At 40.5% G+C, this 120400-nt stretch overlaps 6 protein-coding genes across 9 annotated transcripts; 2 read left to right on the top strand and 4 right to left on the bottom strand.

The window, feature by feature from the left end:
- The first annotated feature begins 10357 nt into the window (after positions 1-10357).
- On the top strand, positions 10358-13769 carry LOC133413879 (alpha-1A adrenergic receptor-like). The gene is made up of 2 exons (XM_061698788.1): positions 10358-11261; positions 13330-13769. Exons 1-2 carry the CDS (start codon positions 10358-10360, stop codon positions 13767-13769), a joined length of 1344 nt encoding a protein of 447 aa, XP_061554772.1.
- A 14432-nt stretch (positions 13770-28201) lies between these two features.
- On the bottom strand, positions 28202-51467 carry LOC133413911 (dihydropyrimidinase-related protein 2). 2 transcript variants are annotated; one of them, XM_061698839.1, is made up of 14 exons: positions 50931-51467; positions 42133-42221; positions 40859-41043; positions 39780-39944; positions 39317-39378; positions 38812-38892; positions 38459-38527; positions 37395-37515; positions 36743-36899; positions 36529-36670; positions 35896-36066; positions 32532-32711; positions 32281-32449; positions 28202-31315 (listed from the first exon to the last, which is right to left on the bottom strand). In XM_061698839.1, exons 1-14 carry the CDS (start codon positions 51201-51203, stop codon positions 31224-31226), a joined length of 1956 nt encoding a protein of 651 aa, XP_061554823.1. In that variant the 5' UTR covers positions 51204-51467; the 3' UTR covers positions 28202-31223. The 2 variants fall into 2 exon arrangements, with proteins under 2 accessions (XP_061554823.1, XP_061554824.1); XM_061698840.1 differs by lacking the exon at positions 50931-51467 and adding an exon at positions 49153-49274.
- A 4502-nt stretch (positions 51468-55969) lies between these two features.
- LOC133414084 (BCL2/adenovirus E1B 19 kDa protein-interacting protein 3-like) lies at positions 55970-65435 on the bottom strand. 2 transcript variants are annotated; one of them, XM_061699215.1, is made up of 6 exons: positions 65015-65435; positions 62300-62531; positions 60841-60931; positions 60484-60587; positions 58598-58747; positions 55970-57520 (listed from the first exon to the last, which is right to left on the bottom strand). In XM_061699215.1, the coding sequence occupies exons 1-6, from the start codon at positions 65067-65069 to the stop codon at positions 57472-57474; spliced, it is 681 nt and encodes a 226-aa protein (XP_061555199.1). In that variant the 5' UTR covers positions 65070-65435; the 3' UTR covers positions 55970-57471. The 2 variants fall into 2 exon arrangements, with proteins under 2 accessions (XP_061555199.1, XP_061555200.1); XM_061699216.1 differs by having other exon boundaries at positions 60853-60931; positions 65015-65417.
- Positions 65436-66019: 584 nt separating this feature from the next.
- Positions 66020-76902, bottom strand: LOC133413951 (serine/threonine-protein phosphatase 2A 55 kDa regulatory subunit B alpha isoform). Its single transcript, XM_061698895.1, has 10 exons — positions 76641-76902; positions 74930-74998; positions 73209-73306; positions 72524-72689; positions 71522-71634; positions 69740-69917; positions 68554-68718; positions 68154-68323; positions 67698-67789; positions 66020-67468 (listed from the first exon to the last, which is right to left on the bottom strand). The coding sequence occupies exons 1-10, from the start codon at positions 76645-76647 to the stop codon at positions 67189-67191; spliced, it is 1338 nt and encodes a 445-aa protein (XP_061554879.1). The 5' UTR covers positions 76648-76902; the 3' UTR covers positions 66020-67188.
- Positions 76903-77962: 1060 nt separating this feature from the next.
- Positions 77963-100624, top strand: gsna (gelsolin a). The gene is made up of 16 exons (XM_061698118.1): positions 77963-78153; positions 86549-86746; positions 87552-87706; positions 88056-88217; positions 88346-88495; positions 88775-88864; positions 91035-91167; positions 91739-92043; positions 93153-93286; positions 93418-93508; positions 95840-96010; positions 96758-96932; positions 97493-97614; positions 98442-98519; positions 98607-98667; positions 99918-100624. Exons 2-16 carry the CDS (start codon positions 86554-86556, stop codon positions 100085-100087), a joined length of 2190 nt encoding a protein of 729 aa, XP_061554102.1. The 5' UTR covers positions 77963-78153; positions 86549-86553; the 3' UTR covers positions 100088-100624.
- A 2044-nt stretch (positions 100625-102668) lies between these two features.
- On the bottom strand, positions 102669-119253 carry stom (stomatin). 2 transcript variants are annotated; one of them, XM_061698996.1, is made up of 8 exons: positions 119133-119253; positions 117503-117532; positions 114165-114274; positions 113820-113892; positions 111587-111669; positions 109231-109434; positions 105175-105309; positions 102669-104350 (listed from the first exon to the last, which is right to left on the bottom strand). In XM_061698996.1, the coding sequence occupies exons 1-8, from the start codon at positions 119185-119187 to the stop codon at positions 104162-104164; spliced, it is 879 nt and encodes a 292-aa protein (XP_061554980.1). In that variant the 5' UTR covers positions 119188-119253; the 3' UTR covers positions 102669-104161. The 2 variants fall into 2 exon arrangements, with proteins under 2 accessions (XP_061554980.1, XP_061554981.1); XM_061698997.1 differs by lacking the exon at positions 117503-117532.
- Between the last annotated feature and the right edge of the window lie 1147 nt (positions 119254-120400).

The raw sequence follows: 120400 nt of genomic DNA, 5'->3' as shown, positions 1-120400 counted from the left end.
TGAGCCGCACTTGGTGGAGAAGGAGCAGGCTGGACAAACTCTGTGCTCACCAAGATTACGTCGCCAACGAGCCGCTGCAGCGGACTAGATGGCAAAAGCCGCCGCCGGGAGGTCCGCCACTGAACCCGTGGCAGCGGCGAGCACCGCGATTCACACAGCAGAGTAAAAACAAAGCAAAATAGAAGCAAATACACATTCAAACTGTACAATGTGTTCTAGTAACAAGTTAAATATTACATCATAGCACATTGTAAATAAAAGTCCATGAAATGCAAGTGAGAGGATATTCTCTAAAGCTGGAGAACATGCATGAACATGAAGAAAAATATAATCGCCTGAATGCCAAGACTTTAGAAAAACTTGTCTTTTTGAATAAATAAATATATAAATAAATGTAGAAGCCTGCAGATGACAATAGATGTGATTTATTGTTCTCCAGTTTGCAGTAGAACTGTGTAAGGATTCAGGCTTATGTTCCTATTGCATTTTCCAGGGGATAAATCAGAGCTATAGCTTCTGTTGCACAATCTATTTAGGTATGTCATCTCAGTAAAATAGAATAGAATAAATATATTCTAATTTATTGAAATTCACCTGTATATAATAAAACTGTCTCCAGCCAGAGTGGCATTGGAAATGAGAATCAGTTCTCAATTGCCTCACCTGGATCAAGGGTTACAAATTTAGATTAAGATATAAAATAAGACAATGAAAGTTAGAAATACTAGAAATTTTTTGATCCAATAGGTGTTAGTAATGAGCAACATCAGCCACATTTGCTTAAGCTACCCTGAACTAATTAGTGCGGTGGAAACACAAAGCACAGGAACCTTTTGCTATCAGGAACTCAAAGTTCCTGGGCTGGTTGGTGGAAAAGCTCCTATAAACAATTATTTAGTTACAGATCAACACGGTCATCCCACTCTTACATTATATAGCATTTGATTCATTCTGCTGGTAACTGTTCACATGACAGCATGGCAGCTAGGTCCTAATAAGCACACAATGATTTGTTTTTTTCTGGAAAAAATTTCCTACGCGCGTCTTTTTTTCCATTTCCCTGTTTTTATTTACAAATTATATAAACTTTAACTTTTTCAGATGAATTAATATTTATGTTTCAAAATATTGATGGCTGGATGATGGAGAGCTAAGACAGGAGTTCAAATATCCATCCACCCATCCATTTTCAACACCGCTTATCCTGGTTAGGGTCGCCTGGAACTGGAGCCTATCCCAGCTGACTTTGGGCAAAAGGCGGTCTACACCCTGAACTGGTCGCCAGTCAGTCGCTGGTCACAAGTTCAAATATTAGTATTCAAAGTATTCACAAAACTCAATTTCTATTTGTGTGTTTTACATGTTATGTACTGCATTTCAAATAAAAGTCCCCCCAAAAAGTCCAAGTTCCATTTTTAACTCTCACCATAGAAGGCTGGTTACTCCAGAGAAAAATCCATGCTGTTAATGTGCATGTAGAGGTGCTGCTGTATTAAAATGAGTTGTTTTCACGCAGATATTAGGGGTATAATATGTTTATTTTATGTTTCTAATCCTTTCCTCTTTTATTTCAACATTTAAATCAACTTTATCATATTTGACGGTTTAGTCGCAGACTTTCCCAAAAAGTGTTTTTCTATCTTTCAGTAAAATGGGAACGAACATACGTTAAAATGTGCAAAACAGTGAAATTAAGCACCCCTCAGCACAAATCAGCATCCCTAAAACTCTGATCCTACAATCGGCCCTGGTCTGTGACAGAAACCCCAGAACTCTGTAATCTGTTGATTTGCATGACTGACTTCATCATGACAGCGTTAATTACTTATTGTTGCTTTCTCTTTGAACTCCATGCGTTTTAAGCTTGCACAAAGCTGAGGTTGTGCCATAAAAATTACACCCATCAGCAAAGTACTTTAACTTGCCAAGTGCATCATTAAATATTCAATGCAAACTGTGAGCTGGTTTAAACCTGTGCATTTGCCAAAAACTAATATATGTGTCCCCACAATATACTGGATAAACCACTGTAGGACATACTTTTGTCTTTCACTGCTGCATTATAGTTATAGTTATTAATTCCAGATATATCCAGTTTGGCTTAATAACAGCCCTTACAATTAAACTCTTCCAATAATGGTTCGCGCTACTCCCAATGTTCAAGCTATTAAACATACTTGTGTCTAGTTTCTCAAAATGGTTATCACTGTTTTAATGACTTGATATTTAGAACATATACATAGTTTTGATATTAATCAAAAATAAGACCTGCTGCACAACAATAATGTTCATATACATTATTTAGACTTTTATGCAATAACAGCAATTGATAGTACGATTATGGTCGGAGGAAGTCACTGATGGTGTAGTGGTTCACATGCATGCTGGGATAGGCTACCGCTTCTCGTGATCCAGAACAGTATAAGCGGTATAGAAAATGGATGGATTATGGTCAGAGGTCTTCAGAATAAACAGCATTTGAGTCAATTGGGTGACCAAGCCACAATGCAATCTCATCTTGGACCTTTCTGATGGGAGTTTGTACTGTATTTTCTCTGTCTTCTTGTATGGATATTGACCAGATAATCCAGTTTCCTTGTTCCTAAAACATGCAACGTTCATTGAAGACTCTAAACTGCGTGTGAACGTGAACTTTTGTTTGTCGAAATGTGCCATGTGATGGACTACAACCAATCCAGGATTTAACTCTTGCCCAAAATCTGCAGGGATCAAGGATGACCTTGATGAAAACGGTTGGCATTAAAAAAAAAAGGAAAATGTTAAATAAAGTAAATACTGAATTTGCTTGAGTGTGTTGTTTATTGTCAACCAGTTCCACATTATGTTAACAACACAAAAATATTAAGTTGACCTAACATTATCATATTTGTTTTGTGTTTAACTAACACAATACAGTTGTGTGGGGGCAGTTGAGAAGAAAGTATTAATTCAAGTCAACACTTCATTTGTTTGAATGATCAGCCCAATATTTGTGTAGTCCTAACCTAGGGGCTTTTAGGGGGATCCGATCCTGTGGTAGGTCTACTTTACATCAATGTCTTCTGGGTTAACTATATGAATTCAGCTGGCAGAAACATTTGGAAATATAGTCATAGAAAATGTTGCTCAGTTTGCTGTTTTGACATTTTCATCTCAGAGCTCAGATCAAATAAAGACAACCAAAGATAATATATATTTTGTTATGACATTTTTGAGACCAGAAGAACTCAGTAGTATCATCAGCTTGACAGTCAGACAGACAGTTGAATTTAAGGATGTACAGTAAAAACTCAGTCAGTATAGAAAAGAGGCACGCAGGCAAGGGGCGGGGCTTGCTAGGTCAGGTGGGTTTGTCCACAGAGGTTCTCTCATCAGCAGAATGTCAGGATAGAAACACCTCCGTCTTCTGCGTCTGTGTCAGACAGGATAACGGAGGAGTGCTGAGTGACCACCATCTTTAAAGTTGCAGCATCGAGACGCGCCCTCTTAGGGAGGTAAGACTTCTTTTCTTTCATCCACCCCACTGCTGACTTTCCTGGCTTAGTGGCTCCTCATGTACAATATTTAAATAGGCGTCCTTCCCTTTAGCACAATATGAATGCAACTGATGGCAATTTACACAATCAGTCCACACTATTAAGTCATGCATTCATCTTTCATGTTTAATACAATTATCTCATTAAAGACAACTACTTTTGTTGGCTTGCTAATGCAACATTAGGCATGCTTCCTTTTGCAGCTTCGTTTGAAATGTTAATTACAATATTTCTTACTCAAACTGAATACCATTATAACGACACACATTTCAATAAGATTATTTTACCATGGTTTACAATGTAAAAACTTAGTTAATTGATTTCATTCTTTATGATATGTTTGCCATTTAGGGACATCTCTTGAATTTAGGGAGTGAGAATGGTTGTCTGTCTCTATATGTGCCCTGCGACTGACTGGTGACCAATCAAGGGTGTAATCTGCCTTTCGTGCCGATATAGGCTCCAGTTCCCCACAATCCTGGACAATATATCGCATATAGTAAATGAATGGATGGATGGATGGACAGCTCTTGAGACCTGTGACTGCTCCTTGTACACATTACACTACAGAATTGGCAAAAAGCAGCAAAGGTTCAAGGTTGATAAAACGTAATGATGGCAATCATGGAGGAATTTAATTATAATTTCAAACGAGGACTTCTCTCCCTGGAGGGAACAATATTTTAGAAACAGAGTTCAAATGTGAAGCAATTCATCACAGTATGTGTGTGTGTATGTGTGTGTGTGTGTGTGTGTGTGCGTGTGTGCACGCGTGCTACCATGTGTATGTACTGTATGTGTATGCATGTGCAATTTAAAAAATAAAAAAAAGAAAATGCTGGATTGCACTGGATCTTGCACTGGATTACATTTTGAAAGATGTCAGTCATTCTTTCGTTTCTGTTTCTCATCAGAAAAATGTCCTCAAAACATCCATCCATCCATTTTCTGAGCCGCTTCTCCTCACTAGGGTCGCGGGCGTGCTGGAGCCTATCCCAGCTGTCATCGGGCAGGAGGCGGGGTACACCCTGAATTGGTTGCCAGCCAATCGCAGGGCACATAGAAACAAACAACCATTCGCACTCACAGTAATGCCTACGGGCAATTTAGAGTCTCCAATTAATGCATGTTTTTGGGATGTGGGAGGAAACCGGAGTGCCCGGAGAAAACCCACGCAGGCACGGGGAGAACATGCAAACTCCGCCTCAAAACATGATCAGCCAAAAGCTATGAAAGATTGTAACTTTGAATAATTCATTAGTTTTAGAAGCAAAGTCAATATGTATTTTATCCAAGAAAAGAATGAGCAGATGTTTGGTTGTTTAAGTGTTGTAGCTGTCTGTCTGTCTTTCTGTTTCTATCCATCCATCAATCCATCCATCCATCCATCCATAGAAGGCGGGATGTGCAAAGGGCAAGAAGGCCATTAAGTGTACAATAGATTGAAATATAAATTAACCGTTTATCATTTTCGTCACTTTGCTGCCATTCCAATTCTGTATTAAATGCGAGTGTGAATAAAACGTGAAATGGAAAGACGCGCCAGAGACTTTATGACCTCCATATGGCGGCCGCTACGGCAAAAAAGGCTTTAGGTTTAGCAATTGTCTTATTCTCTTGCCCTGAGGAAATGTCTTCATGTAGGTCTTAGTCATCCACTACAGCAGTCAGGTGTCCTCACAAATCACATTTTGGGACATAACCCATAAATGCATTAGTAGGTGATGATAAGCTGTCATAATTTTGGATAAAATTCAAAGGCCAAATGTTAACTTGACTGCAACTGAATGGAATATACTGTAAATCCAGTAGCCTGTAATGTATATTAGTCAAATAAAATTGAATTAATAGTGTTAGGAGAAAAGAAAAGAATAAGCCGGAAGCCACGCCTGTGTTACTTCCGGTTTACCATAATTTTAAGTTGAATTGTTAAAGTCAAACTAATATGTCTCGAAAAGGGGCACCACGTCACCTTTTATACGTATAAAATGTAGGGAAAGTGACGACAAACCTTTTTATCAGCCTCGTAATCTGAAGCTTGCTACACTTTATGGCATTTTGAGTTCTAGATGACAGAGGTTGAAGGAAACTCAGAACACACACAAAATACAACCAAGAGTGGAATTTTATGGTATATTTAATGACATCTACATTAGAAATCTAGAGGGAAACACACAAAGGGGTCTTAGAAAAGAAAGAAAATAACACTAATAATGCTAAAACGAAGGAAAATAGGTGTACGAAAAGGGAAATAGAACATCGTGTGATGGACTAAAGTTGGAAACGTGAGCGTTTACTGCGTCCAGTGCGGATGGGAGAGAGAGCGAAGACAAAGTTGAGATTTTGTCTGAAGCTAGTAATTTCCCTGAAATTATTAGGCACTAATATTGTATCCTGGCAATGGTTTGCCGCGTCTACTCACGACCGCAGGCTCAAGCTGGTGGGTGGTAGTCTCTCTCTGGAAGTGGCTCAGGAAGCAAGGCGACAGATTTGGTTGCAGAAGAAGAAGATGTAGAAAAATAAAGCAAAACAAAAGCGGCGGAAGACGAAAAATGGTTGTTCGTCACGCCTCCTTGGGAGAGTATGACTGTCTCTCTTCCTGCCTTTTTTGTGGCTCGCTGGCTATTTCAGAGCGATCATGCTTGGCTGGAAGCATACCTGGTACCTTAGTAGCAGCTGCTCTGATCGCCTATAGCGGTGGCCCACGGAGAAGCTGATTACCGAGCAATGTGCCTGAACAAAGAAAGGGTGGGGGGGGGGGGCGAAGGCCAGCCTGGCTGGCATGCTGCCAGCAAGACGAGAGGGAAAAAAAACAAGAAGAGGGACGGAGAAGACCACGCCCATCATCTTGAATCTTGTCTACAAATTTGATAAAATGGGTTTAAAATCATATTTTAATATAAAATAACATCACCTTGGTACTCTCTTTACTCAAAAGTGAAGCACATAGAATGTTTATATTGTAGTTCTGGCAAATCAACTGCTTATGATTCAAATCACATTTCATGCTGCTTGGAGTCAAATCAAGATAAACAGTTTCCCCATAACTTTATTAAGGACTCGCAACAATAACAGAAATTAATACTCCAAGCAGGAGTCCACGAAAGCATGTTTTTGTGACATGCGGCACATGATCATAGATGTATTATTATCCATCCATCCATTTTCTTTAGCGCTTATCGTCACTAGGGTCGCGGGCTGCAGGAGCTAGCTGCTATCCCAGCTATCTTCGAGCGGGAGGTGGCGTACACCCTGAACCGGTCGCCAGCCAATCGCAGATAGATGCATTAATTTGTATTTATGTTTAATTTAAGCGGAGCGCTCGGGTGTGTTTGTGGTGCATTTGGAAATAAATCTGCAAACAATCAATACTGTTAAGTTTAGTTCTTAATGCTCATACTATATCGATGACTCTTGCACTGTGTGTGCATTTGGTGGTGTGTAGCTAGACCTGAGTATTCATTCCCCTAAATGAATATAATACTGAACTTTTTGTTTCACTTAAAAAGAATGCAAACTCACAGGTTTTGGTCCAAGTGGAGTGTTCGCACAATTTCCGCTGCAGATTTAATTCTGTTCTGTATGTGTATTTGGGTAACGACATTGTTTAAGGATTTACTGGGGGGCAAAAAACCTTCATAGAATTCAGGTTTATGTAAGTATGATGTAACATATAACAGTGAAACATACAGTATTTGCAGGTGCACGTGTCATTTTGCATTTGTTTAATACTTTATTTCTTTCCATGGTACTTTCATTGACTTTAAATCTTGGGAGAAACACGAAATGACCATTTTAAAGGCCGCAAAAATCTTCTGTTGGCACTTCTACACACTATGAAATCTCATTATACCAAATATCCTTGGTTTTAGATCTTCTGCAGAAACAATACAAAATACTGCATCAGTTGACTTCCTGTATTCGCCCTCTGGCTGTGAAGACGGAAATCCCAGCATCAAGTGTTATGTGGGTGAATTTTGTTCCACTGCGTGGTGGGATGCCTTTGATCTGCGCAAACATGTGACAAGCATGACTCTGCCATCCGCCTGCCTTATCTCCACCGCTCTCTCATTCGTTTTGCCTCACCGCCGTTTATCCTACTCTGTGACTAGAAGTGGGCAAGGCTCCTGCTTATGTAATATAGTGGCCCGAGTAGGCTTTGCCAAACCACAAATGGTATCACTCTTTTGGGATGCAAAGCGACAGTCGTTTAGATGCCTTGCAAAGAGGCCTCAGCCCACAAACTGCAGTCATTGAGTGGAATTTCCCTTGTTAATATTTCATTCAGTTGTAAAACAGGTTGAGGAGCCACCTCAAGGCCAAATGTAGCCATGTTGTTTGCTTATTATTGAGTCTCTGGAGAGGACGAAAGGACGGCATTGTGTGTGGGAGATGGGGAGTGTCATAAGCCTCTGCCTCTCTCATGCCTCTTTCAAACCTTGTGTCTTCTCTGTCCAGAAGATGCACGTTTTTGTCCTCAAAAGAATGCTGTTTCACTTTGAGGTGCAGGTAGACAGTTGAGTCTTGACTTGAAGAGTTTTGTCAGGAAAGTGTTTTTCTAAAACTCAAAATCAAGGTTAAATTCTCAGCCTCTCATCTTATGCTGCAGTTAGTGCTCGGCTTGTAGACATAAAACGGTCAAAGAGGCATTGGCATACTGCGGCTTTATGTCTGCTCTTAAAATAAATGATCTCACTCTCAAGTCTTTAAATTGCCTGCATGGGTGGGTCCTACTACGACACAGATTTTTTTAAACCTTATGCGATCACCAATGCATTACTGGTGTCCATTTATCCTTCCTTGTTGCTCTCTCAAAGCTTTCAATAAACATACAGCACATCTATTCACTTGGTCAGTTACCTAGATATTGCATGTGAATGCAAACAGTCATCCAAATTGCCAAGGAAAATAAAGACGAGACATAGCAATATACAGTATATTGTTGGAGGGGAGGTTCTGAGTTCAAATCTCGGCCTTCCTGCGTAGAGTTTGCATGTTTTCCCTACGGTCTATATTTTATGTACCCTGTGATTGACTGGTGACCAGTACAGCCTCCCCCCCAAACAACCCCCACCCCCCTCCCACTCCCTGATTGACTGACACTTCCTAAGTGCTAGACATTTCGAGAAATATTATGACATCATTGTCACACTTATACTTTCTGTCCACTATATTGCCTATCATCATCTTGTGGAAAAGGCCCATTGTTTCTTTGCTGAACTATAACATTTGATTGTCCCAGCATTTTAAATTATGATTTGTTTATACCTTTGACTTAAGTGTCGGAAAAAAAAAATCTTTAATGTGTCAATGTCTATTTTTTTTATTGATTACATATTTCCCAATACTGTCAAAGAATAAACAACATTTATGCAGAGTGTCACTTTGGGGAGCCAAGAGCAAACCACGATGACAAACGCTGCAGAGATAAAGTTATGTGGCATGTAAATCAATCATCAGTTATTTTTAACATCCAGATAAACTTCCATTCCAAATGTCATCATGATTTAGCACTCAATTATTCACTTTTTTGTATTTATTTTTCATCTCTTAATGAAACCTCATCAGAATGTACCACAAACATAAAATAAGTATTTCATTTATTACAGCAGTGCAGCCACAGTCATTCTATTGCTGGTGCACTGCACCCTGCAGTAATTTTATGGACCATGTTATGAACACATTTCATAGTCAACATGTTGGCTCATGAGAGAAGCAGCTATTTAAGCAAATTATACCACAATATATTAATGTTGCAGTATTAAAAATACAATAAAAAATACATACACTGAATGGAATGCTGATAGTTTCACCAGGCCATTACAGGCACATTAGCTGTTGCGTGCGGTCACGTCACGTCCGTACACTACAAGCCTTGCAAGTTCACAGTAAACGGGCAACTTTAGCGTCCATTGTCTAGTAACACACATTCACATACAGAGAGAATGTCTCCATTCTCCAGATCCGTCTAGCTCTGTACCACTCCTCAAGTTCTCAGGGCCACTTTGCAGACGGAGTGATGGAGTGCCCACCTGTCCCAGCTTTTTTGGAACGTGTTGCAGCCATAAAAGTTAAAGGTTAATGATTATTTGCTAAAATCATTGTATCCTGTTTTTATTTAGGTTTAACATAACGTCCCAACTTCATTGGAATTGGGGTTGTAGTTCTCTGAGTTATACAGCGCTATCTTACTTTACAATAAAACTGTGTTGCCTCTTTGGATCATTAGCTCTCCACGTTATTGTGTGTTGTAATTTTAGCAACCATCTGAAGTGGTGATTGTTAAAATGTCATAAAAAAATATTGTTACTGTACATGTGAGTCAATTTTAGCCCAGCTTTCAACTCCCAGTTGTTCACTTGTTTCAAGCATTTGTCATTTCTCTGTTCATTTAATTCAAGCTTTAAAAGTATTGGCACATGAAAATGATGTTAGATCTTGTCTTCTTTTCTGTTGTTTGAACAGGTCTCTTGCCTCTAACACTTTCAGCATGGATGAACACAAGATGCAAAACACACCAGTGATTGCCTCGTAAAGTATGAATATTTGTCATTTCTACGGTGCCCCCGCTGGAATGATTATAACAAGCCATGGCTACGTTTGTCTCTCTAAATATGACAGTCTGCCGAGAAAAAAAACAAACTGCTGTACAGTGTGATGAAAGCTGCTGCATCTGCAACTTAATTACAGTAGAGAGACAAGACGAAAAGTTTGATCCACTGTATTAGGAGGAGCAGATGGGTGCAGATGCAATAAATATGGAGCCAATTTGACAAGACCTAATAAAGCAAAAACAAAAAGACTCAAAAGTTGGCCAGAGCATGTCAGAGATTGTCTTTTCTATGGAAGAGACTTGTCCTAATTGTAGCTCCACCACAGACCCAAAGGTGGATGCAACCAAAATGGTCTTGTTGGGAATAGGGCTGCTGGTCTTTGTTGTGTTCGGCATCCTTGGCAACATTCTTGTCATCCTCTCGGTGGTGTGCCATCACCACTGGCGCTCGGTGACTCATTACTTCATTGCCAACCTGGCGGCGGCCGACCTACTGCTCAGCTCGGCGGTCCTGCCTTTCTCTGCCACCTCAGAAGCGCTTGGTAAATGGGTGTTCGGGCGGTCTTTCTGCAGCGTATGGGCGGCCCTGGATGTCCTCTGTTGCACTGCCTCCATCCTCAGTCTGTGTGTGATCTCTATCGACCGCTACCTTGCCGTTAGCTACCCTTTGCGCTACCCGGTGATGGCTACTGGCCAACGTGGCATGGCTGCAGTGGCTGCTCTCTGGGGACTCTCAGCAGCCATATCTGTGGGCCCTCTTTTTGGCTGGAAGGAGCCTGACCCAGAAGACGAGACAGTGTGCCGAATCACGGAGGAGCCCGGCTATGCCCTGTTCTCAGCATTAGCGTCTTTCTACATACCACTGGCAATCATTCTCTCCATGTATTGTCGAGTGTACAGTGTGGCAAAGAGGGGGACAGAAACCCTCAGAAAAAGTAGCGATGGAGTAGGAGTCGAGACCGAAGGGGTGATTCTGAGAGTGCACAGAGGGAATGCCGCTCAAACGGGCAAGCATGAAGAGGACAACATCCCCGGCAGGTCCAAACACATCACCAGTAGCCTCCCGAAGATGCTCAAGCTGCCAAGAGAGGAGAAAGCAGCCAAGACCCTCGGGGTTGTCGTCGGGTGCTTCATTCTTTGTTGGCTCCCTTTCTTCCTGGTCTTACCAATTGGTAAGTAACACAGTATGCCTCTCGCTTATGTATATTCCAAATAATTTCTGCAAACTAAGTCAATTTAAGTGTTATCTAAACTGCAGAAGGTCAAGCTAAAACCTGTGGATGTTTGGTCAAGGGCCACATTATTAGCTACGCTCATTCTCCCAAAAAGTCATTAAATCTAAACCCCATACACCACGCATTAACGTGACTGTCAAACATCAGTAGCTCTATGTTGTTGGAGATTATAATTACAATCTTAACTGAAGTTTCATTTGAATGTGCTTCGTTATCTTTGAGATTAATCAGATAAGCCGCGCTAAGAAGTTGCTTTGATTTCTGCAGCATTTTTATCACCATGTCGTCATTCATGTTAAAAGCTACAGCGAGTTAATTATGGAATTCTTGAAGTGGTGCTGCTAAAGCCGATGATGTTGTGTTAACATCCTCATTAAAAATCAATCGGAAAGATTGCCCTGGGAAACACTATTTTCAACACAATTCAAGTCATGCTGATAAGAATATTAGAATTTAGAATATTTTTGGTGAACAAAAAAATGAATTTAGGCTACAACATCACATGATGATCCATAAGATTGTATTTAATGAAATTAGTTGTCACTTCCAGTTGTTGTAGCCCCTATGGAGAATCTGATCTGATATAACAGAAGGTCTCCTGGGTTTCAAAAGCTGTTGATCCTTGAAACATTTACACACAAATGTTCTGTCATAAGAGCACAACACCAGGTTTGACCTTGCCCAGTACGCTACCTACACCTTGACCTTTTCCAAGAAGACATGTCAAGGAATTCAATCACAAACAACCAACTGACTAAAAAAAACACACTGGAGCAGAATAGACTTTGACTGCGAAATGAAATTGAATGAGCGTCTCTCCTCTGAAAGCTATTACAGATAACAAGCATAAGGTTTAATGGGCTGTAATGCTCATAGGCATCCTCAGTCATCGGGTATCCTCTCAAGGCAGTCATATCATCACAGAAAAAAGTTATGCATTTTCAATCGAGGCAGACCTTCACGGCTCAAAGCACAGCGCTCATTCCAGCTCCGAGGCAATGATAGCTCGGCATTCCCAGTATGACACTTTTTAAAACTGCTGAAGTTTTGAGTTTATTCCTAAACACACCACAGGGAGGCTTCTTTGTTTGCCTGGCTGTCACTGCAAATGATCACTTGCAATTCTCATATGAGGGGACTGATCACCATCAGGAGATGACATCGCTCGGGATGAAAAAGCTTTTTTCTCACATAAAGTTGAAATACAGCAGTTTCTATTTAGCAACTAATAAACTAAATACAAATCGTACTTTTATGGCCCAATCACTACCATTGGTACTGTTAAACAGGCATTTCATTCTGTAGATTGTTACATCAAAAAATCTTTCAAAGCTCTCCCTAAAGCCATTATTTTATTTTTTTAAAGATTCATGTTTCTAGTAAGCACCACCATTGATTACAAATATAGCAATATGAAGTTCTATAATGTATTTGTATATTTATATTACGTATACTAGGTGCCTCTAAAGGTTTAATATGGTCTTGGACAAAATTGTTGAACAATAGATCAACCCCTAGAAGCTTTTCTGTGGGAAAAAGAAAGTCCAGTAAGTGCTAATTTTAGCCATATTTCCATCAAGCTGTAGCATGTCAGTTTGGTTGGCCAAAGACATTATTACATGACACAATATTGCTAGTTGATGATTTATGTGTTTGGATTACCACCTCCACCACGTTAAGTGACTATGCAGTGGAGAGGATACACAAATGAAAGTCAGTTTTGATAATACTCCTTATGTGCCACTTGAGTCAATACAGTATAATTTGACCTCCATTGTGCCGAGAAGTGCAGTTTTTGTCAACATTTTCCACAATTAAATGGCCAAAAGCCAGCAAACGTAATCAAATGATTAGCCCTACATATGCAGTACACGAAAGAAAAATGTTATTTTTTATGAAGCACTGTAGTATTTTTTATTGATATTGTGACAGTAAGTTCAGAATGACTTGGGCAATTATGCTATTCGGCTAACGATATGTCGATGTATGTCTGGGGATGTTCTAGGATCCGTCTTCCCATCCTGCAAGCCTCCTGAGACGCTATTTAAGATAACCTTCTGGTTGGGGTACTTCAACAGCTGCATTAACCCCATCATCTATCCATGCTTCAGCAAGGAGTTCAAGAAAGCCTTCCACAACGTGCTCCATGGCCGTTGCCTGAGATGTGCTAAAGCCCAAGGACCTCACACCACCACCCACTCCACGAATCCAGGCCCAGTATCTAATACCCCTGATTCCTCAAGCCATAATGGTGCTTCTTTATCGGGTTGTTGTGGGGCGCTGTGTATGTCCTCTGAAGGTGGCGCCGATGATATCAGTTCAGCAATCCAGAGAAAGCGTCTTCTGAGGTCATGGTGCTTCTCAGCTCGTCAAACTCCAGTACCTGAGAACTCGTCTGCAAAGGTCTTACACCTTTCTCTTAATGTTACTGGCGAGGCTGTTTGACTGCTACCTTACAGTACTTGGGGAAGCTCGATCCCACAAGGATCAATCACAAGTACGATGTGTATATTTTCATTGGTATGTCAACTGATACAACAACTACTTCTACTACTACTATTACTGCCTATAATTGTTCAACAGACCCTTTATTAGGATCAAACATCCATTTATTGCATTCCTGCGCAAGCACACTGGGCCTACCCAAGCCTACTTTAACATGATTATAGTAGAAATACTTTTGAGAGTAACCCACTTGTTAAACAACTCTGAAAAGAAAAGAATACTAAACTTATCGGAAATCAAAGCTTATTTCCACGGATCTGACTACTGTTTCCAAATGCACTGGTACTCTATCCAAAAGGGTGAGACTAGACATATTTCTTGATTGACAGCTAATCCTCCTTTTCACGAGGCAATGTTAATGGAATGAGAACCCAAAATGTGAAATTTATAAATGAAATTTAAAAAAAGCCCACATGTTAGGGATGAAGAACAGAAAAACCTGGATGTCCTCCATTGATGTCTTGTTTACTGGGCTGCATTGCTCTTTGTTGGATTAATTGGCTGTGTGGCTAACAGAAAGGACTAAAGGAGATAATGGCATTAATTTGACATGACAAATTACTTCTGCAAGATACTTTTAAACATGCACATAATAGCTGTTTTAATAGCAAAAAACTCGTACCACAATTAGTATGCGGGCTTCAATACTGGACAGAAAACTAAAGCAAAATTCGCATTCGGGAACGTAACTGTTGATGTTTGTTGGTAAGTTTCCTTTGAAAACAGCACATAATCTATTTTTCAACCATGTCAATGTAAAACGACATTAAAATTGGATCATTGAGCAGTTGAGTTGAGACATCGCAATCAGAAAGACGCACATCAATACCTCACTCCATTTTGTACTGCTGATGATCGCGGGGGAGCTGGAGCCCATCTCAACTGACTGGGCAAAAGGCATACTACAGGCCTACTAGATTGGTTGTTACATTTAACTTTTGCAGATTACCATAACATGGGTGACCGATAATCTACACAGACATGCAACTGCAAGCCCTGTTACCGTGACCGCTGAACATGGATCTTATTTTTTAAAACATGGTGTCCCAAGTTGGCCCCTTTTCACCCCGAGCCTCAATAATGACCACTTTCTCTTTTTTTTGATGCATAACAAAAACAACAACACAAGTGCTAAATTTCGTCTCACTGGAGACAAAAAGATCCATACAAATAGAAAAAAAACTGGATGCACACAGTGCACAGTGTTCAGAACTTAATATTCATTCAGTCGTAATGATAATTCAATGCGCGCGCCATCGCACAATGTAAACGTGCAGTGAATTGATAATCCACCCGTGTGACAGTGCACAGTAGGCATACAACACTTGTACAGTGTAGAACAAGCTTGCAAGGCCACTGTACTGCTCGCCCATGTTCAGCAAAGCAGAATGGAACCTTGTCCAAATCAGGGTAGCAGGTGAGCTAACATCTATCTCAGCCGAGGTGGAGTACACCCTGGACAAGTTGTCCGTCCATCCCAATGTACATACATTAGAGAAATATAACCTTTCACACTCCTTTGCACCTATGGACAATTTAGCCCAATGAATTGGTCGAGCTACTGTACTAATTTATCTGCCATGCGTGTTTTGGGAAACTGGGAGGAAGCCAGATTACCAGGAGAAAAAACAGGCAAGCAACATCTTATTTTTCTTATTCGTCTGTGATTGTTTCCTGTCTTGTCACTGTTTGGTGTTGACACGTGAACAGTTATTTGCATGCAATTTGGGAGTTATTTCATGTGTTTTGTGAATGCAAACACTGTCTTATCAGATAGTGTATATATTTATATGGATAAAATATTTTAAATAATGCTAATGCATGGATTTACAATGATTTACTTCTAACACAACTACAGTTGTTTTTTTCCGATGGAATTTTGCGCCCGATGTGAGCATAGCCTCACCTCTCCCCATACTCTACTACTGGGTACCTTTTATTTTATATAGTAGTTGTATTAATTGATCATTCATTTAGCTGTTATTACTCACTTCAAAGGGAGCAAAAAGATTGTGGTCAGAAGTTAGAAAAGGACAGACGATGATTACAACATGAACAGTACATGCTGACGATGAAAGAAAACAGCATTCCTCATGTATTGGAAACATGATCTGATCATTTTAGTCTACAAAGGAAATTTCTAAACACACCGTACAACTATGATCATTAGCATTACCACAACTGATCTTGAGAGGTGTACTGCCTGGTTTATATGATTTAGACCACGAAAAAGATGATTTGTGGTTTATTTGTACTTTAAGGACTGGCTCACAGTTCATCCATCCATCCATCCATCCATCCATCTTCTTTACCGCTTTATCCTCACTAGGGTCGCTAGGGCAGCTGGAGGCTATCCCAGCTATCTTCGGGTGGGAGGCGGGGTACACCCTGTACCGGTCGCCAGCCAATCGCAGGCACATAGAAACAAACAACCATTCGCGCTCACATTCACACCTATGGGCAATTTAGAGTCTTCAATCAACCTACCACGCATGTTTTTGGGATGTGGGAGGAAACCGGAGTGCCCGCAGAAAACCCACCCAGGCACGGGGAGAACGTGCAAACTCCACAAAGGCGGGGCCGGGATTTGAAACCCGGTCCCCAGAACTGTGAAGCAGATGTGCTAACCAGTCGTCCACCGTGCCGGCCAGTTCATACATATTGATGCAAATTTAAAGCATCAGCAATTTTTTTAACTACTTTTTAGTTTGCATTATATTTTCAAGGCTAAAACAAAACTTCTTGTGAAGCAAGGGCAATGATTAATTTCTTGGATATACCTGTATTGTGCCAAACGCTTGTCTAAATTATGAAAGAAATTGTATTCTTTAGAAAACAAATCCAGGCTACGCTGTGAAACAGTGGTTCGCACGTCAGCCTCGCAGTTGTGAGGTTCAGGGTTCGAATGTCAGCTCTGACCACCCTGCGTTGAGTTTGCGTTGAATTGTCCATAGGTTTTAATGTGAGTATGAATGGTTGTTTGCCTTGCAATTGGCTGCCGACCAGTCCATGGTATACCTCACCTCTCGCCCAGTCAGCTGGCATAGGCACCAACAAAACCATGTCCCTAATGTGGATGAGCGATGTAGAAAATGGATGGATGGATGGATAGATGGGAAAAAAAGCCATATTTCTCATTTTCCAGCTCAAATAGCCTTATGAATGAATTGATGAAAAGCTTTAACAACATGTTGCAGTGTTTTCTTTCAGACTATTTTGGACTATTCCTTTTGCCTCGTACTAAAAAAAATTGCACTAGAAATAAATTTTTTTAAAAAAAAATAAATAAATAATAAATAAATAAATGTTCTACCCTGCAGGCAGGCAGTGGAGCAGTGATGACGCCTGAGCTGTCTTATCTGCCAAGTAAAGAACAATGAAGGAATTTTTTCAAAGACACATAATTTGTCATTTTGAAGTCACCTGGGGTGAGAACACAAGAGGGGGCGCTGCCAATATTCTGCTTCCACTCAGAGGATTGTTCTTTTTTTAACAGTGGCAATGCATTTTTTTTAACTGTATAGGGCCAACCTCAAGCACTTTGTACTCTATAAGTCTCTTAGATATGCTTTCTCATTGAGAGATAATGCATCAAAAGACTTCCAAAGGAGGGTATATTAACATGTAATAAAAGACGCATGACTAAATTTGAAATGATAGTCTATGATATATGTTATTTGTTTATTCAATACTCAAACACTCATGTAAATCCAGAGCTTTCACTGTCCGGTAGCTTGAAAGTTTCTCTAATGTTTGTTATGATTCAAATCTTTGCATGCACTGCAGATCGTGCGTTCAAGCTAAGTTCCCCTAAGAAAATAAAATGCACAAAGCTTAAAAATGAATAATTCAGAGTGTATTTATCGAATCCATTTTTGCCTCCTCTGAGTCTCCTTACCAAAATGAACAACCGGCATATGATAGCTTTTCTGTGTGTGGGAGTGTGTCAGATTATATTTTAGCAGCTCTGATTTAAGAAGCGGTACGCCACTCAAATAGAATTCAAGAAAATATATACGTAGAAAATTATAGTATTACTACTAACAATAATTTGCATTTAACCCTGCGATTTACGAGTGACAAGTCCAGGGTGTCCTTGAAGTCACCTGGGATACGATCCAGGATAAGCGGTGTGGAAAATAGTAGGGTGGACGGATAATATTTTATTATTGGTAAGGACAATTAAGGACATAACCCCCCCCCCCCCGGAAATCTCAGAAGCATCACATTCAGTCTTTCTGTTCTTATAACTTTCAACAAAATGACTTTGCACTAATTTTCAGTTTTGCAAACACTTACAGCTGCTAATGTTTTCATTTAGTAGCTTAAAAAGGGAAAGTTCTGCTTCAAGCTGCTCCTTCCTAAGTCTTTAATGAAGCTGTTTCAAAGACTCCCTTATGCAAAATTGTATTAGAAAATCACTTGGCTGTCTTAATATATGAACAACTATAGGAATTTAAATAAAAACGTGCAAATACACATGGCTGCGCAATTCATTTGAAATTTACTAATGACTTATCTCAGCTGAATAAAGTACTGGTCCGGAAACTACAATTTTTAATTATGCAGTTGTAAAGGTCATCCAACTTTGAATTTGATGAAAATATTCAGGAAAAATACAGCTTTAATGTTGCAAAAAAAAATCATTTTTTTTAAAACTGCCATTATGCTTAACATCATATGAAATGGCAGCATATGAAACGTAATGTTCGTATACTTCGAGGACTCAATTCAGCAAGGTTCATGAGATTAAAACTATGTTTGTTTTGCACTTTCTTATTTTTGTAGCACACACAGCTAGGAGTGTTAAATGGCACATATGGAAATTGTACTTTTTAACTGGGGCAGTCCGGGTTTCCAATCTTGGCAAGCTTCTCCCCGTGATTGCGTGGGTTTTCTCACTATCTTCTTTCTACTCAGGCTTCCTCTCACATTCCAAAAACACGCAGGCTCGTTTCATTGAAGACTCGAAATTGCCCTGCAATTGGCTAGTGACCAGTCAAGGGTGTGGGATAGGCCACAGCCACCTACTACACTAATGAGGACATGCAATATCCAAACTGGATGGGTGGATAAATTGACGATTTAATTGCTTGTAAAGATACTGTATACTGAACAATAATATAAATGCATCACTTTGGTTTTTGCTCCCATTTCTCATTAGCTGAACTCAAACATGTTAGACTATGACTACTTTTTCTATGTACCCAAAAGACCTATTTCTCTCAAATGTGTTCACAAATCTTAATTTGTGTGAGTGAGCACTTCTACTTTGCCAAGTTAATCCATCCACCTCACAGGTGTGGCATATCAAAATACTGATTAGATAGCATGTTTATAGCATAGATGTGCCTTAGGCTTCTCGCAAGAAAATCCACTCTATATTGTGCAGTTTTATCACACAACACAATGCCACAGATGTAGCAAGTTTTGACGGAGCGTGCAAGTGGCGTGCTGACTGCAGGAATGTCCACCAGAGATGTTGCCCGTAAAATGAATGGTAATTTCTCCACCATAAACTGTCTTCAAAGGCGTTTCGCAGAATTTGGTACATTGGACCCCCGCTATTGGTAGGGGATAACAACCAGGCCGGCCCGGACTGCAAATAGCAAAAATCCCTGGATAATTAAGGCCCATTATAAGTGCATTGGAAAATTTTATTTTTCATAAGTTTCTCGTTATAATGAGAAAGTTTCTCATTCGAATGAGAAACGTCTACCTGTGAGGGGTAACTTATTTACTTACTAATGGTAGCTTTCTGCTTTGGGGTAGCCATACAGTAACTTCGTGCGAACGGTATCTTATTTACTTACGTACAGTTGACTTACAACTATTTACAACCGAACCAGACTAAAAGACTTAAAAAATTGTTTTAAATGTCTCTCAGATACAACATAATGGTGACAACGTACGTAAAGCACCAATGTCTCTAATAAAGTCCCAGGTGAAAATACAACCGAACTTACTCCTGCACTGTCATTTTCACACAGAAATGCAAACCGAAATGTATAAGGGTCTTTTATACAGGCACACATGCAATGGACAATACTTTGAGAAACATTCTCGTTAGGATGAGAACGTTTCTCATTCTTATGAGAAAGTTTCTCGTTAGAATGAGAAACAAGTTTATTTTTTTTGTTTCCATGTCCCTTTAGGAGCTCCGTACAAAAGCAAAAAAATTTTTAAAAAAAAAAAAAAAAAAAAAAAAAGGGGGAGCGGGTGGAAAACAAAACATTATCGGAAAGGTGAATCAGGTGGTGCTGAACCGCGAGTATGCAGCAGTCTGCTATACATCCAACCACACCAGCCCAGGACCTTCACCTCCAAGACCAGTCCAGGACCTTCACCTCCTGCCCAGACAGCTGCTGCAACCATCGGTTTGCCTAACCAAAGAATTTTTCCACAAACTGTTAGAAACAGGGAAGCTCATTTGCATGCTCATCATCCTCATCAAGGTCCAGAGCTGACTGCAGTTCGTCATTACGATCGACTTGCGTGAGCAAATGCTCACATTCACTGGTGTCTGGCACTTTAGAGAGGTCTTGGCTCCATGGATGAATCCCACCATTCACTGTACAGATGCCAGACAGCATGAATTGCATCATATGGATGAGCGGTTTACTGATGTCAACGTTGGGTCATGGTGGGGGTATGGTATGTGCAGGCGTACAGTATATCATGAACTACAAACACAGGTGCATTTTATTGATAGCATTTTTAAATGGATAGAGATCCTACGATGAGATCTTGCAGTCTATTGTTCTGCCATTCATCCACGACTATCACCTCAAATTGCAGCATGATAATGTAACGACCCCATGTTGCAAAGGTCTGTAGTACACAATTCCTGGAAGCTAAAAACAAAAACAAAAAACATCTCAGTTCTTGCTTGGCCAGCATACCCACCAAACATGTCACCCATTGAGCATGTTTGGGATGCTCTAGAAAAGATCGACATACATAACAGTGTATTCCAGTTTGTGCCAATATCAAGCAACTTTGCGCAGCCATTGAAGAAGAGTGGACCAACATTCCACAAGCCCGAATCAAATCTCTGAGCAACTCTGTGCAACGTAGAGGCTGAGTGAGGCATATATGCCACAGTGACGCCCACTGGGAATGTTAAGCTGGAAATCAAAGGAGAGTGTTTTACTATCCAAAGAGTGTAAGAACGAGAGACATATTTGAATGTTATGAACAATGCATGTCTGAATATTCGGTCACTTACATTTCACTTTGTTTACATGGACGCAAAATCCAATTCAAACCAATTGGATTTATACGATACCACATCTGAGCTTGCATTAACGCATGGCTCTTTTCTTAAAGAGCTTACTTACTCTTTTCAACAAACTGACATGAATTTGGCAGCAATTGTTATAAATTAATTAGAAAAGGTAATCTCCACATGGAAGTGAATTTGTATTTCATAATGCTGGGACCGGAAATTATTTTATATTAAATATTGCAGCTGTGAGCTTAATAATATGAGTCAAAAATAACATTGTTTGTAACAAAATGTGAACCGTATGATAGAGTAAGCAACTGGCTGTTATCCTTGAAGCTTGAGGGCATAAAATGGGCCTGGAATTAAAAAGTCACGTGAGGATTCCTCGTTTTCATGTTGCGTAATATAAAAAGGTCAGGATAGCTAAAATGTGGCTGTCTGAACTTAAAAAACAGGGCTGCATTGTTAAATTCTTAAGAATTGTGTGAAAATAATTCGTACCTCCAGTAGGAGACCTTTTTATTGCCCAGATATAATATCCTCGAGAACCAAATGGTAAGGTTACCTGATGGTGTGGGCGGCTTATTGTATTCAGTTAACAATCAGCAACTATTTTATGTTCTTCTCTCTTTTTACCATGGATTTTTGTAAATGGCAAATTGGGAGCAGGGTGAGCTCTGGCTCAAAACAAAAAGAGTGAAAAGTGTGTTATAATCCTTGATGTTTGGGATATTTTGATATAGACATGAGGGAACTGTTTTAAATTGTGGGCACGAATGCATTATACAGTGGTGCCTTGAGATACAAGTGACCCGACTTAGAGTTTTTAGAGATACAATATTTTCGGCCCATATTTCGCTTTGACTTGCGGGCAGAATTTTGAGATACGAGTGTTGCATGGTGGCAGTGAGTACAACTCACTTTATAAAGAGCTGCAGTTTGGGACAAGGTAGGCAATTTGTCAAGAAAGAGGCTTCAAGGAGTTTGTTGGCAACCCCAGTTGAAGTTTATAGTCAAACTAAACATAAAACAAAGACTTTTACACATGTATTTAAAACAAACACATTTTGTAACTTTGCCTTAAAGTCTGCTAGCTAAATGCTTACACATAATGGGAAAAACTATGGCTATTGAATAGCATCGATGTGGCGGTGTTAAACAATGGATATTTGAACACAACACAACACATATGCAGAGATAATCATAAAATCACAATACTCCTCTGCGAAGAACCACAAATAGTACTACGGCTTACTGAGCGATTGTGAATTTCTGCTTCATATATATATATATATATATAAATATATATATATATATATATATATATATAAAATCACCATCATCAGGCATTATCTATCCACTGCGGGATGAAGGCCTCTTCTTCACGTTTCTACTACTATGACATTTTGCAATTTGTTGTTAGTGTATTCCGGTGTGTTTAATTGGATACCACTTGACACAAAGCGACCACGGCGAAGACCTAAGAGTAGATGGATATATATGTCTGTATTATACTGCCCCAGGTGGTCAAGGCATGCACACCAGGAGCAGCACAATGTCCATCATGCTGAAGTAAACATGGCAAAAATAGCTTAATTTCTTTACGTTCTATTTCATTATGCCATTACTGTTTGTTTTATAATCTCATAGAGTCCTGTTTTTTCCCAGGCGGCACGATGGCCGACTTGTTAGCACATCTGCCTCAAGGGGGCCTCAAGGAGGCCTGACATTCAAATCCCAGCCCCGCCTGTGTGGAGTTTGCATGTTCTCCCTGTGCCTGTGTGGGTTTTCTCCGGGGCACTCCAGTTTCCTCCCACATCCCAAAAACATGCATGTTAGGTTAACTGAAGACTCTAAATTGCCAGTCGGTATGAATGTGAGTGCAAATGATTGTTTGTTTCTATGTGCCCTGCGATTGGCTGGCAACCAGTTCAGGGTGGACCCCGCCTCCTGCCCACAGTTGCTGGGATAAGCTGCAGCACGCCCGCGACCCTAGTGAGGATAAGCGATACAGAAAATGGATGGATGGATGGATGGATGTTTTTTCCTATAAAAAACATTACAGGCATTTTTGTTTGTTTTGGGGGGAGTCTGAAACGGATTCATTTGAGATATGAGTATTTTTAGCTACATGCGGAAAAGAACAAATTATACTCGTATCTCAAGGCACCACTATATGTCTCATTCAGATAACTAAAATAAATAAAAGTCACCATAAGATAAAATAAGGCTTTGGTGATAGTGTCATAAGACATCAGTTGCTCCAAAGCTGTCTGCTGGAAATAGACCCCAATGAGTCATTGTGTACAATACAACCTCATTAGAACGTGAACTGTCATACTGCCAAAGAGCATATTCCTGACCTGTTGTCAACAGTGTTGCAGATCGTGTCTTAAGCATTAATGTGTTAGCTAACATTATTACAGTTTGTTATATCCCACACGCAGCGCCCAAACCACACACGCAGATTCGTTAGCTGTCAACATTGTGTCAACAAATGAAGCTCCCAATCCACAATCCATGGAGAAATTCAATAAATCTGTCATGATAACCTGTCAGCCATCCTGCTCTCGCTACAGACCACTTTAATGAATAAGGGGGCTGTCTTCCGATATCCCTGTACGTACCGTATTTTCACGACCAAAAGGCGTACCGTATTAAAAGGTGCAGTCTCAGTTACGGTGGCTATTTCTGTATTTAACACATACATAAGGCGCACCGTATTATTGGGCGCAGGCATGGTAAAACATATGCTAGCTTAAAACATACGCTAGCATGCATGCACACTAAAACATACGCTAGCCTACATGCTAGCGTATGTTTTAAGCTAGCGTATGTTATTAAAAAGGCAGCGGGAGCAAAACTGAGTTCGGTTGTACTTTATTGAAGTATTTAACAATGTACTCACGTTATTTTTTGGTCAATCCTCATCCACAAATCCATCAAAGTCCTCATGTTCTGTATCCGAAATGAACAGCTGGGCAAGTTCTCCATCAAACACGCCAGGTTCCATCTCGTCATTCTCGGAGTCAGTCTCGTTGCCGTGCGTCTCCTTAGAAATGATGCCGGCTTTTACAAAAGCTTGAATAACAGTGCAAGCAGACATGTTAGCCCAAGCATCCGCAATCCATCCATGCATCCATTTTCTGAGCCGTTTATGCTCACAAGGGTCGCGGGAGTGCTGGAGCCTATCCCAGCTATCATCGGGCAGGAGGCGGGGTACACCCTGAACTGGTTGCCAGCCAATCGCAGGGCACATACAAACAAACAACCATTTGCACTCACATTCACACCTACAGGCAATTTAGAGTCGTCAATTAACCTACCACGCATGTCTTTGGGATGTGGGAAGAAACCGGAGTCCCCGGAGAAAACCCACGCAGGCATGGGGAAAACATGAAAACTCCACACAGGCGGGGCCGGGGATTGAACCCTGGGCCTCAGAACTGTGAGGCAGACGCTCTAATCAGTCGGCCACCGTGCCGCCGCATTCACAATCCATTCACAAATTGTGGCGTAACTCACCCAGCACTGCCTCCTAGTCTTAGTAAAGCTGATAACTGATAGCTTGCAGTTTAAACTGTGCTTCGTAAGCGTGTCTCTTCGTAGGTGCCATTTTCGGGGGCCCCTTAGCCAAACCGATGTTGTTTTGCACAATGCACATACCGGCGCTATATACATACTGGGGCATGGCTTTAGTGTCCTCTTTCACCCTTTAACATCCGCATGCTGTCCTAAGTTACATCTGCCTTTCCTCTATATAAGCAGCGTGTCGGCAGGAAATGCTCCCAGTCAGTCAAGCGGAGCGCTCATCAGAGTCACACAACAACATTTACAGATTTCGGAACTCGTGCACACACAAGGCGCCCCGCATTAAAAGGCGCCCCGCCCATTTTGGAGAAAATTTAAGGCTTTTAAGTGCGCCTAATGGTCGTGAAAATATGGTAATCCTTATTTACTGTCAAAATGTCAGAACATTTTTTTCCCCCTAAAATCCATCCCAAAAGCATCTGCATAAATGATGAGTTGGACTGTAGTCAGGCTGAAGTCATGGTGGACACACATACTGCATGTACAGTAACAACTTACATGAGGAGTAACACTTCAAGAGTTACACCTGCACAATTTACAGTATATTCAATTTACAGTGGATGTTCCATTTTTGGTGATGAACATAAAGAAAATAAAACCAAGATGAATTATTTCAGAACAGAGCAGAACAGACCAGAAGAGGAAGACCCAACTGGTGAGGAAGAGGACCCACCTGAGAGTTGAAAAATAAAACATTGATTGGCCTTTCCAGAGTGAGCAGAGGGCAAGACGAAGCGCTGTGGACAAAGTGCATACCAACAGTATCACCATGATAACATAAAAACATCATCTATGTAACTGAAGACGGTAAAACAATGTGCAGAGTGTATTTTCAAGAGTGAGAAAAGGTTTTGCAGACACAATAAAACAAAGCACAGATCAAAATTAATGGACATATTTCGTAACAGAATTTTTTTTTTTTTTTTGTTATCTCCAGTTAGTCCAGTAGTGTGGATACTTGAACAAGCATCATATTGATACAAGGGGTGAAATACAAAATGCTAGTTTGAAGAAAAAAAAAATTATAACAAATTGTTTGCATAAATGCTTTAAACCAATATATATATATATATTTTTTTAATGACAAAGTCTTTTTGTGCAGGATTCTCTCATCAAGGCACATGTCGACTTAACTAGATAAAGTATTTGGAAAAATCTAAAGGTGTCAGACTGCGAGGACCTATTTTGTGAAAAGCCTTTTTCAGCTCAGCGTACATTTTTCAATTCAATTCAGGTCTGGACTCTGGTTGGTCCATTGCAAAACTTTTATTTTCCTCTGTTAAAGCCGTTCTTTTGTTGATTTGGATGGATGGTTTGCCTCGTTGTCACGGTTAAATTAAATTCTTCTTCATTTTCAGCTTTATAGCAGAAGCCTGATGCTTTAATGCCAAAATAGACTGCTATTCGGAGCTGTTTATAATGCCAGCCGCATTGACAAAGGACCCAGTTCTAGCTGAAGAAAAACAGCCCCAAGCATCATACCGCCACCGTAATACTTCTGTGTGGTTAGCACATTGTTTTGTGATACAGTGCTGATTTAGCACCAAATCATCAAAACCTTTTGGAATTATGGCCGAAAAGTTGAACCTTTGTTTTATATCCAAGTCAATCGAAATGATGGCAGGTGTGTGCTACGGACGACCGTTTTACAATCGCGTCGGAATGTGTTTGGTCAGTGATGTACACAGCCACATAACCAGTTTTTATTTTGACCCCCTCCACCTTAAATATTTCAGTCCGGTTTAATATATAGTCACAGAAACCTCATGTGTTATATATACTGTATAGAAAGAGCAGTACGTGGGCTCCCTCTAGTGGTATGAGAAAGAATCCCCGTCTATGGAAAGTTCAGTTGTATTTCACTTTTAAGTTCGATTCCGACAATACTTTTTTAATTGACTCATTAACGTGATAATGACATAGTTTATTTAAAGGTTATGTTTTTGTCATATTATGAGATAAATATTGAATGTGCTCCAAATGACATTGGAGTGTAGAGGTTTGGAGGACTACATGGTCACTTAAATCCACCACTGAAGGCCTAGTTCTGAAGTAGAACATAAAGTTAAGGTGCACATCCCACGAGGTTGCTTCCCAGAGAGCTAACACCACTTTCGTTGTTGTCATGAACTAAGTCTGTGAAGGTATAACACCATCATTACATCATCATCTACGCCAATGACTGAGAAAGGTAATTCCTCTGCATAAGAAAGAACAAAAGTATCTTAATTACATATGATGATGATTATCCGAAAAAAAGAGGGAAAAAAATTGACCAACCCATGGGTTCCATCCGTCCAGCTCGTCTGGCGCTCAAACATACCGTTTAACTGCAATATAAGGGCTACACTGCCATCTAGTGTTAAAAAATACATTACAAGGAGGACCTTCAGAAGAGAAGGCAGCGATGATTCTAATATCGCGTGATTCTTAGTTTGCTATGGGGATTTAATGTTTCAATTTCATTTTCATATATTTTAACAAATGTAAAAAAAATTAAAAAAAAGAAAGAAAAAAGAGTTCAGAACACTTACTGACTTCTAAATGCCCCTGGGTTGCCAGTATTTTCGACCACGGCTGTATTCTCTTGATATAAAGATTTGTCTAAAGAAATCTTCCTCTCACTATTCTGGTATTAAACAAATAGAAATAATTTTGGTAATCTTAATTGACCTAAAACAGGAGACGTTTTGTCTGATTGTATGTCAGACAGCCAAGAAAAAAAGCATAGTGTCTTTTTATAGTCATGCTAAAACACACACACACACAAACACTCACACATATACAGTATATTCCATCTTGATTGTGGGACCTCCAGTCCATATTTGGTACAGATTTGTTCAGATGAGACAAAAGAGGAGCTTTTTGGCAAGTCACATCATCTCTGTGTTTACAGATGGTGGCAAAATGAAGCATCCAAAGAAAAGAATGCTGTGCTTTCTACTGTGAAATTTGGAGGAGGCACGTTTGCGTTTCTGAGGCTGCTTTTCTACACAGGGTGTCTTGAGTATGTGCAGGGTACAATGACATCTCAAGACTATCAAGGTATTCTGGAGCCAAATGCACTGCCCAGTGTCACACAGCTTGTTCTCAGCCATAGGTCATGGGTCATCGAAAAGGATAAACCCAAAACACGCCTTTTACAACACACAGGAAAGGCTAAGGTCAGAAATTTTGAAATTCTGAAAAGCCCAAATCTACATCCTATTGAACATCTGTTGAAGGAGAATTAGTTGCATGTATCTATTATTTCATAATAATAATAATAATATCAATATAATATTCTAATCTAAAAAAAGTTATACTTTTCCATGATTATTTTATTTAATTTCTGTCTTGGAGCAGTCATATGGTTATAATGTCTCATAGTAAGGGTTGAAAGGTCAGTTAAATTAAGCAAATGTTTCCTTGCACTTTACAACACTAGATATTTGATTATAATACATTTAATTGTCTGGCAAAGTGTAGTCTCTCAAATCACTTTTTTTACGCTCGTCTTGTCCGTTATTTCTGCATTTCATACAACACGACAATATGACACTAAAGAAACAAAGATTGCATTTTATCATCTTTTTTTAATTCTTTGAAGTCCGTGTTGTTGTTTATTCCCCACTTGTTTTTAAAACATTACCAGCCATCAAATTTGACACTTTGTATTTCCTATAGTGAGCAAGCATCCCAGAATCCTCATGGCCACCGGGACAAACACCATCACATAGTTTCACTTGCACAAAGGGGGAAGGTTTATCAGGGGTTGGTGGTTGGGGGCCGAATATGGGCGATGCAGGAGAGAATCTCCTCTCAGTCTGCAGCACATTGCAAACATACACGTCACTTATATAGGATTAGCATAAAATGGCATAGTATTAGAACTCGGGCTGACAGGGCGTTATAGAAAAGTACAGCTGTGTGGTTCATGTGTGGATGTGCAAGGAGGGATGGGACACACATAGGGTTGTTTTGTTCGCGTGTGTGTCTGCAGACTGCTAATGGAAAACTCCAATCTGACAGGCAGGGCCCAGACAAACCACAAGCAGCGGCTCATGACAGTGAAGAGCTCTGTCGGCGCGGCAACAACTGCAAACAACCAAAACATGCAGAGACACAAAAGGGCGGGACAGGTTGTGGAAAGAAAGTGGGAGTCTCTGACAGGTAGTCACAAACTGGTTGAGTGTTTGAGGAGTTTCCACCAAGTGGCACAGGTTATTTCAGCTGAACGTGGTTCAGAATGGTAGAGCCTGACCTGCCTTGTAAGAGCTGCATGACATCATCTGTGCGAGACCATGTAATCAATAAACTTAATTTCAAAAAAGAGACAGTAAAGGATACGTGGCGGACATCAAGCTTTTAGAGCAGGGGCGTTCAAGCTTTTTCCTTTAAAGGCCACGTCCAGAAAAATGGAAGAACCTTTGGCCACTTTGAAATTCATCCATCCATCCATCCTAGTGAGGAGCCGCTTCACCTCACTAGGGTCGCGGGCGTGCCGGAGCCTATCCCAGCTATCATCGGGCAGGAGGCGGGGTACACCCTGAACTGGTTGCCAGCCAATCGCAGGGCACATACAAACAAACAACCATTCGCACTCACATTCACACCTACGGGCAATTTAGAGTTGGCAATTAACCTACCATACAAGTTTTTGGGATGTGGGAGGAAACCGGAGCGCCCGGAGAAAACCCACGCAGGCACAGGGAGAACATGTAAACTCCACACAGTCGGGGCCAGGGATTGAACCCCGGTCCTCAGAAATGTGAGCCAGCCGCTCTAACCAGATGTCCACTGTGCCGCCCATTTTGAAATTCTTCCACATTAATTCATTAAACACACTAACACCAATCCATCAAGTAATTTTATATTGTTTATATGTTTTGGTTATTTTTGGAAAAACTGCTATGTCAAAGCTTTCTGTTATAAGTGACAAGTTTAGGATTTTTCAATTTTGGGGTGGCACACAGCCCTCTATCCCACTACAATAGATCCACCCCTGCTCTGAGCAAATCACGATATTCAGGACCATGCCGAATATTACTGTCGTCCCCTACACAATTTTAGACAATGGCAACACACAAAAGAATTGTCTACCAAGTAGGTGGAAACTCCAACGCCATCCCACCTCAAGTACTTCTGCTGTACACTGCAAAATGTAAGACTTTTTAAAAGTGAGAGAAAGCTTATGTCAGGGAGTGTTTTTAAAACCATGATAAGGAATGTTAGAACATGGAGGGAAAAGGTGAAATGAGGACACTTTCATCCTCCTGTGGAACTGTGAGTGCTTTAAATAGCCAGGAGATGAGGGGAGCAATGGTGGACAGACACCGAGCCGCATCCATTGCTCGGCAGAGTGAAAAACAGATTATGCACGAAGAGGGAATAAGAAGTTAGGAGGACTATTTGAGTTCTGCCAGATTCCATCCCTCCAACATCTACACTGCACACAAGTCACACATAGAGTACAGAACATTATCAGCTCGTCGCCACTTTCAAGCGCAAAACAACGTGCTCAGCCGCTCGGCAACTACTTACAAATCGACACGAAAAAGCAGTTAAACAACAAAGTAAAAAAACAAACACATTTCAAGATAGTGCGCTCTTTTCATCTTTACAGGGGCTCTACTGGCGCAAGTTGCTCAAATGAAAGCGCAAAATCTGGCACCTTTGAATCGGTTTAACCTGGCTATTTTACATCTTTTTTCTATCTTACATCCTTCACTTAAAGAATAGCAAAACAATTATGTGTACACCTTCCGTGGGTTTAGGCACAAAGAGTAAGAACAAATAAAGGAGTTATTGATGAGTTGAGAAACATTCTGTGTGAAAATGCACTAGTTGGTGATGGACGGCTTCAAAAGTTTGGAAATTCTACAGCTGCTGTGTGAATTGGATGACGTGGAGCAACAATAAGGCATCAACTTCATTCATCTTTGCCTTAATTACCCGTCATGCCACCCGGTAATGGCTAAATACGTGCAGAGATGAGGCATAACGCTACATTTATAACAGACATCAGGACTTTTCAGCTGACAAGGAAGCTTAGACTAACTGTATGTACGTCAGCAAAGTGAGAAATCATAGGAACATGAAAGTGAAGAACCCTTGGTTGTTCTATTTTTTTTTTTTTTTTTTTTTTGTTACTTAAGACAGCCCTGTGGGTGAATTATCGATTAAATGTTGCGTGGTGATGAAGCGCACATGCTGCTCTCAACTTAGAAAATACAGTACATTTGACCTTTTGCACTCAAGTACCCAATCCGCTTGACAATGTTAAATCAGCTCAGCCGATGGCGGCTGAAAAGGAGAAAGAACAGTATAAAACAAAATAAAAAGTGCACAAATTATAGGTTTTTTTTTTCTCTTGATGTGAGGCAGATCTTTTTTGTTTGGAACCGTCTTTTAGGATCTGGTTTGAGGGGGAGTGAGAATGTGGCGGGAGACAGGAGGTGGAGAAGTTACAGATCACAGATGGAGAAACGCCCAATCGGTTGTTGTGAGAAGTTGCCAGCACGAAACCCTCGGCATTTATCGGGCATCCTTCCTCAGATCCTTTACCCTCCCCTCCGCGCAGTGGATGGAGCACTCTAACCCAGGCTGGTGATGTTAGCCTTCCCACCCGGGGGCGCCACAATGCGCTGGGTGTTGCGGCGAGGAATGTTGTCGTCAACCTGAGCGCCTGTGTGGACAAAGAGCCAATTTTGCACTTTTAAAAGGAACGGCGAAACACTATATGTAGCTGCAACCTTTAGAGTAGCACAGTGGTTCTCAAACCTTTCACACTAATTACCAACTCCAAAAGTACTTAGCTTTCCAAGTACCATCGTAATGACAAACATTGAAATACAGTAATGGAGTAGGCCTAAGGATTCATTTAAAAAATGATGGTTTTATTCCTAAAAAGTATATTTATTATTCTAAGCCACGCTAACATTATGCACAGATTAAGACTACACATAAATATAGGAAAAGAAAAACCTGCATTTAAATAATCCATCCAACCATTTTCTGTATGATTCAGTTAAATGGATTGCACATAAGTTACAAAATTTACATATTTAAATGTTTAAAAATAAACCGCTCTTAAATGATTAATTGCAAATGTATTGTACTATACATACTTACACACAACTAACCTGTACTTAAAAAATGAACTGATGTCATAATTACCAATTTCCTCTTTAGCATTTTATCACAGAGCAGAGGGGAAAAAAACTCAAGACAATTTAAAAAAGCCCTGAAAAATACAAACTAGGGGGAGAAGGGGCAATCAGTTGATCGTTAAGAATTTTGGTTGGCTGTGTGGAATTCAATAATAGTGGTACAATAGAAGCGCGTTGATTCAGTCCCAACTAGTTAGCGATCTGAAGAAGAACAGTATGACAGGAACTATGGGAAGTTCAGATAAACCCATGCAGACCTCTTCCGGGCAGCGTTCTGCTCAACACAGCACTATGTTCATTCAGAGAGAATTTCCCATCCTATTAAAAATTATATTCGCAATATTCTCTTAATGTTCTCAATTAGTTTCTTTCTCGATGGAAATCTATAAGAGAAGTGGCTGTTTTCGTTGAGTAACTCTGTCTTTTTAGTTCAGTTTAGTCAAACCTAGGCAATGATTTATCAGTATGAGTCTCCACTGACCAGAGAGGCTGAAGCCAGATTGATGCAGATTCCTGACCGGTTGCTGGTTCGGCTGCTTTGCAGGTGACGTCTTGGCGGATGAGGCGGGCGTCATGGCTTTAGGCGTGACCGACACCTCGCAAACCGGACCGTCGTACAGACCTCTGGGTACACCCCTCAACTCAGCCAGCTGCATTGTGGGAAATATAATTCAGCCAATTAAAAAGACAAAAGAAATAAGAACATCGATATCGATTCGAACTATGTGATACCCTGCTGCGAGCTTTTATCCTCTTGTAGACGTAGTCAGGGAAAGGTTTACGGGCCACGTAGCGTCCGGAACCTTCGGTGGTGTGGAGGTTTCCTTCCTCTAGGATGATCTTGCCCTGGCTGATCACCACCAGAGGCCCGCCACGTACCTCTGTTCCTTCAAAGATGTTGTACTCCACAGTCTGCAGAAGGAAGCCATTAAAGAACAAGGGAAAATATATGAATGTAAGTCTTTCTGTTGCCACATTAAGAAAATCCGTTTGAGGTTATGTTCTGATCTACAAAGAGTCCTCATCATTATTGAGATGAATGAAGAAGAGCCATACAGAAGAAACACTAAACTCAAACACCCCTGAGGTCATACAATGAAGAATTTGAGTGGCCTCATAAGTGGCACAAAGCACCGTCATGCAAGACCTTGTAGTGTGAGACGTCACGTCAACAAAAGCTTTCTTTGCAGCACTTGCAAAGAAGGTGAGGTTTTGTAAATTAAAGCAATAAGACTAGTATGGGTATCATGATGGTCAACGTCAGCATTTAATATTGGCACATTATATTTACACTTGTGTGACAGTTAAATTGTGAGGTACATCTGCAAGTACAATGTTTGAATTTTCTTTTCTTTTTTACTAATTATTTCCTTTGCTTGTTAAGAATCTGCAATTGGCTGGCAACCAGTCCAGGGTGTACCCCAACTCTCGCTCAACCCAGCTGGGATAAGCTCCAGCTCCCTCCCTACAGTGAACAAAGGGTTTTACGCTGGCTGAAATGGATGAATTCTATTTTAATTTCCAATGGGAACAACTGGGCAGGAAGTCGGCCCAACAGTTCCGAGGTTTGGGTTTAAAATCTCACCTCTGTCCTTCCTATATGGAATTTGCATATTCTCCCTGTGATTGGGTGGGTTTTCTCAGGGTACTCCGGCATTCCTCCCACATTTAAAAAATCATTTATGTTGGTTTCATTGAAGACTCACAATTGTCCAATGATGTGAATGTAATTGTGAATTGCTGTTTGTATATCTGTGCCATGCTATTGGCTAGTGACCAGTCCAGGGTGTACCACTCTTCTCACCCCAAATTGGCTGGGATAGGCTCCAGCTCACTTGCGATCTGAATGACGAACAGCGGTATCGAAATTGGATGGATGCGTTGCGATAAAACTGTTTCTGAGTCTGAACCAATCAGAGCTTGACCAGTATTCCGGAATGGAATGTGTTGGAATAAAAATGTAATGATAAAAAGCAACAAACACATTGAACATTAAGGCAAAGAGACTGCATGAAATCCAATTCATTGGCATATTATTAAAGAGGTCCTACTAAATGGATGTAAACTAAAATGTAATATCCATTCAGCAATATTATCCGTGTCCTTGTAAAAGAAACACATTTCATCCATGATGCACTGTGTGATTTCCAGGTTGTGTTAGATGTGAAGCGGAGAGAAATTTTCATCTAACAGCTCTCGGCTGGGTTTCGCTAATGCTTTAATACAGCTGCACTGACTCATGACACAAATTACCAGTATATTACACCAAAATAACTTCAAAGCGGAAACACATTGATTTCATCCTGTCAACATATTTTCTTTTCTTTTTTCTCCCATCTTCATGATGATGATGTGAACTCCCTGTAGACCATGCTGCACACACAGATTTATGAAAATCCTACCCAGGAAGCTGTAGATGTCCTATTTGGAGTATCAGGCAAGCAAGTAAAATTAGAACATTTATGGTATGAAAAGAGCTTAAGCGATTTAACCCACATTGACTCCAAAATGTTCAAGGTTAAAATTGTCATAACAACAAGCACACAAGCCTCAGGGCAGAAGAACAACCAGGGTCAATCAAGGACAGTCGAACATATGGTTGCATTTGTGCAAGTGCGTGCCTGTGCATATATGTGTGTGTGTGTGTGTGTGTGTGTGTGTGTGTGTGTGTGTGTGTGTGTGTGTGTGCTGAAAAGTTACTGAAGGCTGAGGTCATACATTTGGTTGATTTTTGAACGGCGGAAATGAGATCACAAGTACAGTACACTGAGCTTGTATAACACACGCACATTGCGAATACCCAATCCTTACCGCGAACGTAGCTTCATCATTTTCCGACCAGGCAGAATAAAAAGAAAACAAATAACAGATCCAAGTAAAGTCCAGACACACAGAGATTTATAGCGACACAGAGATCTGCCTGCGAACAATCAAAACCAATGTGTTCCCGTTCTTTCGGCAGATTTTAAGGATGACATCAGCGCCCTACGTCTGTGGGAGGTTCACACCCTACCCAAGCGAGACAACCATAAAACATCCTCTGACAGAATGCTCAGTTTTTCCTTGCTCGCTAATAAATACACATTAGAAAGTCTGAGGGGGAATCAAAAGACAACTTTAATCACTCTGCTGTATATAACTTGAAGTCAGTCAGTGGAGCACAGACCTCCGCCAAGTTGAATTGTTAACAATTTTATGGGTCATTTTCATGTAATTTAATCAATAACGATAAAGACACACTGAATTTCATTTTAAAAACAAATTAATTTTACTGATGAGTAGTAGTAGTGAGTAGAAGTAGTAGTGCATTATTGCCAGTTGTTATCATTCAAAAGGTACTATTTGTTTATAAGAAAAAAAACATTTCTAAAGTTACATTTTTAAAACTTTTAATGCCATGTCTTGCAGCATGTTTTCTATAGATGCAAAATTTAATTTTGGGATATATAAGGGCACGGTGAATGACTGGTTAGCACATCTGCCTCACAGTTCTGAGGACCGGGGTTCAAATCCCGGCCCCGCCTGTGTGGAGTTTGCATGTTCTCCCCGTGCCTGCGTGGGTTTTCTCCGGGTACTCCGGTTTCCTCCCACATCCCAAAAACATGCATGGTAGGTTAATTGAAGACCCTAAATTGTCCGTAAGTATGAATGTGAGTGCGAATGCTTGTTTGTTTATATGTGCCCTGCGATTGGCTGGCAACCAGTTCAGGGTGTTCCCCGCCTCCTGCCCACAGTTGGCTGGGATAGACACCAGCATACCCGCGGCCCTAGTGAGGATAAGCGGTGTAGATAATGGTTGGATGGATGGATAGATAGAGAGGATATTACTCATATTGCTTATTATTCATTTTCTATGAAAACTAACGCATACATCTCAGTGTCTTCAGAGTTCCTTTTTTGTTTGTCTTACAAACAGTCCTCCTAAATACTTGACAGGTTAAATCATCAAGGAGGAGGAGCTGACTGACCAGACCAGGTGAAGCGAATGAGAAACCATGAAGTGCAGCAACACAGGAAAAAACACAAAGACATACACACACACACACGCACACAAAGTGAGATATTGTGGTGGTAAAATGGTGATTGAACATCGTACCGAGTTGTGGCTCTTGGCAGAGATGATCTTAGTGACATCAGGGTCCCAGAGTATCAGATCTGCATCAGAACCCACAGAAATACGACCCTTGCGGGGGTACAGGTTGAAGATCTTGGCCGCATTGGTGCTGGTCACCGCCACGAACTGGTTTTCATCCATCTTGCCAGTCACCTAAAATGAAACCAAACCCAGAGTGAGAATATCCCCAATCAGGGAAATTCAATTGCCATTTCACTGAGTGCAATGCGATCAATTATACTACAATTACATGTTTAAAAAAAATAAATAAATAAATCAGCTTTTACACAAAAGCTAATAATGCTCTTGTTGACTGACACTGTCAAAGGGATAATAATTTAACATTTTTGTAGCCATATAGTGGAATTTTGCTCAACATGGTTTCCTAAATTTGAGGGGCAGTTGCATTTTTGGATAGAGTAGAAGTAATTGTGTGCATTTACTGCAACAGCGCTAATATGCTTAATATGCACAGTAAACCATCAACATAAGCACTCAGCCCACTCGACAAAGGCCAGTAGAAATGTGTCCTGCTGCACTCCTTCGACGTCCTTTAGCTGGACAAAGTCATTAGGTTCTATCGCTCTCTTCTACTTGCTATGAGAGAACACATACCACACACTTGTCCCAGATAATCGACATCCTCTCTTCCGTCCCATTAACACCTTCAGGAATCAAGCTGAAGTCATCTTTGCCGACAGCACGTTGGGCAGTGTTGAAGGGACAATGTGCACTTCCTGTCACCTGCAGGTCACCACTGTAAGAAAAGGAAGCACAAATATAAAGTACTGTCAGGATGTCTCCACTTGGAATATTTTGATGGTGTTACCAAGAGAGCAGGGAGTTGAGATAGTCTGGTGTGGTGGGGTCGGGGCTCAGTGGTGGCGAGGTGACGTAAGCTGCCGCCTTGGCCCAGTTCTTGCTCCAGTAGTGTGAGCCGTCTGTTCCCAGGCTTGCAGTGATCGGCTCCCCGTAGACAACAGTGCCTGCCCAAAACAGTTTAATAAATATTGAAACTCAATTTACAAAGCTTACAGATTAATTGATTTTGAAATAATGCACTCCAACTTTTTCTGTAACAACCCAGGCTAAACGTAGCTCCTCACCAACATATACATCTTGTCTTTCTTTCTCGAGCTTTACCACGCCAACATAATTCCTTGGACTAACAGTACTAGTGTCCTATTTAGACTGGGCTTTGGTGCCATCTTGTGGCATCGTAGGGTGTTTGAGACAAAGCACCAAACCTGCAAATAAGTGAGTTTTTCAGCAAATAACGGAGGACAGGTTAAAAAAAAAACACTAACAGTGAACTGCAAATGTGTGGTGGATTACTGTACACCGCTATAATTTGTGCAAGTATTTGCAATGAGAGCCTTTTATTTATATAGATCGAATTACTAAAAATAAAACCATTCTGCCAAAGACAGCAACTGACTGCATCTCTTGTGTAGTAGTGACACGCGGTTTTTGAGTCTCACCCTTCTTCCTGGCTTGAGCGATGACATCAGCAGCACTCTTGCTCATCACCTTGGTGATGTACAGAGGGCAGTTGGTCTGATTGGCCACAGTCACAGAGCGGTTTACGGCCTCCGCCTCCACCTGGAAAAAGGAAATAATAATACATGTGATCAAACAAGAATGGCAAGATGAGGTAGAGTGCAGACTTCCATCAAGTCTGATCTATAATGCCCAATTGTGGTAAATCTCCTCCTAACCAGCTTTACTTTCAGTGACTGTAGGTACAAATGCTGTACACAAGGTACAGCAGAGAGAGAGTTATTACATTATTGTCTGGTTGATTTCCAGTCAATAATCGTGTCTGCAAGTTATTGCAAAAATATTGAACACGCTAATATAATTTCTATTATCTTGCACTAACCATCAGAACTGTTTTATCGGGTCTGCAAGTTATTCAAAAAATATTGAAGATACTAATATCATTTGTATTATCTTGCACTACCCATCAGAACTGTTTTATATAAGTGGCTGATGTCCATTCTACAACTTGTCTGTGCTGGAAGTTTTCTATATGATAGAACAATGGTGTGATTTATTTTGGGTTAAAGCTATCTTATTTACTTCCTTTTCGGATGCCTGCGTTTTATGAAATTATAAAACTTTGAATCGATTAGGAATGATATCCTTCCTCCTCTTACTCTTCTTTTCCAGCTGGGAAGTGAGAAGTGATTTCGTGACAGTAGGAATATGATAACAAGAAGAGGGAATTGGGAGATAAACAGAAGTTTTTAAGCAATGAAACACCCTGTTGTGGTAGTTGTGCTGAGGCCAGCTCTCTTACACACTTAATCTCTCGTTCCCATTGTTTTCACCACGAAGGATGTGCTGTAACAGATCTGCTCAGCCTCACAGCAAAATACTAAATACTGAGAGTGTAAACTGCAGAGGATGTTAAAGGACTTTCCAAAAAAGTGACACATCCAAGGTCTAAATGCATCATGGTCCCATCCTCTATTGCAAAATGTCTAAAAAGGCAACATGAAGTGATCCGACATTGAACTCAGATTTCAAAAATGTGTCTCACCTCCTCAGGACGGCTCAACACGTGTCCCTCAGGACCACTGATGCCCTGCTCCAGGATCCTGCGCTGTTCCTGAAACACACACATGTACATGCACACACGCACACGCACACGCAAACACACACACGCAACAGAATGCTGAGGCAACTGCAATATGTTCCACATGACCAGGATTAAGAGTACAGACTAAGCACACATAATATGCCCTCTATGAATATTCATCATCATTTGTCGGTGATTAATGTTAATTGACCTTTGTGTCATGACATTATAGAGATGTAGGGGATAAAGAAACCTACCATTGAAGAACATGCTATTCATGTTAACCCTGTCCAGATTGATTTCGTAGGTCATACCTCAGCAACAATGTCTCCATTTTCGGCATGCACCTGAGCGATGGCTCCAAGATCACGGATCACACTAAACACTTCGTAAACCTGCAGGAAAGACGAGGATTTGTTGTACAAGTTGTAATATGTTGAAATGCATTTACTCTCACTGGCCACAACATTAAATACACCTAAGCAACAGCTCTGATCTTACAAAAATTATAATGCTCCGTTTTAATTAACATTGCTGAGAAATATAAACGTTACAATACCGTGCGTTCATTATTGTAATTTTAGACAAATAACGCTTCACTTTTTGCAGTCCTATATGAATGCAAACAATAACCACAAATGTGAAACTAACATCACTTCATGTGTCACTCAATTGCTTTCAAGCCACAACTGAACTTTGTAAATGGAAAAACATGGATAAAGCTCTTGTATCGGATCTCATTAGATTGTACGAAGCCCAGTCCCCTAAATGAAAAAGAAATGGTGAAAAAATATATATAATAAGCATAAAAGGGCCCACCTGAGTGTCAGTTAGCTGGAAAAGATCCTTATAAGCTAAGTAGACCAGGAAGGAGTTGATACCTGAGAAGGTGGGAAATGATAGAACAGTTTTAAATTGCAAGACAAAACATGATGATATAACACACACGTACAGGTATCTCTGAGTATGGCGCAATTATACACGAGGAAACAGTAAATGTGTGCTAAATGTGTGACGAGCTAAAACTGCACAGAAGCATAAAGACTTAAAAGGACACATCAACTCCACAAACTACATTACTAGTTAAAAGTGATGGTTAATTGCTCCATCCTGGTTTGCTAGTGGCACACAACAGCCTCTCGGGGCCACTAGTGAGCTTCATTAGTCCTTTCTTAAGCAATCATTAGGTTTTTTTTTAACAAAAAGCATGGTTTAAAGTTGTTCTTTTGTCAGTAGCTCATTGCAACATAGCATTTGTTACATCCTAGCAGTTTAGTCATACCATGATCCTTCACAAGGGCCTCCATCTCTTCCTGCATGCCTCTGTGCCACTCAGTGATGTCCATATGCAGCGAGTAGTCACAGCACGACTTGCTGTCGGCCCATTCGCGCCACTGCTCGAAGGCCAAGATGAGACTGACGCCGGGCTCGGGTACCACATGATCAACTGGAAACACACATAAACAAAACAACTCATTCTCTTTCATCTGTAATGTGTTACTATTGACTATAGCCAGACTGAGATCACAACCTGGCAGCTGAATGTTGCAGTTTGATCAGTGTCAGGGATAAGCATCACCCATGACGGAAAGCAGACATGAAATGACAGCTAAAGCTATTGCAGTTTGTGGGGGTTGAGATGTTTCGCAAACAAAAAATCTCGAGTCTCTTGTATGAGCCCGTATTCCCTGACGATAGCCTTCATTGTGTTGACTTCAGCAGGTTTTTCTCACTGTGTATTCTCTTTGCCATAGGGATATTATAATTCACTTGAATCTTGCGCATACTGCTTTAAAATGTAATCAATTCTAAGTCTGTTTGATTATCTCCCTGCAAGCCGACCCCCTCTTAAGAGGAAGAACATATAGTGAGACAAAGCAAAATGGCTGTGTTTGGGACGGGGGGACGGGGGGACGGGGGCATTTGTATGATGCAGATGATAACTGCCTGTTCATATGTGTATATACAGTATGACCTCACTTCTGGAGGAATAGGGAAAATAAATAGGGAGACACTTCTTAGACCAACCATTACGTTGCATTTAAACTGTCTCCTTGTTTTTATTAAATTGTATCTCTCATTATTCTCAAAGTAATTGTCCTATCTGTTGTCTACTAAAGGGTTAACATTTTTCGCTTAACATGAATAACATTGTACCGGTATCGGTGCTAAAAATTAAATAATGAAACATGATGAGGGTGTCAACATTGATAAGCATTCGAAAAAGGAAGATGGATCCAAAAGAGTCAGATTCGGATTCTAAATAGAGGGAGCTCTCAAATGGCATTAAACTACATTGTTAGAGCAACAAATCCAAGTGCCACATACAGTAAAAGTAAGGGAAGATGGGAGATAACTCACTGATCATTGTGGTGCCTCCCGCCAGTGCCGCTTTGGTGCCCTGGTAGAAATCATCAGCAGAAGTCATGCCTCGATCAGGCATCTGGAAGCGTGTGTGCACGTCGATCCCGCCTGGCATCAACATGCGACCGTGGGCGTCGATGGTTTTGACCCCACCGGGCACGATCAGGTTTTCCCCAATTTGTCTGAAATAATTTCCAGAAAGTCCATCCATCCATTTTCTGTACCACTTATCCTCACGAGGGTCGCGGGCGTGCTGGAGCCTATCCCAGCTATCTTCAGATGCAGGGTACACTCTGAACTGGTCGCCAGCCAATCGCAGGGCACATAAACAAACAACCATTCGCACTCACATTCACACCTACGGGCAATTTAGAGTCCTCAATCAACCTACAAAGCGTGTTTTTTGGGATGTGGGAGGAAACCGGAGTACCTGGAGAAAACCCACCCAGGCACGGGGAGAACATGCAAACTCCACACGGGCGGGGCCGGGATTCGAACCCCGGTCCTCAGAACTGTGAGGCCGATGTGCTAACCAGTGTCAACCGTGCCGCCTTCCTGAAAGTCAATTGTTGTTATATATATCGATTTGAAAGTTTCAAGTCTCAAATTCATAATGCATTTTCTGAAAGATTAAAATGTTTATGTTCGCTGGCATTCTTAAGTACAACAAAATAATTGTTTTAATTTTATTTATTATCTGCAATTGGCTGGCACCTAAAGTCAGCTCGGCGAGGCTCCAGCTCACCCACAACCTTAATGAGGATAACCAATAAGAAAATGAACAGATGGATTATTATTTTTTTATTATTATTAATTGGAATTTAATCTGTTGAGATAAAACAGGATTGTATTTGAAAAAAATAAAGTCACACCACCATAACATCTTATTAAATTATATTAAATTTAGGAGAAAAGAAAACAAACAGAATGTATCTACCTATCAATCTGTATAGTATTAAATTACATGTCATTGCTTGATTTATTTTTTTAAATGACAGCCATATTTTAGCATTACGACACAAAGATAAATTGGTATTTTTATATTTAAAACTTGAACAACTATATTTTCTTATGTATAGTTTATTTTATTTCTTAAAATTTAGATTACGACTACTGTCATTTTTGTACCGTGTTGACGTTCCAAAAAATTTTATGAATAAAGCTTTCTATAACACTTTAAACTCTATTACAATGCATGTTGCCAAACTCAACGGAATGGTGCAAAAGAAAACTCGATTTGGCTTTCACCACTGAATAAACATGCAGCTCACTTGATGACTCCATCCTCCATATAAATGTCGGCGCAGAAGGACTGGTCATCGTTGACGATCTTCGCTCCTTTAATCAGGAGTCGGTCACTCTGAAAGATAACGATCAGGATCACTCAGCTAAATTCAAATAATCCTGTTTTAAGTTACATTTTCTTCAATGAAATATTCTACAAGAAGCAGATGCTGCAGATCTGAACGTAGAGGTACTTTCATCAGTGTGGAATTTTAAAGACTGTCAAGATAAAGTTACAATGCTGAGCATTGGATTTGGCTCGGCTTGTGAAGGGAATTAGTGTGTATATGGAAAATGTGACATAAAGCGGTGGATTGACTAGGCAGCCTCTGACCGTCTTGGGCTGCTTTCTGATAAGAAACATTGTACTCTAAACTGGCTTTATTCCTCCAATAAAGCACTGTGAAACACGTGAATGCATCGATTGAGGAGAGGGAAATTGCAAAAAGCTCCCAAAAAAGGCAGGATGAAAATGGGGGGAAAGTACTTAAGAGTCCAAAGGAAAAGATAAAGTTACATTTGCTGTATATTGTATAAATTAGCCCATTAAAATATGTAAAGTGCAGCTGCTGAAGCAATTATCTTCTGTGTTGGCTCTTGGTATTCAATTATGGATGTAAAAGACATTTCTCCCAATAGTGATTTAATTAAATAAAGGCAGACATATAGTATAATGCTTTAATTCAGTATGCTGCACAGACAACTCTGCCAGTGGGGGGGTGAGGGTGAGAATTCACTGGTGAGAGAATGAGGACAGCAGCCCACTCCCTGACACGCCCCACAGTCCTTTTTAAGGATTTAGAGCTTTGCAGAAGCACACATGGGAGAGGACCAATCACAGGGCCAAGTGTGAAATCAATCATTATTCTAAGCCTACTGCAGGGCCACTTGTCTCGCTGTGCAAGAGACAGGAGTGGGCGAGAGGGGGTGGTCTGCCCCTTCCGTTGCTTCCCAATCCCCCCTCCCTTGAGCGACCCTACTGTTCTGGCTCACTGTGCAAAAGGGGAGTGGCAGCACTGGTCACAAGGGCTCAAGCATCCTACACTAACAAAGAACACTCTATTGGAACCACTGTTGTTAGCCTGAACCCAGCCAGTCCTGGTCCCAAGCAGCCAGTTGTAACCGCGCCCTGCATCGCCCTTACTTCTAAGCTAAACATTTAGGGTCAAATGTGTAAGATTTCAAATCTTAACATGATTACAGTCTACATCTTCTTGTTAATGACCATGTTTTTATCTTGAAACTATACAGTACCCCTATACCGAAGACACTTGAAAGCAATTATTTGGGCCTTAAACATAACATAACTTATCCTCGCAAGCTTTTTGTACAGTACAATACTAGTGTAAGGAACTATAATGACCTTAATATAAAACAAATATTCTATGTTGTATGACTGTTTGTACGGTACAGGGTATATGTATTTTGCTCAAACCGGTGCAAGGAACTACTGCACTGTAAAACGGAAATGTTTGTCATACAGTAACCTCCTTCAATCCTAATTGGACAGAAAGAAAAAGAAGACACGACAGCAGGTCTTGAAGATCTTTGGCATCTGGCATGTGAATGGTTTGGAGATCCTCTGATAGTACAATAATACAGGATCGTGCTCTACTGAATATCGAAGAGAGACGGCTAAATGTTGCCTGTTTATATGTCCCAGCAAGTACTTGACATCGACTTCGACATTACGCAGATTACTGAACATTACGATCAACATGACCTGACGACAATTCCCTTTTCAGGTCAACGTTCCCAGTTTCAGACAAACCTCAGACCAGAAAAAAAATATTCTCAAATTGACTTTTAGGCTACTTAGCAGAGGTGAGGTGGAGGAGTATGACAAATTCCCACTAAAATTGGATTTCTTCTTTTAACTGTTTGGAACGACAGCTGCTGGAAGTTTAGTCAGGAATTCTGTCAAACTACTGCCAAGAATCCAGACTTATATAATCATCTAATTGTTGTCAGCTCACAGGGGCTCCAGCGTGTTTGTGTGTGATTGTACTGGATCTTCGCCAAACATGACAGTGACCTTTCTATCATGAGAACCTCTGACAGGATGTGGACGAAGCGCAATAGCAAATTGCTGTTTTGCAACATAAACAAATCAATTTTACACATACATGTGTGACTAAACTCCAGCAATAATAAAAGTTCCTTATCTGAACAAAAAATCAATGGTAAGCAGTACAGACACAAAAGTAGAAAGTATTTACCAAACATTAATTTGCAGTTGGCTCCAACAGTTATCCTGTACATACAGTGAACCCCGCATGATCGCGGTTCGTCAATCCCCAATTCACCTGTTTGGAGATTTTTGGGAGGGAAACATATCCTCCATTATTGCTTGAAAAAACTCATCTACTATTCGCTGTTTTTGTGCTCAGGCCAAAGCAATAAATGTGTTAGGTTCTAGATTTCTTGTGTTCAGCGTAGACAAATGTTTTTGGGGGGTTAAAGAGAAGTTCTTTTACCGCCATCCATCTTTATGCAAAAAAAAAAAAAGAAAAAAAAGAAATCTGATATCTATCATAAAATAAGACACGATGAACACTATGATCCAATAAAAGTGTTGCTTTAACGTCAGCTTGTGGCATCTTTGTGCCAAATAACTATGCTGATGTGAGTTTAGGAGCGTAATGTAGGGCTTTGCCACCATCTTGTGGCATCTAAAGGCAATCGTAAAGCTTTTTGGGGGCGTGAAAATTACTTGTGGATTTTTGCTATTCGCTGCAGGCTTCAATCTCTGTCCCCCATGAATCACGATGGTTCATTGCACTTTTTTTTTTCTCCACAGATAGAGGGTCCACCATGTAGCACTATATGAAAAGTAAAAACTGTTGTCCTACAAAGTGCCAAACAACTCCGATGGCCACTGACATAATACTAATAAAATTTAGTGATTCAACATTCGAAATGCATGCCACAAACATCTCGTTGCTATGAAAATGACAGCTAGCATTTATCATTGCCCAGCAACGCTTTGTGTTTTTATCCAAATGGAAAACAGCCTAGTAACACAAATGAAGTCAGTTGGAGAACGCTGCCAGTTACGACATTCAACACTATGATTTCATAAACGGCTATTTTGACTTATTCCACCACACCGCAAATGTCTGTCCACACATCGGCTACAATAACAAATCCTCACTATAGTTCATTTACAATATAAATGGTCCATAATAAAATGTCAAAACAGGGATTACTCCTCACGCAGTACCATTATCTCATTAAAAAAAAAAAAAAAATTAAAACTAGTTATAAAACATTATTTCAAATGGGTACCAAATATGCTAATCTACATTTTTTTTTTTTTTTTTACATTTTATTAACACATAACTGAATAGGGAAAAAACAAGAAAAAGTAAAGTAAAAAAAAAAAAAAAAAACATCCTGTTGTTTATTAATTTTTTTAATTCTCATTTTTTTATTCACATTCATTTTCGAAAGCACTTTTCCTCGTTAGGGTTGCGGGTGAGCTCGATATAACCTTGATTATTCGCATTGCTCATGTCTACAATCATTCACACGCACACCAAAAGACAATTTAGAGAAAACCCACGTGCACAAGGGAAGCAGCACACAAGAAGGCCACAGTCGAGATTTGAACCTAGAACCTCAGAAGTGTGAGACAGATATGCCTCCTGTTCATTCAATCACTTCAAATTGTATTTTCTATCATCAACAAGTTCTTCCTTTTACATTTTCTGAAATCAGCTTGTTCTCTTAAATCCACTTAAAACCACACAAAAACAAGAACAACCGAGCTACGTATGTTACTCATAGTTTATTTTGGTTTCAATAAAATGCTCTCTTTGCCACCTCGTTGACCCCCTCATTTAAGGACAAAGAGCAACCAGAGTTAATGTGGTCTTGTTCCTCACAACACAATGGTCTGCCTTGTTCAAGTGCTCAGTAATGAAAAATGTTCCATTTCTGTACACCTTTGTCTGGTGTTTGACTTTGGGGGAATTTGTGATTACGCTGAAGGGGTGGAGACAGGAGGTCTCATTTACCAGTGGATGGGTGGGTGCATTTGGAGAGCAACATGCTGTGTAATGTGTGAACTGACAGCGCCCCAGGCCGCTGTGTGCTGTGAGATAACAACATGAATACGGGGAAACATCCTTAGGAAAGGAAGTGCACACAAAGGGACAAGCGCAGTACTGCAGGTGAACGCTGCCTAATATTATCTCATCTGTTAAAGTTTATAGCTACACAGTATTTAATCCAGGTCATTCTTATTATAGCGCCTTTTTTTTTAGTCTCCTATAGAAATAGATTCAGAGACTTCACTTTGTGTAGTTTCATTTACTGGGCTGCAGCAAAAAAAAGTCTGAATTCTAAAGCAAAAATCAACAATTTTAAAGATTTAAAAAAATCTGATCTGCTTCTATAATGTATTATAAGTACCTGTACTTGTTCAATAAATAATGACTGATATTTTTAATTACTGAATTATCATATTCTTGGGGTGCTGATCTTGCTATGTAGCACTGAAACTAGGGAAGGCATAATAAATGAAAAGTTGATTAACTAATCACTGAGAAGGATTTCAACTGTGTGAAATTGTTTAATAATCGTATCTTGAAGCATTTCAGGCCGAATGGAGTGCACGACTTGGTTGAAGCAGCAGAGTTGCCGTTGATTCAATCTCAACTATAGGTTGTGTGCATGTAGAAGAAGAACATGACATCATCCACGCAGACCTTTGCTATGGCACAATTCTTCTGCACAAGATTATTCTGCTCAAAACTGACATGGAAACAGGAGCTCAGAACATTCAGAGAGGAAAATTCTCCCATCACTGTAAGGAAAATTAATCAATACGTTAGTAAAAGTGTACATTTTCAAGTCACCCTTTCTAATTAATGGCGGGGGGGGGGGGGGGGGGGAACAATTGTCAGTTTTAGTCCTGTCTAATAGAGTATTCACTTCAGTTGTAAATATATTCAGCCTCCAGTGATCTTCCTGTTTGACGGAGAAATCCCTAACAGTGATTAGTCTTGCTGTATCCGGCTCCCATCCCAGGTGGTGAACTGGCATTTGTTCATGTTTAATTGATGAGAAATGCTTTCAGCATCTAAGTACTGTACCAGCTGCACTGCTGAGTCTGTACTGAACACAGCGGTTAATGAAATGTGAAAATAACAATATCACTGTAGACTGCACTTTTCTAAACCACTCTTCACACTCATGCAGCTTTGTTGGAAAAATATATTTTGTGCACTTATAATTTGTTTTTCGTATTTTAAGTAAATTCTCACCTCACAAGCTTTTGTTTTTGGGTGAGGATAAGAGAGGAGACCTTGTTGCTCTGTTGTTCTCTGATGTTTTTATCACGATGTGAGACATAGCAAGATGTCTGTGGTTGTGGGCGGGGGGCGCCACTTGCATGAGGCAGATGATAACTGCCTGTTCATCTGTATCTATGACCTCGCCCATAAGGAGAAATAGGCAGACACTTGCATGCAAGTTTTTATCAAATTCTATCTCTCGTTACTATCAAAGTGCTTGCCCTGTCCAGTTTAAGAAATGGTTGATATTTTCCCTTTACCAGCTTTATGGAGTTAAAAAAAAAAACAAAGGCCATTCTTACCCTCCACACCTAGTCTTATGGACCCTATTGACACAAATGTCACTAAAAACTGAGTTGTAGTCATGTTTGCGCCATGCATTTAAAATGGAAAGAAAAATGCCTCTGACCTCTTTTCTTTCGTGCGCATTACAGGAATAGCCCCTCTATCCATTTATGTTCGACCTAATTACTGTAAATACAACAAAACCAACTAATCCTCTGATCTCTGCTCCACCAACTGGCTGCTGCAAATGTCTTCAATCAATCAATAACAGCATCCTCAGCTCTACTGATCAAGAAATCAAGAGTATGACCATAAAAGATTCATCTAATCAGCACTGAGGTACAATTAAATTGGAAACATTGCATGATATTCAGTGTTACTAAGACATTGTTGTATATTTTTACTTTAATACATTTTAATCATTTTATACTATATGTGGACATTGACTTAACATACACTGACTGACCACAGCATTAGGAACAGTACGCATAATGTACCTAATGTATATATATATATAAAAAAAAAAGGTATTATACATACCCTTTACAAAGATAATGTACGGTTTGAGTAATTTAACTACAGTACATATTTACTGTGGTTTGCAGTTGTGGACATTTGCACTCCACTGAAAGGTGTTTCTAATTATCTATGAAAGTTCATTAGCTACATGAGAAGAATGTTGCAGTGTAGTTCTACCACTACAAACTACGATAGTAAATACATGTTTATGCCAATCCAAACTGAGGCAGACGTTTGATTCTTCTCCCATGCTGTGGACACACTCAGAAAATAAGACTCCACAGTTCCATTTCCTTTATCCTTTTTTTTTAAGCTCCTCCTGTACATCCTTTTCTCACTCAGTTGAGAGGGGAGAAGAAACATGGAAGGAAATAGAAGCCACAGCCCCTCCCTTCCCCCTCCGACACCTCCTCCTCCCTATTCACTCATTTACATCCTCACAAGCTTCAAAACGATTTGAGGGAGGGGGGAAAAGAAAAAAATATATCATCCAATGTGACACTATCAGTGTGACCTTTAGTGCCCTTTCCCTTTTGGAAGTTGAAATAAAAAAAGGGTGCATGCAGGACGATTCATGTGAACCTTGCTTCCAACAGGCATACGTTTGTAACAAAGAGCACCGGCGTAAAGCTGACTCAGAATAGCACAGTGCACCTAAACCTGCATTACAGGGATATTTGGAACGTAAAGCTTCGTTTTAACTACGAAGGTTGACACATCGAGGTCGAATTTTGTATTTTATTTTTTGAAATGCATTGAGAAGACGACTACACGCGAGGACACGGCACAGATTGGACATTTTGTAGCCGAGGGTGGCGAGACCACAGCGCTCCCGGTGACACCCGCAGGCCAGTGGCCCACCGCCACAGCGCCTTTCGCGCTCCATTTCCACGGGAAACTCACCGTGATGCGAGGGATGTTCTTCTTGCCCTGATAGCCAGACATCTTCACCGCCTTGCTTTCGCCGTGGACCGCTTTGTGGGCGAACCCGATTCGAAAAAGCACGAGCGCGGTTGTTCTTCGGGATGCTCCCCCAGCCCCCACAACCCCCCCACCCACCCTCAAACAAACAAATAAAACAAATTTGTAAAATTGCCAGCAAATAGCTGTGGCTGAAAGTCAGGATGGAGTCCTTGGCAGCCTCCCGGTGTCTCTCCGCCAATGCACCGAGCCTTCCCGAGCCAGACAAGAAGGGGAGGGGCCCCCGGAAGAAAAGCAACACCACTGCGCATGCGCAGCGCCTCGCCCTGCTCCACTTGAGACACTCATGCCATCAATCCAGGATTAGACACTTAAGAAGTAACGAAGTACAAAGTACTTAGTTACTGCACTTTTTCACGAAACTGTACTTGACTTGAACACTTTTTACTTTTACTCCTTACATTTGAAAACAGATATCTGAACTTTTAAGGCGGAAAATAACAGGGACAGTGGTGTTCGGGAGGAATTTTAAACTTTAAAATATATATATTTTTTTTTTAAATGGTTATGTTGTAATAATTGGTGTAACCAGATAATTTCAAGACCGGATGGGATCACTAAAGAGAGACACGTTCGATTATATACATTATGCTCAGAAAATGCACATAACCTTTACGGGGCCATAGCTTGTGACCCTAATAAAGTTTTTGTACCCTTGTCTTTAATGTCTCGGGAACATATTTGTATCCAATTTGTCCCCTGGAAAATGTACAATCATTTCTGTCTACTTCTGGCAGTGTAAAGAAAATTACATAAAGTTACATCAAGGCCTCACGCCAGAGATAAATCCTTTCAGAATGAAAAATGAATAATAAACTAAACTTAAAAGATTGGGATTCAACGGTTACTGTACCTGGAGTTGTCTCTATAGTGGAACTTTGCTGTCTGATTATGTCGTGACTTGCATAATTGCACTAAAATGCACCCAAATGCTTCATTCTGATGATTATTATTGAGTCTTCTTCGATCAGGGAAGAAGAGAGCAAATGCCTGAAGTGTATAAAATGCTGAGTTTTGACACGGAGAGGTACATTGAGAAGTATTTTTTTTAACCATATGTTTATTATTGAGAATGCAACTGCACTGTATCACACCAAAATGTTTTTTTTTTTTTTTTTTTTAAATAAATATTCTTGGTTATTTTATTTGGAGAAGGTATCTGAGGTATCAACTTGGTATCTGAGTGAGTGTGGGTGATGATATGATGTCATTGATGGAGTGTCAGTCAGGACGTGTGTAGCTAAGGCTTCCAATCAATATGCAACGTGAAAGCTGAGCTCAACGCCACCACTAAAAGCTTTCAACGGCATCCTGAGTCCTTAAAACTACATAAAGGATGCATCGACATGGCTGGTGCTGCACAATTTTCCTCCTAATGTGCCACATCCCCATGGACTCTCACTACCTGCTCGTGAGTCTAAAAGAGCAACGAGTTGCAATTGCTGTAATGGATAAATGCAGTGTAATGCTGGCTAAATGACGTAGGCAGCCACTCCCTCGAGCAGCTCTTCATGCCTCCATCCACTCGGTTGCGTCACAAGGCTTTCTGGGAAATGGAGTCAGGGTAAGTTGTCTGGTGTCCACTGAACCAATATTAAACAATGGAACGGGATGTTAAATATCATATGCATATGTTTTAGAACACGTTCAATGCTGAGCGAGACTGAGGTAAAAACTTTCTTTGGTAAAAGAAAATGTACCTTTGCATCGTCCAGATTCTGCAGAGCTTCCTTCCCTGTGCGCTCCCTAATCTCCACCTTCTTGGGCTGGGAGATGTCGCTCTGCCGGTCAATGACGCGACTGTCTCGCTTGCCTCTGCACGCAGAGAGCGCGTCGAAGTCCAAAGTCTTGTTGTCGAAGGAACCTTCCACCGGGCAGAACATGCCACAAAACTGCTGCCTCGGCCTGGCGGGGCTGTCGGAGCCTATGCTCTTAAAAAAGCCACCTGCTGGCACTTCCCCGGTGGTCGACATGCCTTGCAAACGGTGTTGCAGCTGCGCAGGAGGAAGAAAGGAAAAAGCTTCTTCTTTAGCTCAGCTCTGCTCCCCTGTGCGGCCACCGCCTTGAGAGGAATAAGGAATTCAGTTGCAGGTGGTGACGGCGTGACCAAAGCGGACAAAATAATAAGGACAATACAGCACGAAAGCAGCTCCACCCTTGTGAAAATATCTTAAAGTGAGGGGAAAACGAGAACATGGGAACGCGCTTGGACTTTTATTTCTAAGCTTCTAGCATGCGACCACAATGTGTCAAGTCCGCCTATGTGAGGGACACACCGGGAACGGAGCCTATCAAAATAAAAGACGGATAGGATTTCCTGTAGCCGGTGTTGAAGATGTCGGGATGCAGGCGGGTACAAAGAGCACAATAGTTCTTTCTTCCTTAGAAAAATCCAAAGCGACAAAATTGAAACGCTTGTCACAACTGCTCTAATGAAGGAAAGCGTTGTCATATGTGGACGTACTACTTTTATGAAGGGCGTTTCCGGTGAAAAATTAGAGGACAATAATCGAACCTTGGAGAGTTCCCTGAAGTCACACCCAGTCCGACAAAAAAGAGATAGATAGTGCTGAAGGGACAGCGTCCATCTATAGCTAATCTAATAATATAACTTTTTAGATGCAGGAAAAGTTACAGAGAAACTTTTTTAATAACCTCCTCCTAAAACTAACCCCAATGAAACAAACAGGGGGGGAAAAGTCCTTTGAATTTACTTATTCCGAACATGTACCTCGGTTACACATCGGTTAACCTATATTATTTGCCTTGTTTAAAGGAAAAGACGGCAACATTACATCGGTTTACCACATTTTAATCATAATCAAAATTAAGAAAATAAATTAAAGTGGTAATGATACAAGAATAATGTTGTATTTTGTAAAGATAAAGCATTATGAATACTATTCTATTAAAGTCGGTTTAACAAGGGAAGGTTTTTAAGAAAGTCTTAATATTACGCCATTTATTTTTGAAAAGACGCCTTTATTTAAAAATAAAATGTATTCTCAAAAAATAAATGCCTATTGTCCCCAAAAGAAAAATAGGACTCAATTCCTGTAAAAATACATCTCTTGTTCTTAAAAAAAAAAAAAAAAAAAAAAAAAAAAACAGACTGTATTCATCAAGGGATGTCAGATTTACAGTTTGTGATACATCACAATCAAATCAGATCTTTTAATTGGCCCAAATATAAGGTAGGGAGTAGCTGGTTGATTATGCTCATTTATTGGTGCACCATTCCCCATAAGAAGATGTATTTATTTTTTTTATTATACAAAATAATTTATTTCAAATTATTTTGCGGACCCCCAAGCCATACCTCGGAGACCTCGCGGGTCGGGGTACCCCAGTTTGAGAACCACTAAATTAGAGTGTTGTTTATGTCTGCTTGTTGGAGTGCTCAACGTTTCACATGGATGTTCTGCCTGCTCTTTGTTGTGTGGTTTCTGTTTCATTCTTAACCCACATATGAATCATTTGCGTAAGGTTCGAAAGCACGTGTTGACAATCTATCTGCAAAGAAATTTACCAAATTGTTTTGTGTGTGTGGGGGTTGTCACTTCTCTGTTTGCACAAATAAAGAGTGTTTTAATGTTTGGCAGTGTGTCCACTGCATGCTCCACATGCATGGATTAGCACACTAATTGCAAAGTGTAATTCGGGGCCTTGGGGATGAAGTGCTGCTTCCAAAAATGAAAATACAATTGACACTTTTACTGTCTTTATTTGTGCACAGGTTACTTTTCTAAAGACGTTACAAAAAAGTAATTCACATTTGGGGCTCAAAAGAAGCTCTGCCCCTGGTCGCCATCGTAACTTTGGCAACAGCTTCCGTTTCACAAATCCTGACTCACATTTAAACGGACAAAACTGCAGAAGTGACTGTGGAGAACATTTCAGCACAGTTTCCATAGCAACGTGTTGGGCATTGAATGGTTTAGTTGCCACTATACCTCGTCTCTCAGAGGGCTGCGAGGACACCGCTCGCTGGGTATCCGTGGGCGGTGGCCTAATCAGACCAGCAAGACAGGGTAAAAAATTCTGAAGGTCTTGTGGGTGGGTTTGGAAAAGCAAAAATAATGGTGGACTCACCCAAACCGAGACAATGCTATTAATGTTGACACAAATCTGTGTGAAGCACAAAAAGGGAAGCTGAGCAGAGGCAGAGGGGAGTGCTGGATAATTAGGGAGGAAAATTGGCAGCATGCCTGATAAACAGTTGGACGGGGCAGAGAGGGAGTGTGCTCTCTGGAGAGGAAGGGCACAGTCCTTGGCATCCATTAACAGACGTACAACAAGTAGTGAGAGCAGCAGATCCTACAGCTCCTCGTGTAAACCTATTTCTTTTTACATGAGACCTGCTCAGTTACGTTTACACTGCAGTTCATCAAGCTGAAGAAACACGTGTGCTGTGGTGATGAAGAGGTGAAGGAATCCAAACAGACAAATCATCACAATCAGCTAATAACAATCCCTTTAAAGGAGAAAGTGAAGTTTCTATATACACTACACTGCTTTTGTGTCCGCTTTAGTATGGACCATATTATGTATGGTTGCTCCCCCACTTGTTTATTTCCTACATCATATCATGGTTGGGGGTTACCCACATGCAGGATATTGTAACTATTCCCTCTTTTGAGGAAAACATTGGTGTGAAATAATAAGACATGGTGTACTTACCATAGGCAACAAAACTGCATAATTTTTTTTTTTTTTATATGCATGTTACAGTGTGATAGAGTGTGCAAGTGTACCTAATATTGTGGCAGGCCAACCTATAAAGAGCTTAGGTTATGCTTTTAAATGTAAAATGCTCTATAAATAAATTTTAGTAATCGAAGAGCTCGGTATATGTGAGCTATTGCATTTGCTATAACTCTATATAAGTATATATTATATCTATATTAACATAATATGAATATATATATATATATATATATACAAATGTATAATTTCTCTATATTATAAATCTATAAAACTAATTGATAATTAGTATAGGTTGCAATGATCGGTCAGTTTATTTTCATTTTCCCCATTTACTTTGTAATTTAAGGCGGATTAATAAAGAATTGTTCATTAATTAAAACCTCCCTGATGGACAGTTAACTTTGGTGTGTTCGCATTGCATTTGAATGTTAGGATAAGCATTTTTATACAGCTTGCAAGCATGTTTTTGTACACATAACAACTACATCACACAACCTTTTAAACTAAAAAATACAGTATTTTAACACTGACAAAAAAGGAAGATATAACAAATAATTTGTGTTGACCTCACTCTAAAAGAGGGCTGATGAAGGTGAATGAGAAGGGGTAAATAAATGCATGCATGGTGAAAACTGAACTAAATTTGCATTCTGAATACAGCATGATTATAAACAGTTTTAGTATTTTACGACAGTGCACAACATGTACACGTTCTACTTTTGATAAACTAAAAATGAAGTGTTTTCCATTGAAGTAAATAAATACAGTATGTCAGATTCTCCTTACCAATGCAAGAGACATGACTGGCCAACACCCACGGTAACCCATGGTAACACCATCAGCTGCAGTGGGAGGAGCTATGGGTCTTGCAGTGTTGGGATTGGTCAATAAGAGGTGTGCTGAGGATGGAGGAGGAGGAGACAGGCTGTTTGTGTTACCCATAAATCAATCAGGCACGACTTACTAAATTAAAAAACAACAACAACAAGACTGCAACATTGCCACATACATTAAGACTGGGTCAACTGACAGTTCCTGTAATAAGTTACAAGACAATAACTAATGCATTAATGTAAATGTATAAGTTTAGCATCTATGGCAATGAGCAAAAACAACTTCAGATATTGTAGAATGTATTTAGTATTTTTGATTAGCTTCTCAAATAACATTCCATATTTTCCACACAAAGTGTATTTGGGGATAAAGATTCATGAAGTGTCTATTTAAGTGCTACACATGATCACGTATGCATAAATTTAACCTAATGCAGTTCTGAAAAATAGTCTCTAATATATTTATCCTGTGTTTGATTTAATAAAATCCAATTATGTTTCACCCAGAATACTTTCCAAGGACAGTCTCATAACTAAACTAAATTCTTGGTAATTATGTTTCGCCAGTGAGAGCATGACTTGGCAACATATACAACTTGTGTGTGAGGAGAAACATGGCAGCACTACAGAATACTCACCACTGGAGAGCAGTGCTAATGAGAGTTCATGAGAAAGGCATATTCTTCTCGGGAGGGGGGGGGGGGGGGGGTAACTGTGCAGTAATGGCATCCGTTGGGTGGCTGCAAATGTGAGCAATGTGGGGTCACACCAGTGATAATATCTACAAGTTCAATGCAAGAAGTGCTGTTTAACAAGGTCATTTGGCGGCAAGTTGAGAGGTAAAAACAGCCTCTGCACTCTCTTTTTTTTCCCCTCACAGTGGTCAGAACATGTCTCTGTTATGACTATAGCGCTCACAAGAACTCTGAACAAGTTATGAAACATGGGACTCAGGTCTCAGCTGTGCTGGAGCTGGCACAGAAGAAGCTGTGGATTTGAATGGCGTCCAAAACAACAGTTGTGGACTGTGACAGCTGCCAGAGGGTGACACACTTTGCTGAACACAAGAAGAGGGAGGAAACAACACGATCTCGCCACAAGTTTTAGGAGCAGTCCTTAAGGATCAGTGCAATGTTCAAATGTCCACTCTCTCCTGCCACTTGTTTTTAAAGTAAAAGAATGTAGCCCAAAACATGAAATAGTCATTCAGGTTATCTTTAATGACAATTAAAGGAGAAGTAAAATAAAGCAACTCTATTACAATAATTAATGTTAGACCATCTCAGTGTGAGAGCACTCTCCAAGTTCCTTCTCATATTAGGACCAGTCAACGCACAGCTTTTTAGTTTGGAACATGTCTAAGGCGACTCATGATCATATTAAAAAAAAGGAGGCATAATGAGCCTTCTGACTGCTGCACAAATACACAGGAGCAGAAGTATTAAAAACAAAAACAAAAATAGCAGAATATTCACGCTCAAGGTAATACGGTGATAGCTAAATCAAATTCACCACTCTGCTAACTCGATAGCTGTTATTTAAAAAAATAATAATTCACAATTAACCTGGTGGGACATTGTTGTTAAGAGTACTAAATAAATGAAACAAGATTACTAAACAGAGGAACACTTTAGCCTCTCATCTCTTCAAAGAGTCATCAAACACCTCTTTCTAATAAATGCTCAACATTTTGTCTACACTGCATGACCACGTGCCACAGATTTGGCATTCAGATGATGGGTCAAAGTTCAGTACTGGGCAAGAAAGAACCCAGTCTCCTCCCATTCACCCATAGAAGGTAGCACATAAAGCTTTGTTCTGTGTTGAACACTGTCAGACATTGTCTGTCAGTCAGACATTGGTAAGTGAAATAATTAAATGTGGCAGCCATGTTGATCAGACATAAGAGGAACTAGTGCCCAAATCCAGGAAGGCTTTGGTGCATTTTTTTTTTTTTTTTTGTCAAAACGACAAATTTTTATCTGGGTAACAGATAAATGAGACATAAAAAAAATAATGCTTTTATGAATGAAAGAAAAGTCTCAACGTTTTTTTAAACGCAGATGTTTCGAGAAACACCTGAACTAAATGTTCAAAACTTAACTCTCACCTACATTTTTGACCACATATTTTGGTGCCAAATTTGATCAGGTATCTTAAACCCGACACAAAAGACAAAAGAAATCCAACAGCAAAGCGCTGTGTTGCATTCAGGACCCGATGAGATCTTACGATATGTTGCACACAAAGCTGTTCAACTGAAAGAACACTGACTCAGTCTGAACCTTTCTGGACCCTGCAACACTGTAGCCCTATAGACCCGACCTCGAAACACTGTCAGCACACATGTGGCTTGCACAAACTTGCCCACACCCAGTTTTTCATTTACTTTTCTGAAAGAAATGTCACCCATCTAAAACAAGCCTATGAATATAGCCTTTGCACTCTTTGAAAAGCTTTTACAAATGAGTGGATATAAAGGGATTGGCTATCTAGTGTCAGAAAAGCCAGTCAAAAAGAGAGATGGCGGGGCTGAGGATGATGGGGCGCGATGCATTTCTCCTGAGAACATGTCATATCTCAGCGAGGAGGAGGGGACGAAGGGGGCAAGCAGGGGAGAAGAAGGACAAACTCTTCAAATGACAGCAACACTTTCTCTGGCTCCAGGCTACTTCTCAGGCACTTTTCTTCAGTTTCAGCTTCAGAAGGAGCTGGTGGGGGGCGTGGTCATCCTCTTCCCAATGTAAACTCTGTTGAGAAGATGCCCAGATGCAGGTCATATGTCAAAATGCAGCCCAGGAAAGAATTTTGGGTATACTGATGATATCTGGGCATGACAGCTGACATGTGACTAAGCAGCGCCCCCTCCTGGACCTAATCGGCACTTTGGAAAACATACCTAAGAATTTAGTTATATAGACCATTTCAGAATGTTTGTAAACAATAGGCACATGGAAACTTTCTGGTGGCAAAAAGTGACTACTCTTGACTTAAACTGAAAACGATGACAAAAACCTGTTGTGTTTGGGGTTGTGCTGCCAGATATGCCCCAAAAAGTTTTGTTTTTATTTTCATTTTGCTTTAAAAAATCCACTCGAACCTGTGGGTTAGGATGCTAAATCGAGAGGAGTTCATAAATAGTTGTACAGAGAACATCGCAAGACTGCTTGTACGACATTGTACGAGTAAAATTAGCGAAACATAATGGCTAGCATGCTAGTAGATTTCAGTGCACGAGCTATTTCAATGTCAAAAGAGCACATCTGTGCCATTAATCCTAGCAACAGAAAAGTTCAATAATGAGTCAGTCATTTGAATGAACGTAGCTGTTGAAACAGACGTTACACCCAGCATTGTGTCTCTCTTCAAAGCCATTTACATCACGTAACATCATCATTTGGACTGACACTTGACACATTCAAACTACGGTGGTCGAGAAGAAGGCTAAAATCATCATTCACCATTTATCCAGTTATATCAATATCGCTCTGCTTTGGTCAAATGGCATGTAAGGGGTTGTACTAGTAGTGCCATTATTTACTAGTAGTGCCATCGGAGAAAGTTACGGCTTTTGCCACGCGGAAGAATGTGAGACTTCATTGTGAAATATCCCCTAGAAAAAAAAGCCAAATGTAAACTATTAACTCATTCACTGCCAGCCTTCCCAGTTAATATGGATATTTAATTTCTAAAGCCGTCAATGGCAGTGAGTGTGTGACGAACACAGATGAGAGATTTACATACACTCAACAATGACAGTAAGAAAAATGATGGATCGACAGGAATAATCTTTAATAGTGCACTAATGTTGACTTGGTGCTTCTTACCCAAGTCCAAGGGCAAGGATGTGTGAAATCAGCAGGGATGGGATGAAGACTTTGAGGAAGTCAGCAGAGAAGAAGCCTCCTTTCTTCATTGCACCCGTCTTCCTCATGCTGAGCGTCACAGAGCGTCGAGGGTGACAAAAATTAAACTCCCTGCGAGGAAAAAATGTGAAGTTACAAAAACACACATGGCTGATTGGGGGCATCCATCCATCCATCCATTTTCTGAGCCGCTTCTCCTCACTAGGGTCGCGGGGGTGCTGGAGCCTATCCCAGCTGTCATCGGGCAGGAGACGGGGTACACCCTGAACTGGTTGCCAGCCAATCGCAGGGCACACAGGAACAAACAACCATTCGCACTCACAGTCATGCCTACGGGTAATTTAGAGTGTCCAATTAATGCATGTTTTTGGGATGTGGGAGGAAACCGGAGTGCCCGGAGAAAACCCACGCAGGCACGGGGAGAACATGCAAACTCCACACAGGCGGGGCCGGAGATTGAACCCGGGTCCTCAAAACTGTGCGGCTGACGCTCTAACCAGTCGTCCACCGTGCCACCTGATTGGGGGCATATATACTGAAATTATATTTTGATATCACAGCATACATATGCCTGGCACAGTCCTTTTAAAAACAAGTTCAGAGCTTCCGTTGACTTCAAAATAATGAACTTGCCACACATTTTAAAAGACAATAGTGTTAAATACTAACTTAGTGAGGACATTAGTGAGGGTTGAATATTTAGATTAGTCTCTATCACACACAAATACAAAACAATTCATGCAATTAATTAATGCAACTGATGCAAAGGGGTTGTGCATCCCAGGGTCCCATGCTTCTACATTTACTTTTTATTGCAGAAGAATGCTGAAGCACTAGCTCAACGATGTGACGTGTGAGCTGCGGCTGGAGTGTTTGTTGTGTGTGCGAACGCCAGAGGAAGTATGAGAGTTTGTGCATACATACGATGTATGATCGGCCAAATGTGGCTCCTTCAAAAGTATGCCAAACTGTCACGTTTTTATTCAAACGAATTGACCAGATTCACAACCTTGGCCAAAGCGCATTTACGGTGGTGCCTTGAGATATGAGCCGTCCCTCGGCTGATTTTTTGCTTTGACTTGTGAGGAAAAAAGCGCTAGATGTGCTAGATGTTGACAGTAAACTCAGCTTCACAACAAGCAGCAGTTTGGCAGATAGGGTTAGGGCAATTACTCAAAAAAAGAAGCTTCAAGCTGTTTATTGCCACTCCCAGTTGGAGATTACTGTTTAACTAAACATTAAACAAAGACAATTATGCTTTTTCAAACAACCACATAACTTTGCCTTAGGAATGTCAACAAGCTTAATCCTAACACACAATGAAAAACGCCATAGACAGGTTAATAGCGTCGATAGTCGAGGGGTTATAATAATTTAAGCAATGGATACTCAAACACAAATGATGAAGCAACTTGAAGACAGATACTATAACAATACTCACATGCATGTATTCTTTATCATATCATTTGCAAAACTCTTTGTTTGTCTCCATGTCTATGCTATACTGCCCCCTGGTGGCCAAAGTGCACACACCAAAAGGAGCACAATGTGGGGCTGGAACAGATTAAAAGGATTTCTGTTCATTGCAGTGGGGACAGATAATTTAGATTTGGTCACGGAAGGAAATAAACTTGTAAGTCAAGGCACCACTTAGTTTAAGTTTGTAAGTCACATATATAATAATGTCAAGCAGCTGGGTTATTTTGGTATCTGGATGTCACACCAACTTTATTGCTAGAATGACTAACCGCTTTCTCAGTACAAACAAGCAGGTGTGGATGTGTGTGTGTGTGTGTGTGTGTGTGTGTGTGTGTGGCGAGGGTGATGTTTACACAGTTCAGACTTACTTAGGGGGAATGTTTTCCGGTCGACTAGACCAGTCAACAACCCAATCTGCGTCCTTCATCAGGATGTCCATATCCCTCTCCTTGTCCAAGACATCCTCTTCTATCTAAAAAGACAAACGCTAAGTCATCATCTATAAACGCTAAACACATAATATGCTTGGGGTTACAGAATAAAACAAAAGCTATTTATCAACTTGATGTGTCTATGAGACTTGTTGGCAATCCTTTCTACAGAATGCAAATGCTTTTCATGTTTGTTGAAAATTAGGTGGAGAGTAGTTACAACTCTGATGGATACCCCGGTTTGGGCGTTGAGGTTGTCAAGGCAACACCTCTAAAGAACTTTAGAGGCCTCACGTGAGCTCTTACTTGACTGTCTCGTCTGCTGGACACGTCCACATCGAAGATGATCTGCCCTTCATCTTGCGGCGTGTGGGGCCGTGGAGGACTGAGCGATCAAAACCACAAATAAAGCATCTTCAGTAATGGTAAGATCAAACAGGGTCCTCCAGAACATTGTGTATGATAGGAAATTCCACAGTCATGTCATGGAAAATATTTAGTTTGCTTGGCTGTTTAAAAAACTAGAAATGCATAAAGTGAGAAGTACCCTAGTCTTGTTAGTTTATTGTCCTTATTCACAGCAGTCATTTTGACAGAGTACAGACCGATACAGTTAGCAAATGACGTTCATCACAGTTTCAGTTTTTTCTTTCCTGGGTATATTCTAATAAAGACAATGAGAAATAATTGCAATAATTACAATTAATAATTGCTAAATGGTTTAAGCAAAAGTGAAATATCCATCCATTTCCTGTACCGCTTATCCTCACTAGGGTCGCATGTTTGTGATAAATCTATCAGCCACTCCGGGCAGGCACGTGGTCTGGCATGTGACAAAATTACATAGAGCAAACAGCACACCACCTTTCCAACCACACGTAACCATAGCAAAGGTAGATAGGCCTTCAGGTTCCTCAACAACCAATTTTTTCCCTCAGGCTGTGAGGACTTGAACACATCTGGGACACACCGTGCCACTAGGACTTAGGAGCCTATCCCAGCTGTCATCGGGCAGGAGGCGGGGTACGCCCTGAACTGGTTGCCAGCCAATCGCAGGGCACATACAAACAAACAACCATTCGCACTCACAGTCACACCTACAGGCAATTTAGTCTCCAATTAATGCATGTTTTTGGGATGTGGGTGGAAACCGGAGTGCCCGGAGAAAACACACGCAGGCACGGGGAGAACATGCAAACTCCACACAGGCGGGGCCGGGGATTGAATCCTGGTCCTCAGAACTGTGAGGCTGACGCTCTAACCAGTCGGCCACCGTGCCGCCCTCATGTATACCAATAAAATAAAATGAATTCATTATTCTAAGTAAATTGGCAAAACCTCATAGATGAAAACAGGCGTGTAAGGGCCAAGTGCACACAGGGTTCACACACAAGAGAAGATATTGTAGTCAAGAGGCCGGGGGGGGGGGGGGGCTAAACAGTCACAGGCTCAGCTAACTTGATTTCCTCCGACTGAACCAGCCCTTAAAAAGGCTACAAGTCAAAAAGAACCTTGGACGAAAGCCGCCCACTATCCTGAAATCCCAGAATGCTATGAACCCAAGTAGCTTGGGACTCTTAACTTTGCCACAGGAATATTCTTGAGCTTTAATCTACTGTATATTCACGATTAGGAAGAGAAGGAAATGACACAGCAACTTGAACCTAATAAAATAAAGCTGAATTAAAACAAAAATATGCTTTGTTCAACAGGTCAAAAAGTAAATTGTACTTACAGGGAAAAGTAAGCCTACCTGTCGCAGGAAGAATTGCTTCGGCTTGACTCATGCTGGGCATCCAGCAGGATCTTCTCCATGTCACCGTTGTGGATGGAAGACGAGGATGGCACGTGCTCCAGTGCCCCTACCATGGCCTCCTCTTCCTCCACCTGAGGAAGGGGCAACAGCCCTGAAGCAGGACTAACTGTGGAAGGGGACTGGGTTGTCCCTGTAGCGCCTCTGTTCATCTCCAACTCCACCCAGGACCCTATGGGGACAAACACTGATGTGCTGACGGTGCCTCCAAAACAAAAACTATGTGGATATTCACATTTTGGTACAACCATTGATGTGATACTAAATCCTAGTATTTATAACTTCTTTAATTTCACTACCTCAATGGTATTCTATAACTGTATGGAACCGATTGTTGATTGATAGCATCAACTGAATACAACACTGAGATAGATAGAAACAGAAGTTTGGAACATTCTTAAAATGTAACATTTAGAACTGACCATATATTGACTGCCAATTTTCCAATCAAGAAAATGTTGTGAGGACACCAAAATAACAGTTTGGCTTGCAGAAAGATGTCATGACATTTTTCAGAAAGGCAACAATCCAATCCATTTATTATTACAATTGCAGTTTCAGGTGATGTCAAACCAGGTAATTGCCTACTCAAATATGACTATTTATAGCAACCCTAAAAGCCTGTTTACATGGTCGTGGTTTATTTTATGTACTGCTTAATATCAAATTATGGCAGTAGAAGTAAACATGGACAATGTTACGGGAGGGAATTACACCTGTGCTTCCCTGATTTGACCTCACAAGCTTGCAGGATCCATAAAAAGACTCTGAGGACTTTCACTCGAAGAAAAACAAGCGGATGTGACAATGGACTGCCTGAGAGTGTCAATCAAAACTTGATGAGGAAAGCACTATGTCGTGCTGTGTGATGACAGGGCAGTAAATGTCTTCCTCTGGGTTCCTGTGGACCTTGCATGTGATATATGACGCTCCTTCTCTGTGAGCTGTGAGCTATGAGCTGTGCATGGGCAGGCAGCTGAGTGGGACTGACCACGCAATAAAGCTGTATTACAAATATAGATGATGGGCGTCCCGGTTCAAGAAGTAAAAAAAGACAAATAACTGCAATTTTTCCAAAACCCTCATGACATTTAAAAAAAACATTCTTACCATAGACCAGTGATACCTCCCACAGAGGTCACATGGTCCTGTAACCGTAAAATAAACAGTGTGTTCACACACTCAATTGCAAAGACAATCACACTCACTGACCCAATGCCGCCCGTCCCTCCCCTAAAACTGAGCACTCACTCTCATCCTGTGGATTACGGAGTAGACTATGAGCAAAGCTGCTGTTGACAAAGCATTGTCTCTGCTCTGTGGTTTGAAGCCACGTTGCCATGGTGCCATCGGTTAGGAACATTCTGGCCTCAGACCCGTTATCATCTGTCAGGTGGATTAAGAGAAGGGACACAAAGGGATCTTTTTGATCTACTGATGTTGAGGAACGGACCCAGCTGAGCAGAGCTGGAGGATCTTGCCCGAAGAGCGTATGTAATAGATAAATGTGTTTATGACCTGGTGTGAGAGCTCCAGGAAAATCTAAAAATAGCCTACTGGCTCAGATAGCACGCATACACACCGTCTTGTTGATAACCTGAGGGTTGAGGGACATGTCCTTACAGCTTTGTCTGACATGTACAGCGACAGTCCAGTATGTCTCAAGCCTTCATGGTCGATCCAAAGTGACACACAAACCTTATAAACACTCCATCAAACTCATGGCCAAGTAAACTGGGCAGCCCATTAACAATGACTTAATGGAGCCTCTTCATAAAAGAATGACAGAAATATAATAAGAGTTTTGAGCACTAATAAGACAAAGTTGTCCCTAACGGGTGAGATGAGCTGCAGATGTCATAAGACATCTCTATGTTAATCCACATAAAATACACTCTGTCCAATATATTCAAGAAGGGAGGTTGAAATATTTGAACCCGATGCCCATTTACTGACGTCTGAAGCGTCTGCCACTGGCCCTTGTGAATGCCGCTGTAAATAGCATGCCCCGTCATGCCTCTCCATAGTGATGGAGAAACAAATCACACACTCTTGCCTTGTAAGCAGTTTAATATTCATGCTTTTGTTCCCATCGGCCTGACAGTTACGTCGTATTAATAGGCTGAGCTCAACTTGGCTTGCTTAACTAATGTAAATCGCGATGTAAATTTTAAACAATGATTACTGTTTTGGGAATATATATTTTTATTCAATCAGGCAAAATAAAATATTAAGACCACAAAATAATAATATACAGGGCAGCAACATAACCATATAAGTTATATTATAAGAACCCTCTGAACCCTCGTCGAAATTTTTTCAGAATCTTCTGCCCCGATTTTTGGGAGTCTTCCAGCTGGCCTTGTTGACAAAACTAAAACCCACCTCCACACCACCGCGTGATTTGCTGATTGGCTCACAGGCCCGTCAGTCAATAGGATCAAAACAACCATTGGTCCGGACGCTGTCAATAAACACATGGAACATGGCGCTCTTCACTCCACCTCCTTAAATGTAATTTCGCGGTGGAAAAAAAGATCAACGAACATGCTAAACTATTTGAAATAAATTACATCATACATAATATACAGCCCCACACGCCAATAGGGTTAGCGGACACACTGTTAAAACCCTGAAACGTAGGTGACTACTTACCGTTTAGCCCAGAGTCTCCGTTGTTGTCTGTAGCAGTGTCACTAGCGTCGGACATCGTTGAGCCTGATAACAACCAGCGTGGGTTGTATAAAAAGCTCGTCAGTGGAAAGCGCGTGTGATTTTTCCTTCATACATTCAGACGAGTGACAACACAAGTGTATCGCCTCGCCGTCCGATGCTTTTGTTGGAGGGGTCCTACCTAAACTAAGGCTGTACTGCGATTTGTTTTGATGTGTTACTGGCGCGGTTGAGGCGGTAGCCACCGCGAGACTCACAAGTCCTCCCGGAGCTGACTGATGACGTAGCACAAGGAAGAGTGTAATTATATAACATTCTAAAAATATACACGCAGTATATGAATTAAACTCATTCGAGACGCAAGTCTGCGTTGTGTAGTAGCTCTAATAAGGAATAAAAGTTATTTTTATCATGAGCTGTAACTCGGCGTCCATGGTAAGCGTGCGTGTGCTCACGTACACAGAGACAACAGAAACGTGATTTCAACATCCTGCTGATTCCAATGATAAAAGTTCACGTTCTCAATCGGCTTCTATAGAAGAGCAAACATGACCTAACGTTACATCTGCTACATTTACGTCAAGAGTCCTGTAACATTTGTTGCATACATTTTGCCATTTTTCTGAAATCGGTTAAAACAAGTCTGTTTTTCGTGAACGTATCCGATCAAATTCTTCAACTGATTATAAACGAAATATTTGTAAATCAATTTAAACATATACATTTGTATTAATTTCTCCAAACTACTAACTATAAATCAAATGTAAAAATGAGCAATTATTTTATTTGACATTTTAACTTTTTTAAACCCAGCAAATGACCTGTCAGTTTTTAAAATAAAACATGGCCCTTATACACTAAAGTTTGCCCACCACTGCAAGAATTTAGAAACTTGTATGACTTTTAACACCGACACCATGTCACATGACAAAGACCTACTCATGAGGTGCCTCATAAAAACAATCGTGTGCAAAAAAAGTAGTTCCTTTATTACGGTCACCGCCATAGATTCAAACTGTAGTCGCACATTGATAGAGGCATCAAATAGTCTAACTGGTCCACGTTTGTAAGGTGTGGAGACAACACTTCAGTTCTTTTGCGGCTCATTGCACCAGCACATATAGTAGCAGTAATGTTTGAATTTGAATTAACAGGATGCAATGAAATGCCTCAAATAAAAATGTTTTATACATTTGCCTAAAAAAAAACCACATAGAACTTTAATTGGAGCAGGTCCAGTGTCAAAGCAAACAATTCCCTTAGGAAGTAATTCTACTGATCTGTGGTACACAATGGGAAGAAAACGCTTGCGATTACCTTATGGTTAAAATGCTAAAGGTCCAGTTAAAAACTGTTACAATAAAGGACGCAATATTTCTGGAGCCATATGGACTTTTTTATCAAATAGTTAACCCTTATGTTTGAATAAACTCTTACGTTGCTTTTGTTCAGCACAAGCCACAGACCAAACTTGAACATAAATATTTTTGGAATAATATTGGTCATTCAAAACCCGATTAACCAAGACAGTAAGTAGACTCAAGAAGCCCAGAGCTATGCCTTTGTCACAATCTCTGAACATACCTTTGTGACTAGCAAGTATGCATACATTTAATGGAGCTATGTATAGAGATTTAAATAATACTATGACAGCATTACAGATGACTTCATAAAATAATGTATGCACACATTAAAAAAAAGAAATTAGAGACTGGCATTTTTTTCTTAGAATACTAAACACTACAATGGCACAGAACAATGAGGGACATACTAATAAAAAATTTCACAGAACCAAGGGAGATTATAAAAATAAATTTGTACTCCAAAAATGTTGGATATTAAACCATTGCACTCACATTACCCCAAGAGAGGTAGGTGGGCGGGCAAAAAAAAAATAAAAAATAAAAAACTAAATGGCACATCACTGCAACACAAAGGCAGGTGTCACCGTCACAGACAGGTTGATGATGAGCAAAAGCGAGGCTTCCTCCATCTCCATCGGGAACAAAGGCTGGTCACACCCAGTAGCGACGAACAGGGGATGCTGGTTGTCAGCGTTACCGTGACCCACCCTGGCTGAGGCCGCGAGGCGGCAGTGGTGCATCACAACATTTCTCTCTCACACGTACACGCACACACACCAGATCTAGCGCACATTAATTGACTTTATCCTGGAATATGTAGAGGTTGTTGGTCGTTGCTACCGCAATGATGTTGTCCTGGGGATGCCAGGCAGTGTGAAGGATCTTCTTGTTGAAGTCCAAACTGTCTACGCTGATCTCGTCCTTCTTGCGCTTGCCCCCTACGCATACCTTGCGGGGTTTAAGGACCTGCATGGGCTTGATGTTTTCTCGGGATGCTTCCAAAGTGACGTCACGCCTCTGGCCCCGGTCGAACATCCGGAAGAAATTGTTGTATGAGCCAGTCATCACCACACTGGCAGAAGAATGTAGAAAAGATGGCGAGACTTTTAGTATTCGGGGCTAAACAAATATTTGTTTGGGGGGGGGGGCTGCCAAAAAATAAATAAATAAATAAAAAAGTGCTGCAACTTAGTGTGCAGCCAAACGTGTAGGTCATCAATACTGATAATTAAAAATCAACACGATCATGAAATTGAGTGAAAACAACCAAATGAAAAGTTTCTTTTGTTCTTTTGAATCACCTGTCATTGCCATTCCAGCAACATTCAAACTTGTCAAAGATGCAGTCATTTTCATAAAGCGAGCACAGTTTGCTCCTCAAGTGCTCATGAACCTGGAATGAAAAGGAAGAGCAGGTTAGAGCCTGGAAGAGCTTCTCTACTCCTGAGTTTGATTTAAAAAAAAATGTTCATATTAGATGTTCATATTGTTTAATTTAGTACAATTAAACAATCTTGTTTCTGAAACTGACACAGCATGGTCATATTTGACGTGCCCATGAATCGATACGACTATAAACATCAGCAAACTTCTACAACAATGTGAAATGGCCTTCGACATGACATTCCAGATCAGATGGATGACACTCTTCACACTAAATGAAGAAACAAGGAAAGCTAACCACACTAATGGTTATTCCTATTAAATGAAAGTTTATTACAAACAATCAGGCAAATACATTAATTTAAAGAACACACCTGATAGGTCTCCACTGGCCTGTTCTCCATGTTTAAGTCCCAAATCTTTACGGACAAATAGTCCCTGGTCATCATGTAGCGTCCGTTGTGGCTAAATTTAACATCTGAGATTGAAGATATAATCTCGGAGAAGAAAGAACGATTACTTGGATCTTCTGGCTCTTCAAAAACTGGAGATAAACAAAAATGAAATAGAAGACTTTCACACGTTTTTCCTAAAATATACAGATATTAATTATCCCTATTGGAATCATGTGTGAATAGGAACAAATCACTAGCCACCCATTCAGTTTTGCGCAAACATTTACTTAGATCTGACCTGTATGGTGAAAAGGAGTTGAATCTGTGGGTGGGGGCTAATGAGACATATGGCAACTAAACTATGGGTGAGATTGCTCACGTTTGGAGTGCTTGTCACATAGCGCAGAGATCCTCATGTCACACAGACGGATGGTTCCTTTGCTACTGCTGTAGACGAAGGTGTTGCACTGATGAGGATGGAACTCGGCCGCTGTGATCACCTCTGTTAGCTCCTCCATGTTGGCTGGTTTGATGTCAACAATATCTGGAAGATGCTTGGTTAAGAGGAATACACATGCTTTCTACAGGATCCACAAGCCCAGTTAATATGCTAAATGATGTGTGCACAATTTTCAAACAGAAGGGCAAGGCCATAACCAGATCCAGATCAATTGAGGACAATAACAAACCAGGCAGTTAACAATCCTTCTCTGAAAAACTCATCCTATTTGTGTTCGTGTGTGTCTTTCTGAAAAGAACTAAAACGCTCTAAGACGGTGCCAACGTCCTGGCTAAATAGGAATAAGTAGTAATTTATGTCAAGGAGGTATGTTGAAGTAACACAGTACAAGCTGACAAGCTTTGAATGCCGAGTAGCAACAAAGTTACACATGCATTTGTCTAAATAAACATATAAATCACCTGTAACCTATTTGTTTTTAAAGGTAATGTTTTAATACTAGTTTAAAAACTACATTAACCTCTTCTGTGATCATAGTTTGTGTTTAAACTAGCAATATAGGCAATTAGACATTTTCTTTAGGGAGTGTCAATTGCGGGTTTTTTTTAAAGGGACAAAGCCCTTCTGCGAATAGCAGGGGTTCTCTGTAATATATATGCACTTTTTATACAAAAGGGGAAAGCTCAAGGAAAATCGGGACAATCTTAAAATTAAGCCTCAACCTTGTTAGTTGCTTGCCATATTTCTGTCTTATCGATCAACGTTTTGACACATCAAACATTTCCCTGTCTTTCTTTAACAATCTCCCTGCACTGAAGTCAGTTTATCTAACGATACATCCAAGAGGTCCGACACCGCTTTAAATGAAACATAATCACCACAGAATAGGATAAAACGTTCTGAATGAACTCCCCATTCATTACTACTAGAAGGTCCATTCTCATGAACACTTTTGTAAACAGACATACAAACCATGCTACAAACCATGCTTGCAGTTACACTGTGATACCAGAAGCCGTTTGTGTAAACTCAGGTGAAATGGCAAATTACAGTAAATAATAAAATAAATAAATCTCTGTAATGCTGCACGGACAGAAAAAGATACTGAAGCTGCGATCAGTGATCTCTAAGTGCCAAAGGTTAATGCGGAGGTCATCAGCAGACAAGTAAGTCTCGTTGTCACTGTTGACCGAGATTGAGTTGATGTGGTAGGTATGAGCATTGGCGAAAACCCTGCGTGGACTAGCTTCCACCATGAGGTCCATGGGTATTAAAACTGGCACCTGAGATATGGTGAACAAACACGGGTTAGAAATGGATACTGCAGACACTTAAGAACATCTGTAATTTATTTATTTATTTATTTATTTTTTAAGTAAACCATAGCAATGCTGCCCTCTATGGACTCAATTTGGTAAAACAACAACTGGATGGAAATGTTAGGTCAGGGATAGACATCTTTTATGATCCATATCCAACAAAGGCCAGACTCACATTTTTAATGAAACGTAAACTCTTCCCCTTCCAAGTGTATCAGGATTATTATTTTTTTAATTCACATTAAATGATAAGACTTGAAAATCCACTTTGAGTGCTCAACGTTTTTAGCAAAACAACACCACACTGTTTAAAATTATTATGCATATTGGACTAAAGGTTCTGGGGAAGATTTTTAATAAATGTTTCACCTATCTGATATCAATCTCCCTCTGAGTAAAGACAATTATTTAAGGTTATTCCACATGAGTTGACATTTCAATAAAATCATTGTACTGCAAATTTATTTGTGATTTAGAGCGCAAAGGAATTAGTTTCAAATAAAGAAAACATTTCCGTGAGGTAAATGCATCTCGAGAGCAGTTCTTAAAAAGCCACTGCTGGGCAGCAAGCAGATAATAAAAGCTGCTGGAGTTACTGGAATTGAAAGAACCTCTCAATGCAAGAGCCTCCAAAGGTATGCAGTCATGCATAAAGCTGATTGGCCAACCCTGACCAGTGTCACAAGGATGAATGCCATGCTACTTGGTCCAAATGGATAGTTACAGATGGTTGGTGGATGGAAACCTTGTTCCAACAAGGCTACCAACATGAGCAAGATGGTGGCAGAGTGATGTTTTGGGTTTAAATAAACGAGTGCGATAGAAGGTAACCAAATGTCCCTGAAAAATATGTGCAGTTTCTAACTATTTTCAGCCATGACATGAAAAGACCCGTGTCTTCCACAGCAAAATAATTGACAAGCAAGAAAATGCACAATCCCACGCTGCAAAAAATACCATTAAAGATTTAGATATTATGGGTATAAAGGGAGAAAATGAATGGTGCATAACAGATTATGCACTTCAAATGAGCAGTCGATAGCTCTTGTAAAAAGAAGTTGCTGGGTTCATTACCACTATCCTGTTTTCAAATTTAACATATTTGCCAGCTCTCTGCAATTGGATGCATTTGTGCGTTGTATTGTAGTGGTCAAACTGTCTCGTGTTCGCGCAGAGGATGGAGGAGAGCCACGACGGTGGAGCCTCTAACCCCAAAAGATATCCAACAGCTGAATCCAACGGGCAGCATAGCTGAGGAGAGAACGTGAGAAAGACCAAATGCGCCGAACTTCCACCACCGCTTCACATTATCAGAAAGTAGGGCCTGACCCATAAACTCAATGAAGTCGTTGCTATTAGTTCATTACACAAATGGTGTCACGCAGCCCCATCAGAAAGGTGCTTATTTTTGTGGTTTTTAATGTCTATGGAGCTCTTTCATTCTCATTCAATTCGGCAAGCGCACCTAGTGACCAGTGTGTGTACGTGTGCAGGCAGATTTTGATCTCTTGTGTTGTTGCATAATGTCATCCATGTGCTCTCAGGGTGTGTATGATTCATGGGCTGACCCGTAGTGAGGTGATAGTGTTGGGATCCTTGTAGCGTCCATCTTCCTCTTTGAGATTATAACCCTCTGGTCTCCTGTCTCGTTCACTGATTTTCCACAACTTAATGGTTTTATCTGTCGAAGACAAAATATGGTAAACGTCCCTTGGTATAAAAATCCCTTGTGGCAACTATTGTCATCACATGAACAGACTCACTTTGTTTTGTTTGTAAGAATCTGAGTTTAGTTAAAGCCGTATTACCATAGCTTGATTGCAAAATAATTGCAAAATAATAAAGATTCAGTTATAACTATACAGAGCTCACGTTAGCAGACATTTAGCAGCAAATTATGGCACAGTTAAATACTTAACCTACATTTTCAAGTCTTGGGTAGCCACAAGACATTTTTGTATATCTAAGGTTATTATGAAAGTCTATATAAGAAATTACATTTATGAAGTGAGTACCAGTAGATGTTAAGTAGAAGTTTGCGCAGGTAGCACTTCATTGTCAGAAGAAAACATGAATGTGACAGGAATGTTCAGTATTCCCAGCATCTTATTTTTGTGTTCTACCTTTTTGCTCACTAGGATAACTAGTGAGCTTGATCAAACTGAAATTTGGCTAATTACTAATTAACAGTTGTTTGTTTAGCTATTGTTGCAGTACTATATTTACCAATGAATTGCAAATATGTCATGTAGTATATTCATTGTTGCACCATTGAGAGGCTTAGTTATTTATTTTCAATATACTTGGTTTATAATGGTTCTGACATCAGACATTTAGAGGTTACAAACAGCGCAAAATGAACTCGTTTGCACAACGGCACAAGAAGACGGATGCTCATTAGAAATTTGTCCAGTAAAAAAAGTTCCGAAATTATTTTCCTCAAGCATTCAGCTCCTCCAAAGCACAATGGTGCTACACTACAATGGTGGTTGGCTGGGCGTGGTCCCAAGTACTAGAATGTCGTAGCACAGAAAAATGCATCAAACAGTATTCCTGGATTATTAATTTACCATTGGTTGACAAGAGGAACTGAGCAGCATTCTTCTGAGGAAGCCAGCGGATCTTGTTGATCTTTTCTTCAATCTCCAAACTCTTTAAGTAGTCAAACTCAGGCTCGTGACTCTGGAAAGTGCTATAGACGTTGTACTCGCTCCGAAACTGAGGCAGACTCTTATTCTGCATGAACATCAGAAGAAGACACTTGGATAAGAGGCCGGAAAGTATGGTAATATGAATTGTTTTTGTAATAATTACGAAGGAAAATATAACATTGATGCCAAAAGTTAGACTAAAGCACTTTCTTAAAGATATTAGTGGGCGTCACGGTGGATGACTGGTTAGCACATCTGCCTCACAGTTCTGAGGAACAGAGTTCAAATCCTGCCTCGCTTTGTAGAATTTTTGTTCTCCCCGTACCTGCGTGGGTTTTATCCAGGTACTTGGGTTTCGTCCCACATCCCAAAAACATGCACGGTAGGTTAATTGAAGACTCTAAATTGCCCTTAGGTATGAATGTGAGTGAGAATGGTTGTTTGTTTATATGTGCCCTGCGATTGGCTGGCAACCAGTTCAGTGTGTAACCTGCCTCCTGCCCGCAGTTAGGTGGGAGAGGCTCCAGCATACCCGCGACCTTAGTGAGGATAACCGGTATAGAAAATGGATGGATATTAGTGTTAACACTTCCTTGAGTCGTACCTCTATTTCCTGTTGGAAAATGACCACACGCCCGCCTTTGTCACCCGTGGCCAGCAGCTCACCTGTGTGGTTAAACTCAACCGTGGAGATTATGTCGGCTGAATTTAAAAAACAAAAACAAAAAAGGAGACAATTAACGTGGTGAAGAAAAAAAGTCATTTGACATCATCACTGTTATGGAGGACAAGTGTCTTGCCTTTTTGACAGCCAAATTAAAAGCAGTTAATCTTAACCTGTCCCCAGATTCCCACTTCCAGAGACCCACTGCTGCCCCAAGTAGGAAGGATTTAGAAAAGAAAAGAGAGAAGCACATTCTGGGATCATGAGGTACTAGATTGGGGGTAGGCCAGAGAAAGATGTAGAGCAGACGGGATAAGAGTAAACCACTATTCACATACATTGTTACTTAACCCATTCCTGCCCGGTGAAGCAGAAAGGGATTATAGAATGTCTATGAGAATGTCTTTGTAAATAGATTGCCTGAGGTGTAATGTACAGAGCACTACATTAAGGCCTCTTTATACTCCCGGGCTTGCGCGGCTGACAGCGCCCGCATTGCAACACGTGACCGACGCATCACTTGACGTGCACACGGCACAAATTGTCGCCGCGCGCAGAATGCCGCGGAGATAATCTCTTGTGATTGGTCCGTTTTAGTCACATGCTGTGATGACGGACTCAGCTTTCCCCTTAGTTCCACACCACCGACGTTGCCCCCTTCTTGATTGATTTTGCAGTCTAATTAAACGTATCATCTGGTAATCTAGGTCAATTTGTTCTAGCAGACATTGTTCCACGGTCGCCATTGTTTTTGCTTTGTTCCGGAAAGGAAAGTAAAAACGGCTACCGGAAATGGCCATAAAATGCAGTGGTGTCGGAGCGACACCCCCGACTTGGAGGAGAACTGCAGGACATTTTCAAAACAATGCGCGTGGGTTGCGCTCGAGTATAAAGGCAAACTGCGCGCGGGATAGCCACAGTGACGTCAGCGCGGTCGCCACCCGAGCGAGTATAAAGAAGCTTTTAGAGTGTGACTCTACATATGCATGTAATGACGACCCTACATGAATACGTAATACAGTATTTCCGTAATACAGTACTTACTAAACTACTGATGGGGAAGATCTTTTTTCCGCAAACATTTTTTTTAACAATATGAAACCATATTACCAGTGAATTACAATATGTCAACTGAATCCCTAAAGCAAAATTAAATGTGTTAGCCAGCATCAAGATTTGTTGCACATATTCTAAGGTTATGTTTTTTTCTGTTAATCCAACTTTTTTATTATTTACCCTCAATACCCACACACAGCCCTCCTACCAATCAGGGGTTGAGTGTATTAACTATTATTATTATTATTATTTATTTTTTTACAGCTGGTGTTAAAAAGGGAAATATCTGTTTTCAGCAAACAGTTTCTATTAAGAATGCTACTCAAACCACAACTCAAATCAATTTTTTTAAATTTTACTGCAGTCTTCTTTTCGCACAGTTGTTGAGTTTATTAGATTTGTTACCAATGATAAATAAAATAACTAATCTTGAAATAGGACAGTCTTGTTATGGACCACCGGCTAGTCATCAACTAATTAATGGAATTCAAGGCCAATTATATTGTCCCATTACAAGTGCATCAATACACTGCTGTGCACTCTTGATAACCAATAGAAATGGGGGGAAAAAAATGAAAAAAAATTAAATTTGCTATCGCACATACCTTCAGCCACATCGTCGTCAATGGCTCCTTTCACCTGAGAAAAACACCACTGCATGTCACCTCCAGCTCCTGCAAAAGTTATAAACACTGAATTGAATGCAAAACAGACAAGCAGCCATCTACACACATGGACAAAATTGTTTGTACAGCTCATTTAATGAAAGAAGAACCCACAATGGTCATTGAAATACTGCAACTTGAAATTCACAAAAGTAATAATTTTAAAAAAACAACTAAAAACGAGCCAGTGAAAACCAGACAATGCTTAAATTGAATGTGGTCCAACAGAATCATTTTATTATTATTATTTTTTTTTTTACTAAAACAGGCCTATAATATAGAGATACAGATATATGATTGCTGCAATTGCCTCAAATGGTTATCCATTTGCAATGCCGACCAGGCGGTAGATACGAGTCATTTTCATCATGTGTGTTATAATAATTGTTTTTGTTGAATCACAATGTAAAAGCAACGTCTTATTTTATTTGGTTAATTTTCAGTAATTTTCTTTTGTATTTATTATTACTTTTATTAGTTTCAAGTTTTGTCAGTGACCACTGTGGCATTTCCCCCCATTACTGGTCCACGTGTGGAGTATCTGGGCACAAAACCTCTTAAATGTCTTCAGGTTTTAAATAAAAATGAATTTCATGCACATCAACAATTATTAAAAACCACTACAATTATATTATTTTACAAGAAAAAAAATGGTAATAGGATGAGAGTGATGGGAATAACCAGTCGGTCATTTTTGAGTCATCACAGTTGCCATATTCACATATACTAAGAAGAGGGAGGGGGAAACAAGATATTTCCAAAAGGATAGGTTACCTAGAAATTTGCTATAACGTAAAAGAAAAGGGCAATGATGAGCAGCTCATTACCAATCGTCGCAACGCAATGCGTATGCCCGTGGATCCGTCTCACTTCCCCGCCCAAAAGGAACACACTAATGAAAATCTACCATGAGTGACCTTTTTATTACAAACGGTCAAATTACACCAAATCATAAAAAGGGTGATTATACAATTTCAATGGAACTCATGAAGTTAACAGCTCACGAATAACAAGTGAAATTGTTACTATTTGGCTACATAAATGTTACAGGACAGTGGGACCTGATGCACCACCACATATTCCGGTTTCGTCATTAAAGTGATAAAACTGCAAAACCTCCAATAGCATGTGGTCAATGTCAAAGTTTGAGCTAACGTTAGCTCCAAGACAGTTATAGCATGTGTATATCGGATCATTTCTACTTTTAGTGTCAAATGTCGCTTCTGTAATTCATTTGGCAGTGGAGCGGATGTCTAAAATTATTAGTTTGGAGGTGCCACGGATATTCCCTCGCTGTAGACCCGGGAAGTTCTCGTTAGCACTCAGTATCGATGTACAATATTTAGCTTGCAAGGCTGCTCCAAGGCGGGTAATAATGCTAAATGGCTACATGGTTCATTTTGTTAGCAGCCTAGCCGGTTAGCTGTAGCAAAACGCGACGGGCCAGACGCGTGATGACACTGGAGTTTGCCCACGAGCTAACGTTAGCATTAGCATTGGCTAAGTTTAGCTACCGTTAGCTAAAGTGCTAACAGGGCGTACGCAGAGTCGTGCAGCCCAACGAGGCAGGGGGCTTGTGCAGCCGGAGTGAGGTTGCCAAAACGCCGGCATATTCGTACTGTTTACATGCGGGACGGGTGAAGTGAAATACCTGCCATGACGAGACAGACTGGGGGCTTGCCTCAGTCAAACACGAGCCTTCCTCCCCACTCCCACGCGTTGCTGCTTCGTGGGAACGGAACTTTCTCTCGTGATGTATAGCCACTATCCGGCAGCTGGAACCTGAGTGTCGGGGCGTTAGGTGTACCGTAACGCGGTTATAATAAACGTCGCTCGTGAGTCTGTTTCTCTAGTTGGCATCCCACAAGTCACTTCTCCACCCCGCCACAGCCTCCTTCCGCACCTCCACTCAAATGTTTTTTTTAATTTTTTTTTTTTTTTACCATGCGCGCGCACGCCGCAAGGCAGATGCTCTGATGCGCGCGCACGCCGCAAGGCAGATGCTCTGATGCGCATGAACGCGGAGAATTGTGGAGAAAAACAAAAAAAACACTAAATGAAACCTCACACCAGAAACATAAGCGATGGATAATTTGTTTTTGTCAAAATGATCTCATCGTGGTTTCAACGTGTAAGCCGATTTTAAACCACTCCTTTGGATAGCTGAAATCATCATATACCCACATTTCTTGACCTATTCTTGACCAGAACTTGCATTCTCTATAATTCCATGTATAATTACGACTGGAGCCAAAACCAGAATAGTTTTACTGTATTTCATGTGATCATGTGATTCATTTTGGTTATTTTGTCTCCAAAGAGTGGCTTCAAAAGGTCTTCAAAATGTTGATGTTAAGGGATATGATTCACAACCACTATGCCTTGGCAAATGAGTGTGTTATTCTATCTATGCCAGCAACATATCGTGACAGGCAGAACAAATAAATGTTCTTCCACTAGATGGCAGAAGGTACAATTAACCTGTGCATCCACTTGTTGCTATGCATACATATTACAACAGATACGGTCGTAGCTTTGTGTTCAACAAAACAGGCCTAGATTTCACAATGAGTCTCCGCATTTGTGAGTAAATTGAGACGAGAGCATCATTATCTCAGAAAATATACTGTTGTGACATTTTTTTCTTTTGTGGTATGCCGTGAGATTTTAAGAATAATCCAATAAAGGTTGCGAGACACTGATTTATCCAATGTTTGGATTTTTTTTGTCGCCAGTTGGTGGCAGCATAGTTCAGCATGAACGCTGTATAAAATACCGGAAGTAGAATTAGAGTAAGCTTTTTGACACAAACCAAAATAACGTCTAGGCTTTCCCCGAGCCTATAAAACTGTCCCAAGCGTGCAAAATGGTCACAGTAAATTTCACAAAAGTGGTGACGTCGGGATAAATTAGGCGGGCGCGTGCATGTGCGCGCGCACACGACCTCCCCCTCCTGCAGGCCGGGCGGGCATCAATAACGGGGTGTGTCCCGGGACAGCCTCAAAAGTAGCGGCTTTGCGCTCAGCTGCCACGCCGTCTCGACGCCTCACTGCCCCCCCCCCCCAACCCCCCCAAGCCTTGCAGCAAGAAGCACTCATCGCGGCTCGCCCACGTCTCCGTTGGTTCTCCGTTTGTTTCACAGAACAACTTTCAGGATCGGTAAGGTACGACAAATTTGTGGGCCAGGATAATTATTTGATGCTTCAGTGAACTCAAATGACTTTCCTGTGTAACAATAAGAATGAACGGGCCTTATTTCTGCATGGCGGCCTACTTTGTGTGCCTTTCTGAAGTATTGAACAGTAGTAGCAATGTTGTAGTAACAACCTTATAATGGTATGCAGCCGCTGCCTTATAAGGACATAACCCTTGCATGTGGATTCCATTGTGTACTTTGGCATCACGGTGAACAAATAAATAGTGCTTAGCACGCCTGCCTCACGGTTTTGAGGTTCTGGGTTCGAATCACGGCTGCCTCCGCCCTTCCTCTGTTTTCCCAGTACTTGTGTGGGTTTTCTCCCTTCTCTTCCCACATTCCAAAAAAACCCCAACATGTTTGTGAGGTCAAATGAAGATTTGAAATTGTCCATATGAATGTGAGTGTGAATGGTTGTTTGTGTATGTGACCTGCAACCAATCAAGGGTGTTTCAAATTTAAAGTCAACTGAAATAGGCCACAGCTCCCACGCAACCCTAATAAGGTTAAGCGGTATAGAAAATGGATTGGATGGGAGGATAGCATACCATTCAAAACACCTAATTAAAGAACAGTTGAACTAACCCGAAATGGTGTGAAAATCATGATCTATTGTATGCCATCCACAAGAGGAGATGTCTGTTGTTCCCATAGAAACGTCGAAGCAAATAGTGAGGAAGTCGCGACAGTGACCACGAGATGATCGTGTCACTCAGTGTTGTGTTTGTCATAACATGTGTGAGGAGGCGATATGCATAGACAGTTGCCGTCCAATCCGAAAGGAATGGCGTGACAAATGTGAGTCCAGGAGGCCTGCGTCCTCGCTAACCCACGTCCTGCATATTTACAGTAGAAGGAAGTCCCAAACAACGACATGCTTTTCTTTGTGTGCATCTTATGTGAGATTTGGGTGTTTGCTCAAGCTCCAATGAAGATACAAAGAAAATAAATATAGGTTTTATTCTTTTCTAAATTTAGTTTAGATTTTCGCAGGATTGTCTAAAAGTTGTAAGCGTGTTCACAAACAGATACAGGCCGACTAAATTGAAATACATTTAGGGGGTTAAACTCCCCATCAGGGATTCAATTGAGTACCATTAACCAGTAATTAATACTTTGCAACACTTTACTGTACACAGCACCTACGCCACAAATCAAGTTTGTTTGTATAGCCCTAAATCACTAAAGAGTCTCAAAGGGCTTCACAGGCCCAGAGTTGACAAAGATTGATGATAAATCCCCGATATAAACCCCCCCAATCAGGCAAGTAAAATAGAAAAGAAGAAACCCTAAGCAGGGACAATATCAATATCATGATATGTTTTGACTGTGACAGCAATTCTCACTACTTTATCTCATTGAAGAGGATGGAAGTGTGTTTGATGCCACCACCAAAATGTAACAATGTTGGCAAAGAGGAAAAGTCCTGGCTGCTCAGTACAATATGGTTTCACCATAATATTATGACAAGTACATAATGTACACTGTAAAATGAGTTGTGTTAATGCAATGAGAGGAGAGTTTTTCAACACTAAAAATAAGAGACATAAAGCTGAGTACACTTTGTATTGGTTTATGCTTATTAATGAACTTTTATGATACATAATGAAAGGTTGTTACAATGTTCCATCAAATATTGCCTGTATGGTTAACAAAGATGGTATGATGGTGACTTATGAACAAAACGGAGGAGGACCAGCATACTGGAAAGGATTGTGTGATTAAAACTTGGAGGTTCCACTGTGTACAGTATTTGCACTTAAGATAAAAGCTACACTATGTTGCCAAAAGTCATGGGACTATTCTATGCTTCCAATCTTGTAGGAACAGTTAGGTCAGGGGTCACCAACATCTTGCTCGCGGGCAAAATAGCTGACCAGTGATGGGACATTGTGATTTCCTGGGAATGTTGTAGAAGTGATCATTTGAAAATGTAAACACTTGCAGAGATTTATTAGAAATAAAGTGATTGCTTTTTTATATTCATCAGTTTCCTACTTTGTTAAATAATTTGTTAGCATTATTTTGAGATATTTAACATGATCTGTGTTTTAACATAGATGAATATAATTGATGGTCAAAATTAACATAATTAAAGGTAATTTGAGCAAATTTGTTATTTCACAAGTGTGAACTGGTAGTCCTTTGCCTTAATCTGTCCCCAAGAAGTAGCTCTCAGTTTCGAAAAGGTTGGTGACCCCTGAGTTAGAGTTTCCATTTGGTGAAGGCCCTTTTCTTTTTCACAACTGTGCCCAAGTGCACAAAGCAAGGTTTAATGCAAGATATTGTGGGAAAACTGAATGTGTCAGTCCTCCTTTAGGGAAAATCCCAGTACAAGCCTGCAGTTGCTACACATCCTGTAAATATGAATTGCACAAATAAAATTGTGAATCATGAGCATGCGTTTTCAGCTGGGACACCAGCTGACAAATCACAAGGGCTTTGATACCCATGCTGTTTTGGGACATATGAGGCTACTGTTTGTGCTGCACCAGTTTTGAGGCCTGCAGCAGGGGCTGTCCAAAAGGAGGAGCCATAATGAGCTAAGTATGGGGGAGGGGACCATATAATGTGTTGGGAGCCAAAGGGGGGGGGGGGGGGGGGGGGGATGGGTGCATGAGGTTAGAGATTCCACAGAGGTTTGGCATTATTGTATGTGGACACATTTCTCCCAGCATGTCAAATAATCATGTGACTTTTTTGGGCTAGAATTTTAGACTAGTAGCTGAATTTTAGGCTAGTAGCTGTAACCAAAACTCCCGAAACATTTAATGGTTTACGTAATCAACCATTACAAACCATGTTACATGCTGTAACAAACTCATTTTGTTTATTATGGAATTTTCAGGCAGATTGGTAGAAAGTGGTTAGCACTGCCTTACAGTTCAGAGGTTCTGGGTTTGAATCTCATGTTTTTCTGCGTTTCATTTGCCATACAAGTCTGTAGTGTACCCTGCCACTCACCCAAAGTCAGCTGGGATAGGCTCCATCTCACCCATTTTCATAGTTCAGACATACTTTTCAGTCTTTGATTTTTTTTTTTCAAAGTGTTAAGTTCCTCAGGCATGATGAATCCCCCCTAATGTTTGCTTTATTAGGGCTGACAAAGCCAGTGTCTTACTAGGGGAGAAAAACAGCTTTGGTGCTCAGTGATGGCAGAACACTTTCCTCCATTGGGGGCTATGATTGCAGTCAAAGGCTGCCGTTTTTGTAGTTTATTTTAAAGTGCCGCCAAACCAAAACTGCACAAAAGATATGTGAAAGTAAATCTGTGTTAGTCTCCAGATTTTTACAAGGGTTCTATTTTTAACAAGATAGCTACATGTGTCACTGAGTTTGAAGAATCTCCTGTGGTGCCTTTTGAGATACTGTAAATTTATGAAATGCATATTTAACAGAAGCAAGATGAGTATGAAACTTAAAGGTCCCATATTTTTGGCTATTTAGACCTCTATATAGTGACTCTCTAACATGGACTTAGTATAAAAGTGTCAATTATATTTAAAAAAAAAACACCTTGGTTTTGTCATACGAGTGTCACGAAAAGGACAGCTACTTCTGTTTGACCCACTTTTCTATCCGCTTTGTACATATTTGGCTAAGACAGCCCCCTTTCCTCTGATTGGTTGCCTCCTTGTAGCAGACACCCTTGTGAGCAGACGCGTTTGTTATGTTGACAGTGCTTGCTTGGGAGAGGAAAGGTACGTGGAGATCTTTGCTAGTGACGTAGATAAGCTTGAGACTCAGGCTTCTCGCCAGAAAAATGTCTGGGACTCAGGAATGCGTGGACAATTTTAATTCATTCTTCACATGTTTACTGAGGCACCATAGAGCCAATATTGCATCCCAAAAAATAGGTAAAAAAAAGTTGTTTTAGTAAAATATGGGACCTTTAAGCTCATAGTTTTACAGTTTTTGTTGTTTCATTATATGTTTGAGACCATCCTCAAGGTATCACGTTAAAAGTTATCTGCCAAACATCTGCCTTCATGTCCAAAGATCCTCTGGTTCCACTCAGATCTTTGCATGCATGTGGTCATCAGATTGTTGGATGTGTCAGTGACTTTGTAGCCACCCAAGCAGAAGTTGCTAATTTATAACCAGTAGTTTGGTTGGTTAATGTTATCATAGCTGTTGCTGGAAGTAGCAGTTTGACTGTTCTAGAAGCAGCTTTTGTTCATTATGTTTGAGGTGTGAGGATAAGTACTCTACTTACTACACTACCTAATAACTGATGAACTGAAAAATACAATATTTGTAGACGTTGCGATAGGAAAAGTTAGGTAAGTGCATTAAGTGTATCAAAGTATTCCTTGGTGTACAAATGGGGATTTTTCTGTTTTCCATAACCTCTATAAAAAACTATAGACAGCACAGGTCATAATATCCCAAGTATGGTAGTGTACTAATGGATTAGATGTCTGCTGTTGATGGCAGAATCCAGTCCATTTCCTTTGACTTGTGCATAATACCTGAATGCTAGTATCAATCTAAAAACTGCACTTTACTAACTCTTAAGTCAGCCACATTCGATTGTGTGACACTTTACTTACCAACTAACTTTGTTGATGTGTGGTGGCAAACTGCATGGCAAATGTGGCAAATTTGGAAAAGATAGATTACAGTGCATGCCTGGAAGGTAAGTCTCTTGAGATGTATCCGCCCTGTTTCCTTAAACAGAGCCAACTCTCCAGTGTAAATTCCATTTTTGTTTTCACGATGTTGTGTTATTGTTACATTAGGCCCACCGCACACCGAGCGACATGGCCGAAGCCGACTGAACTGTTGCGCCATGTGCAGGGTTCGGCATCTAGTTTTCATGACTGGCCGACTGTAAGCCGCTAGTTTTACTTTGATTTAAAATTCAAACCGCTGGCAAACGTCGCAACATCGCAGATGCAACAGCCAATCTAAAATGCACATGAGCTTTCACACACACAAAAAATAACCTTTCCGGATATGAAACATAAGTGACACCCAAGCTGCCAAGCCACACCAACACCACAGCATTTAGAGTAGCCTATTATACATTGTGTTTTACAATATTGACTATATTTATAATTTCATATGTACCTTTGGCTAGAAGCAAAGCATGGAGCGTGTCCGTCGGAGGAACGGGGTTGTGTAAGGCCGCATTGCTTGGTGTGCAACAGGCCTAAGTTATACATTATTTTAGTCAGCAGCCAGGACAGGAACGCATGTACCACTTTCCCATATCTCCTTTCTCCTCGTTGCCATTACAAATGACAGCAAATGACATCGAAAAAACTCAAGCCAGCAAGCTATTAAACTTTAAACAGATTGTACAATGAGTTTCTTCTCATTATTTTTCCGTGTTGCAACATTCCGTGGACAAATTATTGCACAATGAGTCTTGAATGTTAGGTAATAAATGCAGAAATAGTGGAAAATAAATTTGTCGGCCTTGATGCATGAGTCCCCCAACTATCTTACTTCCCCCTCAAGAATCAGCATCTAGATGCTTGCCATGTTTGTGGTCCCAGTGTGGACACCCGGACAGTGACTCATGCACGTAGAGACGCTGCTTAACTGTGGAGAAACAGATTCAAACAGTTTGAAACTGCATGACCCTCAACTTATAAAAATGTTTGGACCATACTAGCATCAGAAAGTGCTCATAATAGTTGAGAAACACTGTGTACTTGAGGTTGTTATGATGACATCTTTAGCTAAATAAATGAGTTAAGTGAAACCTTGCTGAAATTCGGTAGGGAAGGCCAACTTAAAAAAAAAAAAAGGTGAAATCTAACTTGCTAACACTGCTTCAATTCAGAGAACTTGTTTACGCTCTGCAGTGTTTACTCTTCCAGTAAGAGAGTCAAGCTAGTCTGCTGAAAACATTTCCGTGACCAGTTGTATTATTTATTCTCACGGTGTGTATTATGTAATCTTAATGTAACCATTCGTTGCTGTTGTAGTCAGAGGCTATTAAATATTCAAGTTACATTAAATAACAATAAATGACTGTGCATAGACAGCATGTTTGTAGTACAGTATATTTATAGTTTGGTTTAATGCACTACAAAACACTAAAGGGCTTATATTTATGAAATTTAGTGGATGGGTGGAGCACAAACCATGAAGTAAATACCATTTTCTATCTTGAACATTCTATTTATATGATACATGCTTTGTTATTTGCCGTCGAAAACTTAAACCTTGTAATGCCTTTGTAGAAGCTCAGAAAATGTGACTTCTTTTTTTTTTTTTTTTTTTTTTTTTAAACATTGCAAAGGTGTACCTTAAGCACTCTCTGATTGTTTGGGCCATTTTATTATTCTTATTTTTCCGTGAAACAAGCAATAGCGTCAGGACTTGATTTAATTTACTGTTGATGATTAGTTACTCTGGAAAAAATGTAAACAGGAAGGTCAGGCCTCATTTCTCACATTTCAAACATCACATGGCACTGAGTAGGCACGTACTAGAAAACCTTGACTAGACTGGCGCCATGTGTCTTTATATGCTTTCACAAATGGTCAGAAATGAGTGTGTTTTTGTGTGTGTGTGTGTGTGTTTTGATGTGACCATTTAGCTGAGCTGATACACAGTTGTACTTAGTAAATAAACTAGGGACATTTTTCCATCCATCCATTTTCAATAGCGCTTGTGTGAGCTGGAGCCTCTCCCAGTTGACTTTGGGCACGAGGCGGGGTACAACCTGGACTGATTACTAGCCAATTGTAGGGCACAACAGACAAACAGCAATTCACACTCCCGTTCACGCCTATGGACTAACTCCGTACTAGTTTCCATGTTCACTTTACAAGTGCACCTGTACTTTTGCTTCTAAGTGTAGGATGCTACAGTTATGTGACACAAGGCCATTCTGTCAGTGTTGTTACATGTTGGTGCCAGGATTTTAGGATCTTACCAGTTAAGGTGTGATTAAAAAAAAATGCAGTCCTCTCTCTATTCATGCTCATTATTCATGCTACTACTCTGTTCCTGTTATTCACTACAAGTGCAGAAGTATTTGAACAATGATTCTAATGTTCCATACATCGCCACAATGCATTTAAAATTAAAGCATCAAGTTGAGATTAAAGTGGAGGCCTTCAGCTTCAGGGACTGAAAACAAAAGTGAAGGCCGCAAAAATGGAAAACAAGTGACAAATCAAGGTGGCTGCAGTGAAGGCCTGGCAAAGTATTGCTTTGCTGGAAATTTGGTGACAACCATGGTCTCTACTTTCACAGTCGGCAAAGGATATTCATCCAAGTATTTAAAAAATCTGGGGTTAGCATTGGTAATGTAACGGTGCATGCGGCTGCATTTCATACGGGACAGTGTGGGTTTGATTTCCGGCCAATGCCTCAGGACTCAGCCACTGCAGTGCAGTCCTATCCTGTCCCAAGACAGAATAAATGGGAGGGTTGCATCTGCTGTAAAAACTGTCCCCAACAAATCATGCGATTGACTCGCTGTACCAAACTATGTGTCACAATCAATACAAATTGTGGTGTTATATGGTGGTAATGATAACTGATATAGTCACTGATGTTGTAGTGGTACACAGGCAGCGTGGGTTTGTGTGTGTCTGTCTCTATACGTGTCCTGTCATTGACTGGCAACAAGGACTGTGCTGGGATAGGCTCCAGCTCCCCTCAACCTTGGACAGGATAAGCGATATTCAAACTGGAATGGGTGTACTGGATTAAAATTATCGTCCCAATATGTTTGAACCATTGAAGGGTTGTACTCTCCATAAAATGGCTTTAATTGCTAAATGTTCATTGTCATATTTTTGGAACACCTCTTCAATTAAGTTTCAAATCTACTCTTCACATCTGGATTGTTTCATTTCAAATCATGGCAGTGTTTCGTTAAAGGCAAAAATCATAAAAGCTCAATGTTCAACTATTTCTGGACCTTACTGAATCTGTTGTTCTGTTTCCACATTCAATAATGTGTGGTACAGATGTGCACATTTTGAATATGCTGAAGAGAAAATATACTTGATCTCCATATGGTGTTTAGAACGTCTCTGTCGGACTCTCTGAGTCATAATATCCAGAGCTTCCTTCCACAACGGGAAACACCCACCATGCACAGGGCACCCGTGATTCACTATGCAGTGCATTAATATCTAACTATAGCTCAAACTTTGTATCCATGGCAACAGCTCAGCCTTAAGGGGAGTGGCTTGATGTTTCCACGAGCAAGTGGCTCATAAATAGTTGGAGCTAAGCTTCACTTATCACAGAGTGACAACTGTTACCTCTGCAGTGTTTGTCCACATGGTCAGACCAAGCTTGTTGCCAGGACAACACACCTATATGCTCAAATCTGCAGAGGAGTGAAAAGAACTCAACTTCTAAAAAGTTGCTTGATTTGCTTTCAGGTAGAATGGCAGACCACCCAGAGTTTGAGCGGGCTGGAAAGAAGCAGGGCCTCCAGGTGTGGCGGGTGGAGAACTTTGACCTTGTGCCTGTTCCTGAGAACCTGTGTGGAGGATTTTACACAGGCGACGCATACATCATCCTCAACACCATCAAGCAACGCTCAGGAAACCTGCAGTATGACCTCCATTTCTGGTTGGGTGAGTGGAGAGAGCCTGACAATTTCCCAAATGCAGAATTAAAGAAGACATCCACTCTTAAACATTTGGTCCAATAATGGCAATACGTAGTCAGTCAATACTGGTTAGCACATCTGCCTCACAGTTCTGGGGACCGGGGTTCGAATCCCGGCCCCGCCTGTGTGGAGTTTGCATGTTCTCCCTGTGCCTGGGTGGGTTTTCTGCGGGCACTCCGGTTTCCTCCCACATCCCAAAAACATGCGTGGTAGGTTGATTGAAGACTAAATTGCCCGAAGGTGTGAATGTGAGTGTGAATGGTTGTTTGTTTCTATGTGCCCTGCGATTGGCTGGCGACCGGTTCAGGGTCTACCCCGCCTCCCGCCCAAAGATAGCTGGGATAAGCTCCAGCAGCCCGCGACCCAAGTGAGGATAAGCGGTAAAGAACATGGATGGATGGATGGATGTTTTTTATCTATTGTATGAGTGCGTGGAAGTCAACATTGCTAATTTGAGGAAGTCCATTAGCAGAAACAGTTACTGAAGTTTCCCAACAATATCTACAAGCAAATGATTATTTAAACAAGTAACATTCATATCCATACAGTTAGTGGTTAAGTGGTCTCACACAGACTGATTAAAAACCAATTTTTGGACATATATTTTATTTCCGGTTTCCATTAATGTGGCCAAATATAAATTACTGGCTGTATGAGGGCTTGTGTCAGATTTTAATTCAAAACTTGCTTCTCTGGATAGATGTGAGACCCCTGAAATAAAATACTGTGCAGGTTTAACATGGAATCTGTGTGTTGTTGTCTTGGTGCAGGTGATTTCTGCACCCAGGATGAGAGCGGCTCAGCGGCCATGTTCACGGTCCAAATGGATGACTTCCTGGGAGGAAAACCCATTCAGTATCGGGAAGTCCAGGGACATGAGTCCAAAACCTTTCTTGGCTACTTCAAGTCTGGGATCAAGTACATGGTGGGATTTTAACTAATGTTTACATTACAAACTGCATGTTTGTTAGTTTTTGTTAGCATTTGGTTCATTCTCATCATTTTTATTGTAGTTTGGTGTGCAAATTTGGTATGTTGGTGTATTACATTTTGAAAAGTTTTGAAGTTAGTCTACCTGTCTGATTCCCCCCTTTTTTTTTTTAAATACCAATGAATTTTATGTCTGACTCCCACAAAATCTACTCATTATCAAGCAGTTGCTGAACCACACATCATATCATCCCAGTGTAAATACGCTAAAAATGTATCTCCAGATAGAACTTGATATTCATAGGCAGTCATTAACTTTGGAAAATGTATCTTGTATGTACCAGAAAGGAGGTGTGGCATCAGGGTTCAAGCATGTCGTCACCAATGAGGTGGTTGTACAGAGAATGCTCCAGGTTAAAGGTCGCCGTGTTGTCAGGGCAACAGAGGTGCCAGTTAGCTGGGATAGCTTCAACCAAGGAGACTGTTTCATTCTGGACTTAGGAGCTGTGAGTCACCTTGGGGTCCCTTTTTCTGAACAGAATTGTGTTATTACTAAAATTATGGGTAACTGTTGGAGTCCATTATCAGGTAAAGATTGTGTTAACTTACTTGTCCTCTTCCTCATGCTTTACAGGAGATTTATCAGTGGTGCGGTTCCCAGAGTAACCGCTTTGAGAAGCTGAAGGCCACACAGGTTGCCAAGGGGATCCGTGACAATGAGCGCAGTGGGAGGGCCCGCGTCTATGTCTGTGATGAGGGTATGGAGAGAGAGAAGATGATAGAGGTAAGATTATTTTATGCTGTATGTACTGTACGGTCATAAGCAACAACAGTAGGTACACATGCACAGTCTAATGCAATCCAAGTTTCAAAAATAATGTCATGAACAACCCATATAGTCATTCAAAAGTGAGGTAATCTTATGAAAGGAAGCATTCTTTAAAATATAGTTCTTATACTGAATGTTGTTAGATCATACAAGTGTCCTTGCGGACACGATGTGACTGGTGAGTGCATGTGTCACATTAAAATCAGACTGAAACACTGTTATTTCTGTCCTTAGGTTTTAGGAGAAAAACCAGATCTGCCTCTCGGAGCCTCTGATGATATCAAGGCTGATGCTTCCAACAGGAAGAAGGCCAAACTGTACAAGGTACTCCTGCTTTCTTTTTGCAGTCATTACAGTAACTGTTTCTTATAGTGTAGCCTCATTTCGGTGAGCAGTTTAGTGAAATGCGATGTATACTCGGAATTATTCGTATAGGTAGTTGTGAGTCACGACTCTGATTTAACTACAAGTATGTCGTAATAAAATTGATTATTCTGTAGCAAGGATATAATACGGAAAAGGGATGTACCATAGAAGATATCCATGTCCCAAATTTAGTTAATACCAAGTAATAAGTATAACACAAATCTTAAAAGTAGTGGTAGTAGTAAATGAGAAAATACCGTTTATCGCAATCCAGACTCAATTTAAGTAGAGCCTGCTTAAGAGATTGTAGCCGAGAGAGAAATACTTTGACTTTGCCACTGTGGAGGCTTTGTAGTGTGAGATGACTCTTCCAACACGTTTTAGAGCAAACAACCCTGAACCAAATAAGTATCGATTTGGAAAATAAACATCAAAACCAACTTTACTAAATCTGACAAAGCAACACATATATAATGTAAAAAAGAAAATAGCCAACGGGTATGCCGTAGTCCGCAATGAAGGGTTACATCACCTACATTCTGGATAGCAAGATAAAGCAAAATTGACACAATGGATTCCCTTTGACATGGAGGAATGAGGGTCAAGATACGTGGGTATCTATGACAGTGTACAATTTGATACCGATCAAAATTATATATCATTTTGCATGGGAGTTCGCCCAACCAGTCTGCATGTGTTTTGTGGACTTTTGTGGAAGGCGTTCGACCGTGTCCCTCGGGGAGTCCTGTGGGGGGTGCTTCGGGAGTATGGGGTACCGAACCCCCTGATACGGGCTGTTCGGTCCCTGTACGAGCGGTGTCAGAGTTTGGTCCGTTTTGCCGACAGTAAGTCGGACTCGTTTCCAGTGAGGGTTGGACTCCGCCAAGGCTGCCCTTTGTCGCCGATTCTGTTCATAACTTTTATGGACAGAATTTATAGGTGCAGCAGAGGCATAGAGGGGGTCCGGTTTGGTGGCCTCAGTATTGCATCTCTGCTTTTTGCAGATGATGCGGTTCTGTTGGCTTTATCAAGCCGTGAGCAGCCGAGTGTGAAGCGGCTGGGATGAGAATCAGCCCCTCCAAATCTGAGACCATGGTCCTCAGTCGGAAAAGGGTGGCGTGTCGTCTCCAGGTCGGGGATGAGATCCTGCCCCAAGTGGAGGAGTTCAAGTATCTTGGGGTCTTGTTCATGAGTGAGGGAAGAATGGAACAAGAGATCGACAGGCAGATCGGTGCAGTATCTGCAGTGGTGCGGACTTTGTATCGGTCCGTTGTGGTAAAGAAGGAGCTAAGCCGAAAGGCGAAGCTCTCAATTTACCGGTCGATCTACGTTCCTACCCTCACCTATGGTCATGAGCTGTGGGTCGTGACCGAAAGAACGAGATCCCGGATACAAGCGGCCGGAACGAGTTTCCTTCGCAGGGTGTCCGGGCTCTCCCTTAGAGATAGGGTGAGAAGCTCGGTCATCCGGGAGGGGCTCAGAGTTGAGCCGCTGCTCCTCCACATTGAGAGGAGCCAGATGAGGTGGCTGGGGCATTTGATTTGTATGCCTCCCGGACGCCTCCCTGGTGAGGTGTTCCGGGTACGTCCCACCGGGAGGAGACCCCGGGGACGACCCAGGACACGCTGGAGAGACTACGTCTCTCGGCTGGCCTGGGAACGCCTCGGGATCCACTCGGAAGAGCTGGATGAAGTGGATGGAGAAAGGGAAGTCTAGGCCTGCTTTAGTCCCTGCTACCTGACTTCGGATAAGCGGTAGAAAATGGATGGTTGGATGGATGAAATGCCCATAAGTATTCAGCACAGCAATCTGTCACAATGTCAACCCTTTAAACCGATTGGGGAAACTAAGCAAGAGCATTTGAGGCAGCCCACCATGCATTTCCAAAAACAAATAAAACCTCAGAGGAACTGCTGTCTCGATCCCCAATATATCCAACCTACAAAAGGTCATAATACGTAATAATGATCAACTGTTCAATCGTTGTATCTTATTTTTTCATAAATTCAAAATGGCCCTCGAAGGACTTCATGAAAACTGAGAGATACGCTGATAGGAAATAGATTCTTCATCCACGCTCTGTCAATTGACCAAATATCTTTGTCTTCCATGTCACCTTCTATGGCAGGTGTCCAATGCCAGCGGAGGTATGACTATTACACTGGTGGCCGAGGACAACCCATTCCCCCAAAGTGCCCTGGAGACTGGTGACTGTTTCATTTTGGACCACGGCTCTGACGGCAAGATCTATGTATGGAAAGGTAAAGGTGTAGTTTTCAAGCCATGGTTTGTTTTGATAAAATGTAGTAATCCTCTGCATATTTGCGGGTCACTATTTGCAAATTCACTTATTTGTGTTTTTTTTTCTTTTGTTTTGGAACCTATCCTCCGTTAATTGCTGAAAAACTTCGTGCGTGTGTGCTCTTTCTGAAATGCCCAAGATGCCACAAGATGGCTCCAAAGCCGTGTCTAAAGTGCATCGGTGTCAACTATGTTGACGTGATACATCTCGACTGTGACACAAGCTTTGTATGTCGGGGAGGAGCTGGGTTTAGCCTGGATTGTCAGTGTAAAGTCTTCTACAAGCGCACTTACGATAGATTTTTTTAAAATAAGACATCAAATCATATGTAAGCCATTTATTTTTAACATTAATGTAAGTATTTTGGGATCAGTGTGTGATATATTTACGTTTCTTTTTTGGGGGGGGTCAATTACTTTAATTTTACTGCTTTTCACGGCAATGCTTGGTCCCTATCCCCTAAATAGTGTTGTATAACTGTATTTCTCTCAGTCGTCACCGCAGCTTTTCTCTCTCTCTTTACTTCAAAGGTCAAGACGCCAACATAGATGAGCGAAAGGCGTCGATGAAGGCTGCTGAGGAGTTCATAAATAAGATGGGTTACCCCAAACACACTCAAGTGCAGATCCTGCCAGAGATGGGCGAGACTCCGCTCTTCAAGCAATTCTTCAAAAATTGGAGGGACAAAGATCAGACCGTGGGCCTGGGTGTGGCCTACATCGCTAACAGCATCGCCAAGATCGAGAAGGTGGCCTTCGACGCCGCTTGTCTGCACGACTCCCCCGCCATGGCCGCCCAGCACGGCATGGTGGATGACGGCACTGGAGAGAAACAGGTGAGGGGATGGAGGCAAGCTGGGTTCGCTTCGAATTGTTGACTCTTTTAATACTGTACTGGTAAAACCGTCCAGATTGACACTAAAAATAATTGAGGATTCTGTTCCCGAGCTCCTCCCGCAGGTGTAAAGTATAATGTGAAGTGTAATTGCTAAAGCTGCTAACTGACAAAGACGAATTAATATGTTGAACACCAACCAGTAGGCGGTGCATCATTTCCATGTAAGCTCTTCTACCTCCTGCAGAAAATTAGTTTGTGACAAATTTGAATTTGAATCTGCATATCTAAATATATTACAATATTGTGGTTAGTTAGTGTGAAAAATTATCATTATTATTAACATTATTATGAACAAATCAGTGGTCAGAACTGATTGTAAAAGCAAGGTCAGAGGGGTATTCAATTAACAATTTGTCAATTATCATGGTTGCAGTTTTTTTTTTTTTTTTTGTAGTTTGAGTTTTATAGCAAACAGTATTAAAATATGAGTAAGGCAAATGTTTGAATAATGCAGTACAGATGTATACTACGCCAAACTAATAACTTATTATTAATGCCACTATGCAGTGGTGGGAAGTAATGAAGTACAAATACTTAACTCTTGTTCAGTAAATTTCCCAGGTATCTCTACTTTACTTGAAGATTATTTTTTTCAGACAAATTTTATTTAACAACTGATATCTGTACTCTCTACTCCTTACTTCATCATCCGCTGAGGTTAAAAAAAAAATGAGCGTTACTTTTTTAACCTCAGCGGATGATGACATGAGATTAAAAAAGACGTAAACAGAGAGCGGTAAAGTGTTCCGCGGTTGAGATTTAGATTTAATAGAATTGTGTTTTTCTGTCGCTATCATTAGCTAATTTAGCATTTTTTTTTTGTTAGTCAGTTCACAACATTAGCATGTTAACCATGCTGATTTGATGGCAAGAAAGCCAGAGTTAATACAAGAGAGAACCTATGGCAGAATATTTGAAATTGGCGTTTTAATGGATATCATTTGACTCAAATGATTCAGATTCTGGTTCTGATTAGATGGTGCACGTGTACCTAATGACATGTCCTGCGAGAGTGAAAGAGATCACTTGTTTTGTCTTTCCTGGCAGATCTGGCGTATTGAGGGATCTGACAAAGTGCCAGTAGAACCGTCTACATATGGGCAGTTCTTTGGTGGAGACAGTTACATCATCCAGTATAACTACCATCATGGAGGACGTCACGGACATATCATCTACATGTGGTGAGAAAGATAAGCTTGTAAACTATGTAAACAGAAAAAAATATATATATATTATATCTTAATTTGCATATATCTCCTGAACAGGCCTCCCAGTGTGTTTGCATATGATGATTGTCGTTCCTCATTTCCAGGCAGGGCATGGACTCCAGCCAGGATGAAATTGGGGCTTGCGCAATCCTCAGCGCCCAGCTGGATGACGAGCTTGGCGGCGGTCCTGTCCAGGTAGCGCTCATTGGACTTGTAACCCCAAAAGCTTTTATAAATACTGCTTTTTATTTTCATGACCTCAAACCCATTCAGTCACTCACATTGTCAGTGCTCCACTTTGGCTCCCAAGAAGCACATTCTCCTCATCTGACCTTTGGCATCTTTCGCCATCTCCTTTCCTCTCCGCTGCTTCTTTCCTTCTTGATTTCACAATACATCTTTCTCCTCAGGTTGTTGGTGCTCCTATAACCACTCAGGTATTCTCCTTTTCAAACTGACCCTTGACTTTTTGTCCAGAGCCAGTGACAAAACCCTAGCTATACTTTGGATGTTAATATTTGATAAGGGAAATAGTACTTGAACATCAATATTGGAGCTGTTAACGGTTCTTCCATGTAGCTAATAGACCATTTTCCAATCCTACAATAGTGCGACAATGCCTCATACCATCATTTGATGACGTTAAGGTTTAAATACGCATGGAGACAAAGTCTGTACTGTATATTGACGATAGTTGATAATAAAGATGTGGTCAACATCACATCACAGTCCTGGCTCTGTGCATATAAGATGTCCACTTCTCAAATTTGCCTGCATTTTCACCTCACTGTGTACCTTGTCATTTCCATGTGCATGCTTCATATATGTGTACATTACATTGCCCCTCAACTGCATCTACAGTAGTTTGTGTGTGTAAAACACGAAAGCATTTTCCAAGATCCCCACTCCCACTTTGACGGGGCACTCTTTGAAACACTTAATAACTTAAAAAAATGTAAACCTAAAAAAATGTTAACTAAAAACTTGTTTTTAACTGTTATCTTTATATGTACGATAATAATACAAGGATAATAATTATTATTATAATTATTTGTATTTAAATAAAATGAGAATTTAATCTATATATTTATGTATTGGTGCATATATATCTTTATTTGATTTTAACTTTTACTTAACTTAATATAGTTGTCTTTGTTAATGGCTGGGTGAAATCACATGCTTCTATTCATTTATAGTGAGGTGTGTGATGCCAAATATTGTTCCTAATTCTATCTAGGGATACAACAGTGTCTTGTAAATGTTTAATTCGTATCTAGACTAAAATTATATGTACAGATGATTATTACAAAACAACTGAAACAATTAGATAAATGTCCACATTTTGTAGTTTTTGCATTTTCCTTGTAGATTTCTCATTGACTGGAATACCATCCATCAATTTCCAGTACCGCTTCTCCTCACTAGGGTCGCAGGCGTGCTGGAGCCTATCCCAGCTATCTTCGGGCGAGAGGTGGGGTACACCCTGAACTGGTCGCCAACCAATCGCAGGGCACACATATAAACAAACAACCATTCGCACTCACATGCACACCTATGAGCAATTTAGAGTCCTCAATCAACCTAGCACGCATGTTTTTGGGATGTGGGAGGAAACCGGAGTACCTAAAGAAAACCCAAGCAGGCAGGGGAAGAACACGCAAACTTGAACCCCAGTCCCCAGAACTGTGAGGCGGATGTGCTAACCAGTCGGGCACTGGCTGTAGTATGATTGCTGACCAAATAATAAATACGGTGAAATCTCCACTATTTGCAGGGTAGAGGGACCAGGCCTTGCTGTGAATATCGAAAATATGCAAGGAATTGATTCCCACCCAAAAGGTTTCTAATTGCCTATAGATGCCACAAGATGGCGGCAGAGCAGTTTTTGTATTATACAAGGCTATGGCGTGACTAAATGACGCGCCTCTCCTCAGTTCAATATAGTTACCTGGCACCAAAATGCCACCAGATAGCACCAAATCAATATTTTTAAAGACATAGCTGTAGTCTGAGCACAACAACAGTGATTTAGTGTATCTAAAATTAATGTTTTGGTAAAAAAAGTAAAATAAGCAACAAGGTCCACATTTCATTGTACAGTTAATCAAGTGAAGAGATACCAAAAAAATCACATTAAAATTAAATTACTATCTGGCTTTGATGCACAGAAAAAAAAGTCAAATAAACATTTACATGCAACAAATGCTTTGTTGCGTGACTCTGTTTAAACTTTTTTTTAAGCATTGTCATCGGCTGCTGAGTTGATAATGTTCACTTTGTGTTGTTAACATAATAATGCACCCATCCACCAAATCTTGACACCCAGCATCCTGCAGAAGTGTGTGATTTGTAGTTTAGCTCGATGCTTCTCCTTTGTGGCCCAATTGTGGCGTTGCTGGACATTAGATTACACAACAAGGGATAATCAGTCTGCAAGATAACTAAGATTAAAGCATGAGATTGCTTCCACAAGGAATCAGTGCACAGACCTACTAATGAGCTCTGTGCTGTTGGTGTTTGTGTCAGGTGAGGGTGGTGCAGGGTAAGGAGCCGGCCCACCTGATGAGTCTCTTTGGAGGACAGCCCATGGTGATCTACAAGGGTGGGACGTCCAGGGAAGGAGGTCAGTCAGCTCCTGCAGAGACTCGCCTCTTCCAGGTGCGCTCCAACTCCGCCGGACACACCAGAGCTGTGGAGGTAAGACATCAGAAACAGTAATTAAATGACACTATGGAAGTATTGTCTGTACATCCTAAACCTGAATCATTTTGTGTGTATTGACTCATAAATTCACACAAACATGTCATGGGAAATACCATCTAGAGAACCAAATGCAGATTAATGCACTGCCAAAAATAGTCCCCAATAAATTAACTTTAGTCTCTTGTGGAGACAGTTGCCAAAATCAACAGAGTTTGAAATAACAGAAAATAGGAGGACTAAAAGCTTAAAAAAAGTTCAAAGCTGTCAGTAGAAATTAATGTGTATGGGGGCTTGATTATGGGTCGAAACCTAACATGTATGACAATTAAGGAGTCCCCTTTTCGCTTCACATAAATGAGACAAACCGTATCATATGAACACAAGAATTCAAAGCCTTTTCTGTAACACTTTTTCGATCTCTTAATACATTTTGTAAAGAGCTGAGCAAAGGTTCTCAACATTTATGTTCATGCATTTCATCTTTTTTTTCATAAATCAAACATTTCAGTTTTTGCTTTGGCTGTATGGATGTCATATTGCAGACCGTTCAGAATGGGAAATTGTGTCTAGTTCTTGTCCAAAAATTCTCCTTGACATTAACATAATCTTGTTTATGTGCAGGCATTGGTAGTGTAGATGTCACAGGTTTGATTCCTGGCCCGTGTGTGTCACAGAAGGGAGGTGGTGTAAAAATTGTGCCAAACAAACTATGCAAGTGACTCAACATATGTGTATGTCCAGGTTGATGCAGTGGCAGCAAACCTGAACTCCAATGATGCTTTTATTCTGGTGAGCCCTGGAGGTTCCTTCCTGTGGGTGGGAGTGGGTTCCAGTGACACTGAGAAGGCAGGAGCCCAGCAACTGTGTGACATCTTGGGAGTGACGCCCTCCGAGCTGCCTGAGGGAGGGGAGGCAGGTAATGAGTCTAGGGACTATCTGAATAAAGTAAGATTATTTTTTGCAAAGCTTACAAGTTCCACACAATAAGGTTTCCCAACCACTGCGCCGCGACCCATTAGTGTTATCCAATTTCACTTCATTGAAAATTATATTTACTGCGAATAATGTATCTTTGTTCTTCTATCTGTGGTAGTGACGTACTATATAATGTCAGGACTCATGATGAACAATTAACTCGACTCACTCCACTAGATGGCAAATGTAGAATTAACCTATGTATCCACCAGTGGTCAAAATAATAGCTTTGTGTTCAACTAAACAGGCCCAGATTTCACATCAAGTAAGTACATTTTGAGTAAATGAAGACGTGATTGTCTTTATTTCAGTATACCGTATATACTTTTTGTGACATTTTTGGTTTGGTGGTGTGCCGTAAGACTTCTCTAATGTAAAATATGCACTATGGCGCCATAAAGGTTGGAACAAGCTAGCATACTATCATTAAGTTGAGTGAGTTGGCCACGGTACCTGTTTTATATCCAGTAAAATAACAAGAAGCACGTGTCCCATTCACAGGTCACTTCTGGGACGCTCTTGGAGGAAAGACTGAATATCGCACTTCTACCAGACTTAAGGACAAAATGGACGCCCATCCACCTAGACTCTTTGCCTGCTCCAACAAGACTGGAAACTTCATTGTGAGTCCAATTTACTAAAACAGACACAAACTATGTCAAATTAACATAGTTGTAGAGTAGTCATACATACTGTACATAAAATACAGAAACACATCATGTTACAGTTAATACAGAAAACAACACAAATCAAATACAAATAAAACATCTAGATACAATCCAGATTGAGATTTGGATGTAATTTGCAGTGGTGGAAAACGGCACTACATCATAGTGAGAGATTATTTGTGACATTTTTGTTTCCTTATTTACCTACATGAGAAGAATAATCCAGTACAGTATATTAAAAACAGTATGATGAGATCTTCCATATGCCACAATTTCATCTTTACCTACAGGTATGTTGTGTACCTGGGAGTATATAGCAGTGTACACTTAATGTGCAAACAGTGATGGATATTTATTTATTTAGGGTGGATGTGCACCACAAAGAAACATTTGAAAATAGTAATGCTTTTCATCACATAATTTAGTTTTGATAAACTTTTTGGTTTGTTTGGGTTTTTTGGGGGGGTTATTTTGTGTTTTTACTGAGCATTCCGCATCAGGTTTGTGATTCCCATTGTTTCTGAATATAGCCTGTTGTTTCATTAAATTGTGAAAAGTCATGATTTAGCTGTGAAGCTGATTTAGTATGCTTAAAAAGGGTCAAACCTGAAAAGAAAAAAAATGGATGGATGGAAGTGGTGTCACCATTGTTTCAGTATATAACAGAAATGTACAGATACTCCTGAAAAATGCTGAAGCAACAAAGCTGGGGAAACTAGAAATTGGACACTTTATGACACTTTATGCATGCTACACTTGTGAACACATAATTTCAATTCCAGATTGAAGAGGTACCTGGAGAGATGACCCAGGATGACCTCGCCACTGATGATGTCATGCTACTCGACACCTGGGAACAGGTTGGGAAAGCAGAACAATATCTTTGAGATCAAATCTAAAAATGAGCGTAAATGAGCCAATATCCTCTACTTCCGATGTATGCGAAGGTGTTTGTCTGGATCGGCAATGAGGCCCAAGAGGAAGAGAAGACTGAAGCAATGGCATCTGGTAAGACCATCTTCATGAAATTACTAATCATCAACTCTACAAATTAAGAGACCACTCCAAAATTATACGTTGATCTTATTTTGGTATTTATAGGTACATGTTAGAGTAATTTGTTTTATTCTTTTAACTACTGACATGACTCCAAACTTCCAAATAGAAATATTGCTATTTAGAGCATTTGTTTTATTATTACTATACTTATTTTAGAAAATGAAAAATGGTCAAAATACCAAAAAAATGAAAATTTCAAGAGCTATATATATCCATGGCTTACAATGGGGTTCAGCACCCCTGGCGATAGCTGACGTTACACAAACTTGTACGTAAATTGTAATGCACCATTAGTGCATCACTCACTGATGCTAACGCAGGAGTCAAATCATGATTAAAGTAAATATTTGTATCAAAACACTTCTAGTCCATGCAACTATCACAAACAGTAATTGGCTCTGCGTGCTTTATGCAGTGTGATGATGTCATAACCTCAAAATGTTGCAAACCCCTTGTACAGTATTTAGCTATTCGTTCATGTACTTTTAGTTATATAGTGAATCCCTGCCTGTTTTCAGTTCACTATTTATAAATTTACAGACTATTACTTTTTTTTCCTGTGGAACCTATCCTCAGCTATTTGTGGAAAAACTCACCTATTGCCTATTTGGGTGCATTTTTGTGAAATGTTCTAAGATGCCACAATAGCTCTGACTATTAGGGAAGTAGTCATTAGTGTTAAGGAAGTATTTTGAAGTGATACATCTCGACTGTTCTGAAATATTTGTATGTTGCGGATGAGCTAAGTTTAGCCTCGGTTGTTAGCGGAAGTTATATAGTCTTTGGTGCATGTGTGTTTTTGCTCTTCTGAGTGGCTAAAGCTCACGCTAATAAACAGGAGATCTTGTTATTGCTTGATAATTGCTATTTTTATGGGTTGCAAAAGCCACAAAGATGTGTAAAATCAAATCATCTGTAAGCTTTTTAATTATACGATACTGTTTTAAGATGAGTTTTAAAGTGTTTTGTAATCATATTTACTGGTTATACTATTAATATAGGCAATATTAAAATTTTTTGAGGGTGTCACTTATCCAGTCTTTTGCTAATAGTGTGGTTTTACTGTATTTAGTAGGTTTTCATGCAGGTAGGATGATTGTGCATGGTTGCTAGTGTTAAAGCAAATCTAAGCTAAATAATTGCAAACCATAATAGTTGTCAATCAGCAATTAATAATGAAATCGCATCTCGCCCTTCAGCGGTGCGTTACATCGAGACCGACCCCGCTAACAGAGACCGCAGGACACCCATTGTGAAGATCAAGCAGTGCTTCGAGCCGCCCACTTTCACTGGCTGGTTCCTGGGCTGGGACCACGACTATTGGACCAGCGACCCCCTGGAGCGGGCCATGGCCGAACTGGCCCTGTGAGCTCCCACCTGGTCCCCCCTACACACCGGACATCCAACCAGCACCTGACACTTAGCCGCCTCTGCAAGCACAAGACTGTTTTTGTTTTTAGCTGCCAGTATGCCTTGAGACTTACGTAGCTATGATTAAAAAAAAAAAAAAGGTTTTTGCTCCAGAGTGCTAACTTCATTCTCTTTTAAAACCAAATAATCGCTGCAAATCTTTTTACAAACTGTCTTCATGCAGGGTTTTTGTTCAAATGCAATCTCCTACACATTTAAATAAACAAAACATATTTCCGAATTGGACACATGCCTAGACACAGCAAGCAACGGAATAAAATGCCTTAATTTTGTAGTTTATTTTATCCTTTTAGTTTTTAATAGTACTACGCCCATTGCTTAGGATTATGGATGTTTTTCTCTACAAGTGGCGTGCATGCCATATTTATTATTTGATCAGCATTGCTGCTTTTTGCTGCTGCTAAAACTTGTCCATGTTTTACTGTTGACAGTCTTCCTACACCTTACCATCACAATAAAATCCAATTAAAAGGTGTGCGTGTGTATATATATTTATATTGTTTGAAAATATTCAAATAATTTGAATGACAAGCTTTAACAGCATCTTTAACCATGCTATATATTGGACTTGCATTGAATATCCAGCTTTCGGATCAGAACAGTCTTCAAATACTGTACAGAAAAAGCAAAGAACATGAACTTGTACGCGTTTTCGTTCTGAAAAGAAAAATCCATGCCCAGTATGTGTATAGTACATTTAATAGTAAATAAACACTACAGTTTTTGGCATTCAATTTTAATAAGTTCAGGAGGACCATAACAGACTTTTTTTTTCTATCAATAGCACTTCAAGACAAATGCTGTTTGAGTGGGAAAACATCTAATGCAATGCCACCTTAACAAAAAATTATTTATGTAGCATTTGCATTGTAACTATATGACCGTCTACTGTCGCAACACTTATACAGTACAGTGGACCCCCACTATTCGCAGGGAATAGGGACCACAAATTTTAATTGCATTGAAGAAGAAGAAACAAATCTGCAACCCCAGAAATTCTCAAATAAGCGGCAAATAAGTGTTTTTTTTTTTCAGGATTGGTTGGTCTCCAATAAAGAAGAAAATAAAAGAAAACAAAGCTAAGATTGGAAAGAAATGTTTTTTTTATTTAATTGAAAACAAACCAGCAAGTAGGTAGATCTGCGTGTGCTAAACAACAATTATGCGGGAGTCCACTGTATGTATATAATGTAATTCAACTTCTCAAAAGCTAAACTTGAATACACTTGATGGCATTGCGTGGAATAGCACATGCGAACACACCTGACTGGTTCAGTAAAGCTATTTAGTTTGAAATTCACTCTATATTTTAACAGCTACGGGTCATATCGCAAGTTTGAAATTCACTCTATTCTAACAGCGCCTGGTCACATCATTTAAAAACAAAAAAAGACAGACCAATACAAAAGCTCTTAACTCTTTGGCTGGCTTGAACATCCCTCAAGACTAAGTGTGTGACCAAATACTTCTTGCTTTGAAAGAAATATAGTGAAGTACAGTAAATAAAAGCTCTGAAGCTATGTTTCAAACTGCATAAAAAAAGTGTCAAAACGAATCCATAGCAGTAAGTTGAGGCTTTTTGCTTCAAAGGTTTGATTCTAAGGGACTTTCTTTATCTCTCTTATGAAACAATACTCTATTATACACATATGGCTTAAATACATTGCAGGGAATCCACTATGTCTCTCTCAAAAATACAACTTTATAAGATTACATAATAGCTATATGAGACTCCAGCTAAATAAGCAGCATATATAGTTATGTATATGACAACTACAGTGATGACCTGATCATGGGGATGGGGAATTGGTTGGGGGGTGTCACGTGCCATCTACTGTTAGTCCATCCATCCATCCATCCATTTTCTGAGCCGCTTCTCCTTACTAGGGTCGCGGGCGTGCTGGAGCCTATCCCAGCTGTCATCGTGCAGGAGGCGGGGTACACCCTGAACTGTTTGCCAGCCAATCGCAGGGCACATACAAACAAACAACCATTCGCACTCACATTCACACCTACGGGCAATTTAGAGTCTCCAATTCATGCATGTTTTTGGGATGTGGGAGGAAACCGGAGTGCCCGGAGAAAACCCACGCAGGCATGGGGAGAACGTGCAAACTCCACACAGGCGGGTCCGGGGATTGAACCCGGGTCCTCAGAACTGTGAGGCTGACGTTCTAACCAGTCGTCCACTGTCCCGCCATCTACTGTTAGTATTTTTTTATATTTATCATTACAGATTCTAATACTTCATGCAGGTTAGTATGACTGCCTCACAGTTCTGAGGACCGGGGTTCAAATCCCGGCCCCGCCTCCTGTGGAGTTTGCATGTTCTCTCGTGCCTGTGTGGGTTTTCTCCAGGTACTCCAGTTTCCTCCCACATCCCAAAAACATGCATGGTAGGTTGATTGAAGACTCTAAATTGCCCGTAGGTGTGAATGTGAATGTGACTGGTTGTTTGTTTATATGAGGCCGGTGACAGGCTGGCGACCAGTTCAGGGTGTACCCTGCCTCTCGCCTGAAGATAGCTGGGATAGGCTCTAGCACGCCCGCAACCCTAGTGAGGAAATTGCATGGGATGGAGGTAAGTATGAACTCCTCTAGTGTTACATCACTAGATGTGGATCATGTCATGGCTCTAAAAATGTATAAACAGGAAGTCCTCGATTTACTAACGAGTTCCGTTCGTACGCTGGCGACGTAACACGATTTCCACGTAAGTCGGATTTCACCGTTAAAAGTCGAAATTTACGGCGAACTACTTCTGTTACGGGTATTGTCCCACGTGATTGTGAAAGCAAGCTCAGTGTGTGTGGGCGTCGGTGTGTGAGTGAGACGGGACTGTGAAGGAGGAAGGAGTGCGCGACGGTGCGTGTGTGTACACTAGCGAGTGTAGTGACGGGGACCGGGGAAGAGTAGCAATTAGCGGCGGACCCGTTGAAGCTGAATGTGCAGAGGAGCTAATAAAGCCATTAAAACAGCAAATCGGTGCTTCATGCCTTTATTGTTGCTGCCGCCCAGCTCAGCTGTGCAACGAGAGAAGGTTAACCCCTGCGTCTCCCGACCACGGTCAGGTGACCGTAGCAGGAAAGGTTAACACTTCGTATAAAGAAACTAAAATACATTAAAATAAAAAAATAAGATGCTGTACTTACCATTACTGCTGAGTGTGTGAAAAAGGCAAAGATACCCCCGCCGCGCGCACACACACACACACACAAGCACTATGCACGGGCTAAGCAGAAACACTATGGTGCTGGGACAAAAGGGCGGACGAGGCACGGGCGTCGTAAAGTTGAAACGTCGTAGGTCGAATGTGTCGTAACTCGAGGACTTCCTGCATGTGTTGATTAAGGGCAAGGGAGTTCCAGCAGATGGCACTGTGGTGTAAAAAGCTTGTTACATTAATTTTCATCTTAAAATACTGATGTTCACTAAAGAATTAAGATTCAATTGCAAAAATTTATAAAATAAACTTGTCTTGTAATTGTTAGTCCTTTCCTTAGGGTTGAGAGTGTCTTTGTGCGGACACTCCCTGCCCGTCCTCTGCTGTACGTGGCAGCCTCTGCTCCAAGTTGCTAAGAAAACAACATATTGAAATTCTAGTTCACCCGATCAGCTTTATAATTCATTACGTAGACCATTCTCTTTAGTCTATGAGGTATAATTCACTGCAGTTATAGGAAATTATATATGTGAAGACCCGGCCCAACGGCAAGAATGGACAGAATATAGTATTTTTTCCTGGTACTGTATGTAGCGTACTTACTGCACGTGGTTGGAAGTGAGGCTGCGGAAACACGTTAGTAAAAATATGCAATGACACAGACCGAGTGCGTTTTAAAATAAATATTGTGAAATGAAACCTCGTAAGTAAATTAAATGTATGCTGGCAGTGGTTGCAGCAGAACTGCAGCTTCAGGCATTACATGAGAAATATGTGTATCAGTGTAAGGTCACTTTCACGTTTTCGATGCCAATGCTCGTTGCGTGTAGCTTTACATGAGAGAGATGATTAGTGTTTAATGAAACCCTGCATCATCTCCAGAGGCAGAGGGAAGATGATAGTGGAATTCTTTTCGGCAGCGATTGTGTTGAGGGTCTGCAGGTAGCGCAGCTGCAGGGCGGACGGAGACTCCGCGATCACCAGCGACGCTTCCTTCAGCGCCCTTGAGGCGTTCATCTCACCTTCTGCTGCGATAACCTGGGAAGACACACAGTAACAATTATCCACCATATCCACATATAGATTATTAGGTGAACTATTTATTTGCTAAATGTAATCAGAAGTAGCTCAGCGTATGCAACACCAAAAAAGGGCTACGGTTGCTGAACACATAATCGCACATTTTCCAAGCTCTTTTTAACAGGGTTCCTACACAATTGAAATAAAAAAACATTCCATCCTTCAATATGTTTTAGACCCTAATACTAGACTTCTTGGTGTTTAAAAAAATAAATAAATAAATAAAATCTTGGTAAAATGAAACAAAATTTTAAAATTGTGTTTCATTTCACGTGCCTGCGTGGGTTTTCTACGGGTACTCCGATTTCCTCCCACATCCCAAAAACATGGATGGTAGGTTAATTGACAACTCTAAATTGCCCGTAGGTGTGAATGTGAGTGTGAATGATTGTTTATTTATTGTGCCCTGCGATTGACTGACGACCAGTTCAGGGTGTACACCACCTCTCGCCCAAAGATAGCTGGGATAGGCTCCAGCACGGCCACGACCCTAGTGAGGAAAAGCGGTATAGAAAATGGATGGATGGATGGATGAATTTCCAATAGTAAATAAATATTAAGTTCAAACGCACTTTACTTTTTCAATGTTTATACACAACTGTCACTTTTTTTTTTACTTTAGTAGTCCTTTTGCACAAATAAGATGTGCAAATTTTTATTTATCGGATGTTTTATTGCTTAAAAAATGTGACGTGGCAACCTAAAGAATCAAAACAAATTGAACTGTGAAGTTTTTAACAATACCCGCCGGAATGTTAGCAGTGTGCAGCAGTGTAGCATACCTTGGCTCTGGCCTCCCGGGTGGCCTCAGCCTCGGCCGCCATGGCTCTCTGGAGCTGCAGAGGCAGCTTCACATCTTTTATCTCAACTCGCTCTACCTTGATGCCCCAGTCATCAGTAGCGTCGTCGAGAGTGGACTGACAAGACACAGGCAGACATTAAAATGGGGTTTTAATATTGCTGGTAATCGATAAAATGACACTAATGCGATCATGCTCGCTGGCTAAATCCTTTTTATCAAGACCAAATACAAGTATGAACAAGAGACACTTTCTTGTCTACTAAAATTAATATTTGCCTGATCACCCACCAAATATTAGCAGTATTTGAATTATTTTTTAAAATTATTTTACAGTCCATTGAGAAATCACGTTCAAATTCCGCTTAAGCCTTGAAAATACAGTCAATCCCAAAATTAATAATTCATGCCTCACAATTCTACACTTGATCACATGGTGGCAGCAAAGGACAGACTTAAAACACATTTTCAGACGACAGTTTCTTTTTTCAGCAGCAATGCCAGACGTTCAAATATGAACAATACATTGCAGAGCAATACTCTATTTGACACACACGTATGACAATTGACATCACCATGATTATGAGAGTAATTTATGGCTCACATAAATCCTCAACCTACTGATCAGCCGCCTCTGATAACAAACATTGAATTATTCACAGGGTTGATGGATGAATAAATGATAACAATCAGATGCAAACAGACAGATGTGCTCTACATGCAGCATCACCTGCTGTTTCTTAGCTTATTCACTTCTCTGCAGTTTGTTAACTTTAAATTGACACTTGCAGTTAAATAATGCAGCTTAATCCTCTGTTCTGTTTTCTATAGGCTCCCTTTCTGTTGTGCTATGTGGCCGCAACAGCTGCTTGACGAACTCCATCCCCAGAAGCACACATTAAGTACGGGTTATTCTGAGAGCAGGTCCCAGGCCTCCCTCAGTATAAAATAGCAATGGGCTGTTGGAAGTCCTTCTGTGAACCCTCTGCCAAACATTTCACATTTGGGTTGTTCTATTTGGTGCATGTCATCATCACCAGAACCAAATACTCTGCTCCTCTCTTTAGCCGAGTGTATGAGGCGCAGGGCCCCAGATGAGATGACAATTACAAATATGATCAGTGGGGTTATCTTGTTATGAATGACCTTATTTTCCAATATAGTGTTTGTCACAGCAGTCCAGTAACAAAACACCACTGGGTTTCAAATCAAACAGGTCGGTCGCGAGGGGCTCTATATGAGCATGGCCCCTTTAAGTAGGTGAGTCCAACACCATACGAAAATTCTTGCCGTTAACATTTTACATTAGTATTTCAATTTAAAGTATCAATACACACAACAAAGACAAAAATCACACTTTTGTGTAGCTGTTATCCTTAACATCACTTGACTCTAGGTCTCATAATAAGCCAAGCATTGACGTTACTAAAAATAAACATATTACTCAGAGGCAGGAACAAAGAAATGCAACACAGGTTTGTTGTAATAATCTAAATGAAATATGTTTACTTTCCTTATCTCATGATAGTGCAGTATATGCAACTGAAAAGTTTTAATACAAGTGAAAGCCAATGCACCATATACTGTACCATCCATCCATCCAGCCATCCATTTTCTGTACCGCTTCTCCTCACTAGGGTCGCGGCCGTGCTGGAGCCTATCCCAGCTATCTTCGGGCGAGAGGCGGGGTACAACCCGAACTGGTCGCCAGTCAATCACAGAGCACATATAAACAAACAACCATTCACACTCACATTCACACCTACGGGCAATTTAGAGTTTTCAATCAACCTTCCACGCATGTTTTTGGGATGTGGGAGGAAACCGGAGTACCCGGAGAAAACTAATGCAGGCACGGGGAGAACATGCAAACTCCACACAGGTGGGTCCGGGATTTGAACCCCGGTCCTCAGAACTGTGAGGTAGATGTGCTAAATCAGTCGACCACCGTGCCGCCGACCGTCCCATATCACCTTTATATTCTTTTCCTTTTCGTAGCATCAAGGCAGCCCCGCAAAAGAAAATGCAAAATGGGACAAATTTCTAAATCTAAAAATTACACTTACCTATTCACAAACACACCAGCCTTTAATACAATTTAAATTAATTTCAAATAATCGGCAATGGTCAACATCAGTCAATTATGCAACCGATGTATTTGTAACTTTTTGCGGCACGGAGATTCTGTAGTTCTGTTCCTAAGTGTCTGTGTTGCACACACAAACACACAGACCAGCAAAGTGCAGCACATTCCTCCCCCACTCACACTCAATCGGCTGCAGCACAGGATAGAATGAAGATGAGGGGAAACTCCTTTTTAAAAATGTATTTATTTATTTTTACTCCATGGTAAGTTGTCATTTTGTAAAACAATACAAGACTACACTTAAATGCCCCGTGACAATAACGGGGCATTATTGTCATTAAAGAGGCAGTTAAGGCACGCCAAAGAGAGCACATTACAGTGTTTTAACGTCGTTTAAGTTGCATCTTTGTGGAATAAAGACATATGCAACTGTTAATAACAATGTCCACCTTTATTTAATAAGATTATTGTACAGCATTTTAAGTTGGGTAAATTAAATTATCCTTGTGAGATAAAGTTATGTCACTCTTAATTCCTGTCCACCATGATCTAATATAAGACTATTATACAGATTACTGTTTACAGTCCTTCAGTTGACAGTACTTTAAAGAAATTTAAGTTCCTTATTCTGATTGAATAGAGTTCTGCTTTGTCTTGAAATATTTTTTGGGGAATTAGAAAAAATTGTGTTCATGTATACTATATATCAATGTTCTTATTTCATATATCGTCCGATATTTCGTAATTCAGCAGTATTTAGCCCCCAAAATCGGCATCGGCCCCAAAAATCCCATTTCAGTCGGGGTTTATTTACATTTCCAAAGTAAAGCGTGAGAAGAGAAGGGGATAGATGCAGACTGAATATGTAACATATTACCTCGAGGAACTGAAAGGACTCTGGGTCAGTCAAATTATAATTCCAATAGCAGCTGAGCACAGTGGTTATGCAAAGACATACAAAAATTAGTGCCGAAGGCAGACTTTCCATTTGGGCAAAAACAAGCAATTGCCTGGAGCCCCGAGATATCCAGGGGCCTCCCAACCTCCCATGAAAACTGTTCAATAAAGTTTTCTTCAAATTAATTATATTTGTTTTAGTCTTAATTCATGTGCTTAAAAATGCTTGATTTATCATGATCTTTACAATGCTGCCCTTTCCCTTCTCATACAATGGACTACTCCTTCTTCCACACAAATGCAGACTTAATTCAGGAAGTTGGCAGCAAAATAAACTCACTCGAGCAGTTTTAAGTATGAAGTGGTGTTAATGTAGTGGCGCAGAAAAGATGAGAAGGCAGGAGGAAAGCAAACAGTTTTTCCCAAAACTACAAAAGCTTTCGTCATCGTGAAAAAGGTTGAATGTGCGTAAGAGACAGCTACAACAGTAAAAGCCAGACGCTATTATATTTCTGTTGTCGGTGTCAGCTGACGAGCATGCAGTGGAGAAGTGGAGAGGGACACAAGTGACATTTTTCATTGCAAAGACATGAGCATTAAAGTACTCAAAACTACAGTATGTTAAATGTTGATTAAACTTGTTGTAAATAACAGTAAAAGTGTTGAGATCATTCACCTGTTAAAAAGTAATCCTCTGGAAGGATTTTAAGGACTTTATCTAGCTCAGGAAATAGAGAAAATTTCTCAAATTCACACTTTTTAGTTGATGATAAACAGTTGTTTCCAAAACCTTTGGTGATAAATATTCAGTGGACAGGGGAACATGTAAAAATGGCTACAGTATGTAATTAGTAACCTATGCTGTCAAATAATTGTGAGAAATTTCAAAAGCCCTTGTGCTGAGGTGAAAAAGCTTTTGTTTAGTGCAGTACACGCATGTGGAGAGCCCCATGACAGGGTTTGCCTTGGGCCCCCAAACGAATAGCTATGTCCTGATTAGTGTATTGTTATGGAAAGGGAGAAATGCAAGCAGACTGTGAAGGAAAAGGATTTTACCTGCATGCTGTGTGCAATTTCTTCACGGTCCGAAAGGATCTCTGCCAGGTTCTTGGTACCGAGAACATTCCTCAGTGTGGTCTGGGCCAATAGGCGCGTGGCGGCATCGGCGTTAGTGATGTTGGCCACGGCCAGAGTAGCATTCTGAACCCGGTAGTACACCACGCCATCCACACTCACGGTCACTGAGTCTTTCGTCAAAACCTGCAAGGGGTTGAATGTACCAAACAGGGAACAGGCAGGAAGATATTGTTGAATGTGAGGAGAATGCAATAAGCGTTTTTTCATTGTATCACACCAGTATACAACACTAGTGATTTGTCCTCCACGTCCTTCAGGATTTTTTTCATTTATTAGGGACATTTTGTAACCCCCTTTTATTTTCCGAATAATTTATGACAGGGATTGGAACCGCAAAACCACTAGGGAAAGCAAAGGGGGTGAAAAGGCCGATTGTGTTTTCTTGTTTTAAAAATAAACAAAAATACATTTACCGTAATTTCTCATGTGTAATGCGCATTTTCACCCCCAAAATATTGTCAAAAGTCAATAGTGCGCATTATACATAGGTATAGGGGCAAATGGAAAAAAGGTTCACATTTTATAAATGTATGCCGCCATCGAGTGGTTATGAAAAAGCTGGACACTTTCATTCCAAAATGCCACGGCCACCTAGTGGTTATAAAACGGGTGTAGCCTACACTTTCATTCCAATATGACAGGGGTACGTATGACTGCATATATGTACAGTTGTGCGCATAAGTTTACATAGCCTGGCAGAAATTGTGAAATATTGTTGTTGTTGTTTTTTTTAATAAATATGACTGATGACTGAACACCAACCATCATTAATTTATTTATGGTTAGGTTTTGTTTAATAATGATTTTTCTGAAATGCTTGACCGTTTAATTTAAATCCCATTAAAATTAAATTAAATGTGTTTCGCCTAGTCCTTCATGTTTTCTTTAAAGAATTGTACCCAGCTTGCAAATTCTGCCAGGGTAAACAAACATATTAGCACAACTGTGTGTTTTCTTATTTACTAAATAAAAGTAAGGCTGTGAATTTCAAAATAAGAGCAAGTAAATAAAAAAAAAAAAAAAGGATGAGGTGTTCAAATCAAATGCTTCAGAATAATTCTTTGAAAAAAAACTAGCAAAATTCAGATAATACTTAATGTTTTGATCATATGGGCAGAAGCAAAATCATTATATATAGGTAGAAGGGTTTCCCAGAATTTTTAGGTCAACTTTGGGGGTGCGTATTATACATGGCATTATCCATGAGAAATTATGGTATTTAATCAATTTATAAATATATATGACAAAATAATTGTATTTTATTTAAAAATAATAATAATGGTGCAAGCAGTCTTGGGTCAATACTAGCAGATGAAAAAGTTAATGCTTGCAGGACTTTTTCACCCATCCATCCATTTTCTGAGCCGCTTCTACTCACTAGGGTCACGGGCGTGCTGGAGCCTATCCCAGCAATCATCGGGCAGGAGGCGGGGTACACCCTGAACTGGTTGCCAGCCAATCGCAGGGCATATACAAACAAACGACCATTCGCACTCACATTCACACCTACGGGCAATTTACAGTCGTCAATTAATCTACCACGCATGTTTTTGGGATGTGGGAGGAAACCGGAGTGCCCGGAGAAAAACCACAAAGGCACGGGGAGAACATGCAAACTCCACACAGGCGGGGCCGGGAATTGCACATCGGTCCTCAGAACTGTGAGGTAGACGCTCTAACCAGTCGGTCTCCGTGTCGCCGGACTTTTTCATTTCGAGTGGAAATATTCAAGGATTTGGATGGACACACAAATCAGTAAACCAAGTTGGAACAACTGCGTTGGCATGTGCTGCCACATTGATTGGCCACATGGATCACACACACAATCATGCACACATGAAACAAATGTTACAAAATGAGTTTTGACTGTCACTCATGGGTCTGCATCGATAGGGAAACAGTATTCATTTTGTTATTTTGTGTTTTCTACAGTGTAACTGGGTGGGGGTGAAGTGGTTGAGAAGGGGGGAGCAAGGAAGCCTGTCACCGGCTGGACCTCTGAAATTATGACACTTTTTAAAATTATTATGACCAGTTCTAATACGACTCAAGTGTTTTCCTCTTTTGAAATTTTGCATCCCCAAAATGCAAGAGCCAACATCCAGAGTGTATACTCTATGGTGGAATGAATGGTAGTTTTCTGCAACCATGCATTTAAAGTTGAAAGTGTTTTATATTTGTGAGCTGAATGAGGAAATTCCAAAATGTGGTTTGACAGCCTTTGAATGTCTGCGGATGTATTTGTTTAACGTCAACACAACTGTGCGAGTCATACCTCTTGCGGTGGAATGTCGAAGGTGATGGTGCGCATGTCCACGTTAATAAAGCTGTCAGTGCACGGCAAGATGAAGAACAAACCTGTGGAATCACAAGAATGCAAATAGTCTTAGCAAAGACTACATCCACGGTAAACAATAATAAGCGCGCGTCTTCACAAATGTTTGAAGCCGGCAGGATGAATGAAATCTTGGCAACGGGCCAAGTCAAGCAGGCTTTATAAGACTGCAGCTGTGCTGACAGTCGGGCAAAGCAGTGAAGATTTGCAGCTTTCAGAAGCCCTTTTCAAGTCACAACCATCTATTGGGGGCACGAAACAAACCTTCGCACGTGCCGGATTAAAATGCTAGGTATGCAAACATTTAGCTTTCACACATTTTCAATTATGGAAGTGCATGTTTAACTGCTGAAATCAGAACCAACAGCCAATACTTACTGCAGTCTTCCTCAGGCAAAGTTGAGGCGAGTCATAAAGGCCTTGGGGGTGACCCTTACAGATTGCGAGATTATAGCATAGAGTAAAACTCTAGTGATAAAATAATTTAGAATTTTTTTTTTTGTATCAGGAACACCAAATGTTTCATAAAACTGATGGATTTATACACAAACTGGATGGCTGAGCCTGCATCAATTAAAAAAACAAAACCATGCATATTGTGCTACAGTCTGATTGTGTGACTGAGGTTAAGGGGACATTACAGGCAACCAAGTGCTGAATTTAGTTGGGGCATAAGCACCACGAGACCCCCAGGAATGTGAGATTTGCTGGCAGAGAGCTATTATTACCCCATGCCAACAAATGGCATCCCCAGGCACTTCAGGGAGTCCAATTTCACCATTTTTAAGAGGACACTCCCTGCTTTTTATTAGATGCAGTAAAACAACTAATCAAAGATGAAGAGATGGTGAGCTATGAGATATATGCAAATTATTCCTCACGGGAGCCTGTATTTTTCCTCTACAAATACCTTGTCTTACAGGAATAAAATAGACAGTCCCATCACTATTTTCAGATTTATTACTGCATCTATAAGTCAAACAGCACTGGCAGACATATGGCAACATCTAAATGAGACCCTGGTGAATGTCATTGCAGGATGCACTTTGAGGAGGGGCATATTGTTTCCATTCATGAGTTGCACCAAGGGTGTCTAACAAGATTACAATTATTATTTTTTTGTTTCCCCTGTATTATTACTGCTTTTAGTGGACAGCTGGATTATTTACTAACCTGACAATTCTTGTGTTCATTGGGCACATTTTCATACTAATTCGACCCCTCAGTGACATGAGTTATATTTACATTGTTTTTGTTACTACTATCCTGAAATCTGCATGCTTTTGGAATTGTGTCTTTAGATTTACTCGGAGCTTTCTGTCCCATCTTTTATGGGTTTGAATGTCACGGTCCGTACGTGTCTGTAAGTAACCAGGCAACCGTTGATACACGAGCCTATTTATGTCAGAAATTAAATCAACATGACCTGTGACGTATATAAGCAGTTTGCTGCAGACTGAACAGATCTGACTTGGCTCTGCCTCCAATCTGTAGGCACACCTCCATCTTTTAAATCATGATGATGTTTTTCGCTGGACCAGCCGTTCATTCATCCCAGAGGGCAGCTCAAGCTCCCTGCAGCACAACAAGCCGTAAAACAACTGCAAACTCATTCTGTTGCAACTAAGTGCAAACTGCAATTCCCTCACATATGATGTGTAAACGCCAAGGATGTCATATTTTTACGTTGAAAAGTCAAAGGAATAAATTGATGACGTTGATTAATACATCACAGCATATCATAACGCTCCCTAGCTATAATTAAAATATGCCCGCAAAGAGGCAGTGCATATGGATGATATCAAAGCAATCAGATTATACACTTAGTAATAACCCTTCTCTGTACTGGTACCGTAACAGTTTTTGTGTTTTTGTCAAGCCGTTCGATTTTGGCAACGGATTTGGAACTAGGAAGCACACCAATTCCTGGTGGCTCATGAAGGCGACGCGCCTATGATGAGTACTGTACCTCAACAATGCCACCATGACCAAGCACATCAGCATGGTAAGTTTGGCTCAAATGTGAAACTTTCAAACATTTTCAAGCTATTTTTTAACAACTTCATAACTTTGTGAAAAAAACACCTACAAAACAATAATTTTGTACTGTAACGTAATAAAAATATCTCTCAGAAATATGTGTTGAAGGTGTAGTTTCACAGTAGATTCCAACCTGGTCCTTTGGCTCCTCCTCGCAGCAGGCGACCCAGGCGGAAAATAATGGCCCTCTCATACTCCTTCACAATCTGCGTGCACAGGCAAAACACACAATGAGCTTGTATATCTGTTTTTTGTAGATCTTAATTGATATCCAAACAATATCCTGTAATTTGATCCCATCTTTTTGAAAAAGGACAGAGCAGTTCATCTGTTCAAAGGGACAAAGGCTTACCAGCTTTTAAACGCTGACAAATACAACAGAAAGGTTACATTCAAAGACTGATGATGACTTATACTACTGAACTTCTGAGATACACAGACAAAAACAGCATAATGCATGCAGTCAAACAAATCTGACCTTGATGCACATCCAAATGGAGATGGGCAGTGTGACCACCATGAGAAGAAGAGACAACCCCACCAACATCCAGCCACAGAAGCCAATGTCAGAGTCTCCACTTTCCAAGGCTAGAAAATAAAAACAAACACACAGGCGTCATTGTGATTTTCATATTCTGATGTGTAGTTACATGGGGTCCTCGGATTACTGTGGTCCTCTCATACAACAATTCGAGGTTATGGCGTAAGGTGTATGTCATCACTTGGCATAGGAAAACATGCTCAGTTACTGCCGTACTTAATGCTTTGCATTTGATTGTTTTGAATGTATGGTCTAGAAATGTGTCGCAAAGAAATGTAATTATGACATTTGGAGTTTAAGAACGACATACAATGAACTAGTTTGTGCAGTAGTGTAAAAAGAAAGGTTGTCAAACAGCACAAGAAGGAACACTCAGTTTCCACCGTATTCATTGTTTTCCTTTTGATTGTTTTATAGTTATGACCAAGAAGTGTTGTTCCATACAAATATTTGCCGTAATTGACTACTGCGTTTGACAGTTAATGACATTACGGCACTCAGTCGTAAACCGAGGACCCCCTGAATTTGGCAATTATTCAATACTTGCACTTATCCTTTCAAGAATGTTTGACCGTGGCACACTATGCTGTCAATAGAGCCTATCAAACTTTGGCATGATTACATCAAAAATCCACCAGTGAACAAGTGATTTTTTTTTGCTTTGCAAAAGCTTCACTAGGAGTTTATACGCTCTAACCACATTCCAGCAAAGCCAATTTATCAACAAGTCACATCCATCCATTCATCCATTTTCTGAGCCGCTTCTCCTCACGAGGGTCGCGGGTGTGCTGGAGCCTATCCCACCTGTCATCGGGCAGGAGGCGGGGTACACCCTGAACTGTTTGCCAGCCAATCACAGGGCACATAGGAACAAACAACCATTCACGCTCACAGTCATGCCTACGGGCAATTTAGAGTCTCCAATTCATGCATGTTTTTGGGATGTGGGAGGAAACCGGAGTGCCCGGAGAAAACCCACGCAGGCACCTGGAGAACATGCAAACTCCACACAGGCGGGGCCGGGGATTGAACCCAGGTCCTCAGAACTGTGAGGCTGACGCTCTAACCAGTCGGCCACCGTGCCGCCAACAAGTCACATTTTAAAGAATTTTCAATTGGGTCCTGACATGCAACAATTCGAGGTTTCAAATCGACTGCGGTGTAAGAATACATCGTCATGTGGTACAAGAAGGAGCTCAGAGGAAAAGGCTCAATTATTCCTATACTTACTACTTTTCATTTGATTATTTTATAATTATGCCCTAGAAGTAGTTTTCACACAAATATTTAATGTATATATTAGCAATGCACCAATATCACTTTTTTCAGACTGAGTACAAGTATAGTTACATTCAGTATATACTTTATTATTTTATTATTATTATTTTATTTCCTGTGTCATTGGCTGACAATCAGCTGAGGGTGTACCCCAAAGTCGCCCAAAGTCAGCTGGGATAGACTCCAGCACACCTGTGACCTTAATGAGGGATAGTATAAGCAGTACAGAAAATGGATGGGTATATGTTTTGTGTGTGACCTTTATTATGTACAACACTTTGGTATAGCTGCAGTTGAGCTTTAAAATCCCTGTAAATGATAAATAATTGTTTTCTAAAATTTGGCATGCCACAGAGAAGTGTTGTTAAAAACTCTGCCAAATTTGAATGATTAAAAAATTGCGACGTATATAAAATGAGGCTTCAAAATCATGAAGAATTATGCCCTTGTCTCTGCTCTCAAACGCTGCGGACGTGTCTGCTGAATGCACTGAAACCACACCCCACTCAACTGTCGACTATCAATCAAATACCACCACTACGACCGGAAAAATTGATGCTACCTGGTCTAGCAACATTATTATTCTTAAACATCCCTACATGATAGAACCACCAGAGCCAGAATCTAACTCTGGGCAAGAAGAAACTAACCTCCCTGAGAATCAACATCGTTCCTCTCAGTCTGCAGCAGAATGGCAATTTATTCCTCCCATTTATAAATTAGCAATATGTATCAGTCTAGAATAACCTAAGTTAGCAATTTAAAGATATCAATAACATAGAAAACATATTTTGTCACGCTATCAGGTAGTTTTTTCAAGTTCAAATCAAGAACAGACAGGCTGAAAAGCAGTTTAATGCTACATCTCCGCAATTCAGGACTACATAGTTGTGAGTCTTTTCATGTATTCAGCAGTGTTGTTCGAATATGGACAATATACTTAGAGACACATCTATGATTTCACTTTGCATGGTCTTTAAAGTACTCTATAAATAAGTTGGGTTGAGTTACGTGGGGTCTCAGTCGAAACACTAAGCGGCATGATGCAAAAAGGAGTAAATACAGAAGACAAGGATCAAAAAAGAAATAAGCAAAAAAGAAGAACTGTTTCTGAATCTGGTGGATATACAAGTAGGAATATGTCATGCCCATGTAACCACTGTGTGCTAATACAGTTTCTTGAGAATACTACAATTTATAAAATAAAACTGTGACAGGACCACTGCAGTGACATTTTATCACACAACCGCTTGCTTCTCTTTACTCAACGTTCCGTGCAACAGCGCATTGCCCAGTCAGCTCAGTCGCGGCTTGGTGATGGGAGCGCGGCTGGCGGGGTTTGCGGAACTCTGTGCTTGCCGGATGGCAGTCACCAGAGCGCAGTTAATCATCATAATTTCTAGTTGCCTAAAATTGTTTTTATCCGTGCGTGTCCTTAAAGTATCTCCCCAGGGCTGACATGGATCTGACATGGAAAGTATATTTCATACTGTTCATGTGGTGTGTGTGTGTTGTAACGGAGTATTTTTACAAGTACTGTCCGTACATGTGGTATTGGCACCAGTAACGACACTGGTATTAGTATCGGTGCGTTCCTAGTAATTATTCGAGGTTACGAATGGCATGCAATGAACTTGTTGTTTATGCCCTAGAATTTTTTTTCACACAAATATTTACTGTAATCAAGACTTGACTACTGCATTAGTGTAGGTTAGAGATTAGAGCCGTAGGAACTAAAGTCAGTCATCAACCAAGGACACACACCCTCGCCCCACCCCCTTTGCTGTTTTTTACAGGACTATTGAAACATGGATTTTGGCAGCTATCATTGGTTTTACTATCACCTTCTTCTACGTGTTCCTAATCATTGATCACTCACTCTTAATTTGCTGTGCTAAAAGCTAGCAATCATTGCTGCTGCCCTTCAAAGCAGTCAAACCTTCACTTCGAAACTTGATGACATGCAGTGATTCATTGGGTGTGATCGGATGCAATACCTTCTGCATCATGTAAAGCGCTGCTTGGACCTACAGACAAAGTTAAAGGTCAAAACACCAGTGATCCAAGTACATTATAAGAATATACTGTACAGTAAACCCTACTCATTCACGGGGTATGTCGACCGAACCTTGCAGAATAATAATAATAGTAATTGACACCCCCGTTTTTAAATGGAAATGTAAATATACCAAAAACTATGATGTCAGAACGTTATTATTTAAAACGCATCTTTAAACATTAACCTTGAAATTAAACTGCTTACAAATTATTCATTTCGAATCAAATGCACCAGAGGCGTGCACATTCACACTCATGCGGTGAAAAGGCTTCAGAACTCCCACTAAGAACACAGGCTAAACATAACTCCTCCGCTACAAAGCAAAGATGTTAGTCTCTCAGTTGAGATGCGAACCTCAGCATACTTCCTTGACACCAATGACTAGTTCCCTATTAGCAAGGGCGCCATCTTGTGGCGTTTTTCAGCAAATAGCTAGCAGCTGACAATGTTCCACAGAAAACACGAATATGTGGACCGGTGAATAGGCGGGGGTTGACTGTACTGTATATCTAAAGGTATAGACAACCTATCCTGGATGGTCTTGGCATCGTAAATGCGTCCAAATGAGATTATCAATAATGATGACCTGATGAACTCGGAAGTGATACAAAATTAAAAGAAACCGTATTAATTTTGACCTACATTTTGTAATCATATGGTCCATGCATTCAATGTATAGTTTGTGTTTCAGTCACTCAGTCGCTCGCAGATGCTTGCAATGATATGTACGGAGCCCCCCTGGTGCCAAGTTATGAGAAAAATAAAATTCATTGATAATCTGTTCCCTCAATTTAGTAAACTGTACCCTCAATTTAGTAATCTTTACCCTCAGTTTAGTAAACTGTACCCTCAATTTAGTAATCCGTACCCTCAATTTAGTACTGTTTTTAGGAAACATGCAGGCTAATTGTAGCCAGTCCTGCTAGTACTGCTATATAATGATCAACCCCCTCGAACTACAGCAATATTGCCTTTCAGTTGAAAAAATGGGATGTAGGATAATTTATACACAGAATAATTTATACACAGAATTCACACGAGTAAGAATATAACATACAAATAGAATTTACTTCACTTGACAGATATACGTAGGTATACGGAGCCCCAGACATTTGCTAAACTGAGGGTACAGTTTACTAAACTGAGGGAACGGATTACTAAATTGAGGGAACGGATTATCAATGAATTTTATTTTTCTCATACCTTGGCAGCAGGGGGGCTCCGTACACTTGCATTCGAATGGTGGTCAAATTGTTACATGGTCCGTGTGCGTCGTTAACTTTCGCTGTGGGTCTCCCGGCAACGTTAGCCTGCAACTGGGAGTGGCTAGCCTTCATTATCTTGGCTTTAGCGAGCTTTGTGAAACCTCATTTCAAATTGAACACTTTTATTTTTTTATTTGTTTTTAATGCCAGTCACACAAGCTGCGAATAAAGCGAGCTGTGACATGTCGTAAAGAGGAGATACGTATTTAGCTTTTCCGCGCTCAGAAATGAATACATTGCGACACTAAACCTACTGAAACACAAAAGAAAATAATGTTAGTCTCTGCTGTATATGAGTGTTACCTGATTGACGTTCTCGTCTTTTTGTAGCTTTCAATGATAATTCTTCGTTGTCCATGGTGACTATTACAAATGTTTACAGGACGTACGTGAAGTGAATTTTAGCAGCATGGGCGGTGTTTTGGGCGGTGGTTTTGTTTTAAAATATTTTCCCTACATGCTGACTAGAAGGGACTGTGACGCACCACCGCCAGCGCTAATAATGCAAATTGTTTGCAGCCCGGGCTAAATATATCAAGCTAACGAGCAGTTTGGAAACACACACTCAAATGATCGCCAATGTAATGATCTAGACTATGGACTGCAAACAACCAATTTCTCAGTGAGACCGTTTTAGGCAGCATTTTAAAATAACATAGGGAGGTCAACGTTCCCATTAGTTTATCGAGCATATAAGGCCTCTATTCTTTACGAGAGATAACATAAAAATGAAATCAAAAACAAAAAATAAAACAGTTGTGGCATATGGTATTATGATTCATTTGGATTGGGTGTCCCAAAACATGCTGCCTGCAAGTCAACTTCGGGGATAAACAATTGTAAGCTTTGAGGTTATTGATTTCTTTCCTTAACTCCTTTCTTATCTTTTGACAATGTTTACATTTAATGATTGTAGAAACGCACACGAACGCGGTTCTTGTATGTATGAATACATAAAATACTGGAATTCAAATGTAAAGATGTGGACAAACGCATTTCAAATACAGTATTGCTTGCGTTCACTGAGTGGAAGTTGCTCTTTCGAGGCCAGCCAAGACATTCCATTCTGGGGTTTCCTGGCATAGTGATGAATGCTTTGCCTTGAAGAGAAATTCGGAACTCCATCCCATCTAATCCTCTTGAATTATGATGAGGCCAAAATGTGGGACTGTTGGATTAATTACCACACGTCCACAAAATCCTAAACTGGGATCAGTGTACTGGACTGGTTTCCAATGAGTCAATCATATGACAGGTTAAAGTATTCGCAGACACATTATCCAACATGTTGGCTAACCTAAAAGGACACTTTGTACTCTTTCCTATCACTTTGTGGCTATGTAACTCTCTTCACGGTCTATATGTCCATGCCCTCTCTTCTGTTTCTGAGCTCTTTCATTCTGATGCGATGAACAATAGAATCACTTAGGTTACAGAGTCTGCGTTGTCCCGTCAGATCTTTTGCACACAGAACCAGTATCCGCTCGTTTGCAGTATCACTAATAACACCTGCAGAATCCACCGCAGAACCCAATTGAGTCCCTGTGAATGCACCTGTGGAAATGCCACAG

This window comes from Phycodurus eques, chromosome 15 (assembly GCF_024500275.1).
Source record: "Phycodurus eques isolate BA_2022a chromosome 15, UOR_Pequ_1.1, whole genome shotgun sequence".
Lineage (NCBI taxonomy): Eukaryota > Metazoa > Chordata > Actinopteri > Syngnathiformes > Syngnathidae > Phycodurus > Phycodurus eques.
The sequence above is the reverse complement of the archived record's forward strand: the minus strand, read 5'-3'. Positions and strand labels throughout refer to the sequence as shown.

What these genes read in the sequence shown, in the direction of transcription:
- stom (XM_061698996.1), bottom strand. Translation starts at nt 119,187, where the DNA reads ATGGACAACGAAGAATTATCATTGAAAGCTACAAAAAGACGAGAACGT. An exon ending in AAGACGAGAACGTCAATCAG is followed by an intron (nt 117,533 to 119,132) that starts GTAACACTCATA and finishes CTTTGTCTGTAG; the next exon opens with GTCCAAGCAGCGCTTTACAT. An exon ending in TCGACATTCCACCGCAAGAG is followed by an intron (nt 109,435 to 111,586) that starts GTATGACTCGCA and finishes AACCCCTTGCAG; the next exon opens with GTTTTGACGAAAGACTCAGT.
- LOC133414084 (XM_061699215.1), bottom strand. Translation starts at nt 65,069, where the DNA reads ATGTCCGACGCTAGTGACACTGCTACAGACAACAACGGAGACTCTGGG. An exon ending in ACAGTCAAGTAAGAGCTCAC is followed by an intron (nt 60,588 to 60,840) that starts GTGAGGCCTCTA and finishes TTGTCTTTTTAG; the next exon opens with ATAGAAGAGGATGTCTTGGA. An exon ending in CCGGAAAACATTCCCCCTAA is followed by an intron (nt 58,748 to 60,483) that starts GTAAGTCTGAAC and finishes TTTTCCTCGCAG; the next exon opens with GGAGTTTAATTTTTGTCACC.
- LOC133413951 (XM_061698895.1), bottom strand. An exon ending in GTTCCTCTTGTCAACCAATG is followed by an intron (nt 71,635 to 72,523) that starts GTAAATTAATAA and finishes TGTCTTCGACAG; the next exon opens with ATAAAACCATTAAGTTGTGG. An exon ending in GGCCAGTGGAGACCTATCAG is followed by an intron (nt 67,790 to 68,153) that starts GTGTGTTCTTTA and finishes TTTTCATTCCAG; the next exon opens with GTTCATGAGCACTTGAGGAG.
- LOC133413911 (XM_061698839.1), bottom strand. Translation starts at nt 51,203, where the DNA reads ATGTCGACCACCGGGGAAGTGCCAGCAGGTGGCTTTTTTAAGAGCATA. An exon ending in ATGGAGACATTGTTGCTGAG is followed by an intron (nt 38,528 to 38,811) that starts GTATGACCTACG and finishes TGTGTGTTTCAG; the next exon opens with GAACAGCGCAGGATCCTGGA. An exon ending in CTCAACTCCCTGCTCTCTTG is followed by an intron (nt 36,671 to 36,742) that starts GTAACACCATCA and finishes CTTTTCTTACAG; the next exon opens with TGGTGACCTGCAGGTGACAG.
- gsna (XM_061698118.1), top strand. Translation starts at nt 86,554, where the DNA reads ATGGCAGACCACCCAGAGTTTGAGCGGGCTGGAAAGAAGCAGGGCCTC. An exon ending in AGAAGGCCAAACTGTACAAG is followed by an intron (nt 88,865 to 91,034) that starts GTACTCCTGCTT and finishes CTTCTATGGCAG; the next exon opens with GTGTCCAATGCCAGCGGAGG. An exon ending in TTGGCGGCGGTCCTGTCCAG is followed by an intron (nt 93,509 to 95,839) that starts GTAGCGCTCATT and finishes TGTTTGTGTCAG; the next exon opens with GTGAGGGTGGTGCAGGGTAA.
- LOC133413879 (XM_061698788.1), top strand. Translation starts at nt 10,358, where the DNA reads ATGTCAGAGATTGTCTTTTCTATGGAAGAGACTTGTCCTAATTGTAGC. An exon ending in CTTCCTGGTCTTACCAATTG is followed by an intron (nt 11,262 to 13,329) that starts GTAAGTAACACA and finishes GGGATGTTCTAG; the next exon opens with GATCCGTCTTCCCATCCTGC.